Source organism: Pleurodeles waltl, chromosome 1_2 (assembly GCF_031143425.1).
Source record: "Pleurodeles waltl isolate 20211129_DDA chromosome 1_2, aPleWal1.hap1.20221129, whole genome shotgun sequence".
Taxonomy (NCBI): Eukaryota; Metazoa; Chordata; class Amphibia; order Caudata; family Salamandridae; genus Pleurodeles; species Pleurodeles waltl.
This window is the reverse complement of record NC_090437.1, coordinates 892,854,310-892,998,488: the sequence shown is the minus strand read 5'-3', so window position 1 is coordinate 892,998,488 and position 144,179 is coordinate 892,854,310.

The window sequence follows — 144,179 nt, the reverse complement described above, 5'->3', positions numbered from 1 at the left end:
AATGTGTTTTTTGTAGCCAAATTTTGAGGTTTGCAAAGGATTCTGGGTAACAGAGCCTGGTCAGAGCCCCACAAGTCACCCCATCTTGGATTCCCCTAGGTCTCTAGTTTTAAAAAATGCACAGGTTTGGTAGGTTTCTCTAGGTGCCGGCTGATCTAGAGGGCAAAATCTACAGGTAGACACTTTTTCAAAAAACACCTGTTTTCTTTAAAAAAATTTGATGTGTCCATGTTGCGTTTTGGGGCATTTCCTGTCGCGGGCGCTAGGCCTACCCACACAAGTGAGGTATCATTTTTATCAGGAGACTTGGGGGTACGCTGGGTGGAAGAAAATTTGTGGCTCTTCTCTGATTCCGGAACTTTCTGTCACCAAAATGTGAGGAAAATGTGTTTTTTTAGCCAAATTTTGAGGTTTGCAAAGGATTCTGGGTAACAGAACCTGGTCAGAGCCCCACAAGTCACCCCATCTTGGATTCCCCTAGGTCTCTAGTTTTGAAAAATGCACAGGTTTGATAGGGTTCCCTAGGTGCCGGCTGAGCTACAGGCCAAAATCTACAGTTAGGCACTTTGCAAAAAACACCTCTGTTTTCTTTAAAAAAATGTGATGTGTCCACTTTGCGTTTTGGGGCATTTCCTGTCACGGGCGCTAGGCCTACCCACACAAGTGAGGTATAATTTTTATCGGGAGACTTGGGGGAACGCTGGGTGGAAGGAAATTTGTGGCTCCTATCTGATTCCAGAACTTTCTGTCTCCAAAATGTGAGGAAAATGTGTTTTTTTAGCCAAATTTTGAGGTTTGCAAAGGATTCTGGGTAACAGAACCTGGTCAGAGCCCCACAAGTCATCCCATCTTGGATTCCCCTACGTCTCTAGTTTTAAAAAATGCACAGGTTTCGTAGGTGTCCCTAGGTGCCGGCTGAGCTAGAGGTCAAAATCTACAGGTAGGCACTTTGCATAAAACACCTCTATTTACTTTAAAAAAATGTGATGTGTCCACGTTGCGTTTTGGGGCATTTCCTGTCGCGGGCGCTAGGCCTACCCACACAAGTGAGGTATCATTTTTATCGGGAGACTTGGGGGACGCTGGGTGGAAGGAAATTTGTGGTTCCTCTCTGATTCCAGAACTTTCTGTCACCAAAATGTTAGGAAAAAGTGTTTTTTTAGCCAAAGTTTGAGGTTTGCAAAGGATTCTGGGTAACAGAACCTGGTCAGAGTCCCACAAGTCATCCCATCTTGGATTCCCCTAGGTCTCTAGTTTTAAAAAATGCACAGGTTTGGTAGGCTTCCCTAGGTGCCGGCTGAGCTAGAGGCGAAAATCTACAGGTAGGCACTTTGCAAAAAACACCTCTGTTTTCTTTCAAAAAATGTGATGTGTCCACGTTGCGTTTTGGGGCATTTCCTGTTGCGGGCGCTAGGCTTACCCACACAAGTGAGGTATCATTTTTATCCGGATACTTGGGGGAATGCTGGGTGGAAGGAAATTTGTGGCTCCTCTCTGATTCCAGAACTTTCTGTCACCAAAATGTGAGGAAAATGTGTTTTTTGTAGCCAAATTTTGAGGTTTGCAAAGGATTCTGGGTAACAGAACCTGGTCAGAGCCCCACAAGTCACCCCATCTTGGATTCCCCTAGGTCTCTAGATTTAAAAAATGCACAGGTTTGGTAATTTTCCCTAGGTGCTGGCTGAGCTAGAGGCCAAAATCTACAGGTAGGCACTTTGCAAAAAACACCTGTTTTCTTTAAAGAAATGTGATGTATCCACGTTGCGTTTTGGGGCGTTTCCTGTCGCGGGCGCTAGGCCTACCCACAGAAGTGAGGTATCATTTTTATCGGGAGACTTGGGGGTACGCTGGGTAGAAGGAAATTTGTGGCTCCTCTCTGATTCTGGAACTTTCTGTCACCAAAATGTGAGGAAAATGTGTTTTTTTAGCTAAATTTTGAGGTTTGCAAAGGATTCTGGGTAACAGAACCTGGTCATTGCCCCACAAGTCACCCCATCTTGGATTCCCCTAGGTCTCTAGTTTTCAAAAAGGCACAGGTTTGGTAGGTTTCCCTAGGTGCCGGCTGAGCTAGAGGCAAAAATCTACAGGTAGGCACTTTGCAAAAAACATCTCTGTTTTCTTTAAAAACATGTGATGTGTCCACGTTGCGTTTTGCGGCATTTCCTGTCACGGGCGCTAGGCTTACCCACACAAGTGAGGTATCATTTTTATCGGGAGACTTGGGGGTACGCTGGGTGAAAGAAAAGTCGTGGCTCCTCTCCGATTCCAGAACTTTCTGTCACCAAAATGTGAGGAAAATGTGTTGTTTTAGCCAAATTTTGAGGTTTGCAAAGGATTCTGGGTACCAGAACCTGGTCAGAGCCCCACAAGTCACCCCGTCTTAGATTCCCCTAGGTCTCTAGTTTTAAAAAATGCACAGGTTTGGTAGGTTTCCCTAGGTGCCGGCTGAGCTAGAGGCCAAAATCTACAGGTAGGCACTTTGCAAAAAACACCTGTTTTCTTTTAAAAAATGTGATGTCTCCACGTTGCGTATTGGGGCATTTCCTGTCGCGGGCGCTAGTCCTACCCACACAAGTGAGGTATCATTTTTATCAGGAGACTTGTGGGTACGCTGGGTGGAAGAAAAGTCGTGGCTCCTCTCTGATTCCAGAACTTTCTGTCACCAAAATGTGAGGAAAATGTGTTGTTTTAGCCAAATTTTGAGGTTTGCAAAGGATTCTGGGTAACAGAACCTGGTCAGAGCTCCACAAGTCACCCCATCTTGGATTCCCCTAGGTCTCTAGTTTTAAAAAATGCTCAGGTTTGGTAGGTTTCCCTAGGTGCTGGCTGAGCTAGAGGCCAAAAACTACAGGTAGGCACTTTGCAAAAAACACCTCTGTTTTCTTTAAAAAAATGTGATGTGTCCATGTTGCGTTTTGGGGCATTTCCTGTCGCGGGCGCTAGGCCTACCCACACAAGTGAGGTATCATTTTTATCAGGAGACTTGGGGGTACGCTGGGTGGAAGAAAATTTGTGGCTCTTCTCTGATTCCGGAACTTTCCGTCACCAAAATGTGAGGAAAATGTGTTTTTTTAGCCAAATTTTAAGGTTTGCAAAGGATTCTGCGTAACAGAACCTGGTCAAAGCCCCACAAGTCACCCCATCTTGGATTCCCCTAGGCCTCTAGTTTTAAAAAATGCACAGGTTTCGTAGGTGTCCCTAGGTGCCGGCTGAGCTAGAGGTCAAAATCTACAGGTAGGCACTTTGCATAAAACACCTCTATTTACTTTAAAAAAATGTGATGTGTCCACGTTGCGTTTTGGGGCATTTCCTGTTGCGGGCGCTAGGCCTACCCACACAAGTGAGGTATCATTTTTATCGGGAGACTTGGGGGACGCTGGGTGGAAGGAAATTTGTGGCTCCTCTCTAATTCCAGAACTTTCTGTCACCAAAATGTTAGGAAAAAGTGTTTTTTTAGCCAAAGTTTGAGGTTTGCAAAGGATTCTGGGTAACAGAACCTGGTCAGAGTCCCACAAGTCATCCCATCTTGGATTCCCCTAGGTCTCTAGTTTTAAAAAATGCACAGGTTTGGTAGGCTTCCCTAGGTGCCGGCTGAGCTAGAGGCGAAAATCTACAGGTAGGCACTTTGCAAAAAACACCTCTGTTTTCTTTCAAAAAATGTGATGTGTCCACGTTGCGTTTTGGGGCATTTCCTGTCGCGGGCGCTAGGCTTACCCACACAAGTGAGGTATCATTTTTATCCGGAGACTTGGGGGAATGCTGGGTGGAAGGAAATTTGTGGCTCCTCTCTGATTCCAGAACTTTCTGTCACCAAAATGTGAGGAAAATGTGTTTTTTGTAGCCAACTTTTGAGGTTTGCAAAGGATTCTGGGTAACAGAACCTGGTCAGAGCCCCACAAGTCACCCCATCTTGGATTCCCCTAGGTCTCTAGTTTTAAAAAATGCACAGGTTTGGTAGGTTTCTCTAGGTGCCGGCTGATCTAGAGGGCAAAATCTACAGGTAGACACTTTTTCAAAAAACACCTGTTTTCTTTAAAAAAATGTGATGTGTCCATGTTGCGTTTTGGGGCATTTCCTGTCGCGGGCGCTAGGCCTACCCACACAAGTGAGGTATCATTTTTATCAGGAGACTTGGGGGTACGCTGGGTGGAAGAAAATTTGTGGCTCTTCTCTGATTCCGGAACTTTCTGTCACCAAAATGTGAGGAAAATGTGTTTTTTTAGCCAAATTTTGAGGTTTGCAAAGGATTCTGGGTAACAGAACCTGGTCAGAGCCCCACAAGTCACCCCATCTTGGATTCCCCTAGGTCTCTAGTTTTGAAAAATGCACAGGTTTGATAGGGTTCCCTAGGTGCCGGCTGAGCTACAGGCCAAAATCTACAGTTAGGCACTTTGCAAAAAACACCTCTGTTTTCTTTAAAAAAATGTGATGTGTCCACTTTGCGTTTTGGGGCATTTCCTGTCACGGGCGCTAGGCCTACCCACACAAGTGAGGTATAATTTTTATCGGGAGACTTGGGGGAACGCTGGGTGGAAGGAAATTTGTGGCTCCTATCTGATTCCAGAACTTTCTGTCTCCAAAATGTGAGGAAAATGTGTTTTTTTAGCCAAATTTTGAGGTTTGCAAAGGATTCTGGGTAACAGAACCTGGTCAGAGCCCCACAAGTCATCCCATCTTGGATTCCCCTACGTCTCTAGTTTTAAAAAATGCACAGGTTTCGTAGGTGTCCCTAGGTGCCGGCTGAGCTAGAGGTCAAAATCTACAGGTAGGCACTTTGCATAAAACACCTCTATTTACTTTAAAAAAATGTGATGTGTCCACGTTGCGTTTTGGGGCATTTCCTGTCGCGGGCGCTAGGCCTACCCACACAAGTGAGGTATCATTTTTATCGGGAGACTTGGGGGACGCTGGGTGGAAGGAAATTTGTGGTTCCTCTCTGATTCCAGAACTTTCTGTCACCAAAATGTTAGGAAAAAGTGTTTTTTTAGCCAAAGTTTGAGGTTTGCAAAGGATTCTGGGTAACAGAACCTGGTCAGAGTCCCACAAGTCATCCCATCTTGGATTCCCCTAGGTCTCTAGTTTTAAAAAATGCACAGGTTTGGTAGGCTTCCCTAGGTGCCGGCTGAGCTAGAGGCGAAAATCTACAGGTAGGCACTTTGCAAAAAACACCTCTGTTTTCTTTCAAAAAATGTGATGTGTCCACGTTGCGTTTTGGGGCATTTCCTGTTGCGGGCGCTAGGCTTACCCACACAAGTGAGGTATCATTTTTATCCGGATACTTGGGGGAATGCTGGGTGGAAGGAAATTTGTGGCTCCTCTCTGATTCCAGAACTTTCTGTCACCAAAATGTGAGGAAAATGTGTTTTTTGTAGCCAAATTTTGAGGTTTGCAAAGGATTCTGGGTAACAGAACCTGGTCAGAGCCCCACAAGTCACCCCATCTTGGATTCCCCTAGGTCTCTAGATTTAAAAAATGCACAGGTTTGGTAATTTTCCCTAGGTGCTGGCTGAGCTAGAGGCCAAAATCTACAGGTAGGCACTTTGCAAAAAACACCTGTTTTCTTTAAAGAAATGTGATGTATCCACGTTGCGTTTTGGGGCGTTTCCTGTCGCGGGCGCTAGGCCTACCCACAGAAGTGAGGTATCATTTTTATCGGGAGACTTGGGGGTACGCTGGGTAGAAGGAAATTTGTGGCTCCTCTCTGATTCTGGAACTTTCTGTCACCAAAATGTGAGGAAAATGTGTTTTTTTAGCTAAATTTTGAGGTTTGCAAAGGATTCTGGGTAACAGAACCTGGTCATTGCCCCACAAGTCACCCCATCTTGGATTCCCCTAGGTCTCTAGTTTTCAAAAAGGCACAGGTTTGGTAGGTTTCCCTAGGTGCCGGCTGAGCTAGAGGCAAAAATCTACAGGTAGGCACTTTGCAAAAAACATCTCTGTTTTCTTTAAAAACATGTGATGTGTCCACGTTGCGTTTTGCGGCATTTCCTGTCACGGGCGCTAGGCTTACCCACACAAGTGAGGTATCATTTTTATCGGGAGACTTGGGGGTACGCTGGGTGAAAGAAAAGTCGTGGCTCCTCTCCGATTCCAGAACTTTCTGTCACCAAAATGTGAGGAAAATGTGTTGTTTTAGCCAAATTTTGAGGTTTGCAAAGGATTCTGGGTACCAGAACCTGGTCAGAGCCCCACAAGTCACCCCGTCTTAGATTCCCCTAGGTCTCTAGTTTTAAAAAATGCACAGGTTTGGTAGGTTTCCCTAGGTGCCGGCTGAGCTAGAGGCCAAAATCTACAGGTAGGCACTTTGCAAAAAACACCTCTGTTTTCTTTTAAAAAATGTGATGTCTCCACGTTGCGTATTGGGGCATTTCCTGTCGCGGGCGCTAGTCCTACCCACACAAGTGAGGTATCATTTTTATCAGGAGACTTGTGGGTACGCTGGGTGGAAGAAAAGTCGTGGCTCCTCTCTGATTCCAGAACTTTCTGTCACCAAAATGTGAGGAAAATGTGTTGTTTTAGCCAAATTTTGAGGTTTGCAAAGGATTCTGGGTAACAGAACCTGGTCAGAGCTCCACAAGTCACCCCATCTTGGATTCCCCTAGGTCTCTAGTTTTAAAAAATGCTCAGGTTTGGTAGGTTTCCCTAGGTGCTGGCTGAGCTAGAGGCCAAAAACTACAGGTAGGCACTTTGCAAAAAACACCTCTGTTTTCTTTAAAAAAATGTGATGTGTCCATGTTGCGTTTTGGGGCATTTCCTGTCGCGGGCGCTAGGCCTACCCACACAAGTGAGGTATCATTTTTATCAGGAGACTTGGGGGTACGCTGGGTGGAAGAAAATTTGTGGCTCTTCTCTGATTCCGGAACTTTCCGTCACCAAAATGTGAGGAAAATGTGTTTTTTTAGCCAAATTTTAAGGTTTGCAAAGGATTCTGCGTAACAGAACCTGGTCAAAGCCCCACAAGTCACCCCATCTTGGATTCCCCTAGGCCTCTAGTTTTAAAAAATGCACAGGTTTCGTAGGTGTCCCTAGGTGCCGGCTGAGCTAGAGGTCAAAATCTACAGGTAGGCACTTTGCATAAAACACCTCTATTTACTTTAAAAAAATGTGATGTGTCCACGTTGCGTTTTGGGGCATTTCCTGTTGCGGGCGCTAGGCCTACCCACACAAGTGAGGTATCATTTTTATCGGGAGACTTGGGGGACGCTGGGTGGAAGGAAATTTGTGGCTCCTCTCTAATTCCAGAACTTTCTGTCACCAAAATGTTAGGAAAAAGTGTTTTTTTAGCCAAAGTTTGAGGTTTGCAAAGGATTCTGGGTAACAGAACCTGGTCAGAGTCCCACAAGTCATCCCATCTTGGATTCCCCTAGGTCTCTAGTTTTAAAAAATGCACAGGTTTGGTAGGCTTCCCTAGGTGCCGGCTGAGCTAGAGGCGAAAATCTACAGGTAGGCACTTTGCAAAAAACACCTCTGTTTTCTTTCAAAAAATGTGATGTGTCCACGTTGCGTTTTGGGGCATTTCCTGTCGCGGGCGCTAGGCTTACCCACACAAGTGAGGTATCATTTTTATCCGGAGACTTGGGGGAATGCTGGGTGGAAGGAAATTTGTGGCTCCTCTCTGATTCCAGAACTTTCTGTCACCAAAATGTGAGGAAAATGTGTTTTTTGTAGCCAACTTTTGAGGTTTGCAAAGGATTCTGGGTAACAGAACCTGGTCAGAGCCCCACAAGTCACCCCATCTTGGATTCCCCTAGGTCTCTAGTTTTAAAAAATGCACAGGTTTGGTAGGTTTCTCTAGGTGCCGGCTGATCTAGAGGGCAAAATCTACAGGTAGACACTTTTTCAAAAAACACCTGTTTTCTTTAAAAAAATGTGATGTGTCCATGTTGCGTTTTGGGGCATTTCCTGTCGCGGGCGCTAGGCCTACCCACACAAGTGAGGTATCATTTTTATCAGGAGACTTGGGGGTACGCTGGGTGGAAGAAAATTTGTGGCTCTTCTCTGATTCCGGAACTTTCTGTCACCAAAATGTGAGGAAAATGTGTTTTTTTAGCCAAATTTTGAGGTTTGCAAAGAATTCTGGGTAACAGAACCTGGTCAGAGCCCCACAAGTCACCCCATCTTGGATTCCCCTAGGTCTCTAGTTTTGAAAAATGCACAGGTTTGATAGGGTTCCCTAGGTGCCGGCTGAGCTAGAGGCCAAAATCTACAGTTAGGCACTTTGCAAAAAACACCTCTGTTTTCTTTAAAAAAATGTGATGTGTCCACTTTGCGTTTTGGGGCATTTCCTGTCACGGGCGCTAGGCCTACCCACACAAGTGAGGTATAATTTTTATCGGGAGACTTGGGGGAACGCTGGGTGGAAGGAAATTTGTGGCTCCTATCTGATTCCAGAACTTTCTGTCTACAAAATGTGAGGAAAATGTGTTTTTTTAGCCAAATTTTGAGGTTTGCAAAGGATTCTGGGTAACAGAACCTGGTCAGAGCCCCACAAGTCATCCCATCTTGGATTCCCCTACGTCTCTAGTTTTAAAAAATGCACAGGTTTCGTAGGTGTCCCTAGGTGCCGGCTGAGCTAGAGGTCAAAATCTACAGGTAGGCACTTTGCATAAAACACCTCTATTTACTTTAAAAAAATGTGATGTGTCCACGTTGCGTTTTGGGGCATTTCCTGTCGCGGGCGCTAGGCCTACCCACACAAGTGAGGTATCATTTTTATCGGGAGACTTGGGGGACGCTGGGTGGAAGGAAATTTGTGGCTCCTCTCTGATTCCAGAACTTTCTGTCACCAAAATGTTAGGAAAAAGTGTTTTTTTAGCCAAAGTTTGAGGTTTGCAAAGGATTCTGGGTAACAGAACCTGGTCAGAGTCCCACAAGTCATCCCATCTTGGATTCCCCTAGGTCTCTAGTTTTAAAAAATGCACAGGTTTGGTAGGCTTCCCTAGGTGCCGGCTGAGCTAGAGGCGAAAATCTACAGGTAGGCACTTTGCAAAAAACACCACTGTTTTCTTTCAAAAAATGTGATGTGTCCACGTTGCGTTTTGGGGCATTTCCTGTCGCGGGCGCTAGGCTTACCCACACAAGTGAGGTATCATTTTTATCCGGAGACTTGGGGGAATGCTGGGTGGAAGGAAATTTGTGGCTCCTCTCTGATTCCAGAACTTTCTGTCACCAAAATGTGAGGAAAATGTGTTTTTTGTAGCCAAATTTTGAGGTTTGCAAAGGATTCTGGGTAACAGAACCTGGTCAGAGCCCCACAAGTCACCCCATCTTGGATTCCCCTAGGTCTCTAGATTTAAAAAATGCACAGGTTTGGTAATTTTCCCTAGGTGCTGGCTGAGCTAGAGGCCAAAATCTACAGGTAGGCACTTTGCAAAAAACACCTGTTTTCTTTAAAGAAATGTGATGTATCCACGTTGCGTTTTGGGGCGTTTCCTGTCGTGGGCGCTAGGCCTACCCACAGAAGTGAGGTATAATTTTTATCGGGAGACTTGGGGGTACGCTGGGTAGAAGGAAATTTGTGGCTCCTCTCTGATTCTGGAACTTTCTGTCACCAAAATGTGAGGAAAATGTGTTTTTTTAGCTAAATTTTGAGGTTTGCAAAGGATTCTGGGTAACAGAACCTGGTCATTGCCCCACAAGTCACCCCATCTTGGATTCCCCTAGGTCTCTAGTTTTCAAAAAGGCACAGGTTTGGTAGGTTTCCCTAGGTGCCGGCTGAGCTAGAGGCAAAAATCTACAGGTAGGCACTTTGCAAAAAACATCTCTGTTTTCTTTAAAAAAATGTGATGTGTCCACGTTGCGTTTTGCGGCATTTCCTGTCACGGGCGCTAGGCTTACCCACACAAGTGAGGTATCATTTTTATCGGGAGACTTGGGGGTACGCTGGGTGAAAGAAAAGTCGTGGCTCCTCTCCGATTCCAGAACTTTCTGTCACCAAAATGTGAGGAAAATGTGTTGTTTTAGCCAAATTTTGAGGTTTGCAAAGGATTCTGGGTACCAGAACCTGGTCAGAGCCCCACAAGTCACCCCGTCTTAGATTCCCCTAGGTCTCTAGTTTTAAAAAATGCACAGGTTTGGTAGGTTTCCCTAGGTGCCGGCTGAGCTAGAGGCCAAAATCTACAGGTAGGCACTTTGCAAAAAACACCTCTGTTTTCTTTTAAAAAATGTGATGTCTCCACGTTGCGTATTGGGGCATTTCCTGTCGCGGGCGCTAGTCCTACCCACACAAGTGAGGTATCATTTTTATCAGGAGACTTGTGGGTACGCTGGGTGGAAGAAAAGTCGTGGCTCCTCTCTGATTCCAGAACTTTCTGTCACCAAAATGTGAGGAAAATGTGTTGTTTTAGCCAAATTTTTAGGTTTGCAAAGGATTCTGGGTAACAGAACCTGGTCAGAGCCCCACAAGTCACCCCATCTTGGATTCCCCTAGGTCTCTAGTTTTAAAAAATGCTCAGGTTTGGTAGGTTTCCCTAGGTGCTGGCTGAGCTAGAGGCCAAAAACTACAGGTAGGCACTTTGCAAAAAACACCTCTGTTTTCTTTAAAAAAATGTGATGTGTCCATGTTGCGTTTTGGGGCATTTCCTGTCGCGGGCGCTAGGCCTACCCACACAAGTGAGGTATCATTTTTATCAGGAGACTTGGGGGTACGCTGGGTGGAAGAAAATTTGTGGCTCTTCTCTGATTCCGGAACTTTCCGTCACCAAAATGTGAGGAAAATGTGTTTTTTTAGCCAAATTTTGAGGTTTGCAAAGGATTCTGGGTAACAGAACCTGGTCAGAGCCCCACAAGTCACCCCATCTTGAATTCCCCTACGTCTCTAGTTTTAAAAAATGCACAGGTTTCGTAGGTGTCCCTAGGTGCCGGCTGAGCTAGAGGTCAAAATCTACAGGTAGGCACTTTGCATAAAACACCTCTATTTACTTTAAAAAAATGTGATGTGTCCACGTTGCGTTTTGGGGCATTTCCTGTCGCGGGCGCTAGGCCTACCCACACAAGTGAGGTATCATTTTTATCGGGAGACTTGGGGAACGCTGGGTGGAAGGAAATTTGTGGCTCCTCTCTGATTCCAGAACTTTCTGTCACCAAAATGTTAGGAAAAAGTGTTTTTTTAGCCAAAGTTTGAGGTTTGCAAAGGATTCTGGGTAACAGAACCTGGTCAGAGTCCCACAAGTCATCCCATCTTGGATTCCCCTAGGTCTCTAGTTTTAAAAAATGCACAGGTTTGGTAGGCTTCCCTAGGTGCCGGCTGAGCTAGAGGCGAAAATCTACAGGTAGGCACTTTGCAAAAAACACCTCTGTTTTCTTTCAAAAAATGTGATGTGTCCACGTTGCGTTTTGGGGCATTTCCTGTTGCGGGCGCTAGGCTTACCCACACAAGTGAGGTATCATTTTTATCCGGATACTTGGGGGAATGCTGGGTGGAAGGAAATTTGTGGCTCCTCTCTGATTCCAGAACTTTCTGTCACCAAAATGTGAGGAAAATGTGTTTTTTGTAGCCAAATTTTGAGGTTTGCAAAGGATTCTGGGTAACAGAACCTGGTCAGAGCCCCACAAGTCACCCCATCTTGGATTCCCCTAGGTCTCTAGATTTAAAAAATGCACAGGTTTGGTAATTTTCCCTAGGTGCTGGCTGAGCTAGAGGCCAAAATCTACAGGTATGCACATTGCAAAAAACACCTGTTTTCTTTAAAGAAATGTGATGTATCCACGTTGCGTTTTGGGGCGTTTCCTGTCGTGGGCGCTAGGCCTACCCAGAGAAGTGAGGTATCATTTTTATCGGGAGACTTGGGGGTACGCTGGGTAGAAGGAAATTTGTGGCTCCTCTCTGATTCTGGAACTTTCTGTCACCAAAATGTGAGGAAAATGTGTTTTTTTAGCTAAATTTTGAGGTTTGCAAAGGATTCTGGGTAACAGAACCTGGTCATTGCCCCACAAGTCACCCCATCTTGGATTCCCCTAGGTCTCTAGTTTTCAAAAAGGCACAGGTTTGGTAGGTTTCCCTAGGTGCCGGCTGAGCTAGAGGCAAAAATCTACAGGTAGGCACTTTGCAAAAAACATCTCTGTTTTCTTTAAAAAAATGTGATGTGTCCACGTTGCGTTTTGCGGCATTTCCTGTCACGGGCGCTAGGCTTACCCACACAAGTGAGGTATCATTTTTATCGGGAGACTTGGGGGTACGCTGGGTGAAAGAAAAGTCGTGGCTCCTCTCCGATTCCAGAACTTTCTGTCACCAAAATGTGAGGAAAATGTGTTGTTTTAGCCAAATTTTGAGGTTTGCAAAGGATTCTGGGTACCAGAACCTGGTCAGAGCCCCACAAGTCACCCCGTCTTAGATTCCCCTAGGTCTCTAGTTTTAAAAAATGCACAGGTTTGGTAGGTTTCCCTAGGTGCCGGCTGAGCTAGAGGCCAAAATCTACAGGTAGGCACTTTACAAAAAACACCTCTGTTTTCTTTTAAAAAATGTGATGTCTCCACGTTGCGTATTGGGGCATTTCCTGTCGCGGGCGCTAGTCCTACCCACACAAGTGAGGTATCATTTTTATCAGGAGACTTGTGGGTACGCTGGGTGGAAGAAAAGTCGTGGCTCCTCTCTGATTCCAGAACTTTCTGTCACCAAAATGTGAGGAAAATGTGTTGTTTTAGCCAAATTTTGAGGTTTGCAAAGGATTCTGGGTAACAGAACCTGGTCAGAGCCCCACAAGTCACCCCATCTTGGATTCCCCTAGGTCTCTAGTTTTAAAAAATGCTCAGGTTTGGTAGGTTTCCCTAGGTGCCGGCTGAGCTAGAGGCCAAAAACTACAGGTAGGCACTTTGCAAAAAACACCTCTGTTTTCTTTAAAAAAATGTGATGTGTCCACGTTGCGTTTTGGGGCATTTCCTGTCACGGGCGCTAGGCCTACCCACACAAGTGAGGTATCATTTTTATTGAGAGACTTTGGGGAACGCTGGGTGGAAGGAAATTCGTGGCTCCTCTCTGATTCCAGAACTTTCTGTCACCAAAATGTGAGGAAAAAGTGTTTTTTTAGCCAATGTTTGAGGTTTGCAAAGGATTCTGGGCAGGAGAACCTGGCCAGAGCCCCCCAAGTCACCCCATATTGGATTCCCCTAGGTCTCTAGTTTTTAAAAATGCACAGGTTTGGTAGGTTTCCCTAGGTGCCGGCTGAGCTAGAGGCCAAAATCTACAGGTAGGCACTTTGAAAAAAACACCTCTATTTACTTTAAAAAAATGTGATGTGTCCACGTTGCGTTTTGGGGCATTTCCTGTCGCGGGCGCTAGGCCTAGCCACACAAGTGAGGTATCATTTTTATCGGGAGACTTGGGGGACGCTGGGTGGAAGGAAATTTGTGGCTCCTCTCTGATTCCAGAACTTTCTGTCACCAAAATGTTAGGAAAAAGTGTTTTTTTAGCCAAAGTTTGAGGTTTGCAAAGGATTCTGGGTAACAGAACCTGGTCAGAGTCCCACAAGTCATCCCATCTTGGATTCCCCTAGGTCTCTAGTTTTAAAAAATGCACAGGTTTGGTAGGCTTCCCTAGGTGCCGGCTGAGCTAGAGGCCAAAAACTACAGGTAGGCACTTTGCAAAAAACACCTCTGTTTTCTTTAAAAAAATGTGATGTGTCCATGTTGCGTTTTGGGGCATTTCCTGTCGGGGGCGCTAGGCCTACCCACACAAGTGAGGTATCATTTTTATCAGGAGACTTGGGGGTACGCTGGGTGGAAGAAAATTTGTGGCTCTTCTCTGATTCCGGAACTTTCTGTCACCAAAATGTGAGGAAAATGTGTTTTTTTAGCCAAATTTTGAGGTTTGCAAATGATTCTGGGTAACAGAACCTGGTCAGAGCCCCACAAGTCACCCCATCTTGGATTCCCCTACGTCTCTAGTTTTAAAAAATGCACAGGTTTCGTAGGTGTCCCTAGGTGCCGGCTGAGCTAGAGGTCAAAATCTACAGGTAGGCACTTTGCATAAAACACCTCTATTTACTTTAAAAAAATGTGATGTGTCCACGTTGCATTTTGGGGCATTTCCTGTCGCGGGCGCTAGGCCTACCCACACAAGTGAGGTATCATTTTTATCGGGAGACTTGGGGGACGCTGGGTGGAAGGAAATTTGTGGCTCCTCTCTGATTCCAGAACTTTCTGTCACCAAAATGTTAGGAAAAAGTGTTTTTTTAGCCAAAGTTTGAGGTTTGCAAAGGATTCTGGGTAACAGAACCTGGTCAGAGTCCCACAAGTCATCCCATCTTGGATTCCCCTAGGTCTCTAGTTTTAAAAAATGCACAGGTTTGGTAGGCTTCCCTAGTTGCCGGCTGAGCTAGAGGCGAAAATCTACAGGTAGGCACTTTGCAAAAAACACCTCTGTTTTCTTTCAAAAAATGTGATGTGTCCACGTTGCGTTTTGGGGCATTTCCTGTTGCGGGCGCTAGGCTTACCCACACAAGTGAGGTATCATTTTTATCCGGATACTTGGGGGAATGCTGGGTGGAAGGAAATTTGTGGCTCCTCTCTGATTCCAGAACTTTCTGTCACCAAAATGTGAGGAAAATGTGTTTTTTGTAGCCAAATTTTGAGGTTTGCAAAGGATTCTGGGTAACAGAACCTGGTCAGAGCCCCACAAGTCACCCCATCTTGGATTCCCCTAGGTCTCTAGATTTAAAAAATGCACAGGTTTGGTAATTTTCCCTAGGTGCTGGCTGAGCTAGAGGCCAAAATCTACAGGTAGGCACTTTGCAAAAAACACCTGTTTTCTTTAAAGAAATGTGATGTATCCACGTTGCATTTTGGGGCGTTTCCTGTCGCGGGCGCTAGGCCTACCCACAGAAGTGAGGTATCATTTTTATCGGGAGACTTGGGGGTACGCTGGGTAGAAGGAAATTTGTGGCTCCTCTCTGATTCTGGAACTTTCTGTCACCAAAATGTGAGGAAAATGTGTTTTTTTAGCTAAATTTTGAGGTTTGCAAAGGATTCTGGGTAACAGAACCTGGTCATTGCCCCACAAGTCACCCCATCTTGGATTCCCCTAGGTCTCTAGTTTTCAAAAAGGCACAGGTTTGGTAGGTTTCCCTAGGTGCCGGCTGAGCTAGAGGCAAAAATCTACAGGTAGGCACTTTGCAAAAAACATCTCTGTTTTCTTTAAAAAAATGTGATGTGTCCACGTTGCGTTTTGCGGCATTTCCTGTCACGGGCGCTAGGCTTACCCACACAAGTGAGGTATCATTTTTATCGGGAGACTTGGGGGTACGCTGGGTGAAAGAAAAGTCGTGGCTCCTCTCCGATTCCAGAACTTTCTGTCACCAAAATGTGAGGAAAATGTGTTGTTTTAGCCAAATTTTGAGGTTTGCAAAGGATTCTGGGTACTAGAACCTGGTCAGAGCCCCACAAGTCACCCCGTCTTAGATTCCCCTAGGTCTCTAGTTTTAAAAAATGCACAGGTTTGGTAGGTTTCCCTAGGTGCCGGCTGAGCTAGAGGCCAAAATCTACAGGTAGGCACTTTGCAAAAAACACCTCTGTTTTGTTTTAAAAAATGTGATGTCTCCACGTTGCGTATTGGGGCATTTCCTGTCGCGGGCGCTAGTCCTACCCACACAAGTGAGGTATCATTTTTATCAGGAGACTTGTGGGTACGCTGGGTGGAAGAAAAGTCGTGGCTCCTCTCTGATTCCAGAACTTTCTGTCACCAAAATGTGAGGAAAATGTGTTGTTTTAGCCAAATTTTGAGGTTTGCAAAGGATTCTGGGTAACAGAACCTGGTCAGAGCCCCACAAGTCACCCCATCTTGGATTCCCCTAGGTCTCTAGTTTTTAAAAATGCTCAGGTTTGGTAGGTTTCCCTAGGTGCCGGCTGAGCTAGAGGCCAAAAACTACAGGTAGGCACTTTGCAAAAAACACCTCTGTTTTCTTTAAAAAAATGTGATGTGTCCACGTTGCGTTTTGGGGCATTTCCTGTCACGGGCGCTAGGCCTACCCACACAAGTGAGGTATCATTTTTATTGAGAGACTTTGGGGAACGCTGGGTGGAAGGAAATTCGTGGCTCCTCTCTGATTCCAGAACTTTCTGTCACCAAAATGTGAGGAAAAAGTGTTTTTTTAGCCAATGTTTGAGGTTTGCAAAGGATTCTGGGCAACAGAACCTGGCCAGAGCCCCCCAAGTCACCCCATATTGGATTCCCCTAGGTCTCTAGTTTTTAAAAATGCACAGGTTTGGTAGGTTTCCCTAGGTGCCGGCTGAGCTAGAGGCCAAAATCTACAGGTAGGCACTTTGAAAAAAACACCTCTATTTACTTTAAAAAAATGTGATGTGTCCACGTTGCGTTTTGGGGCATTTCCTGTCGCGGGCGCTAGGCCTACCCAGACAAGTGAGGTATCATTATTATCGGGAGACTTGGGGGGACGCTGGGTGGAAGGAAATTCGTGGCTCCTCTCTGATTCCAGAACTTTCAGTCACCAAAATGTGAGGAAAATGTGGTTTTTTAGCCAAATTTTGAGGTTTGCAAAGGATTCTGGGTAACAGAACCTGGTCAGAGCCCCACAAGTCACCCCATCTTGGATTCCCCTAGGTCTCTAGTTTTTAAAAATACACAGGTTTGGTAGGTTTCCCTAGGTGCCGGCTGAGCTAGAGGCCAAAATCTACAGGTAGGCACTTTGCAAAAAACACCTCTGTTTTCTTTAAAAAAATGTGATGTGTCCAAGTTGCGTTTTGGGGCATTTCCAGAAGCGGGCGCTAGGCCTACCCACACAAGTGAGGTATAATTTTTATCGGGAGACTTGGGGGAACGCCGGGTGGAAGGAAATTTGTGGCTCCTTTCTGGTTCCAGAACTTTCTGTCACCAAAATGTGAGGAAAAAGTGTTTTTTTAGCCAAAGTTTGAGGTTTGCAAAGGATTCTGGGTAACAGAACCTGGTCAGAGTCCCACAAGTCATCCCATCTTGGATTCCCCTAGGTCTCTAGTTTTAAAAAATGCACAGGTTTGGTAGGCTTCCCTAGGTGCCGGCTGAGCTAGAGGCAAAAATCTACAGGTAGGCACTTTGCAAAAAACACATCTGTTTTCTTTCAAAAAATGTGATGTGTCCATGTTGCGTTTTGGGGCATTTGCTGTCGCGGGCGCTAGGCTTACCCACACAAGTGAGGTATCATTTTTATCGGGAGACTTGGGGGAATGCTGGGTGGAAGGAAATTTGTGGCTCCTCTCTGATTCTGGAACTTTCTGTCACCAAAATGTGAGGAAAATGTGTTTTGTTAGCCACATTTTGAGGTTTGCAAAGGATTCTGGGTAACAGAACCTGGTCAGAGCCCCACAAGTCACCCCATCTTGGATTCCCCTAGGTCTCTAGTTTTAAAAAATGCTCAGGATTGGTAGGTTTCCCTAGGTGCCGGCTGAGCTAGAGGCCAAAAACTACAGGTAGGCACTTTGCAAAAAACACCTCTGTTTTCTTTAAAAAAATGTGATGTGTCCACGTTGCGTTTTGGGGCATTTCCTGTCACGGGCGCTAGGCCTACCCACACAAGTGAGGTATCATTTTTATTGAGAGACTTTGGGGAACGCTGGGTGGAAGGAAATTCGTGGCTCCTCTCTGATTCCAGAACTTTCTGTCACCAAAATGTGAGGAAAAAGTGTTTTTTTAGCCAATGTTTGAGGTTTGCAAAGGATTCTGGGCAACAGAACCTGGCCAGAGCCCCCCAAGTCACCCCATATTGGATTCCCCTAGGTCTCTAGTTTTTAAAAATGCACAGGTTTGGTAGGTTTCCCTAGGTGCCGGCTGAGCTAGAGGCCAAAATATACAGGTAGGCACTTTGAAAAAAACACCTCTATTTACTTTAAAAAAATGTGATGTGTCCACGTTGCGTTTTGGGGCATTTCCTGTCGCGGGCGCTAGGCCTACCCAGACAAGTGAGGTATCATTATTATCGGGAGACTTGGGGGGACGCTGGGTGGAAGGAAATTCGTGGCTCCTCTCTGATTCCAGAACTTTCAGTCACCAAAATGTGAGGAAAATGTGGTTTTTTAGCCAAATTTTGAGGTTTGCAAAGGATTCTGGGTAACAGAACCTGGTCAGAGCCCCACAAGTCACCCCATCTTGGATTCCCCTAGGTCTCTAGTTTTTAAAAATACACAGGTTTGGTAGGTTTCCCTAGGTGCCGGCTGAGCTAGAGGCCAAAATCTACAGGTAGGCACTTTGCAAAAAACACCTCTGTTTTCTTTAAAAAAATGTGATGTGTCCACGTTGCGTTTTGGGGCATTTCCAGTCGCGGGCGCTAGGCCTACCCACACAAGTGAGGTATAATTTTTATCGGGAGACTTGGGGGAACGCTGGGTGGATGAAATTTGTGGCTCCTTTCTGGTTCCAGAACTTTCTGTCACCAAAATGTGAGGAAAAAGTGTTTTTTTAGCCAAAGTTTGAGGTTTGCAAAGGATTCTGGGTAACAGAACCTGGTCAGAGTCCCACAAGTCATCCCATCTTGGATTCCCCTAGGTCTCTAGTTTTAAAAAATGCACAGGTTTGGTAGGCTTCCCTAGGTGCCGGCTGAGCTAGAGGCAAAAATCTACAGGTAGGCACTTTGCAAAAAACACATCTGTTTTCTTTCAAAAAATGTGATGTGTCCATGTTGCGTTTTGGGGCATTTCCTGTCGCGGGCGCTAGGCTTACCCACACAAGTGAGGTATCATTTTTATCGGGAGACTTGGGGGAATGCTGGGTGGAAGGAAATTTGTGGCTCCTCTCTGATTCTGGAACTTTCTGTCACCAAAATGTGAGGAAAATGTGTTTTGTTAGCCACATTTTGAGGTTTGCAAAGGATTCTGGGTAACAGAACCTGGTCAGAGCCCCACAAGTCACCCCATCTTGGATTCCCCTAGGTCTCTGGTTTTCAAAAATGCACAGGATTGGTAGGTTTCCCTAGGTGCCGGCTGAGCTAGAGGCCAAAATCTACAGGTAGGCACTTTGCAAAAAAAACACCTCTGTTTTCTTTAAAAAAATGTGATGTGTCCACGTTGCGTTTGGGGGCATTTCCTGTCACGGGCGCTAGGCCTACCCACACAAGTGAGGTATCATTTTTATCGGGAGACTTGGGGGAACGCTGGGTGGAAGGAAATTTGTGGCTCCTCTCTGGTTCCAGAACTTTCTGTCACCAAAATGTGAGGAAAAAGTGTTTTTTTAGCCAAAGTTTGAGGTTTGCAAAGGATTCTGGGTAACAGAACCTGGTCAGAGTCCCACAAGTCATCCCATCTTGGATTCCCCTAGGTCTCTAGTTTTAAAAAATGCACAGGTTTGGTAGGCTTCCCTAGGTGCCGGCTGAGCTAGAGGCGAAAATCTACAGGTAGGCACTTTGCAAAAAACACCTCTGTTTTCTTTCAAAAAATGTGATGTGTCCACGTTGTGTTTTGGGGCATTTCCTGTCGCGGGCGCTAGGCTTACCTACACAAGTGAGGTATCATTTTTATCCGGAGACTTGGGGGAATGCTGGGTGGAAGGAAATTTGTGGCTCCTCTCTGATTCCAAAACTTTCTGTCACCAAAATGTGAGGAAAATGTGTTTTTTGTAGCAACATTTTTGAGGTTTGCAAAGGATTCTGGGTAACAGAACCTGGTCAGAGCCCCACAAGTCACCCCATCTTGGATTCCCCTAGGTCTCTAGTTTTCAAAAATGCACAGGTTTGGTAGGTTTCTCTAGGTGCCGGCTGATCTAGAGGGCAAAATCTACAGGTAGGCACTTTTGCAAAAAACACCTGTTTTCTTTAAAAAAATGTGATGTGTCCACGTTGCGTTTTGGGGCATATCCTGTCGCGGGCGCTAGGCCTACCCACACATGTGAGGTATCATTTTTATCAGGAGACTTGGGGGTACGCTGGGTGGAAGACAATTTGTGGCTCTTCTCTGATTCCGGAACTTTCTGTCACCAAAATGTGAGGAAAATGTGTTTTTTTAGCCAAATTTTGAGGATTGCAAAGGATTCTGGGTAACAGAACCTGGTCAGAACCCCACAAGTCACCCCATCTTGGATTCCCCTAGGTCTCTAGTTTTGAAAAATGCACAGGTTTGATAGGGTTCCCTAGGTGCCGGCTGAGCTAGAGGCCAAAATCTACAGTTAGGCACTTTGCAAAAAACACCTCTGTTTTCTTTCAAAAAATGTGATGTGTCCACGTTGCGTTTTGGGGTATTTCCTGTCACGGGCGCTAGGCCTACCCACACAAGTGAGGTATAATTTTTATCGGGAGACTTGGGGGAACGCTGGGTGGAAGGAAATTTGTGGCTCCTCTCTGATTCCAGAACTTTCTGTCACCAAAATGTGAGGAAAATTTGTTTTTTTAGCCAAATTTTAAGGTTTGCAAAGGATTCTGCGTAACAGAACCTGGTCAAAGCCCCACAAGTCACCCCATCTTGGATTCCCCTAGGCCTCTAGTTTTAAAAAATGCACAGGTTTCGTAGGTGTCCCTAGGTGCCGGCTGAGCTAGAGGTCAAAATCTACAGGTAGGCACTTTGCATAAAACACCTCTATTTACTTTAAAAAAATGTGATGTGTCCATGTTGCGTTTTGGGGCATTTCCTGTCGCGGGCGCTAGGCCTACCCACACAAGTGAGGTATCATTTTTATCGGGAGACTTGGGGGAACGCTGGGTGGAAGGAAATTTGTGGCTCCTCTCTGGTTCCAGAACTTTCTGTCACCAAAATGTGAGGAAAAAGTGTTTTTTTAGCCAAAGTTTGAGGTTTGCAAAGGATTCTGGGTAACAGAACCTGGTCAGAGTCCCACAAGTCATCCCATCTTGGATTCCCCTAGGTCTCTAGTTTTAAAAAATGCACAGGTTTGGTAGGCTTCCCTAGGTGCCGGCTGAGCTAGAGGCGAAAATCTACAGGTAGGCACTTTGCAAAAAACACCTCTGTTTTCTTTCAAAAAATGTGATGTGTCCACGTTGCGTTTTGGGGCATTTCCTGTCGCGGGCGCTAGGCTTACCCACACAAGTGAGGTATCATTTTTATCCGGAGACTTGGGGGAATGCTGGGTGGAAGGAAATTTGTGGCTCCTCTCTGATTCCAGAACTTTCTGTCACCAAAATGTGAGGAAAATGTGTTTTTTGTAGCCAAATTTTGAGGTTTGCAAAGGATTCTGGGTAACAGAACCTGGTCAGAGCCCCACAAGTCACCCCATCTTGGATTCCCCTAGGTCTCTAGTTTTAAAAAATGCACAGGTTTGGTAGGTTTCTCTAGGTGCCGGCTGATCTAGAGGGCAAAATCTACAGGTAGACACTTTTTCAAAAAACACCTGTTTTCTTTAAAAAAATGTGATGTGTCCATGTTGCGTTTTGGGGCATTTCCTGTCGCGGGCGCTAGGCCTACCCACACAAGTGAGGTATCATTTTTATCAGGAGACTTGGGGGTACGCTGGGTGGAAGAAAATTTGTGGCTCTTCTCTGATTCCGGAACTTTCTGTCACCAAAATGTGAGGAAAATGTGTTTTTTTAGCCAAATTTTGAGGTTTGCAAAGGATTCTGGGTAACAGAACCTGGTCAGAGCCCCACAAGTCACCCCATCTTGGATTCCCCTAGGTCTCTAGTTTTGAAAAATGCACAGGTTTGATAGGGTTCCCTAGGTGCCGGCTGAGCTAGAGGCCAAAATCTACAGTTAGGCACTTTGCAAAAAACACCTCTGTTTTCTTTAAAAAAATGTGATGTGTCCACTTTGCGTTTTGGGGCATTTCCTGTCACGGGCGCTAGGCCTACCCACACAAGTGAGGTATAATTTTTATCGGGAGACTTGGGGGAACGCTGGGTGGAAGGAAATTTGTGGCTCCTATCTGATTCCAGAACTTTCTGTCTCCAAAATGTGAGGAAAATGTGTTTTTTTAGCCACATTTTGAGGTTTGCAAAGGATTCTGGGTAACAGAACCTGGTCAGAGCCCCACAAGTCATCCCATCTTGGATTCCCCTACGTCTCTAGTTTTAAAAAATGCACAGGTTTCGTAGGTGTCCCTAGGTGCCGGCTGAGCTAGAGGTCAAAATCTACAGGTAGGCACTTTGCATAAAACACCTCTATTTACTTTAAAAAAATGTGATGTGTCCACGTTGCGTTTTGGGGCATTTCCTGTCGCGGGCGCTAGGCCTACCCACACAAGTGAGGTATCATTTTTATCGGGAGACTTGGGGGACGCTGGGTGGAAGGAAATTTGTGGTTCCTCTCTGATTCCAGAACTTTCTGTCACCAAAATGTTAGGAAAAAGTGTTTTTTTAGCCAAAGTTTGAGGTTTGCAAAGGATTCTGGGTAACAGAACCTGGTCAGAGTCCCACAAGTCATCCCATCTTGGATTCCCCTAGGTCTCTAGTTTTAAAAAATGCACAGGTTTGGTAGGCTTCCCTAGGTGCCGGCTGAGCTAGAGGCGAAAATCTACAGGTAGGCACTTTGCAAAAAACACCTCTGTTTTCTTTCAAAAAATGTGATGTGTCCACGTTGCGTTTTGGGGCATTTCCTGTTGCGGGCGCTAGGCTTACCCACACAAGTGAGGTATCATTTTTATCCGGATACTTGGGGGAATGCTGGGTGGAAGGAAATTTGTGGCTCCTCTCTGATTCCAGAACTTTCTGTCACCAAAATGTGAGGAAAATGTGTTTTTTGTAGCCAAATTTTGAGGTTTGCAAAGGATTCTGGGTAACAGAACCTGGTCAGAGCCCCACAAGTCACCCCATCTTGGATTCCCCTAGGTCTCTAGATTTAAAAAATGCACAGGTTTGGTAATTTTCCCTAGGTGCTGGCTGAGCTAGAGGCCAAAATCTACAGGTAGGCACTTTGCAAAAAACACCTGTTTTCTTTAAAGAAATGTGATGTATCCACGTTGCGTTTTGGGGCGTTTCCTGTCGCGGGCGCTAGGCCTACCCACAGAAGTGAGGTATCATTTTTATCGGGAGACTTGGGGGTACGCTGGGTAGAAGGAAATTTGTGGCTCCTCTCTGATTCTGGAACTTTCTGTCACCAAAATGTGAGGAAAATGTGTTTTTTTAGCTAAATTTTGAGGTTTGCAAAGGATTCTGGGTAACAGAACCTGGTCATTGCCCCACAAGTCACCCCATCTTGGATTCCCCTAGGTCTCTAGTTTTCAAAAAGGCACAGGTTTGGTAGGTTTCCCTAGGTGCCGGCTGAGCTAGAGGCAAAAATCTACAGGTAGGCACTTTGCAAAAAACATCTCTGTTTTCTTTAAAAAAATGTGATGTGTCCACGTTGCGTTTTGCGGCATTTCCTGTCACGGGCGCTAGGCTTACCCACACAAGTGAGGTATCATTTTTATCGGGAGACTTGGGGGTACGCTGGGTGAAAGAAAAGTCGTGGCTCCTCTCCGATTCCAGAACTTTCTGTCACCAAAATGTGAGGAAAATGTGTCGTTTTAGCCAAATTTTGAGGTTTGCAAAGGATTCTGGGTACCAGAACCTGGTCAGAACCCCACAAGTCACCCCGTCTTAGATTCCCCTAGGTCTCTAGTTTTAAAAAATGCACAGGTTTGGTAGGTTTCCCTAGGTGCCGGCTGAGCTAGAGGCCAAAATCTACAGGTAGGCACTTTGCAAAAAACACCTCTGTTTTCTTTTAAAAAATGTGATGTCTCCACGTTGCGTATTGGGGCATTTCCTGTCGCGGGCGCTAGTCCTACCCACACAAGTGAGGTATCATTTTTATCAGGAGACTTGTGGGTACGCTGGGTGGAAGAAAAGTCGTGGCTCCTCTCTGATTCCAGAACTTTCTGTCACCAAAATGTGAGGAAAATGTGTTGTTTTAGCCAAATTTTGAGGTTTGCAAAGGATTCTGGGTAACAGAACCTGGTCAGAGCCCCACAAGTCACCCCATCTTGGATTCCCCTAGGTCTCTAGTTTTAAAAAATGCTCAGGTTTGGTAGGTTTCCCTAGGTGCTGGCTGAGCTAGAGGCCAAAAACTACAGGTAGGCACTTTGCAAAAAACACCTCTGTTTTCTTTAAAAAAATGTGATGTGTCCATGTTGCGTTTTGGGGCATTTCCTGTCGCGGGCGCTAGGCCTACCCACACAAGTGAGGTATCATTTTTATCAGGAGACTTGGGGGTACGCTGGGTGGAAGAAAATTTGTGGCTCTTCTCTGATTCCGGAACTTTCCGTCACCAAAATGTGAGGAAAATGTGTTTTTTTAGCCAAATTTTAAGGTTTGCAAAGGATTCTGCGTAACAGAACCTGGTCAAAGCCCCACAAGTCACCCCATCTTGGATTCCCCTAGGCCTCTAGTTTAAAAAAATGCACAGGTTTCGTAGGTGTCCCTAGGTGCCGGCTGAGCTAGAGGTCAAAATCTACAGGTAGGCACTTTGCATAAAACACCTCTATTTACTTTAAAAAAATGTGATGTGTCCACGTTGCGTTTTGGGGCATTTCCTGTCGCGGGCGCTAGGCCTACCCACACAAGTGAGGTATCATTTTTATCGGGAGACTTGGGGGACGCTGGGTGGAAGGAAATTTGTGGCTCCTCTCTAATTCCAGAACTTTCTGTCACCAAAATGTTAGGAAAAAGTGTTTTTTTAGCCAAAGTTTGAGGTTTGCAAAGGATTCTGGGTAACAGAACCTGGTCAGAGTCCCACAAGTCATCCCATCTTGGATTCCCCTAGGTCTCTAGTTTTAAAAAATGCACAGGTTTGGTAGGCTTCCCTAGGTGCCGGCTGAGCTAGAGGCGAAAATCTACAGGTAGGCACTTTGCAAAAAACACCTCTGTTTTCTTTCAAAAAATGTGATGTGTCCACGTTGCGTTTTGGGGCATTTCCTGTCGCGGGCGCTAGGCTTACCCACACAAGTGAGGTATCATTTTTATCCGGAGACTTGGGGGAATGCTGGGTGGAAGGAAATTTGTGGCTCCTCCCTGATTCCAGAACTTTCTGTCACCAAAATGTGATGAAAATGTGTTTTTTGTAGCCAAATTTTGAGGTTTGCAAAGGATTCTGGGTAACAGAACCTGGTCAGAGCCCCACAAGTCACCCCATCTTGGATTCCCCTAGGTCTCTAGTTTTAAAAAATGCACAGGTTTGGTAGGTTTCTCTAGGTGCCGGCTGATCTAGAGGGCAAAATCTACAGGTAGACACTTTTTCAAAAAAACACCTGTTTTCTTTAAAAAAATGTGATGTGTCCATGTTGCGTTTTGGGGCATTTCCTGTCGCGGGCGCTAGGCCTACCCACACAAGTGAGGTATAATTTTTATCAGGAGACTTGGGGGTACGCTGGGTGGAAGAAAATTTGTGGCTCTTCTCTGATTCCGGAACTTTCTGTCACCAAAATGTGAGGAAAATGTGTTTTTTTAGCCAAATTTTGAAGTTTGCAAAGAATTCTGGGTAACAGAACCTGGTCAGAGCCCCACAAGTCACCGCATCTTGGATTCCCCTAGGTCTCTAGTTTTGAAAAATGCACAGGTTTGATAGGGTTCCCTAGGTGCCGGCTGAGCTAGAGGCCAAAATCTACAGTTAGGCACTTTGCAAAAAACACCTCTGTTTTCTTTAAAAAAATGTGATGTGTCCACTTTGCGTTTTGGGGCATTTCCTGTCACGGGCGCTAGGCCTACCCACACAAGTGAGGTATAATTTTTATCGGGAGACTTGGGGGAACGCTGGGTGGAAGGAAATTTGTGGCTCCTATCTGATTCCAGAACTTTCTGTCTCCAAAATGTGAGGAAAATGTGTTTTTTTAGCCAAATTTTGAGGTTTGCAAAGGATTCTGGGTAACAGAACCTGGTCAGAGCCCCACAAGTCATCCCATCTTGGATTCCCCTACGTCTCTAGTTTTAAAAAATGCACAGGTTTCGTAGGTGTCCCTAGGTGCCGGCTGAGCTAGAGGTCAAAATCTACAGGTAGGCACTTTGCATAAAACACCTCTATTTACTTTAAAAAAATGTGATGTGTCCAAGTTGCGTTTTGGGGCATTTCCTGTCGCGGGCGCTAGGCCTACCCACACAAGTGAGGTATCATTTTTATCGGGAGACTTGGGGGACACTGGGTGGAAGGAAATTTGTGGCTCCTCTCTGATTCCAGAACTTTCTGTCACCAAAATGTTAGGAAAAAGTGTTTTTTTAGCCAAAGTTTGAGGTTTGCAAAGGATTCTGGGTAACAGAACCTGGTCAGAGTCCCACAAGTCATCCCATCTTGGATTCCCCTAGGTCTCTAGTTTTAAAAAATGCACAGGTTTGGTAGGCTTCCCTAGGTGCCGGCTGAGCTAGAGGCGAAAATCTACAGGTAGGCACTTTGCAAAAAACACCACTGTTTTCTTTCAAAAAATGTGATGTGTCCACGTTGCGTTTTGGGGCATTTCCTGTCGCGGGCGCTAGGCTTACCCACACAAGTGAGGTATCATTTTTATCCGGAGACTTGGGGGAATGCTGGGTGGAAGGAAATTTGTGGCTCCTCTCTGATTCCAGAACTTTCTGTCACCAAAATGTGAGGAAAATGTGTTTTTTGTAGCCAAAGTTTGAGGTTTGCAAAGGATTCTGGGTAACAGAACCTGGTCAGAGTCCCACAAGTCATCCCATCTTGGATTCCCCTAGGTCTCTAGATTTAAAAAATGCACAGGTTTGGTAATTTTCCCTAGGTGCTGGCTGAGCTAGAGGCCAAAATCTACAGGTAGGCACTTTGCAAAAAACACCTGTTTTCTTTAAAGAAATGTGATGTATCCACGTTGCGTTTTGGGGCGTTTCCTGTCGTGGGCGCTAGGCCTACCCACAGAAGTGAGGTATCATTTTTATCGGGAGACTTGGGGGTACGCTGGGTAGAAGGAAATTTGTGGCTCCTCTCTGATTCTGGAACTTTCTGTCACCAAAATGTGAGGAAAATGTGTTTTTTTAGCTAAATTTTGAGGTTTGCAAAGGATTCTGGGTAACAGAACCTGGTCATTGCCCCACAAGTCACCCCATCTTGGATTCCCCTAGGTCTCTAGTTTTCAAAAAGGCACAGGTTTGGTAGGTTTCCCTAGGTGCCGGCTGAGCTAGAGGCAAAAATCTACAGGTAGGCACTTTGCAAAAAACATCTCTGTTTTCTTTAAAAAAATGTGATGTGTCCACGTTGCGTTTTGCGGCATTTCCTGTCACGGGCGCTAGGCTTACCCACACAAGTGAGGTATCATTTTTATCGGGAGACTTGGGGGTACGCTGGGTGAAAGAAAAGTCGTGGCTCCTCTCCGATTCCAGAACTTTCTGTCACCAAAATGTGAGGAAAATGTGTTGTTTTAGCCAAATTTTGAGGTTTGCAAAGGATTCTGGGTACCAGAACCTGGTCAGAGCCCCACAAGTCACCCCGTCTTAGATTCCCCTAGGTCTCTAGTTTTAAAAAATGCACAGGTTTGGTAGGTTTCCCTAGGTGCCGGCTGAGCTAGAGGCCAAAATCTACAGGTAGGCACTTTGCAAAAAACACCTCTGTTTTCTTTTAAAAAATGTGATGTCTCCACGTTGCGTATTGGGGCATTTCCTGTCGCGGGCGCTAGTCCTACCCACACAAGTGAGGTATCATTTTTATCAGGAGACTTGTGGGTACGCTGGGTGGAAGAAAAGTCGTGGCTCCTCTCTGATTCCAGAACTTTCTGTCACCAAAATGTGAGGAAAATGTGTTGTTTTAGCCAAATTTTGAGGTTTGCAAAGGATTCTGGGTAACAGAACCTGGTCAGAGCCCCACAAGTCACCCCATCTTGGATTCCCCTAGGTCTCTAGTTTTAAAAAATGCTCAGGTTTGGTAGGTTTCCCTAGGTGCTGGCTGAGCTAGAGGCCAAAAACTACAGGTAGGCACTTTGCAAAAAACACCTCTGTTTTCTTTAAAAAAATGTGATGTGTCCATGTTGCGTTTTGGGGCATTTCCTGTCGCGGGCGCTAGGCCTACCCACACAAGTGAGGTATCATTTTTATCAGGAGACTTGGGGGTACGCTGGGTGGAAGAAAATTTGTGGCTCTTCTCTGATTCCGGAACTTTCCGTCACCAAAATGTGAGGAAAATGTGTTTTTTTAGCCAAATTTTGAGGTTTGCAAAGGATTCTGGGTAACAGAACCTGGTCAGAGCCCCACAAGTCACCCCATCTTGGATTCCCCTACGTCTCTAGTTTTAAAAAATGCACAGGTTTCGTAGGTGTCCCTAGGTGCCAGCTGAGCTAGAGGTCAAAATCTACAGGTAGGCACTTTGCATAAAACACCTCTATTTACTTTAAAAAAATGTGATGTGTCCACGTTGCGTTTTGGGGCATTTCCTGTCGCGGGCGCTAGGCCTACCCACACAAGTGAGGTATCATTTTTATCGGGAGACTTGGGGGACGCTGGGTGGAAGGAAATTTGTGGCTCCTCTCTGATTCCAGAACTTTCTGTCACCAAAATGTGAGGAAAATGTGTTTTTTTAGCCAAATTTTAAGGTTTGCAAAGGATTCTGCGTAACAGAACCTGGTCAAAGCCCCACAAGTCACCCCATCTTGGATTCCCCTAGGCCTCTAGTTTTAAAAAATGCACAGGTTTCGTAGGTGTCCCTAGGTGCCGGCTGAGCTAGAGGTCAAAATCTACAGGTAGGCACTTTGCATAAAACACCTCTATTTACTTTAAAAAAATGTGATGTGTCCACGTTGCGTTTTGGGGCATTTCCTGTCGCGGGCGCTAGGCCTAGCCACACAAGTGAGGTATCATTTTTATCGGGAGACTTGGGGGACGCTGGGTGGAAGGAAATTTGTGGCTCCTCTCTAATTCCAGAACTTTCTGTCACCAAAATGTTAGGAAAAAGTGTTTTTTTAGCCAAAGTTTGAGGTTTGCAAAGGATTCTGGGTAACAGAACCTGGCCAGAGTCCCACAAGTCATCCCATCTTGGATTCCCCTAGGTCTCTAGTTTTAAAAAATGCACAGGTTTGGTAGGCTTCCCTAGGTGCCGGCTGAGCTAGAGGCGAAAATCTACAGGTAGGCACTTTGCAAAAAACACCTCTGTTTTCTTTCAAAAAATGTGATGTGTCCACGTTGCGTTTTGGGGCATTTCCTGTCGCGGGCGCTAGGCTTACCCACACAAGTGAGGTATCATTTTTATCCGGAGACTTGGGGGAATGCTGGGTGGAAGGAAATTTGTGGCTCCTCTCTGATTCCAGAACTTTCTGTCACCAAAATGTGAGGAAAATGTGTTTTTTGTAGCCAAATTTTGAGGTTTGCAAAGGATTCTGGGTAACAGAACCTGGTCAGAGCCCCACAAGTCACCCCATCTTGGATTCCCCTAGGTCTCTAGTTTTGAAAAATGCACAGGTTTGATAGGGTTCCCTAGGTGCCGGCTGAGCTAGAGGCCAAAATCTACAGTTAGGCACTTTGCAAAAAACACCTCTGTTTTCTTTCAAAAAATGTGATGTGTCCACTTTGCGTTTTGGGGCATTTCCTGTCACGGGCGCTAGGCCTACCCACACAAGTGAGGTATAATTTTTATCGGGAGACTTGGGGGAACGCTGGGTGGAAGGAAATTTGTGGCTCCTCTCTGATTCCAGAACTTTCTGTCACCAAAATGTGAGGAAAATGTGTTTTTTGTAGCCAAATTTTGAGGTTTGCAAAGGATTCTGGGTAACAGAACCTGGTCAGAGCCCCACAAGTCACCCCATCTTGGATTCCCCTAGGTCTCTAGATTTAAAAAATGCACAGGTTTGGTAATTTTCCCTAGGTGCTGGCTGAGCTAGAGGCCAAAATCTACAGGTAGGCACTTTGCAAAAAACACCTGTTTTCTTTAAAGAAATGTGATGTATCCACGTTGCGTTTTGGGGCGTTTCCTGTCGCGGGCGCTAGGCCTACCCACAGAAGTGAGGTATCATTTTTATCGGGAGACTTGGGGGTACGCTGGGTAGAAGGAAATTTGTGGCTCCTCTCTGATTCTGGAACTTTCTGTCACCAAAATGTGAGGAAAATGTGTTTTTTTAGCTAAATTTTGAGGTTTGCAAAGGATTCTGGGTAACAGAACCTGGTCATTGCCCCACAAGTCACCCCATCTTGGATTCCCCTAGGTCTCTAGTTTTCAAAAAGGCACAGGTTTGGTAGGTTTCCCTAGGTGCCGGCTGAGCTAGAGGCAAAAATCTACAGGTAGGCACTTTGCAAAAAACATCTCTGTTTTCTTTAAAAAAATGTGATGTGTCCACCTTGCGTTTTGCGGCATTTCCTGTCACGGGCGCTAGGCTTACCCACACAAGTGAGGTATCATTTTTATCGGGAGACTTGGGGGTACGCTGGGTGAAAGAAAAGTCGTGGCTCCTCTCCGATTCCAGAACTTTCTGTCACCAAAATGTGAGGAAAATGTGTTGTTTTAGCCAAATTTTGAGGTTTGCAAAGGATTCTGGGTACCAGAACCTGGTCAGAGCCCCACAAGTCACCCCGTCTTAGATTCCCCTAGGTCTCTAGTTTTAAAAAATGCACAGGTTTGGTAGGTTTCCCTAGGTGCCGGCTGAGCTAGAGGCCAAAATCTACAGGTAGGCACTTTGCAAAAAACACCTCTGTTTTCTTTAAAAAATGTGATGTCTCCACGTTGCGTATTGGGGCATTTCCTGTCGCGGGCGCTAGTCCTACCCACACAAGTGAGGTATCATTTTTATCAGGAGACTTGTGGGTACGCTGGGTGGAAGAAAAGTCGTGGCTCCTCTCTGATTCCAGAACTTTCTGTCACCAAAATGTGAGGAAAATGTGTTGTTTTAGCCAAATTTTGAGGTTTGCAAAGGATTCTGGGTAACAGAACCTGGTCAGAGCCCCACAAGTCACCCCATCTTGGATTCCCCTAGGTCTCTAGTTTTAAAAAATGCTCAGGTTTGGTAGGTTTCCCTAGGTACCGGCTGAGCTAGAGGCCAAAAACTACAGGTAGGCACTTTGCAAAAAACACCTCTGTTTTCTTTAAAAAAATGTGATGTGTCCACGTTGCGTTTTGGGGCATTTCCTGTCACGGGCGCTAGGCCTACCCACACAAGTGAGGTATCATTTTTATTGAGAGACTTTGGGGAACGCTGGGTGGAAGGAAATTCGTGGCTCCTCTCTGATTCCAGAACTTTCTGTCACCAAAATGTGAGGAAAAAGTGTTTTTTTAGCCAATGTTTGAGGTTTGCAAAGGATTCTGGGCAACAGAACCTGGCCAGAGCCCCCCAAGTCACCCCATATTGGATTCCCCTAGGTCTCTAGTTTTTAAAAATGCACAGGTTTGGTAGGTTTCCCTAGGTGCCGGCTGAGCTAGAGGCCAAAATCTACAGGTAGGCACTTTGAAAAAAACACCTCTATTTACTTTAAAAAAATGTGATGTGTCCACGTTGCGTTTTGGGGCATTTCCTGTCGCGGGCGCTAGGCCTACCCAGACAAGTGAGGTATCATTATTATCGGGAGACTTGGGGGGACGCTGGGTGGAAGGAAATTCGTGGCTCCTCTCTGATTCCAGAACTTTCAGTCACCAAAATGTGAGGAAAATGTGTTTTTTTAGCCAAATTTTGAGGCTTGCAAAGGATTCTGGGTAACAGAACCTGGTCAGAGCCCCACAAGTCACCCCATCTTGGATTCCCCTAGGTCTCTAGTTTTAAAAAATACACAGGTTTGGTAGGTTTCCCTAGGTGCCGGCTGAGCTAGAGGCCAAAATCTACAGGTAGGCACTTTGCAAAAAACACCTCTGTTTTCTTTAAAAAAATGTGATGTGTCCACGTTGTGTTTTGGGGCATCTCCAGTCGCGGGCGCTAGGCCTACCCACACAAGTGAGGTATCATTTTTATCGGGAGACTTGGGGGAACGCTGGGTGGAAGGAAATTTGTGGCTCCTCTCTGGTTCCAGAACTTTCTGTCACCAAAATGTGAGGAAAAAGTGTTTTTTTAGCCAAAGTTTGAGGTTTGCACAGGATTCTGGGTAACAGAACCTGGTCAGAGTCCCACAAGTCATCCCATCTTGGATTCCCCTAGGTCTCTAGTTTTAAAAAATGCACAGGTTTGGTAGGCTTCCCTAGGTGCCGGCTGAGCTAGAGGCAAAAATCTACAGGTAGGCACTTTGCAAAAAACACCTCTGTTTTCTTTAAAAAAATGTGATGTGTCCACGTTGCGTTTTGGGGCTTTTCCAGTCGCGGGCGCTAGGCCTACCCACACAAGTGAGGTATCATTTTTATCGGGAGACTTGGGGGAACGCTGGGTGGAAGGAAAGTTGTGGCTCCTCTCTGGTTCCAGAACTTTCTGTCACCAAAATGTGAGGAAAAAGTGTTTTTTTAGCCAAAGTTTGAGGTTTGGAAAGGATTCTGGGCAACAGAACCTGGCCAGAGCCCCACAAGTCACCCCATCTTGGATTCCCCTAGGTCTCTGGTTTTCAAAAATGCACAGGATTGGTAGGTTTCCCTAGGTGCCGGCTGAGCTAGAGGCCAAAATCTACAGGTAGGCACTTTGCAAAAAACACCTCTGTTTTCTTTTAAAAAATGTGATGTGTCCACGTTGCGTTTGGGGGCATTTCCTGTCACGGGCGCTAGGCCTACCCACACAAGTGAGGTATCATTTTTATCGGGAGACTTGGGGGAACGCTGGGTGGAAGGAAAGTTGTGGCTCCTCTCTGGTTCCAGAACTTTCTGTCACCAAAATGTGAGGAAAAAGTGTTTTTTTTAGCCAAAGTTTGAGGTTTGGAAAGGATTCTGGGCAACAGAACCTGGCCAGAGCCCCACAATTCACCCCATATTGGATTCCCCTAGGTCTCTAGTTTTTAAAAATGCACAGGTTTGGTAGGTTTCCCTAGGTGCCGGCTGAGCTAGAGGCCAAAATCTACAGGTAGGCGCTTTGAAAAAAACACTTCTATTTACTTTAAAAAAATGTGATGTGTCCACGTTGCGTTTTGGGGCATTTCCTGTCGCGGGCGCTAGGCCTACCCAGACAAGTGAGGTATCATTATTATCGGGAGACTTGGGGGGACGCTGGGTGGAAGGAAATTCGTGGCTCCTCTCTGATTCCAGAACTTTCTGTCACCAAAATGTGAGGAAAATGTGTTGTTTTAGCCAAATTTTGAGGTTTGCAAAGGATTCTGGGTAACAGAACCTGGTCAGAGCCCCACAAGTCACCCCATCTTGGATTCCCCTAGGTCTCTAGTTTTAAAAAATGCTCAGGTTTGGTAGGTTTCCCTAGGTGCTGGCTGAGCTAGAGGCCAAAAACTACAGGTAGGCACTTTGCAAAAAACACCTCTGTTTTCTTTAAAAAAATGTGATGTGTCCATGTTGCGTTTTGGGGCATTTCCTGTCGCGGGCGCTAGGCCTACCCACACAAGTGAGGTATCATTTTTATCAGGAGACTTGGGGGTACGCTGGGTGGAAGAAAATTTGTGGCTCTTCTCTGATTCCGGAACTTTCCGTCACCAAAATGTGAGGAAAATGTGTTTTTTTAGCCAAATTTTGAGGTTTGCAAAGGATTCTGGGTAACAGAACCTGGTCAGAGCCCCACAAGTCACCCCATCTTGGATTCCCCTACGTCTCTAGTTTTAAAAAATGCACAGGTTTCGTAGGTGTCCCTAGGTGCCAGCTGAGCTAGAGGTCAAAATCTACAGGTAGGCACTTTGCATAAAACACCTCTATTTACTTTAAAAAAATGTGATGTGTCCACGTTGCGTTTTGGGGCATTTCCTGTCGCGGGCGCTAGGCCTACCCACACAAGTGAGGTATCATTTTTATCGGGAGACTTGGGGGACGCTGGGTGGAAGGAAATTTGTGGCTCCTCTCTGATTCCAGAACTTTCTGTCACCAAAATGTGAGGAAAATGTGTTTTTTTAGCCAAATTTTAAGGTTTGCAAAGGATTCTGCGTAACAGAACCTGGTCAAAGCCCCACAAGTCACCCCATCTTGGATTCCCCTAGGCCTCTAGTTTTAAAAAATGCACAGGTTTCGTAGGTGTCCCTAGGTGCCGGCTGAGCTAGAGGTCAAAATCTACAGGTAGGCACTTTGCATAAAACACCTCTATTTACTTTAAAAAAATGTGATGTGTCCACGTTGCGTTTTGGGGCATTTCCTGTCGCGGGCGCTAGGCCTAGCCACACAAGTGAGGTATCATTTTTATCGGGAGACTTGGGGGACGCTGGGTGGAAGGAAATTTGTGGCTCCTCTCTAATTCCAGAACTTTCTGTCACCAAAATGTTAGGAAAAAGTGTTTTTTTAGCCAAAGTTTGAGGTTTGCAAAGGATTCTGGGTAACAGAACCTGGCCAGAGTCCCACAAGTCATCCCATCTTGGATTCCCCTAGGTCTCTAGTTTTAAAAAATGCACAGGTTTGGTAGGCTTCCCTAGGTGCCGGCTGAGCTAGAGGCGAAAATCTACAGGTAGGCACTTTGCAAAAAACACCTCTGTTTTCTTTCAAAAAATGTGATGTGTCCACGTTGCGTTTTGGGGCATTTCCTGTCGCGGGCGCTAGGCTTACCCACACAAGTGAGGTATCATTTTTATCCGGAGACTTGGGGGAATGCTGGGTGGAAGGAAATTTGTGGCTCCTCTCTGATTCCAGAACTTTCTGTCACCAAAATGTGAGGAAAATGTGTTTTTTGTAGCCAAATTTTGAGGTTTGCAAAGGATTCTGGGTAACAGAACCTGGTCAGAGCCCCACAAGTCACCCCATCTTGGATTCCCCTAGGTCTCTAGTTTTGAAAAATGCACAGGTTTGATAGGGTTCCCTAGGTGCCGGCTGAGCTAGAGGCCAAAATCTACAGTTAGGCACTTTGCAAAAAACACCTCTGTTTTCTTTCAAAAAATGTGATGTGTCCACTTTGCGTTTTGGGGCATTTCCTGTCACGGGCGCTAGGCCTACCCACACAAGTGAGGTATAATTTTTATCGGGAGACTTGGGGGAACGCTGGGTGGAAGGAAATTTGTGGCTCCTCTCTGATTCCAGAACTTTCTGTCACCAAAATGTGAGGAAAATGTGTTTTTTGTAGCCAAATTTTGAGGTTTGCAAAGGATTCTGGGTAACAGAACCTGGTCAGAGCCCCACAAGTCACCCCATCTTGGATTCCCCTAGGTCTCTAGATTTAAAAAATGCACAGGTTTGGTAATTTTCCCTAGGTGCTGGCTGAGCTAGAGGCCAAAATCTACAGGTAGGCACTTTGCAAAAAACACCTGTTTTCTTTAAAGAAATGTGATGTATCCACGTTGCGTTTTGGGGCGTTTCCTGTCGCGGGCGCTAGGCCTACCCACAGAAGTGAGGTATCATTTTTATCGGGAGACTTGGGGGTACGCTGGGTAGAAGGAAATTTGTGGCTCCTCTCTGATTCTGGAACTTTCTGTCACCAAAATGTGAGGAAAATGTGTTTTTTTAGCTAAATTTTGAGGTTTGCAAAGGATTCTGGGTAACAGAACCTGGTCATTGCCCCACAAGTCACCCCATCTTGGATTCCCCTAGGTCTCTAGTTTTCAAAAAGGCACAGGTTTGGTAGGTTTCCCTAGGTGCCGGCTGAGCTAGAGGCAAAAATCTACAGGTAGGCACTTTGCAAAAAACATCTCTGTTTTCTTTAAAAAAATGTGATGTGTCCACCTTGCGTTTTGCGGCATTTCCTGTCACGGGCGCTAGGCTTACCCACACAAGTGAGGTATCATTTTTATCGGGAGACTTGGGGGTACGCTGGGTGAAAGAAAAGTCGTGGCTCCTCTCCGATTCCAGAACTTTCTGTCACCAAAATGTGAGGAAAATGTGTTGTTTTAGCCAAATTTTGAGGTTTGCAAAGGATTCTGGGTACCAGAACCTGGTCAGAGCCCCACAAGTCACCCCGTCTTAGATTCCCCTAGGTCTCTAGTTTTAAAAAATGCACAGGTTTGGTAGGTTTCCCTAGGTGCCGGCTGAGCTAGAGGCCAAAATCTACAGGTAGGCACTTTGCAAAAAACACCTCTGTTTTCTTTAAAAAATGTGATGTCTCCACGTTGCGTATTGGGGCATTTCCTGTCGCGGGCGCTAGTCCTACCCACACAAGTGAGGTATCATTTTTATCAGGAGACTTGTGGGTACGCTGGGTGGAAGAAAAGTCGTGGCTCCTCTCTGATTCCAGAACTTTCTGTCACCAAAATGTGAGGAAAATGTGTTGTTTTAGCCAAATTTTGAGGTTTGCAAAGGATTCTGGGTAACAGAACCTGGTCAGAGCCCCACAAGTCACCCCATCTTGGATTCCCCTAGGTCTCTAGTTTTAAAAAATGCTCAGGTTTGGTAGGTTTCCCTAGGTGCCGGCTGAGCTAGAGGCCAAAAACTACAGGTAGGCACTTTGCAAAAAACACCTCTGTTTTCTTTAAAAAAATGTGATGTGTCCACGTTGCGTTTTGGGGCATTTCCTGTCACGGGCGCTAGGCCTACCCACACAAGTGAGGTATCATTTTTATTGAGAGACTTTGGGGAACGCTGGGTGGAAGGAAATTCGTGGCTCCTCTCTGATTCCAGAACTTTCTGTCACCAAAATGTGAGGAAAAAGTGTTTTTTTAGCCAATGTTTGAGGTTTGCAAAGGATTCTGGGCAACAGAACCTGGCCAGAGCCCCCCAAGTCACCCCATATTGGATTCCCCTAGGTCTCTAGTTTTTAAAAATGCACAGGTTTGGTAGGTTTCCCTAGGTGCCGGCTGAGCTAGAGGCCAAAATCTACAGGTAGGCACTTTGAAAAAAACACCTCTATTTACTTTAAAAAAATGTGATGTGTCCACGTTGCGTTTTGGGGCATTTCCTGTCGCGGGCGCTAGGCCTACCCAGACAAGTGAGGTATCATTATTATCGGGAGACTTGGGGGGACGCTGGGTGGAAGGAAATTCGTGGCTCCTCTCTGATTCCAGAACTTTCAGTCACCAAAATGTGAGGAAAATGTGTTTTTTTAGCCAAATTTTGAGGCTTGCAAAGGATTCTGGGTAACAGAACCTGGTCAGAGCCCCACAAGTCACCCCATCTTGGATTCCCCTAGGTCTCTAGTTTTAAAAAATACACAGGTTTGGTAGGTTTCCCTAGGTGCCGGCTGAGCTAGAGGCCAAAATCTACAGGTAGGCACTTTGCAAAAAACACCTCTGTTTTCTTTAAAAAAATGTGATGTGTCCACGTTGTGTTTTGGGGCATCTCCAGTCGCGGGCGCTAGGCCTACCCACACAAGTGAGGTATCATTTTTATCGGGAGACTTGGGGGAACGCTGGGTGGAAGGAAATTTGTGGCTCCTCTCTGGTTCCAGAACTTTCTGTCACCAAAATGTGAGGAAAAAGTGTTTTTTTAGCCAAAGTTTGAGGTTTGCACAGGATTCTGGGTAACAGAACCTGGTCAGAGTCCCACAAGTCATCCCATCTTGGATTCCCCTAGGTCTCTAGTTTTAAAAAATGCACAGGTTTGGTAGGCTTCCCTAGGTGCCGGCTGAGCTAGAGGCAAAAATCTACAGGTAGGCACTTTGCAAAAAACACCTCTGTTTTCTTTAAAAAAATGTGATGTGTCCACGTTGCGTTTTGGGGCTTTTCCAGTCGCGGGCGCTAGGCCTACCCACACAAGTGAGGTATCATTTTTATCGGGAGACTTGGGGGAACGCTGGGTGGAAGGAAAGTTGTGGCTCCTCTCTGGTTCCAGAACTTTCTGTCACCAAAATGTGAGGAAAAAGTGTTTTTTTAGCCAAAGTTTGAGGTTTGGAAAGGATTCTGGGCAACAGAACCTGGCCAGAGCCCCACAAGTCACCCCATCTTGGATTCCCCTAGGTCTCTGGTTTTCAAAAATGCACAGGATTGGTAGGTTTCCCTAGGTGCCGGCTGAGCTAGAGGCCAAAATCTACAGGTAGGCACTTTGCAAAAAACACCTCTGTTTTCTTTTAAAAAATGTGATGTGTCCACGTTGCGTTTGGGGGCATTTCCTGTCACGGGCGCTAGGCCTACCCACACAAGTGAGGTATCATTTTTATCGGGAGACTTGGGGGAACGCTGGGTGGAAGGAAAGTTGTGGCTCCTCTCTGGTTCCAGAACTTTCTGTCACCAAAATGTGAGGAAAAAGTGTTTTTTTAGCCAAAGTTTGAGGTTTGGAAAGGATTCTGGGCAACAGAACCTGGCCAGAGCCCCACAATTCACCCCATATTGGATTCCCCTAGGTCTCTAGTTTTTAAAAATGCACAGGTTTGGTAGGTTTCCCTAGGTGCCGGCTGAGCTAGAGGCCAAAATCTACAGGTAGGCGCTTTGAAAAAAACACCTCTATTTACTTTAAAAAAATGTGATGTGTCCACGTTGCGTTTTGGGGCATTTCCTGTCGCGGGCGCTAGGCCTACCCAGACAAGTGAGGTATCATTATTATCGGGAGACTTGGGGGGACGCTGGGTGGAAGGAAATTCGTGGCTCCTCTCTGATTCCAGAACTTTCAGTCACCAAAATGTGAGGAAAATGTGGTTTTTTAGCCAAATTTTGAGGTTTGCAAAGGATTCTGGGTAACAGAACCTGGTCAGAGCCCCACAAGTCACCCCATCTTGGATTCCCCTAGGTCTCTAGATTTAAAAAATGCACAGGTTTGGTAATTTTCCCTAGGTGCTGGCTGAGCTAGAGGCCAAAATCTACAGGTAGGCACTTTGCAAAAAACACCTGTTTTCTTTAAAGAAATGTGATGTATCCACGTTGCGTTTTGGGGCGTTTCCTGTCGCGGGCGCTAGGCCTACCCACAGAAGTGAGGTATCATTTTTATCGGGAGACTTGGGGGTACGCTGGGTAGAAGGAAATTTGTGGCTCCTCTCTGATTCTGGAACTTTCTGTCACCAAAATGTGAGGAAAATGTGTTTTTTTAGCTAAATTTTGAGGTTTGCAAAGGATTCTGGGTAACAGAACCTGGTCATTGCCCCACAAGTCACCCCATCTTGGATTCCCCTAGGTCTCTAGTTTTCAAAAAGGCACAGGTTTGGTAGGTTTCCCTAGGTGCCGGCTGAGCTAGAGGCAAAAATCTACAGGTAGGCACTTTGCAAAAAACATCTCTGTTTTCTTTAAAAAAATGTGATGTGTCCACGTTGCGTTTTGCGGCATTTCCTGTCACGGGCGCTAGGCTTACCCACACAAGTGAGGTATCATTTTTATCGGGAGACTTGGGGGTACGCTGGGTGAAAGAAAAGTCGTGGCTCCTCTCCGATTCCAGAACTTTCTGTCACCAAAATGTGAGGAAAATGTGTTGTTTTAGCCAAATTTTGAGGTTTGCAAAGGATTCTGGGTACCAGAACCTGGTCAGAGCCCCACAAGTCACCCCGTCTTAGATTCCCCTAGGTCTCTAGTTTTAAAAAATGCACAGGTTTGGTAGGTTTCCCTAGGTGCCGGCTGAGCTAGAGGCCAAAATCTACAGGTAGGCACTTTGCAAAAAACACCTCTGTTTTCTTTTAAAAAATGTGATGTCTCCACGTTGCGTATTGGGGCATTTCCTGTCGCGGGCGCTAGTCCTACCCACACAAGTGAGGTATCATTTTTATCAGGAGACTTGGGGGTACGCTGGGTGGAAGAAAATTTGTGGCTCTTCTCTGATTCCGGAACTTTCTGTCACCAAAATGTGAGGAAAATGTGTTTTTTTAGCCAAATTTTGAGGTTTGCAAAGGATTCTGGGTAACAGAACCTGGTCAGAGCCCCACAAGTCACCCCATCTTGGATTCCCCTACGTCTCTAGTTTTAAAAAATGCACAGGTTTTGTAGGCTTCCCTAGGTGCCGGCTGAGCTAGAGGCAAAAATCTACAGGTAGGCACTTTGCAAAAAACACCTCTGTTTTCTTTAAAAAAATGTGATGTGTCCACGTTGCGTTTTGGGGCTTTTCCAGTCGCGGGCGCTAGGCCTACCCACACAAGTGAGGTATCATTTTTATCGGGAGACTTGGGGGAACGCTGGGTGGAAGGAAATTTGTGGCTCCTTTCTGGTTCCAGAACTTTCTGTCACCAAAATGTGAGGAAAATGTATTTTGTTAGCCACATTTTGAGGTTTGCAAAGGATTCTGGCTAACAGAACCTGGTCAGAGCCCCACAAGTCACCCCATCTTGGATTCCCCTAGGTCTCTGGTTTTCAAAAATGCACAGGATTGGTAGGTTTCCCTAGGTGCCGGCTGAGCTAGAGGCCAAAATCTACAGGTAGGCACTTTGCAAAAAACACCTCTGTTTTCTTTCAAAAAATGTGATGTGTCCACGTTGCGTTTGGGGGCATTTCCTGTCACGGGCGCTAGGCCTACCCACACAAGTGAGGTATCATTTTTATCGGGAGACTTGGGGGAACGCTGGGTGGAAGGAAAGTTGTGGCTCCTCTCTGGTTCCAGAACTTTCTGTCACCAAAATGTGAGGAAAAAGTGTTTTTTTAGCCAAAGTTTGAGGTTTGGAAAGGATTCTGGGCAACAGAACCTGGCCAGAGCCCCACAAGTCACCCCATATTGGATTCCCCTAGGTCTCTAGTTTTTAAAAATGCACAGGTTTGGTAGGTTTCCCTAGGTGCCGGCTGAGCTAGAGGCCAAAATCTACAGGTAGGCGCTTTGAAAAAAACACCTCTATTTACTTTAAAAAAATGTGATGTGTCCACGTTGCGTTTTGGGGCATTTCCTGTCGCGGGCGCTAGGCCTACCCAGACAAGTGAGGTATCATTATTATCGGGAGACTTGGGGGGACGCTGGGTGGAAGGAAATTCGTGGATCCTCTCTGATTCCAGAACTTTCAGTCACCAAAATGTGAGGAAAATGTGTTTTTTGTAGCCAAATTTTGAGGTTTGCAAAGGATTCTGGGTAACAGAACCTGGTCAGAGCCCCACAAGTCACCCCATCTTGGATTCCCCTAGGTCTCTAGATTTAAAAAATGCACAGGTTTGGTAATTTTCCCTAGGTGCTGGCTGAGCTAGAGGCCAAAATCTACAGGTAGGCACTTTGCAAAAAACACCTGTTTTCTTTAAAGAAATGTGATGTATCCACGTTGCGTTTTGGGGCGTTTCCTGTCGCGGGCGCTAGGCCTACCCACAGAAGTGAGGTATCATTTTTATCGGGAGACTTGGGGGTACGCTGGGTAGAAGGAAATTTGTGGCTCCACTCTGATTCTGGAACTTTCTGTCACCAAAATGTGAGGAAAATGTGTTTTTTTAGCTAAATTTTGAGGTTTGCAAAGGATTCTGGGTAACAGAACCTGGTCATTGCCCCACAAGTCACCCCATCTTGGATTCCCCTAGGTCTCTAGTTTTCAAAAAGGCACAGGTTTGGTAGGTTTCCCTAGGTGCCGGCTGAGCTAGAGGCAAAAATCTACAGGTAGGCACTTTGCAAAAAACATCTCTGTTTTCTTTAAAAAAATGTGATGTGTCCACGTTGCGTTTTGCGGCATTTCCTGTCACGGGCGCTAGGCTTACCCACACAAGTGAGGTATCATTTTTATCGGGAGACTTGGGGGTACGCTGGGTGAAAGAAAAGTCGTGGCTCCTCTCCGATTCCAGAACTTTCTGTCACCAAAATGTGAGGAAAATGTGTTGTTTTAGCCAAATTTTGAGGTTTGCAAAGGATTCTGGGTACCAGAACCTGGTCAGAGCCCCACAAGTCACCCCGTCTTAGATTCCCCTAGGTCTCTAGTTTTAAAAAATGCACAGGTTTGGTAGGTTTCCCTAGGTGCCGGCTGAGCTAGAGGCCAAAATCTACAGGTAGGCACTTTGCAAAAAACACCTCTGTTTTCTTTTAAAAAATGTGATGTCTCCACGTTGCGTATTGGGGCATTTCCTGTCGCGGGCGCTAGTCCTACCCACACAAGTGAGGTATCATTTTTATCAGGAGACTTGTGGGTACGCTGGGTGGAAGAAAAGTCGTGGCTCCTCTCTGATTCCAGAACTTTCTGTCACCAAAATGTGAGGAAAATGTGTTGTTTTAGCCAAATTTTGAGGTTTGCAAAGGATTCTGGGTAACAGAACCTGGTCAGAGCCCCACAAGTCACCCCATCTTGGATTCCCCTAGGTCTCTAGTTTTAAAAAATGCTCAGGTTTGGTAGGTTTCCCTAGGTGCTGGCTGAGCTAGAGGCCAAAAACTACAGGTAGGCACTTTGCAAAAAACACCTCTGTTTTCTTTAAAAAAATGTGATGTGTCCATGTTGCGTTTTGGGGCATTTCCTGTCGCGGGCGCTAGGCCTACCCACACAAGTGAGGTATCATTTTTATCAGGAGACTTGGGGGTACGCTGGGTGGAAGAAAATTTGTGGCTCTTCTCTGATTCCGGAACTTTCCGTCACCAAAATGTGAGGAAAATGTGTTTTTTTAGCCAAATTTTGAGGTTTGCAAAGGATTCTGGGTAACAGAACCTGGTCAGAGCCCCACAAGTCACCCCATCTTGGATTCCCCTACGTCTCTAGTTTTAAAAAATGCACAGGTTTCGTAGGTGTCCCTAGGTGCCGGCTGAGCTAGAGGTCAAAATCTACAGGTAGGCACTTTGCATAAAACACCTCTATTTACTTTAAAAAAATGTGATGTGTCCACGTTGCGTTTTGGGGCATTTCCTGTCGCGGGCGCTAGGCCTACCCACACGAGTGAGGTATCATTTTTATCGGGAGACTTGGGGGACGCTGGGTGGAAGGAAATTTGTGGCTCCTCTCTGATTCCAGAACTTTCTGTCACCAAAATGTGAGGAAAATGTGTTTTTTTAGCCAAATTTTAAGGTTTGCAAAGGATTCTGCGTAACAGAACCTGGTCAAAGCCCCACAAGTCACCCCATCTTGGATTCCCCTAGGCCTCTAGTTTTAAAAAATGCACAGGTTTCGTTGGTGTCCCTAGGTGCCGGCTGAGCTAGAGGTCAAAATCTACAGGTAGGCACTTTGCATAAAACACCTCTATTTACTTTAAAAAAATGTGATGTGTCCACGTTGCGTTTTGGGGCATTTCCTGTCGCGGGCGCTAGGCCTACCCACACAAGTGAGGTATCATTTTTATCGGGAGACTTGGGGGACGCTGGGTGGAAGGAAATTTGTGGCTCCTCTCTAATTCCAGAACTTTCTGTCACCAAAATGTTAGGAAAAAGTGTTTTTTTAGCCAAAGTTTGAGGTTTGCAAAGGATTCTGGGTAACAGAACCTGGTCAGAGTCCCACAAGTCATCCCATCTTGGATTCCCCTAGGTCTCTAGTTTTAAAAAATGCACAGGTTTGGTAGGCTTCCCTAGGTGCCGGCTGAGCTAGAGGCGAAAATCTACAGGTAGGCACTTTGCAAAAAACACCTCTGTTTTCTTTCAAAAAATGTGATGTGTCCACGTTGCGTTTTGGGGCATTTCCTGTCGCGGGCGCTAGGCTTACCCACACAAGTGAGGTATCATTTTTATCCGGAGACTTGGGGGAATGCTGGGTGGAAGGAAATTTGTGGCTCCTCTCTGATTCCAGAACTTTCTGTCACCAAAATGTGAGGAAAATGTGTTTTTTGTAGCCAAATTTTGAGGTTTGCAAAGGATTCTGGGTAACAGAACCTGGTCAGAGCCCCACAAGTCACCCCATCTTGGATTCCCCTAGGTCTCTAGTTTTGAAAAATGCACAGGTTTGATAGGGTTCCCTAGGTGCCGGCTGAGCTAGAGGCCAAAATCTACAGTTAGGCACTTTGCAAAAAACACCTCTGTTTTCTTTCAAAAAATGTGATGTGTCCACTTTGCGTTTTGGGGCATTTCCTGTCACGGGCGCTAGGCCTACCCACACAAGTGAGGTATAATTTTTATCGGGAGACTTGGGGGAACGCTGGGTGGAAGGAAATTTGTGGCTCCTATCTGATTCCAGAACTTTCTGTCTCCAAAATGTGAGGAAAATTTGTTTTTTTAGCCAAATTTTGAGGTTTGCAAAGGATTCTGGGTAACAGAACCTGGTCAGAGCCCCACAAGTCATCCCATCTTGGATTCCCCTACGTGTCTAGTTTTAAAAAATGCACAGGTTTCGTAGGTGTCCCTAGGTGCCGGCTGAGCTAGAGGTCAAAATCTACAGGTAGGCACTTTGCATAAAACACCTCTATTTACTTTAAAAAAATGTGATGTGTCCACGTTGCGTTTTGGGGCATTTCCTGTCGCGGGCGCTAGTCCTACCCACACAAGTGAGGTATCATTTTTATCGGGAGACTTGGGGGACGCTGGGTGGAAGGAAATTTGTGGCTCCTCTCTGATTCCAGAACTTTCTGTCACCAAAATGTTAGGAAAAAGTGTTTTTTTAGCCAAAGTTTGAGGTTTGCAAAGGATTCTGGGTGACAGAACCTGGTCAGAGTCCCACAAGTCATCCCATCTTGGATTCCCCTAGGTCTCTAGTTTTAAAAAATGCACAGGTTTGGTAGGCTTCCCTAGGTGCCGGCTGAGCTAGAGGCGAAAATCTACAGGTAGGCACTTTGCAAAAAACACCTCTGTTTTCTTTAAAAAAATGTGATGTGTCCACGTTGCGTTTTGGGGCATTTCCTGTTGCGGGCGCTAGGCTTACCCACACAAGTGAGGTATCATTTTGATCCGGATACTTGGGGGAATGCTGGGTGGAAGGAAATTTGTGGCTCCTCTCTGATTCCAGAACTTTCTGTCACCAAAATGTGAGGAAAATGTGTTTTTTGTAGCCAAATTTTGAGGTTTGCAAAGGATTCTGGGTAACAGAACCTGGTCAGAGCCCCACAAGTCACCCCATCTTGGATTCCCCTAGGTCTCTAGATTTAAAAAATGCACAGGTTTGGTAATTTTCCCTAGGTGCTGGCTGAGCTAGAGGCCAAAATCTACAGGTAGGCACTTTGCAAAAAACACCTGTTTTCTTTAAAGAAATGTGATGTATCCACGTTGCGTTTTGGGGCGTTTCCTGTCGCGGGCGCTAGGCCTACCCACAGAAGTGAGGTATCATTTTTATCGGGAGACTTGGGGGTACGCTGGGTAGAAGGAAATTTGTGGCTCCTCTCTGATTCTGGAACTTTCTGTCACCAAAATGTGAGGAAAATGTGTTTTTTTAGCTAAATTTTGAGGTTTGCAAAGGATTCTGGGTAACAGAACTTGGTCATTGCCCCACAAGTCACCCCATCTTGGATTCCCCTAGGTCTCTAGTTTTCAAAAAGGCACAGGTTTGGTAGGTTTCCCTAGGTGCCGGCTGAGCTAGAGGCAAAAATCTACAGGTAGGCACTTTGCAAAAAACATCTCTGTTTTCTTTAAAAAAATGTGATGTGTCCACGTTGCGTTTTGCGGCATTTCCTGTCACGGGCGCTAGGCTTACCCACACAAGTGAGGTATCATTTTTATCGGGAGACTTGGGGGTACGCTGGGTGAAAGAAAAGTCGTGGCTCCTCTCCGATTCCAGAACTTTCTGTCACCAAAATGTGAGGAAAATGTGTTGTTTTAGCCAAATTTTTAGGTTTGCAAAGGATTCTGGGTACCAGAACCTGGTCAGAGCCCCACAAGTCACCCCGTCTTAGATTCCCCTAGGTCTCTAGTTTTAAAAAATACACAGGTTTGGTAGGTTTCCCTAGGTGCCGGCTGAGCTAGAGGCCAAAATCTACAGGTAGGCACTTTGCAAAAAACACCTCTGTTTTCTTTTAAAAAATGTGATGTCTCCACGTTGCGTATTGGGGCATTTCCTGTCGCGGGCTCTAGTCCTACCCACACAAGTGAGGTATCATTTTTATCAGGAGACTTGTGGGTACGCTGGGTGGAAGAAAAGTCGTGGCTCCTCTCTGATTCCAGAACTTTCTGTCACCAAAATGTGAGGAAAATGTGTTGTTTTAGCCAAATTTTGAGGTTTGCAAAGGATTCTGGGTAACAGAACCTGGTCAGAGCCCCACAAGTCACCCCATCTTGGATTCCCCTAGGTCTCTAGTTTAAAAAAATGCTCAGGTTTGGTAGGTTTCCCTAGGTGCCGGCTGAGCTAGAGGCCAAAAACTACAGGTAGGCACTTTGCAAAAAACACCTCTGTTTTCTTTAAAAAAATGTGATGTGTCCATGTTGCGTTTTGGGGCATTTCCTGCCGCGGGCGCTAGGCCTACCCACACAAGTGAGGTATCATTTTTATCAGGAGACTTGGGGGTACGCTGGGTGGAAGAAAATTTGTGGCTCTTCTCTGATTCCGGAACTTTCTGTCACCAAAATGTCAGGAAAATGTGTTTTTTTAGCCAAATTTTGAGGTTTGCAAAGGATTCTGGGTAACAGAACCTGGTCAGAGCCCCACAAGTCACCCCATCTTGGATTCCCCTACGTCTCTAGTTTTAAAAAATGCACAGGTTTCGTAGGTGTCCCTAGGTGCCGGCTGAGCTAGAGGTCAAAATCTACAGGTAGGCACTTTGCATAAAACACCTCTATTTACTTTAAAAAAATGTGATGTGTCCACGTTGCGTTTTGGGGCATTTCCTGTCGCGGTCGCTAGGCCTACCCACACAAGTGAGGTATCATTTTTATCGGGAGACTTGGGGGACGCTGGGTGGAAGGAAATTTGTGGCTCCTCTCTGATTCCAGAACTTTCTGTCACCAAAATGTTAGGAAAAAGTGTTTTTTTAGCCAAAGTTTGAGGTTTGCAAAGGATTCTGGGTAACAGAACCTGGTCAGAGTCCCACAAGTAATCCCATCTTGGATTCCCCTAGGTCTCTAGTTTTAAAAAATGCACAGGTTTGGTAGGCTTCCCTAGGTGCCGGCTGAGCTAGAGGCGAAAATCTACAGGTAGGCACTTTGCAAAAAACACCTCTGTTTTCTTTCAAAAAATGTGATGTGTCCACGTTGCGTTTTGGGGCATTTCCTGTTGCGGGCGCTAGGCTTACCCACACAAGTGAGGTATCATTTTTATCCGGATACTTGGGGGAATGCTGGGTGGAAGGAAATTTGTGGCTCCTCTCTGATTCCAGAACTTTCTGTCACCAAAATGTGAGGAAAATGTGTTTTTTGTAGCCAAATTTTGAGGTTTGCAAAGGATTCTGGGTAACAGAACCTGGTCAGAGCCCCACAAGTCACCCCATCTTGGATTCCCCTAGGTCTCTAGATTTAAAAAATGCACAGGTTTGGTAATTTTCCCTAGGTGCTGGCTGAGCTAGAGGCCAAAATCTACAGGTAGGCACTTTGCAAAAAACACCTGTTTTCTTTAAAGAAATGTGATGTGTCCACGTTGCGTTTTGCGGCATTTCCTGTCACGGGCGCTAGGCTTACCCACACAAGTGAGGTATCATTTTTATCGGGAGACTTGGGGGTACGCTGGGTGAAAGAAAAGTCGTGGCTCCTCTCCGATTCCAGAACTTTCTGTCACCAAAATGTGAGGAAAATGTGTTGTTTTAGCCAAATTTTGAGGTTTGCAAAGGATTCTGGGTACCAGAACCTGGTCAGAGCCCCACAAGTCACCCCGTCTTAGATTCCCCTAGGTCTCTAGTTTTAACAAATGCACAGGTTTGGTAGGTTTCCCTAGGTGCCGGCTGAGCTAGAGGCCAAAATCTACAGGTAGGCACTTTGCAAAAAACACCTCTGTTTTCTTTTAAAAAATGTGATGTCTCCACGTTGCGTATTGGGGCATTTCCTGTTGCGGGCGCTAGTCCTACCCACACAAGTGAGGTATCATTTTTATCAGGAGACTTGGGGGTACGCTGGGTGGAAGAACATTTGTGGCTCTTCTCTGATTCCGGAACTTTCTGTCACCAAAATGTGAGGAAAATGTGTTTTTTTAGCCAAATTTTGAGGTTTGCAAAGGATTCTGGGTAACAGAACCTGGTCAGAGCCCCACAAGTCACCCCATCTTGGATTCCCCTACGTCTCTAGTTTTAAAAAATGCACAGGTTTCGTAGGTGTCCCTAGGTGCCGGCTGACCTAGAGGTCAAAATCTACAGGTAGGCACTTTGCATAAAACACCTCTATTTACTTTAAAAAAATGTGATGTGTCCACGTTGCGTTTTGGGGCATTTCCTGTCGCGGGCGCTAGACCTACCCACACAAGTGAGGTATCATTTTTATCGGGAGACTTGGGGGACGCTGGGTGGAAGGAAATTTGTGGCTCTTCTCTGATTCCAGAACTTTCTGTCACCAAAATGTTAGGAAAAAGTGTTTTTTTAGCCAAAGTTTGAGGTTTGCAAAGGATTCTGGGTAACAGAACCTGGTCAGAGTCCCACAAGTCATCCCATCTTGGATTCCCCTAGGTCTCTAGTTTTAAAAAATGCACAGGTTTGGTAGGCTTCCCTAGGTGCCGGCTGAGCTATAGGCGAAAATCTACAGGTAGGCACTTTGCAAAAAACACCTCTGTTTTCTTTCAAAAAATGTGATGTGTCCACGTTGCGTTTTGGGGCATTTCCTGTTGCGGGCGCTAGGCTTACCCACACAAGTGAGGTATCATTTTTATCCGGATACTTGGGGGAATGCTGGGTGGAAGGAAATTTGTGGCTCCTCTCTGATTCCAGAACTTTCTGTCACCAAAATGTGAGGAAAATGTGTTTTTTGTAGCCAAATTTTGAGGTTTGCAAAGGATTCTGGGTAACAGAACCTGGTCAGAGCCCCACAAGTCACCCCATCTTGGATTCCCCTAGGTCTCTAGATTTAAAAAATGCACAGGTTTGGTAATTTTCCCTAGGTGCTGGCTGAGCTAGAGGCCAAAATCTACAGGTAGGCACTTTGCAAAAAACACCTGTTTTCTTTAAAGAAATGTGATGTATCCACGTTGTGTTTTGGGGCGTTTCCTGTCGCGGGCGCTAGGCCTACCCACAGAAGTGAGGTATCATTTTTATCGGGAGACTTGGGGGTACGCTGGGTAGAAGGAAATTTGTGGCTCCTCTCTGATTCTGGAACTTTCTGTCACCAAAATGTGAGGAAAATGTGTTTTTTTAGCTAAATTTTGAGGTTTGCAAAGGATTCTGGGTAACAGAACCTGGTCATTGCCCCACAAGTCACCCCATCTTGGATTCCCCTAGGTCTCTAGTTTTCAAAAAGGCACAGGTTTGGTAGGTTTCCCTAGGTGCCGGCTGAGCTAGAGGCAAAAATCTACAGGTAGGCACTTTGCAAAAAACATCTCTGTTTTCTTTAAAAAAATGTGATGTGTCCACCTTGCGTTTTGCGGCATTTCCTGTCACGGGCGCTAGGCTTACCCACACAAGTGAGGTATCATTTTTATCGGGAGACTTGGGGGTACGCTGGGTGATAGAAAAGTCGTGGCTCCTCTCCGATTCCAGAACTTTCTGTCACCAAAATGTGAGGAAAATGTGTTGTTTTAGCCAAATTTTGAGGTTTGCAAAGGATTCTGGGTACCAGAACCTGGTCAGAGCCCCACAAGTCACCCCGTCTTAGATTCCCCTAGGTCTCTAGTTTTAAAAAATGCACAGGTTTGGTAGGTTTCCCTAGGTGCCGGCTGAGCTAGAGGCCAAAATCTACAGGTAGGCACTTTGCAAAAAACACCTCTGTTTTCTTTAAAAAATTTGATGTCTCCACGTTGCGTATTGGGGCATTTCCTGTCGCGGGCGCTAGTCCTACCCACACAAGTGAGGTATCATTTTTATCAGGAGACTTGTGGGTACGCTGGGTGGAAGAAAAGTCGTGGCTCCTCTCTGATTCCAGAACTTTCTGTCACCAAAATGTGAGGAAAATGTGTTGTTTTAGCCAAATTTTGAGGTTTGCAAAGGATTCTGGGTAACAGAACCTGGTCAGAGCCCCACAAGTCACCCCATCTTGGATTCCCCTAGGTCTCTAGTTTTAAAAAATGCTCAGGTTTGGTAGGTTTCCCTAGGTGGCGGCTGAGCTAGAGGCCAAAAACTACAGGTAGGCACTTTGCAAAAAACACCTCTGTTTTCTTTAAAAAAATGTGATGTGTCCACGTTGCGTTTTGGGGCATTTCCTGTCACGGGCGCTAGGCCTACCCACACAAGTGAGGTATCATTTTTATTGAGAGACTTTGGGGAACGCTGGGTGGAAGGAAATTCGTGGCTCCTCTCTGATTCCAGAACTTTCTGTCACCAAAATGTGAGGAAAAAGTGTTTTTTTAGCCAATGTTTGAGGTTTGCAAAGGATTCTGGGCAACAGAACCTGGCCAGAGCCCCCCAAGTCACCCCATATTGGATTCCCCTAGGTCTCTAGTTTTTAAAAATGCACAGGTTTGGTAGGTTTCCCTAGGTGCCGGCTGAGCTAGAGGCCAAAATCTACAGGTAGGCACTTTGAAAAAAACACCTCTATTTACTTTAAAAAAATGTGATGTGTCCACGTTGCGTTTTGGGGCATTTCCTGTCGCGGGCGCTAGGCCTACCCAGACAAGTGAGGTATCATTATTATCGGGAGACTTGGGGGGACGCTGGGTGGAAGGAAATTCGTGGCTCCTCTCTGATTCCAGAACTTTCAGTCACCAAAATGTGAGGAAAATGTGGTTTTTTAGCCAAATTTTGAGGCTTGCAAAGGATTCTGGGTAACAGAACCTGGTCAGAGCCCCACAAGTCACCCCATCTTGGATTCCCCTAGGTCTCTAGTTTTAAAAAATACACAGGTTTGGTAGGTTTCCCTAGGTGCCGGCTGAGCTAGAGGCCAAAATCTACAGGTAGGCACTTTGCAAAAAACACCTCTGTTTTCTTTAAAAAAATGTGATGTGTCCACGTTGTGTTTTGGGGCATCTCCAGTCGCGGGCGCTAGGCCTACCCACACAAGTGAGGTATCATTTTTATCGGGAGACTTGGGGGAACGCTGGGTGGAAGGAAATTTGTGGCTCCTCTCTGGTTCCAGAACTTTCTGTCACCAAAATGTGAGGAAAAAGTGTTTTTTTAGCCAAAGTTTGAGGTTTGCACAGGATTCTGGGTAACAGAACCTGGTCAGAGTCCCACAAGTCATCCCATCTTGGATTCCCCTAGGTCTCTAGTTTTAAAAAATGCACAGGTTTGGTAGGCTTCCCTAGGTGCCGGCTGAGCTAGAGGCAAAAATCTACAGGTAGGCACTTTGCAAAAAACACCTCTGTTTTCTTTAAAAAAATGTGATGTGTCCACGTTGCGTTTTGGGGCTTTTCCAGTCGCGGGCGCTAGGCCTACCCACACAAGTGAGGTATCATTTTTATCGGGAGACTTGGGGGAACGCTGGGTGGAAGGAAATTTGTGGCTCCTTTCTGGTTCCAGAACTTTCTGTCACCAAAATGTGAGGAAAATGTATTTTGTTAGCCACATTTTGAGGTTTGCAAAGGATTCTGGCTAACAGAACCTGGTCAGAGCCCCACAAGTCACCCCATCTTGGATTCCCCTAGGTCTCTGGTTTTCAAAAATGCACAGGATTGGTAGGTTTCCCTAGGTGCCGGCTGAGCTAGAGGCCAAAATCTACAGGTAGGCACTTTGCAAAAAACACCTCTGTTTTCTTTCAAAAAATGTGATGTGTCCACGTTGCGTTTGGGGGCATTTCCTGTCACGGGCGCTAGGCCTACCCACACAAGTGAGGTATCATTTTTATCGGGAGACTTGGGGGAACGCTGGGTGGAAGGAAAGTTGTGGCTCCTCTCTGGTTCCAGAACTTTCTGTCACCAAAATGTGAGGAAAAAGTGTTTTTTTAGCCAAAGTTTGAGGTTTGGAAAGGATTCTGGGCAACAGAACCTGGCCAGAGCCCCACAAGTCACCCCATATTGGATTCCCCTAGGTCTCTAGTTTTTAAAAATGCACAGGTTTGGTAGGTTTCCCTAGGTGCCGGCTGAGCTAGAGGCCAAAATCTACAGGTAGGCGCTTTGAAAAAAACACCTCTATTTACTTTAAAAAAATGTGATGTGTCCACGTTGCGTTTTGGGGCATTTCCTGTCGCGGGCGCTAGGCCTACCCAGACAAGTGAGGTATCATTATTATCGGGAGACTTGGGGGGACGCTGGGTGGAAGGAAATTCGTGGCTCCTCTCTGATTCCAGAACTTTCAGTCACCAAAATGTGAGGAAAATGTGGTTATTTAGCCAAATTTTGAGGTTTGCAAAGGATTCTGGGTAACAGAACCTGGTCAGAGCCCCACAAGTCACCCCATCTTGGATTCCCCTAGGTCTCTAGATTTAAAAAATGCACAGGTTTGGTAATTTTCCCTAGGTGCTGGCTGAGCTAGAGGCCAAAATCTACAGGTAGGCACTTTGCAAAAAACACCTGTTTTCTTTAAAGAAATGTGATGTATCCACGTTGCGTTTTGGGGCGTTTCCTGTCGCGGGCGCTAGGCCTACCCACAGAAGTGAGGTATCATTTTTATCGGGAGACTTGGGGGTACGCTGGGTAGAAGGAAATTTGTGGCTCCTCTCTGATTCTGGAACTTTCTGTCACCAAAATGTGAGGAAAATGTGTTTTTTTAGCTAAATTTTGAGGTTTGCAAAGGATTCTGGGTAACAGAACCTGGTCATTGCCCCACAAGTCACCCCATCTTGGATTCCCCTAGGTCTCTAGTTTTCAAAAAGGCACAGGTTTGGTAGGTTTCCCTAGGTGCCGGCTGAGCTAGAGGCAAAAATCTACAGGTAGGCACTTTGCAAAAAACATCTCTGTTTTCTTTAAAAAAATGTGTTGTGTCCACGTTGCGTTTTGCGGCATTTCCTGTCACGGGCGCTAGGCTTACCCACACAAGTGAGGTATCATTTTTATCGGGAGACTTGGGGGTACGCTGGGTGAAAGAAAAGTCGTGGCTCCTCTCCGATTCCAGAACTTTCTGTCACCAAAATGTGAGGAAAATGTGTTGTTTTAGCCAAATTTTGAGGTTTGCAAAGGATTCTGGGTACCAGAACCTGGTCAGAGCCCCACAAGTCACCCCGTCTTAGATTCCCCTAGGTCTCTAGTTTTAAAAAATGCACAGGTTTGGTAGGTTTCCCTAGGTGCCGGCTGAGCTAGAGGCCAAAATCTACAGGTAGGCACTTTGCAAAAAACACCTCTGTTTTCTTTTAAAAAATGTGATGTCTCCACGTTGCGTATTGGGGCATTTCCTGTCGCGGGCGCTAGTCCTACCCACACAAGTGAGGTATCATTTTTATCAGGAGACTTGGGGGTACGCTGGGTGGAAGAAAATTTGTGGCTCTTCTCTGATTCCGGAACTTTCTGTCACCAAAATGTGAGGAAAATGTGTTTTTTTTAGCCAAATTTTGAGGTTTGCAAAGGATTCTGGGTAACAGAACCTGGTCAGAGCCCCACAAGTCACCCCATCTTGGATTCCCCTACGTCTCTAGTTTTAAAAAATGCACAGGTTTTGTAGGCTTCCCTAGGTGCCGGCTGAGCTAGAGGCAAAAATCTACAGGTAGGCACTTTGCAAAAAACACCTCTGTTTTCTTAAAAAAAATGTGATGTGTCCACGTTGCGTTTTGGGGCTTTTCCAGTCGCGGGCGCTAGGCCTACCCACACAAGTGAGGTATCATTTTTATCGGGAGACTTGGGGGAACGCTGGGTGGAAGGAAATTTGTGGCTCCTTTCTGGTTCCAGAACTTTCTGTCACCAAAATGTGAGGAAAATGTATTTTGTTAGCCACATTTTGAGGTTTGCAAAGGATTCTGGCTAACAGAACCTGGTCAGAGCCCCACAAGTCACCCCATCTTGGATTCCCCTAGGTCTCTGGTTTTCAAAAATGCACAGGATTGGTAGGTTTCCCTAGGTGCCGGCTGAGCTAGAGGCCAAAATCTACAGGTAGGCACTTTGCAAAAAACACCTCTGTTTTCTTTCAAAAAATTTGATGTGTCCACGTTGCGTTTGGGGGCATTTCCTGTCACGGGCGCTAGGCCTACCCACACAAGTGAGGTATCATTTTTATCGGGAGACTTGGGGGAACGCTGGGTGGAAGGAAAGTTGTGGCTCCTCTCTGGTTCCAGAACTTTCTGTCACCAAAATGTGAGGAAAAAGTGTTTTTTTTAGCCAAAGTTTGAGGTTTGGAAAGGATTCTGGGCAACAGAACCTGGCCAGAGCCCCACAAGTCACCCCATATTGGATTCCCCTAGGTCTCTAGTTTTTAAAAATGCACAGGTTTGGTAGGTTTCCCTAGGTGCCGGCTGAGCTAGAGGCCAAAATCTACAGGTAGGCGCTTTGAAAAAAACACCTCTATTTACTTTAAAAAAATGTGATGTGTCCACGTTGCGTTTTGGGGCATTTCCTGTCGCGGGCGCTAGGCCTACCCAGACAAGTGAGGTATCATTATTATCGGGAGACTTGGGGGGACGCTGGGTGGAAGGAAATTCGTGGATCCTCTCTGATTCCAGAACTTTCAGTCACCAAAATGTGAGGAAAATGTGTTTTTTGTAGCCAAATTTTGAGGTTTGCAAAGGATTCTGGGTAACAGAACCTGGTCAGAGCCCCACAAGTCACCCCATCTTGGATTCCCCTAGGTCTCTAGATTTAAAAAATGCACAGGTTTGGTAATTTTCCCTAGGTGCTGGCTGAGCTAGAGGCCAAAATCTACAGGTAGGCACTTTGCAAAAAACACCTGTTTTCTTTAAAGAAATGTGATGTATCCACGTTGCGTTTTGGGGCATTTCCTGTCGCGGGCGCTAGGCCTACCCACACAAGTGAGGTATCATTTTTATCGGGAGACTTGGGGGGACGCAGGGTGGAAGGAAATTCGTGGCTCCTCTCTGATTCCAGAACTTTCAGTCACCAAAATGTGAGTAAAATGTGTTTTTTTAACTAAATTTTGAGGTTTGCAAAGGATTCTGGGTAACAGAACCTGGTCAGAGCCCCACAAGTCACCCCATCTTGGATTCCCCTAGGTCTCTAGTTTTCAAAAATACACAGGTTTGGTAGGTTTCCCTAGGTGCCGGCTGAGCTAGAGGCCAAAATCTACAGGTAGGCACTTTGCAAAAAACACCTCTGTTTTCTTTAAAAAAATGTGATGGGTCCACGTTGCGTTTTGGGGCATTTCCAGTCGCGGGCGCTAGGCCTACCCACACAAGTGAGGTATCATTTTTATCGGGAGACTTGGGGGAACGCTGGGTGGAAGGAAAGTTGTGGCTCCTCTCTGGTTCCAGAACTTTCTGTCACCAAAATGTGAGGAAAAAGTGTTTTTTTAGCCAAAGTTTGAGGTTTGGAAAGGATTCTGGGCAACAGAACCTGGCCAGAGCCCCACAAGTCACCCCATATTGGATTCCCCTAGGTCTCTAGTTTTTAAAAATGCACAGGTTTGGTAGGTTTCCCTAGGTGCCGGCTGAGCTAGAGGCCAAAATCTACAGGTAGGCGCTTTGAAAAAAACACCTCTATTACTTTAAAAAAATGTGATGTGTCCACGTTGAGTTTTGGGGCATTTCCTGTCGCGGGCGCTAGGCCTACCCACACAAGTGAGGTATCATTATTATCGGGAGACTTGGGGGGACGCTGGGTGGAAGGAAATTCGTGGCTCCTCTCTGATTCCAGAACTTTCAGTCACCAAAATGTGAGGAAAATGTGGTTTTTTAGCCAAATTTTGAGGTTTGCAAAGGATTCTGGGTAACAGAACCTGGTCAAAGCCCCACAAGTCACCCCATCTTGGATTCCCCTAGGTCTCTAGTTTTCAAAAATACACAGGTTTGGTAGGTTTCCCTAGGTGTCGGCTGAGCTAGAGGGCAAAATCTACAGGTAGGCACTTTGCAAAAAACACCTCTGTTTTCTTTAAAAAAATGTGATGTGTCCACGTTGCGTTTTGGGGCATTTCCTGTCGCGGGCGCTAGGCCTACCCACACAAGTGAGGTATCATTATTATCGGGAGACTTGGGGGGACACTGGGTGGAAGGAAATTCGTGGCTCCTCTCTGATTCCAGAACTTTCAGTCACCAAAATGTGAGGAAAATGTGTTTTTTTTAGCCAAATTTTGAGGTTTGCAAAGGATTCTGGGTAACAGAACCTGGTCAGAGCCCCACAAGTCACCCCATCTTGGATTCCCCTAGGTCTCTAGTTTTCAAAAATACACAGGTTTGGTAGGTTTCCCTAGGTGCCGGCTGAGCTAGAGGCCAAAATCTACAGGTAGGCACTTTGCAAAAAACACCTTTGTTTTATTTAAAAAAATGTGATGTATCCAAGTTGCGTTTTGGGGCATTTTCCAGTCGCGGGCGCTAGGCCTACCCACACAAGTGAGGTATCATTTTTATCGGGAGACTTGGGGGAACGCTGGGTGGAAGGAAATTTGTGACTCCTCTCTGGTTCCAGAACTTTCTGTCACCAAAATGTGAGGAAAAAGTGTTTTTTTAGCCAAAGTTTGAGGTTTGCAAAGGATTCTGGGTACCAGAAGCTGGTCAGAGTCCCACAAGTCATCCCATCTTGGATTCCCCTAGGTCTCTAGTTATAAAAAATGCACAGGTTTGGTAGGCTTCCCTAGGTGCCGGCTGAGCTAGAGGCAAAAATCTACAGGTAGGCACTTTGCAAAAAACACCTCTGTTTTCTTTCAAAAAATGTGATGTGTCCACGTTGCGTTTTGGGGCATTTCCTGTTGCGGGCGCTAGGCTTACCTACACAAGTGAGGTATCATTTTTATCCGGAGACTTGGGGGAATGCTGGGTGGAAGGAAATTTGTGGCTCCTCTCTGATTCTGGAACTTTCTGTCACCAAAATGTGAGGAAAATGTGTTTTGTTAGCCACATTTTGAGGTTTGCAAAGGATTCTGGGTAACAGAACCTGGTCAGAGCCCCACAAGTCACCCCATCTTGGATTCCCCTAGGTCTCTGGTTTTCAAAAATGCACAGGATTGGTAGGTTTCCCTAGGTGCCGGCTGAGCTAGAGGCCAAAATCTACAGGTAGGCACTTTGCAAAAAACACCTCTGTTTTCTTTCAAAAAATGTGATGTGTCCACGTTGCGTTTGGGGGCATTTCCTGTAACGGGCGCTAGGCCTACCCACACAAGTGAGGTATCATTTTTATCGGGAGACTTGGGGGAACGCTGGGTGGAAGGAAATTTGTGGCTCCTCTCTGGTTCCAGAACTTTCTGTCACCAAAATGTGATTAAAAAGTGTTTTTTTAGCCAAAGTTTGAGGTTTGCAAAGGATTCTGGGCAGCAGAACCTGGTCAGAGTCCCACAAGTCATCCCATCTTGGATTCCCCTAGGTCTCTAGTTTTAAAAAATGCACAGGTTTGGTAGGCTTCCCTAGGTGGCGGCTGAGCTAGAGGCGAAAATCTACAGGTAGGCACTTTCTAAAAAACACCTCTGTTTTCTTTAAAAAAATGTGATGTGTCCACCGTGCGTTTTGGGGCATTTCCTGTCGCGGGCGCTAGGCTTACCTACACAAGTGAGGTATCATTTTTATCCGGAGACTTGGGGGAATGCTGGGTGGAAGGAAATTTGTGGCTCCTCTCTGATTCCAAAACTTTCTGTCACCAAAATGTGAGGAAAATGTGTTTTTTGTAGCCAAATTTTGAGGTTTGCAAAGGATTCTGGGTAACAGAACCTGGTCAGAGCCCACAAGTCACCCCATCTTGGATTCCCCTAGGTCTCTAGTTTTAAAAAATGCACAGGTTTGGTAGGTTTCTCTAGGTGCCGGCTGATCTAGAGGGCAAAATCTACAGGTAGGCACTTTTGCAAAAAACACCTGTTTTCTTTTAAAAAATGTGATGTGTCCACGTTGCGTTTTGGGGCATATCCTGTCGCGGGCGCTAGGCCTACCCACACAAGTGAGGTATCATTTTTATCAGGAGACTTGGGGGTACGCTGGGTGGAAGAAAATTTGTGGCTCTTCTCTGATTCCGGAACTTTCTGTCACCAAAATGTGAGGAAAATGTGTTTTTTTAGCCAAATTTTGAGGTTTGCAAAGGATTCTGGGTAACAGAACCTGGTCAGAGCCCCACAAGTCACCCCATCTTGGATTCCCCTAGGTCTCTAGTTTTGAAAAATGCACAGGTTTGATAGGGTTCCCTAGGTGCCGGATGAGCTAGAGGCCAAAATCTACAGTTAGGCACTTTGCAAAAAACACCTCTGTTTTCTTTCAAAAAATGTGATGTGTCCACGTTGCGTTTTGGGGCATTTCCTGTCAGGGCGCTAGGCCTACCCACACAAGTGAGGTATAATTTTTATCGGGAGACTTGGGGGAACGTTGGGTGGAAGGAAATTTGTGGCTCCTCTCTGATTCCAGAACTTTCTGTCACCAAAATGTGAGGAAAATGTGTTTTTTTAGCCAAATTTTGAGGTTTGCAAAGGATTCTGGATAACAGAACCTGGTCAAAGCCCCACAAGTCACCCCATCTTGGATTCCCCTAGGTCTCTAGTTTTAAAAAATGCACAGGTTTCGTAGGTGTCCCTAGGTACCCCGGCTGAGCTAGAGGTCAAAATCTACAGGTAGGCACTTTGCATAAAACACCTCTATTTACTTTAAAAAATGTGATGTGTCCACGTTGCGTTTTGGGGCATTTCCTGTTGCGGGCGCTAGGCCTACCCACACAAGTGAGGTATCATTTTTATCGGGAGACTTGGGGGACGCTGGGTGGAAGGAAATTTGTGGCTCCTCTCTAATTCCAGAACTTTCTGTCACCAAAATGTTAGGAAAAAGTGTTTTTTTAGCCAAAGTTTGAGGTTTGCAAAGGATTCTGGGTAACAGAACCTGGTCAGAGCCCCACAAGTCATCCCATCTTGGATTCCCCTAGGTCTCTAGTTTTAAAAAATGCACAGGTTTGGTAGGTTTCTCTAGGTGCCGGCTGATCTAGAGGGCAAAATCTACAGGTAGACACTTTTTCAAAAAACACCTGTTTTCTTTAAAAAAATTTGATGTGTCCATGTTGCGTTTTGGGTCATTTCCTGTCGCGGAGCGCTAGGCCTACCCACACAAGTGAGGTATAATTTTTATCAGGAGACTTGGGGGTACGCTGGGTGGAAGAAAATTTGTGGCTCTTCTCTGATTCCGGAACTTTCTGTCACCAAAATGTGAGGAAAATGTGTTTTTTTAGCCAAATTTTGAGGTTTGCAAAGGATTCTGGGTAACAGAACCTGGTCAGAGCCCCACAAGTCACCCCATCTTGGATTCCCCTAGTTCTCTAGTTCTGAAAAATGCACAGGTTTGATAGGGTTCCCTAGGTGCCGGATGAGCTAGAGGCCAAAATCTACAGTTAGGCACTTTGCAAAAAACACCTCTGTTTTCTTTCAAAAAATGTGATGTGTCCACGTTGCGTTTTGGGGCATTTCCTGTCACGGGCACTAGGCCTACCCACACAAGTGAGGTATAATTTTTATCGGGAGACTTGGGGGAACGTTGGGTGGAAAGAAATTTGTGGCTCCTCTCTGATTCCAGAACTTTCTGTCACCAAAATGTGAGGAAAATGTGTTTTTTGTAGCCAAATTTTGAGGTTTGCAAAGGATTCTGGGTAACAGAACCTGGTCAGAGCCCCACAAGTCACCCCATCTTGGATTCCCCTAGGTCTCTAGTTTTAAAAAATGCACATGTTTGGTAATTTTCCCTAGGTGCTGGCTGAGCTAGAGGCCAAAATCTACAGGTAGGCACTTTGCAAAAAACACCTGTTTTCTTTAAAGAAATGTGATGTATCCACGTTGCGTTTTGGGGCGTTTCCTGTCGCGGGCGCTAGGCCTACCCACAGAAGTGAGGTATCATTTTTATCGGGAGACTTGGGGGTACGCTGGGTAGAAGGAAATTTGTGGCTCCTCTCTGATTCTGGAACTTTCTGTCACCAAAATGTGAGGAAAATGTGTTTTTTTAGCTAAATTTTGAGGTTTGCAAAGGATTCTGGGTAACAGAACCTGGTCATTGCCCCACAAGTCACCCCATCTTGGATTCCCCTAGGTCTCTAGTTTTCAAAAAGGCACAGGTTTGGTAGGTTTCCCTAGGTGCCGGCTGAGCTAGAGGCAAAAATCTACAGGTAGGCACTTTGCAAAAAACACCTCTGTTTTCTTTAAAAAAATGTGATGTGTCCACGTTGCGTTTTGCAGCATTTCCTGTCACGGGCGCTAGGCTTTCCCACACAAGTGAGGTATCATTTTTATCGGGAGACTTGGGGATACGCTGGGTGAAAGAAAAGTCGTGGCTCCTCTCCGATTCCAGAACTTTCTGTCACCAAAATGTGAGGAAAATGTGTTGTTTTAGCCAAATTTTGAGGTTTGCAAAGGATTCTGGGTACCAGAACCTGGTCAGAGCCCCACAAGTCACCCCGTCTTAGATTCCCCTAGGTCTCTAGTTTTCAAAAATGCACAGGTTTGGTAGGTTTCCCTAGGTGCCGGCTGAGCTAGAGGCCAAAATCTACAGGTAGGCACTTTGCAAAAAACACCTCTGTTTTCTTTTAAAAAATGTGATGTCTCCACGTTGCGTTTTGGGGCATTTCCTGTCGCGGGCGCTAGTCCTACCCACACAAGTGAGGTATCATTTTTATCATGAGACTTGTGGGTACGCTGGGTGGAAGAAAAGTCGTGGCTCCTCTCTGATTCCAGAACTTTCTGTCACCAAAATGTGAGGAAAATGTGTTGTTTTAGCCAAATTTTGAGGTTTGCAAAGGATTCTGGGTAACAGAACCTGGTCAGAGCCCCACAAGTCACCCCATCTTGGATTCCCCTAGGTCTCTAGTTTGAAAAAATGCTCAGGTTTGGTAGGTTTCCCTAGGTGCCCGGCTGAGCTAGAGGCCAAAATCTACAGGTAGGCACTTTGCAAAAAACACCTCTGTTTTCTTTAAAAAAATGTGATGTGTCCACGTTGCGTTTTGGGGCATTTCCTGTCACGGGCGCTAGGCCTACCCACACAAGTGAGGTATCATTTTTATTGAGAGACTTTGGGGAACGCTGGGTGGAAGGAAATTCGTGGCTCCTCTCTGATTCCAGAACTTTCTGTCACCAAAATGTGAGGAAAAAGTGTTTTTTTAGCCAATGTTTGAGGTTTGCAAAGGATTCTGGGCAACAGAACCTGGCCAGAGCCCCACAAGTCACCCCATATTGGATTCCCCTAGGTCTCTAGTTTTTAAAAATGCACAGGTTTGGTAGGTTTCCCTAGGTGCCGGCTGAGCTAGAGGCCAAAATCTACAGGTAGGCACTTTGAAAAAAACACCTCTATTTACTTTAAAAAAATGTGATGTGTCCACGTTGCGTTTTGGGGCATTTCCTGTCGCGGGCGCTAGGCCTACCCACACAAGTGAGGTATCATTATTATCGGGAGACTTGGGGGGACGCTGGGGGGAAGGAAATTCGTGGGTCCTCTCTGATTCCAGAACTTTCAGTCACCAAAATGTGAGGAAAATGTGTTTTTTTAGCCAAATTTTGAGGTTTGCAAAGGATTCTGGGTAACAGAACCTGGTCAGAGCCCCACAAGTCACCCCATCTTGGATTCCCCTAGGTCTCTAGTTTTCAAAAATACACAGGGTTGGTAGGTTTCCCTAGGTGCCGGCTGAGCTAGAGGCCAAAATCTACAGGTAGGCACTTTGCAAAAAACACCTCTGTTTTCTTTAAAAAAATGTGATGTGTCCACGTTGTGTTTTGGGGCATTTCCAGTCGCGGGCGCTAGGCCTACCCACACAAGTGAGGTATCATTTTTATCGGGAGACTTGGGGGAACGCTGGGTGGAAGGAAATTCGTGGCTCCTCTCTTATTCCAGAACTTTCTGTCACCAAAATGTGAGGAAAAAGTGTTTTTTTAGCCAATGTTTGAGGTTTGCAAAGGATTCTGGGCAACAGAACCTGGCCAGAGCCCCACAAGTCACCCCATCTTGGATTCCCCTAGGTCTCTGGTTTTCAAAAATGCACAGGATTGGTAGGTTTCCCTAGGTGCCGGCTGAGCTAGAGGCAAACATCTACAGGTAGGCTCATTGCAAAAAACACCTCTGTTTTCTTTCAAAAAATGTGATGTGTCCACGTTGCGTTTTGGGGCATTTCTTGTCGCGGGCGCTAGGCTTACCTACACAAGTGAGGTATCATTTTTATCCGGAGACTTGGGGGAATGCTGGGTGGAAGGAAATTTGTGGCTCCTCTCTGATTCTGGAACTTTCTGTCACCAAAATGTGAGGAAAATGTGTTTTGTTAGCCACATTTTGAGGTTTGCAAACGATTCTGGGTAACAGAACCTGGTCAGAGCCCCACAAGTCACCCCATCTTGGATTCCACTAGGTCTCTGGTTTTCAAAAATGCACAGGATTGGTAGGTTTCCCTAGGTGCCGGCTGAGCTAGAGGCCAAAATCTACAGGTAGGCACTTTGCAAAAAACACCTCTGTTTTCTTTCAAAAAATGTGATGTGTCCACGTTGCGTTTGGGGGCATTTCCTGTCACGGGCGCTAGGCCTACCCACACAAGTGAGGTATCATTTTTATCGGGAGACTTGGGGGAACGCTGGGAGGAAGGAAATTTGTGGCTCCTCTCTGGTTCCAGAACTTTCTGTCACCAAAATGTGAGGAAAAAGTGTTTTTTTAGCCAAAGTTTGAGGTTTGCAAAGGATTCTGGGCAACAGAACCTGGCCAGAGCCCCACAAGTCACCCCATATTGGATTCTCCTAGGTGTCTAGTTTTTAAAAATGCACAGGTTTGGTAGGTTTCCCTAGGTGCCGGCTGAGATAGAGGCCAAAATCTACAGGTAGGCATTTTGAAAAAAACACCTCTATTTACTTTAAAAAAATGTGATGTGTCCACTCTGCGTTTTGGGGCATTTCCTGTCGCGGGCGCTAGGCCTACCCACACAAGTGCGGTATCATTTTTATCAGGAGACTTGGGGGTACGCTGGGTGGAAGAAAGTTTGTGGCTCTTCTCTGATTCCGGAACTTTCTGTCACCAAAATGTGAGGAAAATGTGTTTTTTTAGCCAAATTTTGAGGTTTGCAAAGGATTCTGGGTAACAGAACCTGGTCAGAGCCCCACAAGTCACCCCATCTTGGATTCCCCTAGGTCTCTAGTTTTGAAAAATGCACAGGTTTGATAGGGTTCCCTAGGTGCCGGCTGAGCTAGAGGCCAAAATCTACAGTTAGGCACTTTGCAAAAAACACCTGTTTTCTTTCAAAAAATGTGATGTGTCCACGTTGCGTTTTGGGGCATTTCCTGTTGCGGGCGCTAGGCTTACCCACACAAGTGAGGTATCATTTTTATCCGGATACTTGGGGGAATGCTGGGTGGAAGGAAATTTGTGGCTCCTCTCTGATTCCAGAACTTTCTGTCACCAAAATGTGAGGAAAATGTGTTTTTTGTAGCCAAATTTTGAGGTTTGCAAAGGATTCTGGGTAACAGAACCTGGTCAAAGCCCCACAAGTCACCCCATCTTGGATTCCCCTAGGTCTCTAGTTTTAAAAAATGCAGAGGTTTCGTAGGTGTCCCTAGGTACCCGGCTGAGCTAGAGGTCAAAATCTACAGGTAGGCACTTTGCAAAAAACACCTCTGTTTTCTTTCAAAAAATGTGATGTGTCCACGTTGCGTTTTGGGGCATTTCCTGTCGCGGGCGCTAGGCTTACCCACACAAGTGAGGTATCATTTTTATCCGGATACTTGGGGGAATGCTGGGTGGAAGGAAATTTGTGGCTCCTCTCTGATTCCAGAACTTTCTGTCACCAAAATGTGAGGAAAATGTGTTTTTTGTAGCCAAATTTTGAGGTTTGCAAAGGATTCTGGGTAACAGAACCTGGTCAGAGCCCCACAAGTCACCCCATCTTGGATTCCCCTAGGTCTCTAGTTTTAAAAAATGCACAGGTTTGGTAATTTTCCCTAGGTGCTGGCTGAGCTAGAGGCCAAAATCTACAGATAGGCACTTTGCAAAAAACACCTGTTTTCTTTAAAGAAATGTGATGTGTCCACGTTGCGTTTTGTGGCATTTCCTGTCACGGGCGCTAGGCTTACCCACACAAGTGAGGTATCATTTTTATCGGGAGACTTGGGGGTACGCTGCGTGAAAGAAAAGTCGTGGCTCCTCTCCGATTCCAGAACTTTCTGTCACCAAAATGTGAGGAAAATGTGTTGTTTTAGCCAAATTTTGAGGTTTGCAAAGGATTCTGGGTACCAGAACCTGGTCAGAGCCCCACAAGTCACCCCGTCTTAGATTCCCCTAGGTCTCTAGTTTTCAAAAATGCACAGGTTTTGTAGGTTTCCCTAGGTGCCGGCTGAGCTAGAGGCCAAAATCTACAGGTAGGCACTTTGCAAAAAACACCTCTGTTTTCTTTTAAAAAATGTGATGTCTCCACGTTGCGTTTTGGGGCATTTCCTGTCACGGGCGCTAGGCCTACCCACACAAGTGAGGTATCATTTTTATCGAGAGACTTTGGGGAACGCTGGGTGGAAGGAAATTTGTGGCTCCTCTCTGATTCCAGAACTTTCTGTCACCAAAATGTGAGGAAAAAGTGTTTTTTTAGCCAATGTTTGAGGTTTGCAAAGGATTCTGGGCAACAGAACCTGGCCAGAGCCCCACAAGTCACCCCATATTGGATTCCCCTAGGTCTCTAGTTTTTAAAAATGCACAGGTTTGGTAGGTTTCCCTAGGTGCCGGCTGAGCTAGAGGCCAAAAAATCTACAGTAAGACACTTTGAAAAAAACACCTCTATTTACTTTAAATAAATGTGATGTGTCCACGTTGCGTTTTGGGGCATTTCCTGTCGCGGGCGCTAGGCCTACCCACACAAGTGAGGTATCATTATTATCGGGAGACTTGGGGGGACGCTGGGTGGAAGGAAATTCGTGGCTCCTCTCTGATTCCAGAACTTTCTGTCACCAAAATGTGAGGAAAATGTGTTTTTTTTAGCCAAATTTTGAGGTTTGCAAAGGATTCTGGGTAACAGAACCTGGTCAGAGCCCCACAAGTCACCCCATCTTGGATTCCCCTAGGTCTCTAGTTTTTAAAAATACACAGGTTTGGTAGGTTTCCCTAGGTGCCGGCTGAGCTAGAGGCCAAAATCTACAGGTAGGCACTTTGCAAAAAACACCTCTGTTTTCTTTAAAAAAATGTGATGTGTCCACGTTGCGTTTTGGGGCATTTCCTATCGCGGGCGCTAGGCCTACCCACACAAGTGAGGTATCATTTTTATCGGGAGACTTGGGGGTACGCTGGGTGGAAGGAAATTTGTGGCTCCTCTCTGATTCTGGAACTTTCTGTCACCAAAATGTGAGGAAAAAGTGTTTTTTTAGCCACATTTTGAGGTTTGCAAAGGATTCTGGGTAACAGAACCTGGTCAGAGTCCCACAAGTCATCCCATCTTGGATTCCCCTACGTCTCTAGTTTTAAAAAATTACAGGTTTGGTAGGCTTCCCTAGGTGCCGGCTGAGCTAGAGGCGAAAATCTACAGGTAGGCACTTTGCAAAAAACACCTCTGTTTTCTTTAAAAAACTGTGATGTGTCCACGTTGTGTTTTGGGGCATTTCCTGTCGCGGGCGCTAGGCTTACCTACACAAGTGAGGTATCATTTTTATCGGGAGACTTAGGGGAATGCTGGGTGGAAGGAAATTCGTGGCTCCTCTCTGATTCCAAAACTTTCTGTCACCAAAATGTGAGGAAAATGTGTTTTTTGTAGCCAAATTTTGAGGTTTGCAAAGGATTCTGGGTAACAGAATCTGGTCAGAGCCCCACAAGTCACCCCATCTTGGATTCCCCTAGGTCTCTAGTTTTAAAAAATGCACAGGTTTGGTAGGTTTCTCTAGGTGCCGGCTGATCTAGAGGGCAAAATCTACAGGTAGGCACGTTGGCAAAAAACACCTGTTTTCATTAAAAAAATGTGATGTGTCCACGTTGCGTTTTGGGGCATTTCCTGTCGCGGGCGCTAGGCCTACCCACACAAGTGAGGTATCATTTTTATCAGGAGACTTGGGGGTACGCTGGGTGGAAGAAAATTTGTGGCTCCTCTCTGATTCCGGAACTTTCTGTCACCAAAATGAGAGGAAAATGTGTTTTTTTCGCCAAATTTTGAGGTTTGCAAAGGATTCTGGGTAACAGAACCTGGTCAGAGCCCCACAAGTCACCCCATCTTGGATTCCCCTAGGTCTCTAGTTTTGAAAAATGCACAGTTTTGATAGGGTTCTCTAGGTGCTGGCTGAGCTAGAGGCCAAAATCTACAGTTAGGCACTTTGCAAAAAACACCTCTGTTTTCTATCAAAAATGTGATGTGTCCACGTTGCGTTTTGGGGCTTTTCCTGTCACGGGTGCTAGGCCTACCCACACAAGTGAGGTATAATTTTTAACGGGAGACTTGGGGGAATGCTGGGTGGAAGGAAATTTGTGGTTCCTCTCTGATTCCAGAACTTTCTGTCACCAAAATGTGAGGAAAATGTGTTTTTTTAGCAAAATTTTGAGGTTTGCAAAGGATTCTGGGTAACAGAACCTGGTCAGAGCCCCACAAGTCACCCCATCTTGGATTCCCCTAGGTCTCTAGTTTTCAAAAATGCACAGGTTTCATAGGTTTCCCTAGGTGCCGGCTGAGCTAGAGGCCAAAATCTACAGGTAGGCACTTTGCAAAAAACACCTCTGTTTTCTTTCAAAAAATGTGATGTGTCCACGTTGCGTTTGGGGGCATTTCCTGTCACGGGCGCTAGGCCTACCCACACAAGTGAGGTATCATTTTTATCGGGAGACTTGGGGGAACGCTGGGTGGAAGGAAATTTGTGGCTCCTCTCTGGTTCCAGAACTTTCTGTCACCAAAATGTGAGGAAAAAGTGTTTTTTTAGCCAAAGTTTGAGGTTTGCAAAGGATTCTGGGTAACAGAACCTGGTCAGAGTCCCACAAGTCATCCCATCTTGGATTCCCCTAGGTCTCTAGTTTTAAAAAATGCACAGGTTTGGTAGGCTTCCCTAGGTGCCGGATGAGCTAGAGGCGAAAATCTACAGGTAGGCACTTTGCAAAAAACACCTCTGTTTTCTTTCAAAAAATGTGATGTGTCCACGTTGCGTTTTGGGACATTTCCTGTCGCGGGCGCTAAGCTTACCTACACAAGTGAGGTATCATTTTTATCCGGAGACTTGGGGGAATGCTGGGTGGAAGAAAATTTGTGGCTCCTCTCTGGTTCCAGAACTTTCTGTCACCAAAATGTGAGGAAAAAGTGTTTTTTTAGCCAAAGTTTGAGGTTTGCAAAGGATTCTGGGTAACAGAACCTGGTCAGAGTCCCACAAGTCATCCCATCTTGGATTCCCCTAGGTCTCTAGTTTTAAAAAATGCACAGGTTTGGTAGGCTTCCCTAGGTGCCGGATGAGCTAGAGGCGAAAATCTACAGGTAGGCACTTTGCAAAAAACACCTCTGTTTTCTTTAAAAAAATGTGATGTGTCCACGTTGCGTTTTGGGACATTTCCTGTCGCGGGCGCTAAGCTTACCTACACAAGTGAGGTATCATTTTTATCCGGAGACTTGGGGGAATGCTGGGTGGAAGAAAATTTGTGGCTCCTCTCTGATTCCAGAACTTTCTGTCACCAAAATGTGAGGAAAATGTGTTTTTTGTAGCCAAATTTTGAGGTTTGCAAAGGATTCTGGGTAACAAAACCTGGTCAGAGCCCCACAAGTCACCCCATCTTGGATTCCCCTAGGTCTCTAGTTTTAAAAAATGCACAGGTTTCGTAGGTTTCTCTAGGTGCCGGCTGATCTAGAGGGCAAAATCTACAGGTAGGCACTTTTGCAAAAAACACCTGTTTTCTTTAAGAAAATGTGATTTGTCCACGTTGCGTTTTGGGGCATTTCCTGTCGCGGGCGCTAGGCCTACCCACACAAGTGAGGTATCATTTTTATCAGGAGACTTGGGGGTACGCTGGGTGGAAGAAAATTTGTGGCTCTTTTCTGATTCCGGAACTTTCTGTCACCAAAATGTGAGGAAAATGTGTTTTTTTAGCCAAATTTTGAGGTTTGCAAAGGATTCTGGGTAACAGAACCTGGTCAGAGCCCCACAAGTCACCCCATCTTGGATTCCCCTAGGTCTCTAGTTTTGAAAAATGCACAGGTTTGATAGGGTTCCCTAGGTGCCGGCTGAGCTAGACGCCAAAATCTACAGTTAGGCACTTTGCAAAAAACACCTCTGTTTTCTTTCAAAAAATGTGATGTGTCCATGTTGCGTTTTGGGGCATTTCCTGTCACGGGCGCAAGGCCTACCCACACAAGTGAGGTATAATTTTTATCGGGAGACTTGGGGGAACGCTGGGGGGAAGGAAATTTGTGGATCCTCTCTGATTCCAGAACTTTCTGTCACCAAAATGTGAGGAAAATGTGTTTTTTTAGCCAAATTTTGAGGTTTGCAAAGGATTCTGGGTAACAGAACCTGGTCAGAGCCCCACAAGTCACCCCATCTTGGATTCCCCTAGGTCTCTAGTTTTAAAAAATGCACAGGTTTGGTAATTTTCCCTAGGTGCTGGCTGAGCTAGAGGCCAAAATCTACAGGTAGGCACTTTGCAAAAAACACCTGTTTTCTTTAAAGAAATGTGATGTATCCACGTTGCGTTTTGGGGCGTTTCCTGTCGCGGGCGCTAGGCCTACCCACAGAAGTGAATTATCATTTTTATCGGGAGACTTGGGGGAACACTGGGTGGAAGGAAATTTGTGGCTCCTCTCTGATTCCAGAACTTTCTGTCACCAAAATGTGAGGAAAATGTCTTTTTTTAGCCAAATTTTGAGGTTTGCAAAGGATTCTGGGTAACAGAACCTGGTCAGAGCCCCACAAGTCACCCCATCTTGGATTCCCCTAGGTCTCTAGTTTTAAAAAATGCACAGGTTTGGTAATTTTCCCTAGGTGCTGGCTGAGCTAGAGGCCAAAATCTACAGGTAGGCACTTTGCAAAAAACACCTGTTTTCTTTAAAAAAATGTGATGTGTCCACGTTGCGTTTTGCGGCATTTCCTGTCACGGGCGCTAGGCTTACCCACACAAGTGAGGTATCATTTTTATCGGGAGACTTGGGGGTACGCTGGGTGGAAGAAAAGTCGTGGCTCCTCTCCGATTCCAGAACTTTCTCTCACCAAAATGTGAGGAAAATGTGTTGTTTTAGCCAAATTTTGAGGTTTGCAAAGGATTCTGGGTACCAGAACCTGGTCAGAGCCCCACAAGTCACCCCATCTTAGATTCCCCTAGGTCTCTAGTTTTCAAAAATGCACAGGTTTTGTAGGTTTCCCTAGGTGCCGGCTGAGCTAGAGGCCAAAATCTACAGGTAGGCACTTTGCAAAAAACACCTCTGTTTTCTTTAAAAAAATGTGATGTGTCCACGTTGCGTTTTGGGGCATTTCCTGTCGCGGGCGCTAGGCCTACCCACACAAGTGAGGTATCATTTTTATCGGGAGACTTGGGGGTACGCTGGGTGGAAGGAAATTTGTGGCTCCTCTCCGATTCTGGAACTTTCTGTCACCAAAATGTGAGGAAAATGTGTTTTGTTAGCCACATTTTGAGGTTTCAAAGGATTCTGGGTAACAGAGCCTGGTCAGAGCCCCACAAGTCACCCCCATCTTGGATTCCCCTAGGTCTCTAGTTTTCAAAAATGCACAGGTTTCATAGGTTTCCCTAGGTGCCGGCTGAGCTAGAGGCCAAAATCTACAGGTAGGCACTTTGCAAAAAACACCTCTGTTTTCTTTAAAAAAAATGTGATGTGTCCACGTTGCGTTTAGGGGCATTTCCTGTCACGGGCGCTAGGCCTACCCACACAAGTGAGGTATCATTTTTATCGGGAGACTTGGGGGAACGCTGGGTGGAAGGAAATTTGTGGCTCCTCTCTGGTTCCAGAACTTTCTGTCACCAAAATGTGAGGAAAAAGTGTTTTTTTAGCCAAAGTTTGAGGTTTGCAAAGGATTCTGGGTAACAGAACCTGGTCAGAGTCCCACAAGTCATCCCATCTTGGATTCCCCTAGGTCTCTAGTTTTAAAAAATGCACAGGTTTGGTAGGCGTCCCTAGGTGCCGGATGAGCTAGAGGCGAAAATCTACAGGTAGGCACTTTGCAAAAAACACCTCTGTTTTCTTTCAAAAAATGTGATGTGTCCACGTTGCGTTTTGGGGCATTTCCTGTCGCGGGCGCTAAGCTTACCTACACAAGTGAGGTATCATTTTTATCCGGAGACTTGGGGGAATGCTGGGTGGAAGAAAATTTGTGGCTCCTCTCTGATTCCAGAACTTTCTGTCACCAAAATGTGAGGAAAATGTGTTTTTTGTAGCCAAATTTTGAGGTTTGCAAAGGATTCTGGGTAACAAAACCTGGTCAGAGCCCCACAAGTCACCCCATCTTGGATTCCCCTAGGTCTCTAGTTTTCAAAAATGCACAGGTTTGGTAGGTTTCTCTAGGTGCCGGCTGATCTAGAGGGCAAAATCTACAGGTAGGCACTTTTGCAAAAAACACCTGTTTTCTTTTAAAAAATGTGATGTGTCCACGTTGCGTTTTGGGGCATTTCCTGTCGCGGGCGCTAGGCCTACCCACACAAGTGAGGTATCATTTTTATCAGGAGACTTGGGGGTACGCTGGGTGGAAGAAAATTTGTGGCTCTTCTCTGATTCCGGAACTTTCTGTCACCAAAATGTGAGGAAAATGTGTTTTTTTAGCCAAATTTTGAGGTTTGCAAAGGATTCTGGGTAACAGAACCTGGTCAGAGCCCCACAAGTCACCCCATCTTGGATTCCCCTAGGTCTCTAGTTTTGAAAAATGCACAGGTTTGATAGGGTTCCCTAGGTGCCGGCTGAGCTAGACGCCAAAATCTACAGTTAGGCACTTTGCAAAAAACACCTCTGTTTTCTTTCAAAAAATGTGATGTGTCCACGTTGCGTTTTGGGGCATTTCCTGTCACGGGCGCAAGGCCTACCCACACAAGTGAGGTATAATTTTTATCGGGAGACTTGGGGGAACGCTGGGGGGAAGGAAATTTGTGGATCCTCTCTGATTCCAGAACTTTCTGTCACCAAAATGTGAGGAAAATGTGTTTTTTTAGCCAAATTTTGAGGTTTGCAAAGGATTCTGGGTAACAGAACCTGGTCAGAGCCCCACAAGTCACGCCATCTTGGATTCCCCTAGGTCTCTAGTTTTAAAAAATGCACAGGTTTCGTAGGTGTCCCTAGGTGCCGGCTGAGCTAGAGGCCAAAATCTACAGGTAGGCACTTTGCATAAAACACCTCTATTTACTTTAAAAAAATGTGATGTGTCCACGTTGGTTTTGAGGCATTTTCTGTCACGGGCGCAAGGCCTACCCACACAAGTGAGGTATAATTTTTATCGGGAGATTTGGGGGAACGCTGGGGGGAAGGAAATTTGTGGCTCCTCTCTGATTCCAGAACTTTCTGTCACCAAAATGTGAGGAAAATGTGTTTTTTTAGCCAAATTTTGAGGTTTGCAAAGGATTCTGGGTAACAGAACCTGGTCAGAGCCCCACAAGTCACCCCATCTTGGATTCCCCTAGGTCTCTAGTTTTCAAAAATGCACAGGTTTGGTAGGTTTCTCTAGGTGCCGGCTGATCTAGATGGCAAAATCTACAGGTAGGCACTTTAGCAAAAAACACCTGTTTTCTTTAAAAAAAAATGTGATGTGTCCACGTTGCGTTTTGGGGCATTTCCTGTCGCGGGCGCTAGGCCTACCCACACAAGTGAGGTATCATTTTTATCAGGAGACTTGGGGGTACGCTGGGAGGAAGAAAATTTGTGGCTCCTCTCTGATTCCAGAACTTTCTGTCACCAAAATGTGAGGAAAATGTGTTTTTTTAGCCAAATTTTGAGGTTTGCAAAGGATTCTGGGTAACAGAACCTGGTCAGAGCCCCACAAGTCACCCCATCTTGGATTCCCCTAGGTCTCTAGTTTTGAAAAATGCACAGGTTTGATAGGGTTCCCTAGGTGCCGGCTGAGCTAGAGGCCAAAATCTACAGTTAGGCACTTTGCAAAAAACACCTCTGTTTTCTTTCAAAAAATGTGATGTGTCCACGTTGCGTTTTGGGGCATTTCCTGTCACGGGCGCTAGGCCTACCCACACAAGTGAGGTATATTTTTTATCGGGAGACTTGGGGGAACACTGGGTGGAAGGAAATTTGTGGCTCCTCTCTGATTCCAGAACTTTCTGTCACCAAAATGTGAGGAAAATGTCTTTTTTTAGCCAAATTTTGAGGTTTGCAAAGGATTCTGGGTAACAGAACCTGGTCAGAGCCCCACAAGTCACCCCATCTTGGATTCCCATAGGTCTCTAGTTTTAAAAAATGCACAGGTTTGGTAATTTTCCCTAGGTGCTGGCTGAGCTAGAGGCCAAAATCTACAGGTAGGCACTTTGCAAAAAACACCTGTTTTCTTTAAAGAAATGTGATGTATCCACGTTGCGTTTTGGGGCGTTTCCTGTCGCGGGCGCTAGGCCTACCCACAGAAGTGAGGTATCATTTTTATCGGGAGACTTGGGGGTACGCTGGGTAGAAGGAAATTTGTGGCTCCTCTCTGATTCTGGAACTTTCTGTCACCAAAATATGAGGAAAATGTGTTTTTTTAGCTAAAGTTTGAGGTTTGCAAAGGATTCTGGGTAACAGAACCTGGTCATTGCCCCACAAGTCACCCCATCTTGGATTCCCCTAGGTCTCTAGTTTTAAGAAATGCACAGGTTTGGTAGGTTTCCCTAGGTGCCGGCTGAGCTAGAGGCAAAAATCTACAGGTAGGCACTTTGCAAAAAACACCTCTGTTTTCTTTAAAAAAATGTGATGTGTCCACGTTGCGTTTTGCGGCATTTCCTGTCACGGGCGCTAGGCTTACCCACACAAGTGAGGTATCATTTTTATCGGGAGACTTGGGGGTACGCTGGGTGGAAGAAAAGTCGTGGCTCCTCTCCGATTCCAGAACTTTCTGTCACCAAAATGTGAGGAAAATGTGTTGTTTTAGCCAAAGTTTGAGGTTTGCAAAGGATTCTGGGTACCAGAACCTGGTCAGAGCCCCACAAGTCACCCCATCTTAGATTCCCCTAGGTCTCTAGTTTTAAAAAATGCACAGGTTTTGTAGGTTTCCCTAGGTGCCGGCTGAGCTAGAGGCCAAAATCTACAGGTAGGCACTTTGCAAAAAACACCTCTGTTTTCTTTAAAAAAATGTGATGTGTCCACGTTGCGTTTTGGGGCATTTCCTGTTGCGGGCGCTAGGCCTACCCACACAAGTGAGGTATCATTTTTATCGGGAGACTTGGGGGTACGCTGGGTGGAAGGAAATTTGTGGCTCCTCTCCGATTCTGGAACTTTCTGTCACCAAAATGTGAGGAAAATGTGTTTTGTTAGCCACATTTTGAGGTTTGCAAAGGATTCTGGGTAACAGAGCCTGGTCAGAGCCCCACAAGTCACCCCATCTTGGATTCCCCTAGGTGTCTAGTTTTCAAAAATGCACAGGTTTGGTAGGCTTCCCTAGGTGCCGGATGAGCTAGAGGCGAAAATCTACAGGTAGGCACTTTGCAAAAAACACCTGTGTTTTCTTTCAAAAAATGTGATGTGTCCACGTTGCGTTTTGGGGCATTTCCTGTCGCGGGCGCTAGGCTTACCTACACAAGTGAGGTATCATTTTTATCCGGAGACTTGGGGGAATGCTGGGTGGAAGAAAATTTGTGGCTCCTCTCTGATTCCAGAACTTTCTGTCACCAAAATGTGAGGAAAATGTGTTTTTTGTAGCCAAATTTTGAGGTTTGCAAAGGATTCTGGGTAACAGAACCTGGTCAGAGCCCCACAAGTCACCCCATCTTGGATTCCCCTAGGTCTCTAGTTTTCAAAAATGCACAGGTTTGGTAGGTTTCTCTAGGTGCCGGCTGATCTAGAGGGCAAAATCTACAGGTAGGCACTTTTGCAAAAAACACCTGTTTTCTTTAAAAAAATGTGATGTGTCCACGTTGCGTTTTGGGGCATTTCCTGTCGCGGGCGCTAGGCCTACCGACACAAGTGAGGTATCATTTTTATCAGGAGACTTGGGGGTACGCTGGGTGGAAGAAAATTTGTGGCTCTTCTCTGATTCCGGAACTTTCTGTCACCAAAATGTGAGGAAAATGTGTTTTTTTAGCAAAATTTTGAGGTTTGCAAAGGATTCTGGGTAACAGAACCTGGTCAGAGCCCCACAAGTCACCCCATCTTGGATTCCCCTAGGTCTCTAGTTTTGAAAAATGCACAGGTTTGATAGGGTTCTCTAATTGCCGGCTGAGCTAGACGCCAAAATCTACAGTTAGGCACTTTGCAAAAAACACCTCTGTTTTCTTTCAAAAAATGTGATGTGTCCACGTTGCGTTTTGGGGCATTTCCTGTCACGGGTGCAAGGCCTACCCACACAAGTGAGGTATAATTTTTATCGGGAGACTTGGGGGAACGCTGGGGGGAAGGAAATTTGTGGATCCTCTCTGATTCCAGAACTTTCTGTCACCAAAATGTGAGGAAAATGTGTTTTTTTAGCCAAATTTTGAGGTTTGCAAAGGATTCTGGGTAACAGAACTTGGTCAGAGCCCCACAAGTCACCCCATCTTGGATTCCCCTAGGTCTCTAGTTTTAAAAAATGCACAGGTTTCGTAGGTGTCCCTAGGTGCCGGCTGAGCTAGAGGTCAAAATCTACAGGTAGGCACTTTGCATAAAACACCTCTATTTACTTAAAAAAAATGTGATGTGTCCACGTTGCGTTTTGGGGCATTTTCTGTCACGGGCGCAAGGCCTACCCACACAAGTGAGGTATAATTTTTATCGGGAGACTTGGGGGAACGCTGGGGGGAAGGAAATTTGTGGCTCCTCTCTGATTCCAGAACTTTCTGTCACCAAAATGTGAGGAAAATGTGTTTTTTTAGCCAAATTTTGAGGTTTGCAAAGGATTCTGGGTAACAGAACCTGGTCAGAGCCCCACAAGTCACCCCATCTTGGATTCCCCTAGGTCTCTAGTTTTAGAAAATGCACAGGTTTGGTAGGTTTCTCTAAGTGCCGGCTGATCTAGATGGCAAAATCTACAGGTAGGCACTTTAGCAAAAAACACCTGTTTTCTTTAAAAAAAATGTGATGTGTCCACGTTGCGTTTTGGGGCATTTCCTGTCGCGGGCGCTAGGCCTACCCACACAAGTGAGGTATCATTTTTATCAGGAGACTTGGGGGTACGCTGGGAGGAAGAAAATTCGTGGCTCCTCTCTGATTCCAGAACTTTCTGTCACCAAAATGTGAGGAAAATTTGTTTTTTTAGCCACATTTTGAGGTTTGCAAAGGATTCTGGGTAACAGAACCTGGTCAGAGCCCCACAAGTCACCCCATCTTGGATTTCCCTAGGTCTCTAGTTTTGAAAAATGCACAGGTTTGATAGGGTTCCTGTTAGAAATGGGGTCTTTGGTTGACAGTCAGGTTACCCCCTGTTCAAGCAAGGACCCTCACTCTAGTTAGGATAAAAGAGAATCACCCTCAGCTAACCCCTGCTTACCCCCTTGGTAGCTTGGCAGAGCAGTAGGCTTAACCTCAGAGTGCTGGGCGTAAAGTATTTGTACCAACACACACAGTAACTTAATGAAAACACTACAAACTGACACAACACCAGTTTAGAAAAATAGGAAATATTTATCTAGACAAAACAAGACCAAAACGACAAAAATCCAACATACACAAGTCAAGTTATGATTTTTTTAAAGGTTTAAAATAAAAAGAGTCTTTAGGTAGTTGTAACACCACACTAGCGCTGCTAGCGTGAAAATGTACCTGGTTTGCGGCAAAAATAACCCCGCACGGGCGGTGTGCGTCGAAAATAACCCGGCACGGGTATATGCGTCGAAAACAGCTCGGCTCGGCGAGGCGCGTCGAAAAAGCCAGCCACGCGACGGTCCGAAGTCCCGCGGCGCTGGTTGCGATCTCTCAGCCTTCGTCAGCGATGCTGCGCGTCGTTTCTCCTGCTCCGGGCGTCAATTCTTCGGTCGCGTTTCCAGCGGCGTCGTTTCTCAGCTGCGGAGCCGGCGTCGCGTCGTTTTCTCAGCCGCGATCGGATTTGCGTCGATCTTTTCTCCGCACGGTGCTCGGTGCGTGTATTTTTGTCCTTAGGCTGCCAGCCTCTCCTTTCAGGGTCCCAGGAACTGGAAGGGCACCACAGAGCAGAGTAGGGGTCTCTCCAGAGACTCCAGGTGCTGGCAGGAAGAAGTCTTTGCTATCCCTGAGACTTCAACAACAGGAGGCAAGCTCTACATCAAGCCCTTGGAGATTTCTTCTTCAAGATGGAAGGCACACAAAGTCCAGTCTTTGCCCTCTTACTCTGGCAGAAGCAGCACTGCAGGAAAGCTCCACAAAGCACAGTCACAGGCAGGGCAGCACTTGTTCCTCAGCGATCAGCTCTTCTCCAGGCAGAGGTTCCCCTTGATTCCAGAAGTGTTTCTAAAGTTTGTAAGTTTGGGTGCCCTTCTTATACCCATTTTAGTCTTTGAAGTCACCTTCCTTCAAAGGGGACTCACACCTTCTTGTGAAATCATGCCTTGCCCAGGCAAGGCCTCAGACACACACCAGGGGGCTGGAGACAGCATTGTCAGAGGCAGGCACAGTCCTTTCAGATGAGAGTGACCACTCCACCCCTCCCTCCTAGCAGAGATGGCTAATCAGGAAATGCAGATCACACCCCAGCTCCCTTTGTGTCACTGTCTGGTGTGAGGTGAAAAACAACCCAACTGTCAAACTGACCCAGACAGGGAATCCACAAACAAGGCAGAGTCACAGAATGGTTTAAGCAAGAAAATGCTCACTTTCTAAAAGTGGCATTTTCAAACGCACAATCTCAAAATCAACTTTACTAAAAGATGCATTTTTAAATTGTGAGTTCAGGGATCCCAAACTCCACCTGTCCATCTACTCTCTAGGGGAATCTACACTTTAATCATATTTAAAGGTAACCCCCATATTATCCTATGAGAGAGAGACAGACCTTGCAACAGTGAAAACGAAATTGGCAGTATTTCACTGTCAGGACATATAAACCACATTACTATATGTCCTACCTTATCCATACACTGCACCCTGCCCTTGGGGCTACCTAGGGCATACCTTAGGGGTGCCTTACATGTAAGGAAAGGGAAGGTTTAGGCCTGGCAAGTGGGTACACTTGCCAAGTCGAATTTACAGTGTAAAAATACACATACAGACACTGCAGTGGCAGGTCTGAGACATGATTACAGAGCTACTTATGTGGGTGGCACAACCAGTGCTGCAGGCCCACTAGTAGCATTTGATTTACAGGCCCTGGCACCTCTAGTGCACCTTACTAGGGACTTACTAGTAAATCAAATATGCCAATCATGGATAAACCACTTACATACAATTTAAACAGGAGAGCATATGCACTTTAGCACTGGTTAGCAGTGGGAAAGTGCTCAGAGTTCAAAAGCCAACAGCAACATGTCAGGAAAAAATAGGAGGCAGGAGGCAAAAAAGTCTGGGGATGACCCTGCAAAAGCAAAAGTCCAACACGACCCCCTACCAGCCTAAAGCCAGGGGAGAACAATCAATACCTTGATGTACTTCCCTGATTGGGGCGATAGAACAGGGACCCAGGCCCACAACAGCAGGGGCATGTTCCAGTTCTACGCCTTCCTGACTCCAGTTGGATCCCTCTGTCCATACTCTCAGGGCCCACTAAGCTAACCCATGGGGAACCCTTCTCCACATCTACAGACACCATCTGTGCAACACCTAACTTTACTTTGCTCACAGATGTATTGCAATGGGCAGATAGTACCACCAGGGCCAACACAGTGGTGTTGCCCACTCCACCCCCGGGGTGTGACTCTCGTCCTCCCCCCCCCAGGGGCAACTCTGTCCACCAGGACAGCAAGCCACAGTGGCCCCAGACAACTGTCAGGGATGAGAGCCCGACCTCAGGCCTCTCTAACCACTGTGACTGTGGAGAGTGGGGGGCGGTAGCCCCAGGTGCCTGGCACCCTTTGACCACTCTCTCTTCCACCAGGTCAGGGATGACAACCTGACCCTGGTCCTCCCCTCTGGGGCTCTGTACCCTCCCTGCAGAAGCGGCACCCCCAGAGTCCAAAACTGTCAGGGTGCTTGTAGAAGCAGTCCTGCACAATTCTTCCATCAGTGCAGGGATGTTAACCTGCAACTGATCCTCCAACCTGGGGTCTGTACCTTCAGGTTGGACCAGGGCCAGGGGTGAGGCTTCCCTCCCCCTGCCCTCTCTTCTGGGGTCCTGAACCACCCAACTAGGAGCGGCCCCCCCAGAAGACAACATGGTAGGGGTACTGTTAGCAGTAGCCCCTTCCTCCAGGTCAGGGGGGACACCCTTAACCTGGCCTCCCAATCCAGGGTCTGTACCCACAGACTGGATCACTGCCTGGCAACCCAGGACTTCCTCGGGGGCATACCTACCCCCTACCAGGTCAGAGTTTACCCTCTGAACCTGGTCATCCAACCCAGGGTCACCACCCTGCGGTTGAACCACTGCCTGGCATACCAGGACTTCCTTGGGAGCACACTTACCCCCCATCAGGTCAGAGTTTACCCCCTGAACCTGATCATTCAACCCAGAGTCACCATCCTGCGGTTGAATCATTGCCTGGCGCACCAGGACTTCCTGGGGAGCACACCTACCCCCTACCAGATCAGAGCTTACCCCCTGAATCTGGCAATCGAACCCAGAGTCACTACCCTGCGGTTGAACCACCGCCTGGCGCACCAGGACTTCCTTGGGAGCACACGTACTCCCCATCAGGTCAGAGTTTACCCCCTGAACCTGATCATCCAACCCAGAGTCACCATCCTGCGGTTGAATCATTGCCTGGCGCACCAGGACTTCCTGGGGGGCACACCTACCCCCCACAAGGGAAACACTTTCCCCAAGGGCCATACAAGAGTCTGGCTGGCGCAGGTCTCCTGACCTCTGCCCATCTGACAGAGTCTGGATTCCCCCCAGCCCAGAAATGGTCTCACCAAGGTCATTCCTGGGGGGCTCTGCACTCAGAGCTGACCCCTGACCCTCCAGGTTCTCCACTGGGGTCCGCAACCCCCTCTCAACCCTCTGTCTGGACTTCTGCAACCCCTCACTAGGAGTGGTACTGCCAGACACCAGAACTGGTGGGACGCTGGCTACAGCCGCCCCCCCCCAAGTTCTCCTGACACTGTGGGGTCTCCCTCAACAGATGGCCCTATGGTACAGGCTAGGCTCCCCTCCTGGGGTTCCCGCAGGGAACCCTCCAGGACCTGGGACTGGATCTCGGGCACCTTGGGCCTCAACCCATCCCCATTCCCTCTCCTCTGAGACTGGACATGGGGTCCCTCACCCATCCCACTACACTGGGACCTACCTGGGACACTACAATCCTTCCCTACCTCACCTGGTTGGGAACTACCTAGACCACTCCTCTCAGGAGCACCCCCAAATGCCTCTTCAGACTCTCTGGTACTCACCCAGAAGTCTGCCTCCATTGTAAGCTCCCTGGGGTCAGAGAACTCACACTCCACCTGGTGTTGGCATAGCTCTGGAAAATAAGGACTAGACATATGCTCTCTAGCAATTACATCACTCAGCCCCTCACATGAATTAACCAAAGTACCCTTCACCCAACCATCCAGTGACTCTGCTTTGAAAAAGCACCCCACATCACCCTCCTGAGACTGGTGAGACAGTACCTGACTGTCCCTGACACTCAACCCACACTCTTCTGGGATGTCTTCACACTCCATAACCAGGACTTCTACCTGGGGGGAACCCCTCTCCCTGTCACTCTCACTTAGAGTCAGTAGAGTGTCCCTCCCTCCAGTAGGAATATGACTCCCCATGCCAGTTCCCCAATCCACCTCAGGGACCCTGTGCATCACTGGAGCTACCTCATACCCCTGAACCTCCTGGCGTGTGTTAACTCCCTCCTTCAAGTAGGGCACCACATCTCTGGGCATGTGCACTTCTTCAGCAGTACTGGATACAAGATTTTTGCTGCCACCATCTGAACTGGACTCAGCCCTCATGGCCTCCAGCTTCAGCTCTTCACAGCTCAGCTCTTGAGCTGCAATCCTTTCTTTTTCCAGGACTAAGGCTCTCTCCTCCTCAGCCCTCTCAAGCTCTGCATCTAGCTCTTCCAGACTCCGGATTCGAGCTAGGAGCCACTCATCTCTTTCTGCTTCCTCCTCTTCGGAGTAGTCATCCTCCTCAGACTCATTTGGTGGTGTTGCCTGACAACGTTTCAATTCATACTGAAACAGGGCTGACTCAAGATCCTCCCTTCTGGATTTCCTGTTCACAGCCAGTCCCCTTTCCATGCAAAATGCTTTAAGCTGCCACTTTTTATACATAAATAGGTGCCAGAAATTGACTTCCATTCTGCAAAGGCTTCACAACCAAAAACCAAAGTCCAAAAATATTATCAATACTTCCAGGAGGACATCAGAGAACAAAAAGCAGAATCACAAGACAAGTAGTATGTGGTCACGTAGTGGTCTGAGATCAAAACAGTAGTGTACACTTAATTACTGTATGTCAAGTACAAATACAAGTCCAAATCCCGACCGCTGGTCACCAATGTTAGAAATGGGGTCTTTGGTTGACAGTCAGGTTACCCCCTGTTCAAGCAAGGACCCTCACTCTAGTTAGGATAAAAGAGAATCACCCTCAGCTAACCCCTGCTTACCCCCTTGGTAGCTTGGCAGAGCAGTAGGCTTAACCTCAGAGTGCTGGGCGTAAAGTATTTGTACCAACACACACAGTAACTTAATGAAAACACTACAAACTGACACAACACCAGTTTAGAAAAATAGGAAATATTTATCTAGACAAAACAAGACCAAAACGACAAAAATCCAACATACACAAGTCAAGTTATGATTTTTTTAAAGGTTTAAAATAAAAAGAGTCTTTAGGTAGTTGTAACACCACACTAGCGCTGCTAGCGTGAAAATGTACCTGGTTTGCGGCAAAAATAACCCCGCACGGGCGGTGTGCGTCGAAAATAACCCGGCACGGGTATATGCGTCGAAAACAGCTCGGCTCGGCGAGGCGCGTCGAAAAAGCCAGCCACGCGACGGTCCGAAGTCCCGCGGCGCTGGTTGCGATCTCTCAGCCTTCGTCAGCGATGCTGCGCGTCGTTTCTCCTGCTCCGGGCGTCGATTCTTCGGTCGCGTTTCCAGCGGCGTCGTTTCTCAGCTGCGGAGCCGGCGTCGCGTCGTTTTCTCAGCCGCGATCGGATTCGCGTCGATCTTTTCTCCGCACGGTGCTCGGTGCGTGTATTTTTGTCCTTAGGCTGCCAGCCTCTCCTTTCAGGGTCCCAGGAACTGGAAGGGCACCACAGAGCAGAGTAGGGGTCTCTCCAGAGACTCCAGGTGCTGGCAGGAAGAAGTCTTTGCTATCCCTGAGACTTCAACAACAGGAGGCAAGCTCTACATCAAGCCCTTGGAGATTTCTTCTTCAAGATGGAAGGCACACAAAGTCCAGTCTTTGCCCTCTTACTCTGGCAGAAGCAGCACTGCAGGAAAGCTCCACAAAGCACAGTCACAGGCAGGGCAGCACTTGTTCCTCAGCGATCAGCTCTTCTCCAGGCAGAGGTTCCCCTTGATTCCAGAAGTGTTTCTAAAGTTTGTAAGTTTGGGTGCCCTTCTTATACCCATTTTAGTCTTTGAAGTCACCTTCCTTCAAAGGGGACTCACACCTTCTTGTGAAATCCTGCCTTGCCCAGGCAAGGCCTCAGACACACACCAGGGGGCTGGAGACAGCATTGTCAGAGGCAGGCACAGTCCTTTCAGATGAGAGTGACCACTCCACCCCTCCCTCCTAGCAGAGATGGCTAATCAGGAAATGCAGATCACACCCCAGCTCCCTTTGTGTCACTGTCTGGTGTGAGGTGAAAAACAACCCAACTGTCAAACTGACCCAGACAGGGAATCCACAAACAAGGCAGAGTCACAGAATGGTTTAAGCAAGAAAATGCTCACTTTCTAAAAGTGGCATTTTCAAACGCACAATCTCAAAATCAACTTTACTAAAAGATGCATTTTTAAATTGTGAGTTCAGGGATCCCAAACTCCACCTGTCCATCTACTCTCTAGGGGAATCTACACTTTAATCATATTTAAAGGTAACCCCCATATTATCCTATGAGAGAGAGACAGACCTTGCAACAGTGAAAACGAAATTGGCAGTATTTCACTGTCAGGACATATAAACCACATTACTATATGTCCTACCTTATCCATACACTGCACCCTGCCCTTGGGGCTACCTAGGGCATACCTTAGGGGTGCCTTACATGTAAGGAAAGGGAAGGTTTAGGCCTGGCAAGTGGGTACACTTGCCAAGTCGAATTTACAGTGTAAAAATACACATACAGACACTGCAGTGGCAGGTCTGAGACATGATTACAGAGCTACTTATGTGGGTGGCACAACCAGTGCTGCAGGCCCACTAGTAGCATTTGATTTACAGGCCCTGGCACCTCTAGTGCACCTTACTAGGGACTTACTAGTAAATCAAATATGCCAATCATGGATAAACCACTTACATACAATTTAAACAGGAGAGCATATGCACTTTAGCACTGGTTAGCAGTGGGAAAGTGCTCAGAGTTCAAAAGCCAACAGCAACATGTCAGGAAAAAATAGGAGGCAGGAGGCAAAAAAGTCTGGGGATGACCCTGCAAAAGCAAAAGTCCAACAGTTCCCTAGGTGCCGGCTGAGCTAGAGGCCAAAATCTACAGTTAGGCACTTTGCAAAAAACACCTCTGTTTTCTTTCAAAAAATGTGATGTGTCCACGTTGCGTTTTGGGGCATTTCCTGTCACGGGCGCTAGGCCTACCCACACAAGTGAGGTATATTTTTTATCGGGAGACTTGGGGGAACGCTGGGTGGAAGGAAATTTGTGGCTCCTCTCTGATTCCAGAACTTTCTGTCACCAAAATGTGAGGAAAATGTGTTTTTTAGCCACATTTTGAGGTTTGCAAAGGATTCTGGGTAACAGAACCTGGTCAGAGCCCCACAAGTCACCCCATCTTGGATTCCCCTAGGTCTCTAGTTTAAAAAAATGCACAGGTTTTGTAGGTGTCCCTAAGTGCCGGCTGAGCTAGAGGTCAAAATCTACAGGTAGGCACTTTGCATAAAACACCTATATTTACTTTAAAAAAATGTGATGTGTCCACGTTGCGTTTTGGGGCATTTCCTGTCGCGGGCGCTAGGCCTACCCACACAAGTGAGGTATAATTTTTATCGGGAGACTTGGGGGACGCTGGGTGGAAGGAAATTTGTGGCTCCTCTCTGATTCCAGAACTTTCTGTCACCAAAATGTTAGGAAAATGTGTTTTTTTAGCCAAATTTTGAGGTTTGCAAAGGATTCTGGGTAACAGAACCTGGTCAGAGCCCCACAAGTCACCCCATCTTGGATTCCCCTAGGTCTCTAGTTTTAAAAAATGCACAGGTTTGGTAATTTTCCCTAGGTGCTGGCTGAGCTAGAGGCCAAAATCTACAGGTAGGCACTTTGCAAAAAACACCTGTTTTCTTTAAAGAAATGTGATGTATCCACGTTGCGTTTTGGGGCGTTTCCTGTCGCGGGCGCTAGGCCTACCCACAGAAGTGAGGTATCATTTTTATCGGGAGACTTGGGGGTACGCTGGGTAGAAGGAAATTTGTGGCTCCTCTCTGATTCTGGAACTTTCTGTCACCAAAATGTGAGGAAAATGTGTTTTTTTAGCTAAATTTTGAGGTTTGCAAAGGATTCTGGGTAACAGAACCTGGTCATTGCCCCACAAGTCACCCCATATTGGATTCCCCTAGGTCTCTAGTTTTAAAAAATGCACAGGTTTGGTAGGTTTCCCTAGGTGCTGGCTGAGCTAGAGGCAAAAATCTACAGGTAGGCACTTTGCAAAAAACACCTCTGTTTTCTTTAAAAAAATGTGATGTGTCCACGTTGCGTTTTGCGGCATTTCCTGTCACGGGCGCTAGGCTTACCCACACAAGTGAGGTATCATTTTTATCGGGAGACTTGGGGGTACGCTGGGTGGAAGAAAAGTCGTGGCTCCTCTCCGATTCCAGAACTTTCTGTCACCAAAATGTGAGGAAAATGTGTTGTTTTAGCCAAATTTTTAGGTTTGCAAAGGATTCTGGGTACCAGAACCTGGTCAGAGCCCCACAAGTCACCCCATCTTAGATTCCCCTAGGTCTCTAGTTTTCAAAAATGCACAGGTTTTGTAGGTTTCCCTAGGTGCCGGCTGAGCTAGAGGCCAAAATCTACAGGTAGGCACTTTGCAAAAAACACCTCTGTTTTCTTAAAAAAAATTTGATGTGTCCACATTGCGCTTTGGGGCATTTCCTGTCACGGGCGCTAGCCTTACCCACACAAGTGAGGTATCATTTTTATCGGGAGACTTGGGGGTACGCTGGGTAGAAGGAAATTTGTGGCTCCTCTCTGATTCTGAAACTTTCTGTCACCAAAATGTGAGGAAAATGTGTTTTTTTAGCTAAATTTTGAGGTTTGCAAAGGATTCTGGGTAACAGAACCTGGTCATTGCCCCACAAGTCACCCCATATTGGATTCCCCTAGGTCTCTAGTTTTAAAAAATGCACAGGTTTTGTAGGTTTCCCTAGGTGCCGGCTGAGCTAGAGGCCAAAATCTACAGGTAGGCACTTTGCAAAAAACACCTCTGTTTTCTTAAAAAAAAATTTATGTGTCCACATTGCGCTTTGGGGCATTTCCTGTCACGGGCGCTAGCCTTACCCACACAAGTGAGGTATCATTTTTATCGGGAGACTTGGGGGAACATAGATTAGCAAAACAAGTGTTATTGCCTCTTGTCTTTCTCTACATTTTTTCCTTCCAAATATAAGAGAGTGTGTAAAAAAGAAATCTATTTGAGAAATGCCCTGTAATTCACATGCTAGTATGGTCACCCCGGAATTCAGAGAGATGCAAATAACCACTGCTCCTCAACACCTTATCTTGTTCCCATTTTGGAAATAGAAAGGTTTTCTTGATAGCTATTTTTCACTCTTTATATTTCAGCAAATGAATTGCTGTATACCCGGTATAGAATGAAAACGCACTGCAGGGTGCAGCTCATTTATTGGCTCTGGGTACCTAGGGTTCTTGATGAACCTATAAGCCCTATATATCCCTGCAACCAGAGGAGTCCAGCAGACGTAACGGTATATTGCTTTCGAAAATCTGACATTGCTGGAAAAAGTTACAGAGTAAAAAGTAGAGAAAAATTGCTGTTTTTTTACCTCAATTTCAATATTTTTCTTTTTCAGTTGTTATTTTCAGTAGGAAACCCTTGTAGGATCTACACAAATGACCCCTTGCTGAATCCAGAATTTTGTCTACTTTTCCGAAATGTTTAGGTTTCTGGGATCCAGCATTGGTTTCATGCCCATTTCTGTCACTGACTAGAAGGAGGCTGAAAGCACAAAAAATTGTAAAAATGGGGTATGTCCCAGTAAAATGCCAAATTTGTGTTGAAAAATTGGGTTTTCTGATTCAAATCTGCCTGTTCCTGAAAGCTGGGAAGCTGGTGATGTTAGCACCGCAAACCCTTTGTTGATGCCATGTTCAGGGAAAAAACCACAAGCCTTTTTCTGCAGCCACTTTTTCCCATTTTTTTGAAAAAAACGAAATTTTCCCTGTATTTTGGCTAATTTCTTGGCCTCCTTTATGGTAACCCACAAAGTCTGGGTACGTCTCGAATCCCTAGGATGTTGGAAAGAAAGGACGCAAATTTGGCTTGGCTAGCTTATGTGGACAAAAAGTTATGAGGGCCTAAGCGCGAACTGCCCCAAATAGCCAAAAAAAGGCCTGGCACAGGAGAGGGAAAAGGCCTGGCAGCGAAGGGGTTAAAATACATATTTATGGGTGATATATGATGCCAACATCTTATAACCCTCTTTGTCTTGTGTAAGATTTCCTGTAAATTGATTTACTCCCTACTCTGGAATGAGTATCACCATAAAATAATTAAATTAAAAAAATAGTAGGTGCCATTTAAATTAATATTTTGACAATCACTTTTATTAACAGAGAAATCTTGCATTCTTCCATGCAATCACATCTGTTACATAGCGATGTAAACAAAGTTCAAAATCCAGCCTCCAAGTCACAGTTTCCCTAAAGTACTTGTGAATGTGGCAATGTTTGCGCCTTTGCTTCCTTCCATTGCATTGGCATCAAGGTGTTAGGCTCCAGATGGCTTCCAGGCAGGGTGATCCTTGAAAAAAGGAGTGCTGTTGCCCTTGAAATCGGGTCTTGGTTTGTGCGCATGGCTGGATGTTAATGTAAGAAATCCACCTGCTGTCTGCACATTGCTGCTCAGAACGGAAAGCAGACATGTGGGCACACCTGAATTATGTCCTGTCGTGAGAAAATGTCACCATGAATAATTCAGAATGTTTCCCTGGGTCAGCCGAATCCACGATCCTTTCCAGAAACAGCTGCCAGAATGAGGATCAGCCAGGATCCCCGTACTTTTCAGCCCTGAACTCCACAATAAAAAACGGTCTCACAAGACCTTAAAACAGGCCCATAGACCAAAAACTGCCCACACACTGACCTCTTAGACCAGCCTTTCCAGCACAGGATGATTGCTCCATAGGCCAGTCCAACCCTGACCGCACTGGTCATACAGGCCAAGTGTAACATGTTCAAATTAATAAGTAAAACAAGCATTTGCAATGCAACAGGTCTCACATTTGCTCGAGTGTGAGCTATTAGCGTTGTACACTCATAACCAGACTTTTCCAGGCACAAACTGAAAGAAATAAATGAGCGCGATCGTGCTATGTAAAACCCAGCACGATCGTGCTGAAATTGAAAAGCAAAAAACCGAGCATGATATCGCTATGTAAAACCCAGCACGTTTGTGCTTCATGGAAAATAAAAAGATAAAGTAGTGCAGAAACCAGACTGAAAACATGGAGTCTCATATGTTTTCAGTAGTTGGCTGGTGCGCTCAAAGAGGGTTCAACACTGGAAAAGGCATGACGTATGCATGCCTTTCACTAATGAAATCAAGTGGATTTTAAAAGGCAAGTCCACGAACCAATGAAAGTGACAGGCGTTACATGGATGTGGTTAAAAGCCCAAAGAGAGATTACGATAGGGACGGAGCGTTTGTGCGCTTGACCCTAACCACCCACTTGTTCATGTAGTCTCTGGCTAAATCACGGTTCAGGTGTGTGTCTTTATCTCTGAACTGCATCCTCCAGGGCTGCAACACTGAAGAAGGGGCTTTGCACTATCACAACAACCTGGCAACGAAGATCCCCTTGTGTTGAAGGCAGTTGATTTTGGAATGAGACCTACCATTGCCATGAAAGGTGATCGCAGTGCATGGGGTGCATGCTACACAGAAAAGTAACCCTTGCAAAAAGGCCAGTGCCATGCTAAAAACCTTATTGGCAGCACAGAAGCCCAAGAAGAGCCGGTGTACTCAGTAAAGGTTTAGCCACCAAGGAAAAGTTTGGTATTCTCTGTCTACAGTAGCCAACCACTCCCAGAAACATTCTGACTTTTCTCTGTATTCCGGGTGAATTCATTTTTAGAATGGCGTCTACTCTTTCTTGTGATGCCTTTCTCTTTCCTCTTTCAATTATATGTCCCAAGTATTGGACTTCTTTTTGACGGTATTGAGGTTTACTCGGGGGCCCTTTATGTCCAGTCTCAGCTAGGTGATTTAACAATGCAGTGGTACCTAGTCTGCAAGCTTCTTGTGTGCTTGATGCCATAAGTAGGCCATTGATATATTGTCCAGGAACTGAATCACAAGGCATCTGCAGAGATTCCAGATTTTCCTTCAGGATCTGATGGAATATTGAAAGAATTTCATTATACCCCTGTTGAACTCAACACCATGCCAAAACTCTCTTTCTGAATGCGAAAGAGAACGAGAATTGACTGTCCTCAGTCAATGGCCTGGCACAAATCCACAACTGTAAACTATTCAGCAGTCTGCATAATTTGGAAAAGGCTGGTAAATAGATTTGGTACCACAGGACAACATGGAACAACAATACTGTTAATCTTTCAGTGGTCTTGAACAAACCGATATTTACCATTAGGCTTCTGCAAGACCATGAGCGGGGAGTTGCAAGGGCTCCCAGCAATTTCTCATAGAATTGCTTTCCTCAACATCTCTGCGATTATTGGTGTTATTCATGCCAATGTCTCTGAGGTGAAATTGTATGGTGGTGTTCTTGGAAAGACTGTTTTAGGCTTTGCTATGATTTGGACTGGCTCTACACCTTTAATTATTCTGATGTCTTTTCCTGTAAGATCCCACACTTCTGGGTTTGCAATTTCTCTAAAATCAGAAGGTAACTCCTCCACTGTTCTCACTAGATACAATCTTACAGCTGCTTCTTAACAAGCCATTTTGAATCCAACATCTTCATCATGAGTTTGAAACTCAACACCATCTGATGTACAGTAAACTGTGCAATTTAACTTGCACAACAAGTCTCTTTCTAGCAGATTTACAGGACTCGAAACACACACTACAAACCGGGTGGTTTTTCTTCAAATATCTTCACAAGAACTTAATCTGAAACTGCATTTATTATCTGTTTGTTTGTAACTCCTACAATTTGGACCTTCTTTCCCGAGAGGGGTCTGAGACTTCGGTATTTCTACCAGTGAAACAGGAATCTCCAGTGTCAATAAGAAATGACCCTTGGTGGCCATTTACCTCAACTTCTACAAGTGGTCCACCGGAGTCTACTTTTAAGACTGCGCCAGGTATGCAATCTTCCTCCCTCCTCAGGCACCGTCATTGTGAATTATCAGAGCCAAAGCTCTTACTGTCCAACATAAGGAACTCTTGAAATGAGTTATGGTTCCTCACCTGGAATCGGTTTGGATTTGCTACTGGCATCTGATGCACATTAAATCTAGGGTTTCCATATTTTGTGAGACCACTGGAGCTTACAGTTCCTGCATCATTTTAACCTGTGTCTGCATGGTATTTGCATTTGCTGAACAGGTAAATTCTACATCTGCACTAGATCACCTCCTTGCATTTGACCATCGCCACTCATTCTATTTGGATTCAGTCTAACCTCCCTCTTCCAATGCCCATTTTTGTTACATAAATTAAGAGTCATTTTCAGTAGCATTGCAACATCTACACCAGAATTCAGAACAACAGGAACTCCTAGACCTCTACCCTCTACCCTGTGGAGCAATCATGTCTCTTGAACACCTTGAATACCAGCTTGAAACCCAATACCTTTCATTCCACCAGAATTCCCTACACACAACTGATTTTGAAATACTTTATGTTCCAATTTTGTCTGTGCAAGCATAACATTCTCCTTAAGTTTCTTATTCTTCATTTCCTGTTCATCTACACTAGTTTGCATATCTCAGGATCTCATCTAACAGTTTTGTCTGCCAGCAAGTTTCACTTTGTTGTATATGCATACTGACCTTAATCTAAGAACAAACTGTAACACAAATAACCTCGTATCACTCTTGTCAGGACGTTCCTGTCCACTGTGTTGTCTAAACACCTTCGGGCAATCACTCATAATAGTTATACACTGACTCTTTTGGTTCTTGTGTTGTTCTTTTTATTTTCACCCAATCAATATCCTTTTGGAAAAGTAATCACCTTATCATATTTATTCATTACTACCGGAGATAGTGCATTAAAATGTGCATCTCTCAGTGGTTCTGTTCGGGGCTATTTTATAGCTATTTTACACTCGGCACACAAATCACTTGGCCCTACAATATCAAAGAATAGAAAGAACGCATTCGAATCTGACTACAGCACCTTTGACATTTTTTACAAATCTGTCAACTTGTGTATACCACTTCACAGGATTCTCTCTCAGTTTTGGAAAATTATTTGTAAATGCTGTAAGACCGCCTCTACTCCAAGGTACATGGACATACCCTCCACCTAGTATTTATCTCATCGAAATGCAGAGTCTTCTCCTTCATCTGGGGAACCTGGTGGTGGCTTATTATTTGCTTCAGCTGTTTCCAATTTGATCTTTTTCTTTTCATGTTTATTTGCCCATTTGCACTATATTTGAAAGAAATCATTCCATTTACGAATGCATTTTACTGATACAGTAATGTGCCATCGCTTTCCTGAAGAACGCATTGTCGCATTACTGTCATAATCCAATTGTACCTTGAAACGTTTCACTAATGGTACACTTTTTGAAAGTTCGACAATATTTTTTGACTAATTCAGGTAATTCATCATGTGTAGCCACTGCATGCCTATTAATCTCTGCTCAAATAAATCAGCTCTTTTTCTTGATATTGATTCACATGTTTAAGATCTAATCATCCTCTAATTATTTCTTCTAACTCTATGTTTAATCTCAGGACATTTAACAGTCTTTCCTTCTCTGCCTCCTGTGTTGTGACAACCTGATTTTCTGTGTTTCCTATCTTTTAATTTTCTACAGCTTCTTCAAACCATGGGGAAGAAATACCATCTTCAAATAAATTAGTCTTAACTTGTGCATTGGTGTCGTAACAACAATTCTTCTCCCTTCTCTCAATGACTGAACAGTTTGTGGTAGTGTCTAATCAACAATTTGTGCTGTTATAACACTAGCAACAGGTAGTAGAAGCAGTAAAACCTGGAGGTATCACTGTAGGAACAGGCACAGCACTAGATATAACAGGTTGTACAACAGGCTGTGTCATCTGTAACGGTCTTTCAATTTGAATTGCATTAGAGTCAACAGAGGCTGTAGCTACTGTCACATTAGATGTCAAAGCACTCAGTATTTTTTGCAGGGGCCACATAAGGTGGTGGATACACAGCTAACAATAGATCAAGAATGTAATCCCCTGAATCACTATTGTTGTCTAATTCTTTCATTGTCACTCCTTGTGCTTATTTCTTTTTCAACTTCTCAGGTTGTTGCAGTAGTAGTTGCTGGATATAGTCTAGCTCCTTCAAATATGCCTTGTCCCCACCTATACTTTTCCTCATCCCATCTAGCATCTGCATAATTACCCACTGCGCTTTTAGATTTGTTCTGATATTTTTCTCTTTCTTTAGCTTCTCCGAAGCATTTAATGCTTTGTTCTCTGTAGGTCCAGGTGGTGACTTCATTTTGTTAGCTTTTCTCTCAATTTTTCAATGATTCTTAATTCAAATCTACCATATCTTGGGAAACTCAAACAACCCTCATTTTCAGTGATCTTCAGTGACCACTGACGAAGCCACAGGCATATATGCAACCCCATACTTGTCATATAATGTGCTGGCGTACCCTCAGGAGGGGCATCACATCACCTCTCTCAAAACCTTTAAGAGCTTTAAAACATTTTATGATTTCAAATTACTCAACAAATGGTGAACAACATAATCCAAATCTTCAATGTTTTGGTTCTATTCTGTATACATTAAATTCTTAGTAAATCTCAGCGCCGTTCTGCACACAGACCATCCAATCTAATCAATATTGGTATAATCACAACAAATCATTATAGTCCCTCTCTCAACTGTGCAGTCACGGTACCTCACAACCTGCATCATAAACCTTTAGCAGACATGAAATACATAAATTAACTCTTATTTATCTATCTTGGACTTCTTCGGAGTCTGATAACATCTTCACCATATTTACAATAAGCACTTAAACATCACTAATTAGTTCAACATACGTGAGCAAAATGCTCAAATAAAATATCAAAAACAAAAACACGTATGACGAATGACCCTATTGATACTCACACCTTCAATTCTACACCCACCTTTGAAACCGCAATCAATCAGTCTTCAAACTACGGTCTTTGAGCTACGGGACATGGGCATCTCTCTAAATCAGGGCAATTGTTTACAGCTCGTCTTTCTCATAATGTAAACTATCCTCTCTCTGCCAACTTTTGAGGGCGTGCTGGGATCCGAATTAAATTACTGGTTTACAGGCAGATTTACCATTCATAAGAGAGAAATTCTCACTGTTACTTATGCGCCAATGACCCTTTGTCTTTTGCTGAGATTAACCAGGAGGTGTCAATAACATTAAATTGTCATCATAATCTCAAATCTATTTTCAGTCAATAAAGAGAATTTGGTATAAGCTTTAATTGTTTTACTATTCAAATCTTTTTAATAATTTATCTTTATTAAAGTCAACATATAAATTAATTAATATCAGTCATTAGTTGTGTCAGTAATCAAAATAGGTTATCAGTAAATCATAATAAGTGCATTAAGAGTGTTCCATAAAGGAAAGAATCCCTATTCTAGGAGGAGGAACAGAAAGGGTGTCAGTTAGAACTCATAAAAAGTTCCAAAGAGAGAGAGATCAATTAGCATAACGTTTCAGCATCTAATCATCTAAAAAAAAATCAGTAATCAATCAAAGCAGAACTTCTCACGAAGAGAGGTTCATGAAACTCAGTAGAGTCTCCAGCATAGATTCAGGGTCTGAATGGCCAAATGGGAAGGGGTCTGAAAGATGTGGTGGCCTACTCTAAAAACACTCACTATTATAGGCATCACTCATTTTCAGTGCTGCAGTCCACTAGTTTCTTCTCTCTTCAGCCAGCCAATCATCTTTGGATGCTCTCATGGGAACAGTATTGTTTCTTGTCCTCTCACTAGGAATTCAACAGTCTACAGACAGCAATGTTGAATGAAACATTTCTTATCAAATACAAATGTATTTCTCTTGGACGTTTACATAATTCATTTGCTTTAGAATTGCGGCATCTTCGTGTGCAAACTTCTTCATTGCCTCACTGAATAATACATCTTGCTTCATTAGTTAACAGTGATCTTTGTGAAAGTAGAAATGAAAAAGAAATGTTCATGGGTGTTTGACTTGGTATCCTTGATGTGGTCTCCCCTAACTTTTTGCCTCTGCTTCCCAGGTTGTTGATGTGTGCTGGACTCTGCTTTTGCTGTTTTTGATACTCTGGGAACTTTATCACTACTAACCAGTGCTAAAGCGAAAGTGTTCCTATGTAAACTGAATGTGTAATTGGCTTATTCATGAGTGGCATATTTGATTTACTAGTAAATCCCTAGTAAAGTGCACTAGAGGTGCCCAGGGCCTGTAAATCAAATGCTACTAGTGGGCCTGCAGCACTGGTTGTGCCATCCACATTAGTAGCCCTGTAAAAATGGCTCAGACCTACCACTGCAGTGTCTGTGTATACAATTTTAAACTGCCATTTTGACTTGGCAAGTGTACCTACTTGCCAGGCCTAAACCTTCTCTTTTACATGTAAGGCACCCCTAAGGTAGGCCCTAGGTAGCCCTATGGACAGGGCGCAGTGTATGCTGAAGGTGGAACATGTACTGAAGTGTGTTACATGTCCTAACAGTGAAATACTGTTAAATTCAGTCTTCACTGTTGCAAGGCCTATCTCTTTCATAGGTTAACATGGGGGCTGCCTTTAAATATTATTAAAGTGTAGATTCCCTTTGAGAGCAGATAGAAATTTGGAGTTTGGGGTCTCTCAACTCACAATTTAAAAATACATCTTTTAGTGAAGTTTGTTCTTAGATTGTTAGTTTGAAAATGCCACTTTTAAAAAGTAGGCATTTTCTTGCTTAAACCATTCTGTGACTCTGCCTGTTTGTAGATTGCCTATCTCAGTCAGTTTGAAATTTGGACTGTTTGTGAATCCCCTCTAGACAGTGAGACAAAAGGAGCTGGAGTGTAGCCTGCATATCCTGATGAGCCATCTGTATTAGAGTCGAGGGAGGATTGGTCATTTACACCTGAATGGGCTGTACCTGCCCTCTCACAATGCAGTCTCCAACCCCCTGGTGTGTTTGTAAGGGGCCTGGCCTGGGCAAGGCCTGGGCAAGGCAGGATCTTGTGAACAGAGACTTTCCTTTGAAGTATTCCTAATTCAAAGGCAGAAAGGGGTATATTTATTGGACCCAAGACCCCTGAAAATGATATCACCTCTGGAACCAGAAGGTACCTCTGCTTGTGGGCTATTCTGCATTTGCTGCTTCTGCCTGTGAAAGGGGACAAAGACTGGACTTTGTTGTATATTCCTGCTGGTGAAGAATCTCCAAAGGCTTAAACTGAGCTTGCCTTCAGTTTTGAAGTCTCAGGGCCATAAAAGACTTCCTCTGCTAACATCTGGACTCTCTGGTGAAACGCCTGCCCTGCCAAGTGGTGCCCTATCTAGTCCCTGGGCCCTTGAAAGGTGAAGTTGGCAGAACAAGAGCTGAAAGTTCACGCACAGAATGCCGTGTGGGGACATTTTCGACGCACCATTTACAAAGCGGCTGATAAACGATGTGGTGCCGGCTTCGCCGCTGAAATTGACACTCAACTTGCATTGCAGCTGGCAGATCGACACATCGTGGCTGGTGAAACGACGACCAACACCCGCTTGCGGCTACTGATAACGACGCAAACCCCACACAGCACAGTTTTCTAACACTGCGACCGGCTTTTCTATGCATCATCCCTGTGCATCAAAGTCAACCCAACTCTGCGTGGATCTGAGGTGCCCTGTCTGGAAATCAACACATCGCTCTCTTGCAAAGGAGAAAAGCGACGCATCTCTCACCTGACCAGAGAACAAAGGACACACGGCCTCCAATACGAGAAAAGAATCGATGCATTGCTGCCTTTTCCGACGAACGATTGCCCGTGAGGCTTTATTCTTAACGCTAACCAGGTACTTTGTGAAAAATCATTATTTCAATTGATTTCTATGGAGTAGACTCTTATTTTTTTTTAAATTCATATCTTGACTAGTGTATGTTGGATTTTTGCCATTTTTTTCTTGTTTGATTTAGGTAAATATTGCCTATTTTTCTAAACTGGTGTGGTGTCCATTTTGTAGTGTTTTCACTGTATTACTGTGTGTGTTGGTACAAATACTTTACTCATTGCTTCTGAGATAAGCCAGACTGCTTGTGCCAAGCTACCAAGGTGGTATGCTGGGGTTATCTAAGTGTGTTTTCCTGTAGCCCTGACTTGTGTGAGGGTCCTTGCTTGGACAGGGGGCAACCTGACTACCAACCAAACACCCTTTTCTAACAATGGGAATGTCAGGAAATAAACTTCTTATGCTGGGTTAACATTCTTTGGTCATATCAGCTTGTCAGGCAATGTAATTTGACAATTTTCAGGCCTAGTACAAGTAAATATGGTTGCCTACTACACATTTGCATTCAAACACATTTATTTTCATTTAAGCCTTCATGTTAATTCTGCATATTATTGCATTGTTGTTTTTCTCTACATAGCAAAATGTTTCAGCGTGTACATGCTTCAGAGCTTAAAATCATATGTCTATTTGCAGTCGCTTCAACATGTCTTTAATTTGCAGTGCAGCAGTTCTTCTTACATCCTGGAAGAGACTCCATTACTCATTATACAGCAGAAAGAAAGCAGTGTGTTATGCAAATATATGCTTTTCTGATGTTTGCCCTTATCTCCCTTCTTCCCAGCAGTATGTAGCTCAGAATCCCTGGTGTTGGGTATCCTGGGAACGTGAGCAAAAGGCCCCCCTCAAAGTTCTAGGGAGCATGAAATGGAGGATGTTATTGAGTTTTGGACTGGCTTTACTATTGAAAAGGTGAATAGGGCATCATTACTGGAAGGGGCCATCACGATGGCTCCATGAAAGGGTCCTGGCATTCACTCCTGCTATTTGAAACTGCCATAGCTTTTTCTTCTATTCCAGTGCTAAAGCCCTGAGGAAAAAGTTCTCTGGAGAGCCAGTCAGCTCTAAAACATATACCCACAGTAATGACATTGTTAAGTCACATGGCCTTAATTCACCCAAAGCACTGAAGAACTGATGCTGAGTCACTGAACTCTGCACCAGTGCATGGTCACCAAGGTGATATACACTGGTACAAAGCTTTGGGGGCAGATGTGTCAAGACTTTGTGCAGGTGCAAAGTCACCCAAGTTCTTGATAAAGTATTTGCTTTTCAGAGCAAACTTTTTTGTGCTCTAATAGTAACTTCAAGGAGGCATCCCATCAGTGGTACATGGGTGCTTCCACACTACCACCCATAGTTTTTTAACACAAAACCATATCTGCTGAAATTGGTAGACAGGACATTGTATAAAAATAATGCCTCCTCCAGGCAGGCATTAGGTATGTTACGTTACAGTATCTTATGGGGTGCAACTGTTGCCCATCGTGGGCATCCAAGCACTAGATATCTTTTGAAACTATCCTACCTTGCCCTAATAGATCACTCCAGTATTGCTGTTTTTAAGGCATTCCTAAAGAGAAACTTTGACTTAATTGCCAGGGCATTCCAGGCTTTCGCAGTTAAGAAACTAAAAACATGCCAGTATCAAATGAGGAATTCTCTGATTATTCTAAAAAGCAGACCAAAGCCAATGAGTGGGATGATATTCGTGCATCTATTCTGGATATAGAGTGGACCAGTCTACTGTAATGCTTGAGATACGAAGCAAAAAGGCTTAAATCCATTTATTTCTATTGGATTGCCAGAATATAATTTGCATCACCAAATTCTGGAAATATTGATTCTTCATGAAAGACATTTATATCTCGAAAGATAATATTACAGAGGTGAAGCATAAGTAAAGTCAGGAATAGGACTGCCAGCATCCAATCTTTCAAAGGTAGAAAAGGAAGGGTTGTCTTCTGCAGCCTGAGATGAAAAATGCAAGTGAATATTACATGGGTTATTTATGAAAAGAAAGTCAAGCACACAGATAACCCCCTATATTCTTGCCTACTGCTTTGGGGGTCAGTGGGGCCAGGATGAGAAGGCCATCACGTTTTAGACTAAACCTCTTTGTTAAGGCCAATGACCATTATCTTTGTCTTATCCGAGTTGAGCTTTAATGCTTTCTCTCTAATCCATTTGTCTGTGTACAGCATAAAAGTTTTAAAATGAATAATTAACTAGGAATCAACCACATACATCATGAGATGTTTTCAAGAAGAGTTTATGAGTTTAGCCAGTGGGGTCAGGTAAATATTAAAAAGCATGGGTCTAAAAGATGAATCATGTGGTACCCCAATTCGTCAGACAATGAGAAGCCAAATATTACTTTCAGGTGCCACCTGCTAAAATAAAAGACTATCCACTTAAGAGTCAAGCCCCCAACACTGATCTGCCTTGAACTAATGATAATGATAGCATGGGATATGGTGTTGAAGGCTGCTAATAAATCCAAAATGATAAGAGTGGTGCATCTACACAAGGAGAAGTGGGTGTATGAGAAATATTTTCAAGTTTGTCTGAGCATTGAATTTTGTTCTGAAAGGGTACTCTAAGAGTTCCAAACCTTTGCTAAACATCACACATAAATCTTTGCATTATGGCCAGAGTAGAGGAAATAGGGGCAGTGCCATATCCTCAATCAATCAGTATTTATAAAGTGAAGCTTATCACCCGGTGGTCTCAAGGCGCTAGCTGAGGGATGTGGGTCAGTCAAAGAGCCATGTTTTAAGGTCCTTCCTGAACTGATCCATCAAGGTTGACTGCCTAAGGTGGAGCAGCATCGTGTTCTAGGCCAGTGCCGCAAGGTTGGAGAAAGATCTTCCTCCAGCCGTGTTCTTCCTGATCCTGGGGATGGTGGTGAGGGCCAGTTGAGCAGGGGAAACATCCTTTATTACGAAGTTTTAGTTACGAAGTCGTGGTTAACGAAAGCGCAACAACGCTTTTTTTAACCACGACTCCGTTTTTTCGTGCCTTAAATACGTATGTTCTGAACAACGAACATGCGTGGTTAAGGTACAAAGAAGGGAGTCGGCTAAGGAGGACGACGCAGGTGACGAGGAGACGACTAAGGTAAGTGGAGGGTTTTAGGTTTTGGGGAGGGGGTGGGGGCCAGGGGGTTTTAGGTTTTGGGGTGGGGTTGCGGGTGTGGGGCGTTTTAGGTTCTGGGGAGGGGGTAGGGGGTCTGGGGGTTTTAGGTTTTGGGGCGGGGTTGGGGGGGTGGGGCGTTTTAGGTTTTGGGGAGGGGGTGGGGGGTCAGGGGGTTTTAGGTTTTGGGGCGGGGTTGGGGCGTTTTTGGTTTTGGGGAGGGGGTGGAGGGTCGGGGGGTTTTAGGTTTTGGGGTGGGGTTGGGGGGGTGGGGCGTTTTTGGTTTTAGGGAGGAGGTGGGGGGTCGGGGGGTTTTAGGTTTTGGGGCGGGGTTGGGGGGGTGGGGCATTTTTGTTTTTGGGGAGGGGGTGGGGGTTGGGGGGTTTTAGGTTTTGTGGCGGGGTTGGAGGGTTGGGGAGTTTTTTATTTTGGGGAGGTGGTGGGGGGTCGGGTGGTTTGAGGTTTTGGGGTGGGGTTGGGGGGTGGGGCGTTTTTGGTTTTGGGGAGGGGGTGGGGGGTTTTAGGTTTTGGGGTGGGGTTGGGGTGAGGGATGTAGGATCAATGGTGCCTATTACTAATGCTTTTATCAGGAATGCCTTTACAACGAAATATCGTTGTTAAGGCATTCGTGGTAAAGGCATTAGTAGTAACAACGAGGTCGGTGTTCCGATCTCGTTGTTAAGGCACTAGTTGTTTCGGAAGTTGGTGTTCCGTCGTATAACCGTTGAGCAGAGCAGAGTTGCCTGGAGGGTGTGTAAAAGGAGAGGTGTGGTTGAGGTAGGCAGGCACGATGTTGTGAAAGGCCTTGTATGCTTATGTCAGGAGTTTTAAAGTGATGCGTTTGTTGATGGGGAGCCAGTGTAGGTCTCTCAGGTGGGCGGGCATGTGGCTGTGGCAGGGGATGTCCAGAATAAGCCTGGCCACGGCGTTCTGTGTTCTCTGAAGTTTAGTTTGATGTTTTGTGTTGATTCCGGCATTGAGAGCATTGCCGTATTCAAATTTGCTGCTGACAAATGCGTGGGTGACTGTCCTAATAGATATAGCTACATGGATGTTCTTGCCCTACCATCTGTCTTTTGACTCAAACCCCAAATTACTAACATTTGTAGACAGGGCTTTAAACCAGAAAATTATGCCTCCTTAAGGCAGGCGCAGATTAGGAACAATGTTTTTATTTCTCTAAACTTATCAAACTTTGCATAATTGCTGTACAGCACACATAGAAAGTGGGAAGTGTTTTACAGTTAGTTTAAGTATAGTGTTTTGTACTGGAGGAACACTGTTCCAGTTCGAAACCTATGCTAGATTTAACAACATACCATTGCACTACGGTACAAAGGTATGTCCATGATGTTAAACAGCCTTAGTGTGTGCTTGGGAAGGGAACAGCAGCACTGTGCTGTCCTGTTCTACCCCTTCCACATAAAGCAAAACAGTACAGCAAGTTTGGTTGCTCCATTTCAAGTAATAGTAAATCTGCCCTCTTATTTATTATGCAGCAAAAGAGTTAAAAAAGAGAATTTATTGGCCATTGCTTCTAGGTCCTCCTTTCAAAGGGTCACTGAAACTAAACAAGCATTGGAAATTCCAACAGGTCTGACTCTAAAGGAATGTTGTATGGTAATAGGAAACAGTACAAGTAAATAGTATATCTGAGTGGAAGCAAAGAAATGTACAGTAAAATATATGTAGGTTAAGAGGTAAGGTGACAGTTGCACTGCCAAGCCAGACCTACAATCCATGTGGGTTAATGACTGCCCTCCTCCCATATGTGCTTTTGCCAGAGAAAGATAAACACCATAAATTATATAATCATCTAAGGCACATTTACAGCTTTGTCATGCCTGTGCCCCTGAAAGTTCAAGCTCAGCCAGCTGGATAAACAAACCAAAGTGATTACAGCTGGGGAAGGGTAATCATTTTTTGTACAAGCACACAACTTCTTACCAAAGAAAACATGTACTCTTGGCCCCCAACATGTGGGCTAAGACAAAGCCCCTTTCTAGTGGTACTCACATAATTGTCTGGCAACAGATGCGCTGTCAAGCCAGGCCATAACATTCTTGCTCACTTAGGCCTGGAACAGAGAGCATTGAAAAGCAAAAACATTCGTAACATGCCTCAAAGTCTTAATAAAGTGCCCTGAGTATAAATCACACATTACTCCATTAACCTTTAGCAGCTGCCATTATTGGAGCAAATCCATTTCGAAACAGTGCTGTAGGAAGCTGGCCTGGTGTGTGATGAGTACCTATGGTGTTATCAACCTATACAAGGTCCAGGTATCCCCTATTAGTGAGGTGTAGTCAGTGTCTAGGAACACAGGCTCTCTCGAGGTAGTTGGGGATGAGCAGCCGAGACTTATCTAGTAGACATGCAAAGCTTATGCAATACCACTGTAGTCACACAGCACTTACACACATGAAAGAACCACACAGTGTTAAAAAAATAAAGGCCTTTATAATGGTAACACAAATACTAAAATACTATGTAGGCAATACACAAATTAGAGATAAGTAAACGCACTAATATATGTAAGTCAGGAATTAGCATAGAATGCAGTAGAAAACAGTGAAAGCAATAGACAATTCTGAAGGCCTGGGGGGAACCAAACCATATACTAAGTAAGTGGAATGCAAAAGTCGGGGCCCCACCCAGTGGGTGGAATCCGTAAAGGGGAATTGGAGGAACTAGGAAGCCCACAAGGTAAGTACCAGACTGCCACCCAGTGACCAGAAGAAGAGTAGCTGGTTCTCCCCAAACCCACCAAAAGGACTTCAGAAAAGGATAATGCAAGACTCAGGCAAGACTGCAAGAAACCAACAGTGGATCCTGGAAGAGGAAGACCTGGAAAGGAAGAAGACCAAGTCCAGTTCACATTAGAGTGTCCGGTGGTGGCAGGAGCCACTACCCACCTGTCTGTGGATGCAGGACCAGGTCAATAATGGAACAAGACGGTCAGCAGTGCAGCACTGGAGCAGCTGAAGAGTTCCTGGAGTGATGCAGGTGATGTCCCACTGCAGAAGAAGGTTTGCAGTCGGTCAATGGTGTGGAAGAACCACAAACAAGCCTTGGAAAAGGTAAATGTTGTTTGAGAAGAAATGCGGGGCTGCCGGGGACTAGCAAGGTCCTAGAGGACTCAACCCATGAAGGGGAGTCCCGTTTGACTCTCAGCATTGAGGAGAGTCACAGAAAGAGGAGGCAGCTCCCACAGGCGACCCACAGGCAGCAAGCACACGAGTCACTGAGGGGCCCACGCAGCACACCTAGAAAAGAATCCCACGTCACTGGAGAAGCACGCAGAGGCTGAGCATCACAAGAAAGAGTGCTGGGGGCTTAGGCTACAGGAAGCCTGAAGATCCCATACAGAAGATACAAACAAGCCTTGGTGGCTGCAAGAGATGTGGTGTACAGGGCTACTGTCCGGCGTGGAGAGACAAGTGCTTACAGTCTCCCAAGTTTGACAGCTGGTAGAGACGACCAAGGGGACCACTCCAGACCACCACTCGTGATGCAGGATCCACGCAGCTCTGGAGGAGAGGAGAGGCATGCAGCCAGTCGTCGTTGCAGTTGATGTCTGCAGATGCATGGGAGTGACTTTTTTTAACTCCAGGGGAGATTCCTTTTTGCTTCTTGTGCAGGCTGAAGACTCGTTGGCCTCAGAGGATGCACAGCCAAGTAAACATTGCAGAGGAGTCCAGCTGGAATCTTGCACATTGTATCTGAGAACCCACCCAAGAGAGAGACCCTAAATAGCCCAGAAAGGGGGATTGTTCTTCTAGCAGGGTGACACCTATCAGGAGTTGGCTGTGATGTCACCTACTTGTCCTGGCCACTCAGATGTTCCTACTCAGATGCTCACAGGGCCCTCTGCCCACCTTGGATTCAAGATGGCAGAATCAAGTGGCCACCTGGAGGAACTCTGGTCACCACCCATGGGGCTGAGGGTCCCTGGACTGGTGCAAACCAGTTATGCACGGAGGGCACCAAATGTGCCCTTCAAAGCATACCAGTGCCTTGGGGAGGCTACCCCTCCCAAGCCATGTAACACATATTTCTAAAGGGAGAGAGTGTTGCCTCCCTCTCCCAAAGGAAATCCTTTGTTCTGCCTTCCTGGGCTTAAGCTGGTCAAGCAGCAGGAGGGCAGAAACCTGTCTGTAGGATGGCAGCAGCACCGGCTGCCCAGGAAAACCCTGCAAATTGGTAGGAGCAAAGCTGGGGGTCCTCTAAGGAGCCCCCAGAGTGCATGGAATCATAGAACCCATACTGGCAACAGTATTAGGGTATGAATCCATCATGTTTGATACCAAACATGCCTGAGTTCAGAGTTACCATTATGTAGCTGGACACCGGTAGTGCCCTGTGTCCAGTACATGGTTAAAATGGCTTTCCTGCACTTACGAAGTCCAGGAAAATGGAGCTGGAGTTCATAGGGGCACCTCTACTCATGCAGAGTATACACAGGTATCTGTACCCTGCCCTCTGGGATAGGAGGGCATCCCATAGGGGTGACTTACAGTGACCTGGTGCAGTGACCTGAAGTGAAAGGGTGCATGCACCTTTTCATGGAGGCTACAATGGCAGGTCTGCAGACACATTTTGCATGGGCTCCCATTGGGGCATTATACATGCTGCAGCCCCTGGAGAACCCATGGTGCCCTAATGCCCTTGGTACCTGGGTACCATATACTAGGGACTTGTATGAGGGCACTAGTATGCCAAATCTGGGGTGTGTGATGTCCCAAACAATCACATTTAGAGGGAGAGGGCACAGTCACTGGGGTCCTGGTTAGCAGGATCCAAGTGAACACAATCAAAACATACTGACAGCAGGCAAAAAATGGGAGCAGCCATATCCCCGAAATGAAGGACAATAGGCTAACCTTTCCAGATAAGTCGTCATTGTCTAAGTGGAAATATCTGGAGAGTCCATCTGCATTGGAGCGGTTACTCCCGGGTCTATGTTCCACTGCATAGTCCATTCCCTGTAGGGGTATGGACCACCTCAAAAGTTTGGGATTTTCACCTTTCATTTGATTTAACCACAGAAGGGGCTTGTGGTCTGTTTGAACAAGGAAGTGAGTGCAAAACAAGTATGGCCCCAGCTTCTTCATAACCCAAACCACAGTGAAGGCTTCCCTTTGCATGGCTGACCAACGCCTTTCCCTGGGGGTCAACCTTCTGCTTATAAAAGCCACAGGTTGATCCTGGCCCTCTGTATTAGGTTGTGATAGAACTGCCCCAACCCCTACATCAGAAGCATCGGTCTATACTATGAATTGCTTTGAGTAGTCAGGGCTTCTTTAAACTAGGAGCATAGCACATGGCTTGTTTAAAGTCCTCAAAAGCTTTTTGACAGCTAGCTGTCCACAAACCTTTCTTGGGCATTGTTTTGGAAGTGAGGTCATTAATGTGGCTACAATGGAGCCATAGTTCCTAATAAACCTCCTGTAGAGCCCAGTGAGGCCTAAAATGGCTCTAACCTGTGTAGTAGGAACAGTCCAATCCAAAATAGTTTGGATTTTCAACTTTAGTGGCCAAATCTGGCCCCCACCTACCAGGTGGCCCAGATATACCACCTTCCCCCTGCCTATCTGGCACTTAGAGGCCTTGATAGTGAGGCCTGCTTTTGCCAGGCCTCCAAAACATTCCACAGGTAGACCAGGTGATCCTCCCAGGTGGAGCTAAAGACTGCTATATCATCAATATAAGCTGCACTATAGTCTTCCAATCCCTGGAGAACTGTATTCACCAGCCTTTGGAATGTGGCAGGTGCATTCTTCAGCCCAAAGGGCATCAGTTTGAAGTGGAAGTGCTCACCAATGGTAGAAAATGCTGTTTTAGGTTTAGCATCCTTTGATAACTTGATCTGCCAATATCCAACAGTCAGATCAAAGGTGCTTAGATATTTGGCAGATGCCACTGTATCTATAAGCCCATCTGCCCTAGGGATAAGATGAGCATCTGTTTTGGTAACAATGTTGAGACCCCTGTAGTCTACACAAAACCTCATCTCCTTCTTTCCATTCTGGGAGTGGAGTTTTGGGACAAGCACTACAGGACTAGCCCAAGGTTGTCTGAGGGCTCTATGATTCCTAGGTCTAGCATGTCCTGAACTTCGGACTTGATGCATTCTCTGACATGATCGATTTGCCTGTAAATTTTGCTTTTAATAGGCAAGATGCCTCTTGTGTCGATAGTGTGCTCACACCAAGTGGTCTGACCAGGTGTCAGGGAGAACTGAAAACTGTCCTAGGAGGTTTCTGCAGTCCTCTTTTTGGGAGTCAGAGAGGCAGTCAGCCAGCACTACCCTATCAACTGAGCCATCAGCTGCACTGTGGGAGAAGAGGTCAGGGAGATGGTAACTCTTGTCTTCTTGTCCCTCATCAGTTGCCATGAGCAGAGTCATATCAGACCTGTCATAGTAGGGTTTAAGTTGATTTACATGAAGCACCCTGAGGGGACTTCTGGGAGTGCCTAGGTCTACCAGATAGGTTACCTCACCTTTTTTCTCCACAATGGTGTGCGGGCCCCTCCACTTGTCTTGGAGTGCTCTGGTAGCCAAAGGCTCCAGGACCCACACTTTCTGTCCTGGCTGGTCCACAGTCAGTACAGCCTTCTGGTCTTGCCATTGTTTTTGCAAATCTTGGCTGGCCTGAATGATTTTAGTGGCCCTCTTCATGTACTCAGCCATCTTTGATCTGAGGCCAAGCACATAGTCCACAATGTCTTGCTTGGGAGGCTTGAGAGGTTACTCCCAGCCTTCTCTAACAAAAGCAAGAGGACCCCTAACAGTGTACCCAAACAGAAGTAGCCCACACCCTTCTGAGGGACCTCCCTTTAGGTGAAGAGGAGGCATGGTAACAGGACATCCCTGTCTCTTTTCAGACAGTCCCATTATCATACCCTTGAGGATTTTGTTAAACCTCTCAACTAAGCCATTTGTTTGGGGGTGGTAAGTAGTGGTGAACTTGTAAGTCACACCACATTCCTTCCACATGTCTTTCAGGTAAGCAGACATGAAGTTTGCACCCCTGTCTGATACCACTTCTTTAAGAAAACCCACTCTTGAAAAGATACCAAGAAGGGCTTGGCCACTGCAGGAGCTGTAGTGGTCCTAAGAGGAATGGCCTCTGGGTACCTGGTGGCATGGTCCACTACTGCCAGTATGAACCGGTTCCCAGAGGCTGTTGGAGGGTCCAGAGGGCCAACAATATCCTCCCCAACCCTCTCAAAAGGTACCCCAACCACTGGAAGTGGTATTAAGGGGGCCTTTGGGGTGCCACCTGTTTTTGCCACTGGCTTGGAAGGTAACACAGGAGCGACAAAACTCCTTTGTGTCTTCAGGCATGTGGGGCCAGTGAAAGTGTGGGACAAGTCTGTCCCAAGTCTTGCTTTGCCTCAGGTGACCTGCCAGGGGAATATCATGTGCCAATGTCAGCAGAAAGTCCCTATACGTCAGAGAGACCACCATCCTCCTGGTGGCACCAGGTTTGGGGTCCCTTGACTTTGAATATAGGAGACTGTCCTCTCAGTACACCTTATGGGTGCCACTGATATCCCCTGCCTCTTGAGCTGCAGCTTGCTGCCTCAAGCTTTTCAGTGTGGGACAAGTCTGTTGTTACCTACTGAATTCCTCCCTGACGGGCCCACCTGCACCCAAGAGCTCAGCTGTGTCAACTTGCAGCTCCTCTGGTGTAGGTTCCACCCAAGGAATGGATTATTCTCCCTCTTGAGTTGAATCCACACTGGAGATTTGACCAGGGGGTGCTTTCTGACCCTTCCTGCTTTTTAGTTTAAAAAGCTCCTGGGTCATTGTTCCAGGCACTAAGGCTCCTTGCTCTTTTTGCTTCTTAGCATGTGCTCTTGCGAGGGCAAAGATATGCCCTGGGATGCCCAGGATTGCTGCATGGGCTTCCAGTTCCACTTCAGCCCAAGCTGAAGTCTTCAAGTCATTCCCTAGTAGACACTCTACACGTGGGTCTGAGGAAACCACAACTTTTTTAGGACCAAGAACCCTGCCATGGGGTGGCACAAACGTCCTCATTACAAGTTTGGTAGTCTGAGAACTGCCATGGTGGTGGTCACACTGCCGTCGGCTCAGCAGTGAAGGCCACCATATTATGACTATGACGGTGTTCCCAACGGAACACAGCCACTACACCACCTGTACCGCCAGTGCGGATCGACCACTGCGGACTGCGGCAGGCATCTACAGTCCGGCAGGGACCATGTTACCATAGAGCATATTATGAGGTTGCACACCGCCAGGATTTTTAGAGCAGTCGGAATGACACCAAAACCTTGGCGGAAATGAACAGTATAAAAGGATACACTCACATTCAGGAACACAGACACATCTGGAGCTGCCATGGAACCTGAATCTGAAGTCTTTCCACTGCTCCTGATCGCAATACGACTCCAGAACCAGCAACAGCGATGAAGACAACAACCGTAAGTATACCCACCTAGCACACACTGGAGGGAAGGCCATTAATACACACACAGACACAACACACACAGCCAGAATGGGTAGCAATGGCCACACACATATGCAAACAAATACTCGTACGAACACACACACACACACCAACATACACACACAAACTACACACAGCACAGCCAACATTGACGTGCCATACACAGACCACCCTGCACACACACATCACCGCCACTAACACAATCATACTCAACACAACCAAGTCACACAACGATAACACTACCCCAACCTCACAAACGCATTGGCGAGGAAGAACATTGCATACCTCCACATGACAACACATACTGACAGCAACCCATAACAACCGCATGCAATCATTCAAAACCAAAATACTGCTAAACATCATGGCAGATGTCCACACAACACACATGACATATCCAGCACCACACACCCGGACACACACAATGCCACACAACACCATCACAACACATCACACCAAGTATAATGCTTAAGTTAGCTACACAACTCATGCTGCAACACAATCACATCATATACACTTAACACACAAACCAACCTCAGGAGTGAGGTGGAGATGGCAGAGGTGGGGGTTATGGCTTGGGAAGAAGTTCTTGGGCTTGGGATTTGGTTTTGGCGGGGGCTTTGGTTTACGTTTAGTCTTTGGGGGTAGCTCTTTCACCTTGGGCTTGGGAAGGGTGACTTTGGATTTGGGGGGTTGATTGTTTTGCACGGAGAGGGGCAGGGGCAACACCAGAGGTGGTAGGGGAGGACTGAGAGGTGGAAGGGCTGGGCTCAGGGAGGGACACACAGCGCATTGGGGAACCACAGGGTGCGAGGGACGTAGGGTAGAGGGAAAAGTCATAAAGGAATCTTTTCTTAGGGACACAAGGGCGTCATGGGAAAAGTGTTTGGGAGTGGAGGGAGAGGGAGTAGTTGTGCGGTGTGTTCTTGTAGGTGTCTTTGGTGCAGGTGCATGGGTGGAAGACATGTGTGTGCTGAGTCTCTGTTGGGTGGGTGAGTGCCGGCGTATAGGTGTTTTGGGAGGAGATGGGATGAGGTGCAGGGAGATGCCATGGGGGATGGGTGACTGTCTGTTGGGGTGGTGCCTGCAGATAAGGTGCATGTGCTGCATGTGGGGGTGTTTGAGGTTGTGAGTGCGCATGTGGTGAATGGGATGGATGTATGTAGGTCTGGAAGTGTGGCGACTGTGGGTATGATGGGACTTGTGGCTGGATCAGGGAGTGTTGGTGTCGTGCCAGCAGGTGTGAGTGGTGTAGTGTCTGTGAAGAAGGGGGTGTTGTGGGGGTCAGTGTAGAGAGTGGATGATGTTGTGTATGCATGTAGGTGTTGTCTGTGTGCATGTCGGTGGTGGGTCTTGTGGTGCTTGTGTTTGTCACTGCAAAACGTGTCTATTGAGGTCAATGAAGAGTGGTCTGGCTGTGTGATCTGGATCGGTGTGGGGAGAGGGGTATGGAATTGGGCAGAGGGGGGACGGAAGACAAAGGGACATGGGCTGCCATCAACGAAGAGGCCAGAGCCTAAAAGAATCTCTTGAGGCCAGACAGGGCACAGTGAATGCCTTCCAGGTAGGCATTGCTCTGCTGTACCTGAGCTGCCAGTCCCTGGATGGCATTCACAATGGTTGCCCGACCCACAGAGATGGACGTCAGGAGGTCAGTAGCCTTCTCACTGAAGGCAGCAGGGCTGACTGGGGCAGGGCAGAGGTGCCTGTGATGAAGGATACGCCCACCCTCCTGGGTGAGCGGCACGGGCAACTGATTGGGGAGCTACAGGGAGGGCGGTGGTGGTAAGGGGGGTGGCTTACAAAGATGGTACTGGGCTGGTCCCAGATGGGTCCGCCACCGCCAGGAGCTTCCACCAGAGGAGAAGTCCGAGGATGATGTAGATGATCCGGTCTCCCCCGTGGCACTCCCCTCGCCCTCCATCCCACTGGTCCCTTCAGCTCCGCTGGTATCAGCATCCTGGGTCCCGGGGGCTGCTGCTTCCCCACTTACCGGTGCCCCTTCTGCTTCGCCTGATGATGCTGATGCATACAAAGACAGAGGAGGAAAGGGAGAGAGAGAAAGAAAGATAGGGTGCAAAAGGGTCAATACCTACCTACCATTTACAAAGAATAACATGTCTTCAGTTATATTATGGCAGGTCATGCCATTACAATGACACTCCATTTCTGCAAATACATATTGGGTAGATCAAGATGCAATTGTCAAAAACCTGATATTGTGGGAACATTTTGACTTAGTGCGTTGGTCAAGGCTGAAACACTGCATAGCAGCATTGTACTTGCCAAGGCGTTGTCATGCATGACATGTAAACATTATGATTAGACTTCAGGGACCTCCCAGGGGACTTACCACACCTAGGAGGTCATTACAACATTGGCGGTAAAAGGCGCTTACCGGCGTGCAGAAGACCGCCAAAACACCGCCGCGGCGGCGGAATTCCGCCACAGCTATTATGACACACATCTCGGAAACCGCTGAAATTCAGACACCCACACAACTCCGCCACACCAAAGGTCAGTGATAAACTGGCGATAACAAAACCTCCACCTCCACGCCAACAGAAACACGCCCATGCTATTACGACCCACGAATCCACGCGGCGGTCATTCAACCGCGGTATTCCATTGGCGGTACACACCGCCGCGCTCAAAATACACACACATCTCCAAAACACCGCCACATTGGACACTTCGAATTACACACACCTGATACACATACAAACAACACTCCCACACACCCAACGCAATATAAAACACACACCCACATCACCCACAAACCCCTACGGCCACAAATTTATCACGAAGGCCAGAGACACAGCACAGATCAGACAATCCCACAACACAGAGGCACACAACACCATCACCAACACAACATCCATGCACAAAACCCCACACACCACTACACATCACCACACACATCAACACTCACACCGCCCCACACATCACACACACCACCCCATGGCACGCCAAAGACACCCCCGCTTTTCCGAGGAGGAGCTCCGGGTCATGGTGGAGGAAATTGTCCGGGTAGAGCCACAGCTATTTGTCTCACAGGTACAGCACACATCCATAGCCAGGAAGATGGAGCTATGGCGAAGAATAGTGGACAGGGTCAACGCTGTTGGACAGCACCCAAGAAATAGGGAGGACATTGGGAAGAGGTGGAACGACCTACGGGGGAAGGTGCGTTCAACGGTCTCCAAGCACAACATCGTGGTTCAGCGGACTGGCGGCAGACCCCCACCTCCTCCCCCACAACTAACAACATGGGAGGAGCAAGTCTTGACCATCATGCATCCAGAGGGCCTCGGAGGAGTCGGTGGAGGATGGGACACTGGTAAGTCAAATCTTAACTATCATATCCCTCACCCTACCTGCATGCTATCACACACCCCCACCCTCACACCCTCCCCTATCACCCCAAATCCTCACAAATGTATTCATAACACAAACTACACATCCCAACACCAAGCCCTGCATGACACAACTAAGCATGGACACCTATCACCTAAGCATGCCCACTGCACATACCCAGAACAACCCACTAACCATCATCACACAAGCCCCCACACAGGAATGCTTGCACTGGGGTACACAAACACCCACCCATTGCACACCATCACACACACACATGCAATAATCATGCTTTTATGCCCCTGCAGGAACACGAAGGACTGTCACCACACCCGAGGGTCCAGACAACACCACTCCACCCCCAGAAGAGGCCCACAGTGATGATAGCAGCTCTGCCCTACTGGAGCCTGATGACCAGCCCGGACCATCGTGGGCCTCAGGACAGTCGGTTCCCCTTGCACAGGCACAGCCCAACACTGACCTTCCACCCTCTGGTAACACCAGCACAGCACCCACCCAGCAGGCCCAAACCTCCCTACCCAGGACAGGTCAATCAGCGGTGTGTCCACCACTACAGGGAACCCAGGGTAACCCACCACCCCAACAACAACAGGGACCTGGGGACAGTGTAGTGGGCACACGGTCCAGGGGACGGAGGCACAGGAACACAGGGGAACTGGGAGGGCTGCTGTGTGACAGGGGGCGGACAGGCCAAGGGAACCCACTCTCCACGAGTCCCTCACCTCCATCATGGGAGCATACCACCACTCCCAGGAGACGATGGTGACGGTCCTGGTCAAGTTTCAGGAGACCCAGCGCCTGCAGGAGGACCAGTATTTGGGGTTCAGGGAGGAGCTCAGGACCATCGTAGGGGTGCTGAAGGACATACAGCAGACCCTGAGGGACACCGTGGCACTCCAAGGGGCCCCTGACACTAGCCAGGATGATGAACTGCCCACCACCTCCGCCGGCGCTAGTGGACAGGACGCCCCGCCACAGGACCACCACACCAGCACCCCACCCCTTGCAGACGGACAACCACCACGCAAGCAGGCCCTGAGAGCCAGGAACAGGACAGAGCAAGATGGCAAGACCCCCGCCAGAAAATGAGACCACCCTGATTGTCCCCCCACTGTCCCACTTTGTTACCCTGTCCATACTTGAACTGCCCCAGCTCCACTTCCTATGCCCATATGGGCAGTGCACCTGTGAGACTAATAGACTGGACTCTGCCATGACATTCCTCCGCCATCACCCATCACCATTTCACAACCCCCCTCCATTTTTTAGCACTTCAATAAACACCCTTGAAACACAAAACAATCTGGAGTCAGTCTATGATTTGTTAAAATGTAATATCAATGACAGTGTCAAAATGCGTTGTGAGATGTAAAGGCAACATACCAATGTCACACATCAAAAGTCCTTGAAGGATGCAAGTAGATGACACACGTTGGTAACTACACCTGTGAAACCGTAATGGAAACAAATAACTGAATTACCAAATAATCCCAATTAATCACACACAGGATAGAGGAAGACGTGTGACAGTGAATGTAATGTTAAAACTGAAAATGTTCTCACCTGTGTGTCACTGGAAATACTGCTGTATGACTGACTCCCTGTTGTCGTTGTCTTCTTCCTCAGCTTCCTCCTCATCACTGTCCACAGGCTCCACAGCTGCCACAACACCGTCATCTGGATCATCCTCCTGCAGAAAAGGCACCTGGCGTCGCAAAGCCAAATTATGAAGCATCGAGCAGGCGATGATGATCTGGCACACCTTCTTCGGTGAGTAGAATAGGGAACCACCTGTCATATGGAGGCACCTGAACCTGGCCTTAAGGAGGCCGAAGGTGCGTTCGATCCCCCTCCTAGTCCGCCCATGGGCCTCATTGTAGCGTTCCTCTGCCCTGGTCCTGGGATTCCTCACTGGGGTCAATAGCCAGGACAGGTTGGGGTAACCAGAGTCCCCTAATAGCCATACACAGTGCCTCTGGAGTTGACCCATCATATCAGGGATGCTGCTATTCCGCAGGATGTAGGCGTCATGCACTGAGCCAGGGAACATAGCATTAACCTGGGAGATGTTCTGGTTTGCCAAACAGACCATCTGTACATTCATTGAATGATAACTCTTCCTGTTCCTGTACACCTGTTCACTCCTGTGGGGGGGGACCAGAGCTACATGGGTCCCATCTATGGCACCTATGACGTTGGGGATAGGTCCAAGGGCATAGAAGTCACCTTTAACTGTAGGCAAATCTTCCACCTCAGGGAAAATTATGTATCTCCTTACGTGTTTCAGCAGGGCAGACAACACTCTGGACAAGACGTTGGAAAACATGGGCGGGGACATCCCTGATGCCATGGCTTCTGTTGTCTGAAAAGACCCACTTGCAAGGAAATGGAGCACTGAAAGCACCTGCACGTCAGGGGGGATTCCAGTGGGATGGCGGATTGGTGACATCAGGTCTGGCTCCAACTGGGTACATAGTTCCTGGATAGTGGCACGGTCAAACCTGTAGGTGACGAGTACATGTCGCTCTTCCATTGTCAACAGGTCCACCAGCAGTCGGTACACCGGAGGATTCCGCCATCTTCTCACATGTCCCAGCTGACGCCGCCTACGAAGGACAACAGCGACGAGAAAGTCAATTTTCCTCCAGGTATGTACCCACAGTTACACAGAAGACTACACCAAACACTAAATCCTTCCTGTATGTGTGTTGAATGTAGGCCTAGCTATGTGTGACGCAGAAGTAAATGAAGCCGTGTGGGCCCCTGAAATGGCGGCTGCCTGACCTCTAAACTGGGACAATGGGATTGTGGGGTAACTGCGCTGGCGTTGCACACCGTCGCGGTAGGCGGTTGTAGACCGCGGCGCAATGCTGCATTGGTTAACATAGGACCCTATGGGTCCCAGGAGCCAATGAACAGGTGCGCCGGCGGTGATGATACGCACCGCCGCGGACGTCAATGCCGCGGACGTCACCGCCATTTTCTATCTGTTCAATCACTAGATACCTGACCTTCGACAGGAGAGGACCTACACTGCAAGTGCTGCTGTGACCTCGGTCTGGAAGCGACGATGGCTGCTGCGTCTGGGGAAAGGGCCCCTGCCTTCACTGCTCAGGAGTTGGAGACACTGGTAGACGGGGTCCTCCCCCAGTACACGCTACTCTACGGTCCTCCAGACCAACAGGTTAGTACACAGGGAGCACGTTGTATGGGCTAGGCCTGGGTGGAGAGGGCTGGTTGGAAGAGGGAAGGGTGCAGAGTTCAGGGAACATTAATGCATGTGAATGAATGGGCCCCATGGCTTGAGTAGGGAGGGGGCCACTCACATCGACGGTGCAGTTGGTAATGACTTTTCGTCTTCCCTTGTGCATGTCATGTAGGTCAGCGCCCACCAGAAGAGGGACATTTGGCATGCCATCGCCAAGGACGTCCCGACCCTGGGGGCCCGCCAGAGACGGGGCACCCACTGCCGGAAAAGATGGGAGGACATTCGCCGCTGCAGCAAGAAGACGGCGGAGGCTCAGCTGGGGATGGCCTCCCAACGTGAGAGGGGTGCCCGTCGCACCATGACCCCCCTGATGTTTCGGATCCTGGCGGTGGCCTACCCGGAGTTGGATGGGCGCTTGAGGGCATCACAGCAGACACAAGGGGGTGAGTACAACCTCATTCTGCGGACTTTGCGCGCAGTAGAGTGGACTGGGTGGGGGCGGAGGTCTGCGGGTGTACCTAGGCCAGCCAGAAATACGTAGACTAGGCCCCTCTATAATGCAGGCCATGTGGCACTCTACCCCACCTCATTAGAGTGCCAAGTACAGGTATAGTTGCCCCTGTGGCATCCATGTGTGCAGATGTACACCATAGCCATGTAGACCATATCCCAGGAATTGCATCTGCAGAGGCCAGGAGCACGGCGTAATGCAGGGGGCTGCTGTGTCTGTATTGTCTGCCAACTGTAGCGGTATGCCATGCACTCAACCTGTTCTTCTTCTGTCTCCCCCCCCCTTTTTGTGCTCTCCCTGTTCTTTTGTGCATCAGCATCATCAGGCGGAGGTACAGTGGCACCGGAGCACGAGGGAGCTGCATCCCTCATGGCCATGGAGGGTCACACCACGGACTCAGAATGCACCAGTGGGACGGAGGGCGAGGGGAGCTTCACGTCGGCCACCAGATCACCAAGCAGCGACACGGACACGTCCGCCGATGGGGGCTCCCATGTGGTGGCGGCACCATTTGTGCGCCCCACTTCTACAGGTACAGCCGCCACCTCCCCTACCAGCACCACCCTCCCAGCAGCCCCTCAGCGTTCGCCCCGTGCCCGCTCACCCAGGAGGGTGGGCATCACCTTCGCCCCAGGCACCTCAGGCCCTACCCCAGTCACCCCTGTTGCCCTCAGTGAGGAGGCCATTGACCTCCTCAGGTCACTCACTGTTGGGCAGTCTACCATTGTGAATGCCATCCAGGGTGTAGAAAGGGAGTTGCAACATGGTAATGTATTCCTGGAGGGCATTCATTCTGGTCAGGCTGTCCATCAGTGAACCCTGCAATCTCTGGCCTCAGCACTGCTGGCAGCCATTGTCCCTGTGTCTAGCCTCCCCCCTCCAACCTCCTCCACCCAGACCCAATCCCCTGTACCCCAGCCCATCCCAAGCACACCTACAGACCAGCATGCACACAAGTCAACACACACAAGTAGCTCAAGCAAACATAGACACCACACAACCCACAGGCACTCACGCAAGCCTCACCCACATACAGACACAGCAACATCCACTGCCTCCACTGTGTCCCCCTCCTCCTCTTCTCCCTCCTCCCTCCCAGTCTCGTCTACACACACACCTGCATGCACCACATCTACAGGCACCAGTAATCGCACCAGGACACCCAGCACCACAAGCCGCTCACCTGCACTCACAACCTCCACTCCCATTTACATCTCCCCTGTGTCTTCTCCCAGTGTGTCTGTGACGCCCCCTTCCAAAGTACACAAACGCCGGCAACCACAACCCAACATCCATCCACCTCACGACAGCCACCAGTACCTGCACCTGCACCCAAAACACCTAAAGTGACACCTCCTACAACCCCCTCCTCTTCCTTCACTCACAGACCCCCTGCAACTACCCATCACAGTGTTCATCAGAAACTGTCCCTTTGTAAAGTTGACCTTTTTGCCCCCCCCTCCAATTCATCAGTCCCGTCGTAGCGCCTCAGACAAAAAGCCACCAATACCAGTGGTGCCTGTTCAAGGTATGTTGAGTGCACCGGCCACCAGGGCAGGCAGTATGACCCGGAGCCAAGGCACTGGCAGCCCACCCCCTGTTAAGGCTCTGAAATTGGAAAGTGGACGACGGGACTGTGTGAAGACTCCTGGTGGCAAAACAACTCACAGGGGTCCCAAGGGGATTGGAGAGTCAGCTGTGACTCTACCAAAGGTGGGGAAGGGCAAGAGGAAGTCTGCCCAGCCTGTTGTGAGTTGCACGGCGGAGAAGGGCGGCATCATTCCCGGCGGTCGAGATGCCACCGCCAGCACCGTCGCCACTGGTCTGGAGACCACCGCCAGAGTCATAGCCCAGGAGGGCCCAAGTATTGTCACTGGTCAGGAGACCACCGCCACAGCCGGAGTCATTGCCCAGGAGGGCCCAAGTATCGTCACTGGTCAGGAGGCCGCCACCGGAGTCATTGCCCAGGAGGGCCCAAGTATCGTCACTGGTCAGGAGACCACCGCCACCGCCAGAGTCATAGCCCAGGAGGGCCCAAGTATCGTCACTGGTCATGAGACCACCGCCAGAGTCATAGCCCAGGAGGGCCCAAGTATTGTCACTGGTCAGGAGACCACCGCCACTGCCGGAGTCATTGCCCAGGATGGCCCAAGTATTGTCACTGGTCAGGAGACCACTGCCAGAGTCATTGCCCAGGAGGGCCCAAGTATCGTCACTGGCCATGAGACCACCGCCAGAGTCATAGCCCAGGAGGGCCCAAGTATTGTCACTGGTCAGGAGACCACCGCCACTGCCGGAGTCATTGCCCAGGATGGCCCAAGTATTGTCACTGGTCAGGAGACCACTGCCAGAGTCATTGCCCAGGAGGGCCCAAGTATCGTCACTGGTCATGAGACCACCGCCAGAGTCATAGCCCAGGAGGGCCCAAGTATCGTCACTGGTCATGAGACCACCGCCAGAGTCATAGCCCAGGAGGGCCCAAGTATTGTCACTGGTCAGGAGACCACCGCCACTGCCGGAGTCATTGCCCAGGATGGCCCAAGTATTGTCACTGGTCAGGAGACCACTGCCGGAGTCAGTGCCCAGGAGGGCCCAAGTATCGTCACTGGTCAGGAGACCACCGCCACCGCCAGAGTCATAGCCCAGGAGGGCCCAAGTATCGTCACTGGTCAGGAGACCACCGCCACCGCCGGAGTCAGTGCCCAGGAGGGCCCCGGCTGCCACAGCCCCGGTGCACTTTGAGGGAACGTCATGCCACACACCAATGCCCAGTCTAGGGATCGTCATGCCACACACCAATGCCCAGTCCAGGGAACGTCATGCCACACACCAATGCCCGTTCCAGAACCGCCATGGCAAAGCACCGCTGAACAGTCCAGAGACCGCCATGGCAAAGCACCGCTGAACAGGGCATGCACTGCTGAACAGTCCAGAGACCGCCATGGCAAAGCACCGCTGAACAGGGCATGCACCGCTGAACAGTCCAGAGACCGCCATGGCAAAGCACCGCTGAACAGTCCAGAGACCGCCATGGCAAAGCACCGCTGAACAGTCCAGAGACCGCCATGGCAAAGCACCGCTGAACAGGGCATGCACCGGGTAAGAATGAAAAGACCGCCACATCAAGCATCCTCATCGCATGTGCAGCTGAGACAGTGACGGGACAGGAACTTTCACGGGGAGACTAATCCAGTCTGGCCTCCAGTCCCCCTCCAGAGCCACTGGCGGATGTTATCTACTTGCGAAATTGTGGCTTTGCACTCCCCAGGATGTAACAGTGGGCAAGCCACCCACTGTAGAGACTTGAGAGACTGTGGCTTTGCACTCCCCAGGATGTCACAGTGGGCAAGCCACCCACTGTAGAGACTTGAGAGACTGTGGCTTTGCACTCCCCAGGATGTAACAGTGGGCAAGCCACCCACTGTAGAGACTTGAGAGACTGTGGCTTTGCACTCCCCAGGATGTAACAGTGGGCAAGCCACCCACTGTAGAGACTTGAAAGACTGTGGCTTTGCACTCCCCAGGATACATCAATGGGCATGGAGCCCCGTCGTGGATCTGGCTTTGCAGTCATCCGGCTGAGGTGCCCTCCCTTCCCTTCCCCCTGAGGTGCCTGTAGTATTTCTATCTGATGCCCCGGCAGTGTTCTCTCCGATTGTGGACAGGTATCTTTTTGTGGGCTTCGCCCATGCTTTTTTGGACTAGTGGTCTTTGCTATGTGCATATCTGCACTACTTCTCGTAATGTATATATTTCTGGCTGCTGTACTTATATATCTGTATATTTTTGACAGACATGTATTTTGATACATTACAATGTTTGAACTGATTTCGCTTTGTCTTTGCATTCTTCCGGGAGGATTGTGGGTTGTTACTGTGATTTTTGTGAATTCATTGGTGTGTATGTTGTAATATGCGAGGGTGGGGGTGAGGGTTTTTAGTGGGTGTCCCCCTAACTTTTGCCTCCCCCCTCCCCTATGTCGTAGCAGCAGTACTCACCGTTGTCTTCGGCCTCGCCGCTGTTGGTCTTCGTAGATGAGTAGGAATACAAGGGCCGGTAGAATGTGTAATTCGGGCTCCATGGAGTCCTCGTGGGATGTGTTCAGGTGAGCGTGTTCCCACTGAAATGTCTGTTTCCGCCGTGTTTTTATCCACGGTGAATCCGCCCCGGAAAAGGTGGCGGATTGGCCTGTTGTAATACTGTGGGCGGTACATTGTCTTCCGCCTGTCTGTTGCCGGTGACCGCCGCCCTGCTTGTCTGTACCGCCGTGGCGGGCGGTGTGTTAAAGTGGATGTCTTTGTTGGTGGTTTCCGCCACGGTCATAATTCCCTTTTTTTGTCCACCGGCCTGTTTGCAGTATTACCGCACCTTTAACACCGTCCGACAGGGTTGTAATGACCCCCCTAGTACCATACCATTGTTGAAAAGGCAAGTCAACAGAATGATAGCTTCAATAATAGATTTTGCTGTGCTATTTGCCTACCTAGAGTGACATGTAGCAGAATGCCATGTTTGATTCCGGGCACATTTCCTACACCCTTAACAATATTCCAGCATGGTAAGCTACCATGGCCAACATCCTGTCCCACTGAGGCCATACATGTAGTGGACCTCTGATGCCACCCCCACAATCAGTCCATGCCAGCTACTGTACAAAATAGAGATTGCCTCAGTAATTGTGGGAGACAAATACTGATGTGATAGCACTTACATCTCATATACACTGATGCAGATGGAAGAAGCTGATCTGACAGAATGCGTAGGTTATCCACACTCACCCAACCATTGAATGTGTCAATTGGATATACACTGACATCATTGTATTGTCACACTTAATCGATTCAGAGCCTGCCATGGTGACTAATACCCATTGTTGATGGACATATACCACTGATCACATGCACATCTGCCCACAAGTAAGACACCCAATCCCAAGCAAGCCCCGTCATATGTGAGAGCCTGTACGTACCCCCTTGTGGCTTCTGTGCTGCCCTCAAGCACCCATCTAGATCAGGGTAGGCCTCCGCCAAAATGCAGGCCATTGGGGGATAAGGGTCTGATTAGCCCTCCATCATTGAGAAGACATCCCCAGCTGGGCTTCCGTGGGCTTTTGGGCAGAGCATCTCAGGTCCTCCCACCGCTTTCTGCAGTGGATGCACCACCGGCTATGGACCCCCATGGTCCGCACTTGCTTGGAGATGGCATTCCAGATCCCCTTCTTCTGATGGGCTCTGACCTGCATGGGTGACACAGACAGAAGGAAAAAGTCATATAGAGTGGCACCACATCAGCAGCAGTGGACTACACACATCATACGTATCACATGCCCACACTAATTTGTCTTAATGCCACAAACACATTTACTCCATGCCCCCTGCATGCATCCACTCCCTGTGGCGCAGCAACGGCTTACAGCCTCACACATACCCCATCACATAGGACAATGGGATTGGGCTCACCTGCTCGTCTGGTGCCCCATACAGCTGTTCATACAGGGGTAGGACCCTATCCACAAGTTTCTCCAACTCCTCCTGAGTGAAGGTTGGGGTCCTATCACCTGCAAGATGTGGCATGATGGCTCCCAGAGACAGTACACAGCAGCTCATGTAGTGGAGGTCTTGCTTGCATGAGTGTCAGGAGTTAAGTGAACTAGTATGCAGAAAATGGTGGTCACGGCTGCCGTGTACATGACCGTCACCACCGGCGGTGATCATCATTGGCCCCAGTCTCCCATTGGCAGCAATGTTATCCAATGAGGAGTTGCATGGCAGTTGCAAGCGCCTGCCGCCATGATGGCATGCACAGGTGGAATGAGATCACTTCCATCTGGCCTGTGCATGTAGGACAGACGGCTGCTATTTTAGACACATAGAGCAAAAATAAGTGAGTCATGCCAGCCTTTTCATCATGCAGAGTTGGCCTATGTTTTTCCTTCATGGCAGGGCCCATACATGTGCCATTAATAGCACAGTGAAGTAAGTTAAGCAGCTGTCAATTCCAGTACATGTGCAGCTACTTGCTGCCTTATAGGTGGGGTGACCATATGTGGCACTGGAATTGGTGCATACATGTTCCGTTCTGTGGAAATAGGCTGCTGCAACATGGAACATAACACCTGGTGTGTGTGTGACATGCTGTTGGTCCGGGGCTGCAATGGGCAGCCGGGATGGCATACATGGTCCATCAAAATGCCTGATATGGAACATGTAAACTATAGTGCCATGTCTACAGTGTTTGTTGTGTGCTACAAGTTCAGTGTTAGCTAGAATGTGTATAGTGGACATCAATTTCTACATTTTCCTCGGTATTTCCTAGATACCGTGCAAAGGCCAGAAGGAGACATGCACCGGTGTACTGCCCCCTAGTCCTCCTTGCTAACCTGGAAGAGAGGCACATCATACACACCTATCATCTGAATCATCAGACCATCATGGAACTGTGTAATCAGTTGGAGCCGGATCTCTTGGCTGCCATATGTAATCCCTATGCCATCCCTCCCACTGTACAGGTTTTGTCAGTGCTACACTTCCTTGCCTCAGGCTCCGTCCACTAATTCCAGATTACAGTGGACTTGGAAGTAGGGATGTCACAGCCAATGTTCAGTTTTGTGTTGAAGGATGTACAGTGTGCTTTTTTGAAACACCTGGACAGCTACATCAGGTTCCCCCAACACGCAGATTTGCCCACTGTGAAGGCTGAATTCTATGATATAGGACACATCCCTCATGTGATAGGGGCCATAGATGGCACCCACATTGCTTTGGTTCCTCCTAGGGCCAATGAACAAGTCTATAGGAACAGGAAAAACTTTTACTCCATCAAAGTCCAGGTGGTTTGTCTTGCTGACCAGTATATCTCCCAAGTTACGGCCAAGTTTCCTGGATCTGTGCATGACTCCTACATTCTGAGGAACAGCAGTGTCCCACACATGATGCACTACTATAGAGAGAGAGGGCATAGCTAATTGGTATGTATGCAATATTATGTGTGCAACTGTGATGTCACATGTCATCCCATTCTGCCCTGTGTCTCTACTGGTATAGTGACACGTCCTACCTTTGTGCACACAGGTGACTCTGGCTATCCTAACCTTCCCTGGCTGTTGACACCAATGAGCTATCCTACAACGGATGGGGAACACCGTTTTAATGAGGCCCATGACAGGACGAGGCGTGTAATAGAAAGGACTTTTGGGCTACTGAAGGCCAGATTCAGGTGCCTCCACATATCTGGAGGTGCCCTGCTCTACACTCTGCAAAAGGACTGCCAGATCATTGTTTCCTGCTGCATGCTACACAACCTGGCCCTGAGACATCATGTACCATTACTGGATGATAAAGATGTGGCACCTGGACCAGTGGCTGATGATGGAGACATACGAAGTGATGATGAGGCTGATGATGAAAGTGCAGCTGACTCTGGAACTGAGCTGATCAACCAATACTTCCAGTGACATTCAGGTATGTATAATGTGTATTGTCAGGTCTCTGATTTCATATCTGCCTTCTGGCATTTCTCCTCCTGGTCAGTAACATCAGTGAAGGTGTTCAGTGTACCCATACCTCTGTGTGGCCTGTGGTGGGAGACAGATTTTCCATCGGGCGCTGTCTTACTCATCTCAAGTCTGACATGTGTTGACAATGCAAGTTGGTAGGGTGACATCTCCTATGTACATGCATGTGGTGTGTTCTAAGTCCTGCAAACTCCAATGCAGATATTTTGACAACTATAGATTGGGTAGTGTGTATCACTCCTTATCCTGAACGTCCCCATTTCCATTCATGGACACTGGCCTTTCCTAACAGTTGTACGTGTCTTTTGTTGGCTCATATCAGCTGTGAGCTAGCAAGCAATGACAATGTGTTTCAGGAGATTGTATATGAGGCATGATATACTGTTTTCACATGCTACCTGACAAATTACACTGGCGCTGGCTACATTTTACTGCATATGTGTTGTGTGTGCCACCATGACTCCTATCCTGATGGTTCTCCCTGTCTTGGTCTATTTGCAGGTTGAATTAGTGGAGCTACTCTTGTGTCTGCCTGAACTAGTGGATCCCTTGAAAAATGGATTTTGGAACACGTCTGAGGTACTGTGTGACCTTCTGGTGATTCATCCCTCTCCTGTTCATGTAACAGACTTATGGTGAATGTGGATTGACACACATTACTTTCTGCTGAGCACACATTGGAACATCTTACAATAAAGACACAAATGCAGTAACTTTGTGCTTATGGTGCTTATTGTACATGTATTGTCCAATAGGTGATGAGGGGGCAATGTGGATGAAATCATCAGAGTAGGTGACCCAGCTGTTGGTAGTACAGGTCCAGTGTCCAAGGGCCAATGGAATAATGGAGACATGACATTGGCCAGTCAACAGGGTGTCTCGGTGCCACAGAAGGGAGAATGTTCAGGAGAGGGACACTTCCTGGCAGTGGGTTTGGTCTTGGCATAAGCTCCTGCAGGATGTCTGGATGGACGACCACGTTTGTGGGGGTTCCTCAGCTACAGAGGGAGGGGTACCAGTAGCCTGTGGTTCCTCTGGCAGGGCCTCCATTCCACTGGTTGCGGTAGATGTTGAAGGCTCAGTTGGAATGTGGCTAGTTGCAGGGGCCTGCTGGTGGATGGAGGTCGTCGCAAGCAGGATGGTAGTGAGTTCCTTTAGCACCCCTGCAATGGAGGCCATAGTTGCATTGTGAGCCTGACACTGCCTCATGGCCTCCTGATGATTTTCTTTCTGCAGCCTCTGGCTTTCCTGACTTCCTGGTCAGATGAGTCCCTTGTGGACCCCATCCTTTGGCCCACAGCATCCCTCCCACGCACCCTGCCTCCCTGCGCCTGTGCCCCCTGGCACGGTGAGCCCACTCCCAGTTGCACCAGGACCTTCATTGTCTTGGGTGTGAGGGGTCGACTCTGGTCCCTGTACTGCTGCTTGAACGGTCCTTGGGACACAGGTCTGGGAACGAGGGATTGGTTTTGATTTTGATGTCATAGGGTGTGGGGGCTCTGGTGTGGGCAGGGTGAGGCTGATAGTGGTGGACTGACCAGTAGTCCCAAATGGGCCAGGTAAGTCGTCACAGTTCAGACATCCAGAGGCGTAGTCCTCACTGGGGCCTTCATCCTGGGGAGAGCTGGCTGACTCAGGTATCCTCTGCACGGTGGCAGTGGCAGGGGTACCTGTGGATGGAGTGAGAGAAAATTGCATAGTGGAGGTGTGACTAGTATTGACATTGTGTGATGCATACTGTTGCTTGACTTGTATCCCAGTTATGGCAATGACAGCTGCAGCACTGTTGATATATTTTGTGGGTAATGGATATAGAAATGGATACCATGTTCCATTACGATTTGAGGAATCAAGATTGCATTGCTGTCATTTCTATGTAGCGGTCCTCAGTCATAGCATGCTGTAGATGTAGCGGGTGCAATAGTTAGCCTTGCAGGTGTTGCACTGTGATGTGGACATTTCAGGTTGTCATGTGGCTGGGCAGGTGCATTGTAAGAGTTGTATTGATGGTTCTTGGTTGTCGTATCGTGCACTGGGCAGGGACTGTGTGGGGTTAGTGGAGGGTGGTGGAGTGGCATGCAGGGTAGGGCCATTTGGTGATTGGTTGGACGATGGAGTGGGAGATAGGGGACTTGGGGAGTTGTGGGTGGATTATGCTGGACAGGAGTACTTGTTTGAGGAGGGTGTTAGTGACTCACCAGAGTCAAGTCCTCCGGTTATTCCAATCAGGGCCTCAGAATGCAGCATGTCCAAGACCTTCTCCTCCCATGATGCGAACTCTGGGGGTGGAGGCCCATCGCTAGTCTTGCTGATGGCAATCTGATGTGATGCCATGGAGTTGCACCTTCCCCCGTAGGTCGTTCCACCTCTTCCTGATGTCCTCCCTTGTGCATGGATGGTTGCCCACTGAGTTGACCCTGTTGACGATCCTCTGTCATAACTCCATTTTCCTGGCAATCAATGTTTGTTGGACCAGTTCTCCTAACAGTTGTGGCCCTACCCTGACAATTTCATTGACCATGACCCTCAACTCTTCGTCTGTGAACTGCGGGTGCTTTTGACGGGGCATGGTGGTTATGTTGTGAGTGTGGGAGGGTTGTTGTGTGCAAGGGTGCAGTGTAGGGTGCTTGATGGGTTGGGGGTGCTTGGTTGTGTGTGCTGGCTGTTTTGTGGTGTTTGTTTGCTGTGTCGATGTGTTTATAGTGTTGTTCGTGCAGTTGTGTGGTGTGTGCTGAGTGCGATGTGTAAAAGTGCCTAAGGTGTACAAGTGCAAAATTGTGTGATGTTGGCTCCTCGCTGTCTGTGATCGTCGTTTGAGTTGCAAAGGATTGTGGATTGTGTGGGGTGTGTTTGATAGTTGTGTGTGTAGGTGTGTCTAAATCAATCAATCAATCAATCAATCTCTCAGAAATGTGTAAAGTGCACTACTCACCCGTGAGGGTCTCAAGGCGCTGAGGTGGGGGGAGGGGTGCTGCTGCTGCTGCTGTCCGAACAGCCAGGTCTTGAGAAGTTTCCTGAAGGTAAGGAGATCTTTGGTCTGATGTAGGTGGTTGGGTAGAGTGTTCTACATCTTGGCGGTGAGGTGCGAGAATGATCTGCCGCCGGTTGTAGTTCTAAAGACGTGTGGGACAGTTGCGAGGGCGAGGTTGGCGGAGTGGAGATACCAGGTCGGGGTGTAGAAGTAGAGCTGTCTGTTGAGGTATTCTGGTCCGGTGTTGTGCAGTGCTTTGTGCATGTGGTTGGGGAGTTTGAAGGTGATTCTCTTGTTGACTGGAAGCCAGTGCAGGTCTCTCAGATGGCCTTTGATGTGGCAGTGGTGGGGGATGCCCAGGATGAGGCGTGCAGAGGTGTTCTGGATGCATTGCAGCCTCTTCTGGAGTTTGGCCGTGGATCCTGCGTAGACGACATTGCCGTAGTCCAGTTTGCTGCTTACGAGGGCTTGGGTGACTGTTCTTCTAGTTTCAATGACCGTTGTGCTGATTTGTGGGTCGTAATATGGAGGGTGGAATGTGGTTGGCGGTGCTGGTGGTGGGACCGCTTATCTCCCTCCCTTGGTCATTCTGGCAGTCTCGGATTTGTGGCTGTCTTTTGGCTGTGTGTGACTTGTAATACGGCGGGTGGGATACTGCCAACACTGGCAATCTTTTGGCACCTGCAACTGCGGTGGTCTTGCCAAAAGACTGCCAAACTGGTAATGAGGGCCAAAGTGTTACTATGAGCATCAGTCACTTGGTACGTGTGACCAAGTAGGTGTTGTTTAGTGGACATCAGTTTTTCAGTCACCAAAGTGACACAGGCACCTGTGTCCCTGTAGGCCTCAGACTCAACACCATTTATCAAGGGATGCTGCCTGTACTTACCCAAATTAAAGGAACAGACAGCAAGTGAGGCAAAGTCAATGCCCCCATCAGAGATTAGCACTGCCTCAGTGGTCTCTCTAATCAGCCCAGACTTCACTACAGTCCCTAAGGTGAGCCCAGCTACACTCTTGGACTGACTACTGTTAGCAGTCCCACCACTACTACTATTGCTAGGAGCACTAGAAATAGAAGAGGGGTTGGTAGTGGAGGAGGGCTTGGTGCTTTTCTTAAGAAAGGATCTGTTCCCTGGCCTATTGCCTTTGTTTAGACAAACATAGCACCAAGGCTCTATAAGGTTAGAGCAAGAGGAAGAAGATTTAGTCCCACCCCAGAAAGGTTTTGTGGGCCTGATGAACACTCTTTACTTGTATCCTTGTCCCCACTGTTATCCTGATGCTTACCTGCTTCCTTCTTTTTGTGGTCACCCCCTGTGGGAGTCTTTCTACTCACCCTGGTGAGGACCCACTTGTCTGTCTTCTTTCCCAATTCTTGGGAAGAGGTCAGATCAGAGTCCGCCAGGTATTGATGCAGCTAATCAGATACACAGTTATTCAAAACATGCTCTCCTAGGATTAGGTTATACAAGCCCTAGTAACTAATAACTTTTCTCCCATGCAACCAGCCTTCCAGAGCCTTCACAGAGCAGTCAGAGAAATCTACCCAATCTTGGGAGGACTCTTTGCTGGTGTCTCTAAACTTGATCCTATACTGTTAAGTAGTCAGACTAAACCCATCTAATAGTCTTGATTTAAAAATGGTGTAATTGTCTGCATCTTCTTCTCTGACAATGAGGAGTCTGTCCCTACCCTTGACAGAGAAGGAGAGCCACAAAATTGCTGCCCACTGCCTTTGGGGGACCTTCTGTACCTTACAGGCCCTCTCCAAAGCAGTGAACCACTTGTAGATGTCATCCCCCACTATGTAAGGGGGGACTACCTTGTCTAAGTTCCTGGAATAAAGACCCTAGTGTCCCTGAAACTAAAACTGCTGCCACCATAGGGTGCTATCCCCTTACTGTGCCTTTCTCTCTCCACTGCCAAGGCCTCCCTGTGTAGAGTCAGCTGTTGCTGCTGCAGCCTCAGCTTGGCCTCCTCCAGTCTCAGTTGCCTGAGCTTCCTATCTAGGGAATCTGAAGTGGAGCGGTGGGTCCCCTCAGAGACTGAGGACACATGAGAATGTGCAGATGAGGATCATGTTCCTATTTTTGTAAACGCTCTCAAACAGCTCTCTAGGGACAAATGTGGGCCTACTTGAATGACTCCCTTCCCACTACCAGTAGGGCTCCTAACAGGACTGTGAGTGTTTTTAGGTTCTCTCTGATCCTCCTTGGGCACCTCCTGACCCTCCTCAGTATCTAAGTCTACGCTCTCTAGAACTGGTGGGGGGGTCAAATTCCACTTCTTCCTCCTCCTGCTCCTGGCTACCAGTATGGTCCTGGTCATCGTGGAGAAGTAGGACCAGAAGTAGAATCTTATTGGGATTCCTCCCTGTCTTCAGTTTTCTCTCAGCTGACATCTTCCTCAACTCTTGGAAAGTTAGACCCCCATATTGGGAGTCCAGGGTCTGAGAGGTGTGCTCTACTGAGGACATGATGTCTAGCTAGAGTGGTGTAGGTGATCCTAACTACTCTAACTACTAGGCTCCCAAAGACATTTGGAGCAACGGCTATGCTAGACCCCTGGCTTACCCAAACTTAGGAGACTAAGGCCCTCATTATGAACATGGCGGTCTGTTCCGCTCCGCCACCGGTGGTGGTAGAAACCGCCAACAGAGGAGCGGTCCGGACCGCCAAATAATGTTCCAAATGAAACACAGGCATCCCACGAACCACGCTGACGACGGCAGAGTCTGCCCACAGGCCGTCGGAAAGGCCCAACCCACCCATCAAATTATGAACCACCATTCCGCCGCTAGTTCCGGGGCGGGAACCACCGCCACACAAAGCCTGGTGGAAATGAACCAAATATAAGGAACCATGCACTGGAGTCCAACGCAACACGCTGTGGCAGCCATGGATAGAGAGCTGCAGATCATGCCAGCCCTGCTCCTTGCCATATACCTACACGATCGAGACAGCCGACGAAGACAACGGTAAGTACTGCAACCTATGACACAAGGAAGGAAAGGGCAAAGTTACATCCCCACCCACTCCACCCATCCGGCAACGCCCCCCCCAATCATTCCCAGCAGCACAAGTCAAACACCCCACAGCAAGAGGTACTTACCCAACACAAGGCTAATGCAACTTTACCATAGTACATACAAAAGCCCCACACCCATAAAAAAGTGAAACAAATGACCAGGGTTAACGGCGTGCAGCCCAAACACAGGCCACACAGAACCTTTAATATGAAGCTCACTGAGCCAAACTGCAAACAGGGCCAATGACCAGTCCGTAGATTCACAATTGTCATGGGCCACAACGGGCCCCACCTGACTCCCACAAGTGCTGGGTACTCCACATAATGGGGCACCATATGGGCATCCAGGAACCTCACGGAAGGGGGGCAGGGGGCGGTGGGGGTGGGCATTTTCGGCAGGGTGTGCCTTTGACTTTCTTGTGGAGGGTGGTGGGGGGTGGGCTGTTTGGCTGAGTGGAGCTGGATGGCCTAGGCTCTGTCCGGGCCTTCTTCTTATCTGGGGAAGGGGCACGGGAATGTGAAGGGCGGACCGGGGTGAGCTGTGATGTGGAAGGAGCGGAAAGGGCAAGGAGGTGGGCACGTTTGGGGGCAAGACGGGGTGGGCCAGTGGGTTGGAAGAGGTCAGCACGGGTGAGGAAAAGTTTTTGGGGAGCAATTGGGGTGGGCATGGATGAGGGCGTGGGAGTGGAGGCAGAGGGAGTGTATGTATGGAGTTTAAGGGGGCGTGTAGTGGCTGCAGGTGACTGCTCAGTATGCTGTGGTGTGGTGGATGTCTGATGGGTGGGTGTCTTGGTGCATTTGTGTGTCTTGGGAGGTGGGGGGATGGACACAGTGGGAGAAGACAGACAGCTAGTGTGGATGTAGGTTGTGTGGGTGTCTGCAAGTCTGGTGAGTGTGCTGCATGTGTCAACTACAGTAGAGGTGGTGAGTACAGGTGTGGTGTATGGGGTGCATGTATGGTTGTCTGCTATTGTGGTGAGTGCAGGAAGAGGAGCAGTAACAGTGAGTGAAGGTGCAGTGCATGAGGGTGTGGATGTAGAGGGGACAGACGGAGGCGGAAGAGGTGGGCACACTGAGGGAAGTGGACGGTGTTGTGTGTTCAGGTGTCTGTTGGCTGTGTGAATGCTCCTGGAGGGAGGTGTGGTGCTTGTGTTTTGAAGTGTGCTTCTTGTGTGTTGATGTGCCTCTCAGCGTGTCTGAATGTGTGCTTTGGACGGGTGAAGGGAGTGGGGTGCTGGAAGGGGTAGAGGAGGTTGGAGGGGGGGATGGAATGGCCAGGGAAACTGGTTGCTGTCCAAGAGGAGGCCAGAGCCTGAAAAGATCTCTGTAGGACAGACACGGCACCGTGAATGCCATACAGATAGGCATTTGTCTGCTGCACCTCTGATGCTAGCCCCTGGATGGCATTGACGATGGTTGTCCGTCCTACAGAGATGGTTCTCAGGAGTTCAATAGCCTCCTCTGCGAGGGCAGCAGGGTTGACTGGGTCAGGGGAGGAGGTGCCTGGGGTGAAGGAGACGCCCACCTTTCTGGGTGGGTGGGCACGGGCAACTCGGTGGGGAGCAGAAGGGAGGGCGGTGATGGAATGGGGGGTGGTGGAAGATGTAACGGTAGTGGTGTATGCACTAGGGTCCGCCAACGCCGAGGGACCCCTATCGGAGAAGATCTCAGAGTCACTACCTCCTGTGTTAGTAGCCTCCCTGTGGAAGTCCCCTCGCCCTCCCACCCACTGGTCCCCTGGGCGTCCGTTGTCTCTGCCTCGGAGGATCCGTGGGCCACTGCCTCCCCACGTGCCGGTGCCTCAGCTGCCTCGCCTGATGTTGATGCTGCACCAAACCAACACAAGAGAACAGGGATGGGAGACAAAACAGGAGAGACACTTGTAAATAGCTAAATGCAGGTATATAATGGTCCGACATACACCCACCCAGAAAACACACCCAACAGGCAGCACCGTTTACTATGCCCATGGCCATGCCCCTGACTACTGACCAGAATACTGCTCTACACCCATCCCCTGAAAATAACTTAGGAGCAGAAGTAGGTGAAACCAGACAGGGACACCCCTACACCCTTTGGTGAACATACAGTAGATGGACACCAGTCAAATTCCCTGCCTCTAAGCAGCATGAGCCCTATTGCACACCCAGTCATCCTTCCAGACTGAAGTATGGTCAATGAGTACTCACCCCCTTGTGACTACTGTGCAGCCTTCAAGTGCCCATCCATGTCTGGGTACGCCACCGCCAGGATCCGTCGCATGAGGGGGGTCAGTGCCCGACGGGCACCCCTTCCACATTGGGAGGACTTCCCCATCTGGGCTTCAGTGATCTGTCGCACCCAGCGCCGCAGGTCCTCCTACCTCTTTTGACAGTGGGTGCTCCGCCGGTTGGAGACCCCCATGGTCCGCACCTCCTTGGCGATGGCATGCCAATGTGCCCTCTTCTGGTGGGCGCTTACCTAGAAGGGCGACACAGAAATGGAACACAGAGGTCAGGCACTTGCACGATAGGAACCGCTGGCTAATCGTCCACTATAGGATGGACAGTACTCTCAGACATACAGGACAGTCGCACGCAGTATGCCATGCACCATGGCCCATGCAGGCTAAGAGGTGCACACATATGTGCAATCAACACCATCCACTACACACACACAGTGCCCTCCAAACCCAGACTCACCTGTACCTCTGGCCGTCCGTAAAATTTCGCGTACAGGGGCAGGACCCCGTCCACTAGCTTCTCCAGTTCTTCCTGGGTGAAGGCCGGGGCCCTTTTCCCTGCAACACGTGGCACATCCATAGCCAGATGCAGTCCACAGCAATACACAGAGTGGAGTACCTGTCTGCACGAGATCAGGGAGTCAAGTGAACAAGCGATGACGAACGCGCGTACGTTCCGTGGTGGTGTGCACCATCACCGCCGGCAGCGATCATGATACACCAGGATTCCCCATTGGCACCCATGTTAACCAATGAGGGTGCGAACAGCGGTAAACACCGCCTTGCGTTGTGACGTAAACCGCTGGCGGTATGAGGTCACTTCCACAACGAAAGAGCAGATATACAGTGGGCAGACATTTTGCCTCTACCTACGCATCTACAATTAATTAATACTTACAATGCAGGCCCTACTAGCCACATGATGCACCTATGCCTCTGTCAATTCACTATTGTAGCACACATGAAATACTCTGTTCCCTCCTTGTGATGTACATGTATATCTGTCAGGTGGCAGTTATTGTAGAGAATGAACAATGCCGTGCACATATGATGACAAGTGTGCCTATGTATGTGTCTTCATCACTCCTTTTTGTAACCCCACGTAGGTATCGACCCTTTTGGCGAGGAAGGGCACCATCGGTGTACAGACCACTTGTGGATATGGGGAGCATGGTGGAGCGTCAGATCATAATCACTTACAGACTCACACGTGCAACTATTCAGGACCTTTGTTCATTACTGGATCCTGCACTAATTTTGGGAAATCGAAATCAGCATGCCATTCCAACTGAGGTGCAGGTGCTCTCTGCACTCCATTTCCTGGCCACAGGCCATTTCAGGTGACAGTGGGCATGGGTGCTGGTTTCTCACAGCCAATGTTCAGCCAGGTACTGACCAGATTTCTGAATGCATTTGTACAACATCTGCAATCCTATGTGAAGTTTCCCCAAAGTACTGACCTCCCTGCCATCAAGTCTGACTTCTATGCCTTTGCCAACATTCCCCATGTCATAGGTGCCACTGATGGCACACCCACATAGCTATCATCCCCCCAAGAGTGAGTGACCAGGTGTACAGAAACAGGAAGAACTTTCACTCCATGAACATCCAATTGGTATGTACTGCAGACCAGTACATTTCCCATGTGAATGCCATGTTTCCAGGTTCAGTCCATGATTCCTCTGTGTTGAGGAACACTGGTGTGCCACAGAAGATAGAACAACTACAAGAGGACAGAGGGTGGATTATAGGTAAGTTTGCCTGTCACTAACTGACACATTGCAGAAAACCAGCCTGTCTGACTATGGGACATAATGACAAGTCCATATTGCACCATTGTGTAGGCGATTCTGGCTATCCAAACTTGCGTTGGCTCCTGGCACCAGTGAGGAATCCCAGGACGGATGCAGAGAGGAATTACAATGAGGCCCATTGACGTACTAGGAGGGTAATAGAGCAAACTATAGGTCTCCTGAAGGCTAGATTCCGGTGTCTACATGTCTCTGGGGGTTCCCTGGTCTATGGGCCTGATAAAGTGTGTAGAATAGTGGTGGCCTGCTGCATGCTGCACAACATGGCAGTGAGACATTCTATGCCACTCTTGGAGGTAGAGGGTGCTATAGGTCCTGATCAGCTACCTCAGAGAGGTGAGGAGAGTGATGGTGAGGATGAGGAAGGGGAAGATGTCAATTCCAGGAACCAACTGATACAACTCTACTTCCAATAACTGTGTGGGACTTAAGCCTGTCATTGGGGTTAGTGACTAATACTGTCAGTGTGCTCTGTCATATAGGAGGGGTTGGTCATGATAGGCGATACATGGCCCACTTCTGCATGGCACTGACTGAAAATATATGCATTTCCTCCTTGCCACCATTTGGGCACACAGGACTACCATCATGCACAAAATTGACAATAAAGTTGTTCTCTGCCAGTTGCATCCATATTCCACTTTGTTCACAATTTAAGACAGGGGACAGTGTTACAGGTGTGAAATGTGTTTTATTGGTAGAAGGGAGTGAATTGTGCTATATACAGTGATGGGAGTCGTAAGGGTTGGGGGTCCTCAAGACCAACTTGGTGGCAGCCTTGTTGGATGGTATTGATGGGTCCATTTAGTCAAAAAAGTACTTAAAATTGCCCTCAGCTAAGTGTTGGGGAATGGGTGGGATGGTTGCTTTGCATTAGTAGCAGAGTCAATTGTTGGAGGGGGCCCTGTTCTCAGCTTGGTTTCCAGTGCCATATCTTGGCCTAAGAGTACGTTTGGGCGCCTCCTGTGGAGCTTCTTGAGGTGACATGGTTTGCCCTTGGGTTTCCTGGGAGGGTATTTCCTGGGATGTTTCTGCTGCTTGGGTCATCTGATGCTGGTTGTCCAGGGCTGTTGTGGGGGCCTCTTGTCTGGTCTGGGTGTCAGACTGGTTTTTGACCAACTGCAGCAGTGCTCCAGCTATGGTGGCCATTGTGCTCTTCCCACTGCTCCATGGCCTGTTGGTGCTGTTCCTGTTGCATCCTCTGACTTTGCTCCAGGGTGGACACAATCTGGGGGCTGGGGCCACACAGAGCCTGAAGATCCCTTGGAGGAGATGCAGCAAGCGTTGGTAGCAGCAAGAGATGCAGTGCATAGGGACTGTCCGGCATGGAGAGGCAAGGGCTTACCGTCTCCCAAGTTGCACATCTGGTAGAGAGGACCAAGGGGATCACCACCTGTGATGCAGGATCCATGCAGCTCTGGAGGAGTGAAGATCCACGCAGCACTCGTTGTTGCAGTTGATGCCTGCGGTTGCAGGAGAGTGACTCCTTTACTCCAAGGGAAATTCTTTCTTGCATCTTGTGCAGGCTGAAGACTCATCAACCTCAGAGGATGCAAAGCTGAGGAAATGTTGCAGTTGCTGGAAGGAGCTGGAGAGACAATGTTGCAGAGCAGAGTCATCTCTGGAGCTGCAGATTGCAGGTTCCTGTAAAGTCCAGTTGTGGTTCCAGTGGCCAGAAGTCGAAGTAAACATTGCAGAGGAGTCCTGCTGGAATCTTGCACGTCGAATCTGAGGACCCATCCAGGAGGGAGACCCTAAATAGCCCACAAAGGGGGATTGGTCACCTAGCAGGGTGACCACCTATCAGGAGGGGGCTGTGATGTCACCTGCCTGTCCTTGCCACTCAGATGCTCCCAGAGCCCTCTGGCCATCTTGGTTTCAAGATGGCAGAATCAAGTAGCCACCCGGAGGAGTTCTGGGCACCATTTCTGGGGTGGTGATGGACAGGGGAGTGGTTAGTCCCCTTTCCATTGACAAGTTTCACGCCAGAGCAGGGACAGGTGGTCCCTGGACTGGTGCAAACCAGTTTATGCAAGGAGAGCACCAAATGTGCCCTTCAAAGCATACCATTGGCTTGGGGAGGCTACCCATCCCAAGCCATATAACACCTATTTCCAGAGGAAGAGGGTGTTGCCTCCCTCTCCCAAAGGAAATCCTTTGTTCTACCTTCCAGGACCTGAGCTGGTCATGCTGGAGGAAGGCAGAAACCTGTCTGTAGGATGCCAGCAGTGCGGGCTGCCCAGGAAAACCCTGCAAACTGGTAGGAGCAAAGCTGTGGATCCTCTAAGGAGTCCTCAGAGTGCATGGAATCATACAAACCAAACTGGCAACAGTATTGGGGTATGATTCCGACACGTTTGATACCAAGCATGCCTCAGTTCAAAGTTACCATTATGTAGCTGGACACAGGTGGTCCAGTAAACAGGTAAAATGGCTTCCCTGCACTCACGAAGTCCAGGAAAATGGAGCTGGAGTTCGTAGGGGCCCTTTGCTCATGAAGGGGTGCCCTCACACACAGGTACTTGCACCTTGCCCTCTGGGCTAGGGGGGCCTACCATAGGGGTGATTTACAGTGACCTGGTGCAGTGACCAAAAGTGAAAGGGTGCATGCATTTTTTCATGGAGGCTACAACGGCAGGCCTGCAGACACATTTTACATGGGCTACCATGGGTGGCATAATACATGCTCCAGCCTGTGGGGAACCCCGGTGCCCCAGTGTCCTGGGTACTATATACTAAGGATTTATATGTGGGCACCAGTATGCCAAATGTGGGGGGGGGGGGTGATGTCTCAAACAACCAAATTTAGAGGGAGAGAGCACAGTCACTGGGGTCCTGGTTAGCAGTGAACAAAGTCAAAACACACTGACAGCAAGCAAAAAGTGGGGGTAACCATGCCAAAAAGATGGTACTTTCCTACAGGTGCAGACCAATTTTTTTACAGGAAAAATGGTGGGCATTCAATGACAGGAACATTTCTTAGCTGCTTTATTTAAAGAAGCATAAAAAGAGTAAAATCAACTGGCTTTATTTTTAGCAGTGAAAGCATTTAAGAAAAATCGGTGACAATGTTTCAGAGTTATAGCTGGAAACATACACACACGTCCATTTCTAGTTGCTCAGTGAAGGAATGGTCTTGCTCGTACCATGAGATGCTCATGTTGTACAATTTAGTGTACCTAGCACAGCTTTTCTTTAACTGATAACTGCTCTATGGAGACTTTTTGTTAAAAATATTGTTTTGTGGAAATAAATAAGGAGATACTTCAAAAAAAGTGTAGGAATAATCTTCTTAAAGTTGAACAATAGAAGAGTATTGCAGTAGCGTCCATAAAAACATGGATGTTATTTAAGGGGAAAGGATGGCCCGGGGATCGCCAGAGACCGCAGTTACGACCTCTGGCTTGTCCCTTGCGACCCCTAGCACTGCCTTTGCGACTCCTGGCCTCATTGGTGGCAAAATAAGTGCCAGTTACACAATGGCAGCTACTCCTTAAGGAGGTCGACTGAGGTACCACTTTCCTTGTTGTCTGTCAATTTTTTTACTACACTAATAGCGAACTATGGCCGGTATTTATACTATTTTTGCGCCGCATTTGCGTCGTTTTTTGACGCAAAAACGGCGCAAACTTGAAAAATGCCATTGTGGCCCATATTTATACTTTTTGACGCTAAACTGCGCTAACGCAGTTTAGCGTCAAAAAGTTTTGCGCCGTCTAACGCCATTCTGAAGCGCCAAGCGGGCGCCGTATTTATGGAATGGCGTTAGACGGCGCAATCAGACCGGCGCTGCCTGGTTTGCGTGGGAAAAAACCACGTAGACCAGACAGCGCCGGCGTAGGGGGAAAATGGCGCATGGGCGTCTTAAAATGGGGCAAGTCAGGTTACGTCGAAAAAATCGTCTTAACCCGACTTGCGCCATTTTTTAACGACGCCCATCCCCCATCAACATGACTCCTATCATTGTAAAGATAGGAGTCATGCCCCCTTGCCCAATGGCCATGCCCAGGGGACTTCTGTCCCCTGGGCATGGTCATTGGGCATAGTGGCATGTAGGGGGGCACAAATAAGGCCCCCCTATGCCACCAAAATAAAATATAAAAAATAAAAAATTATACTTACCTGAACTTACCTGAATGTCCCTGGGGTGGGTCCCTCCATCCTTGGGGGTCCTCCTGGGGTGGGCAAGGGTGGCAGGGGGGGTCCCTGGGGGCATGGGAGGGCACCTGTGGGCTCATTTTGAGCCCACAGGCCCCTTAACGCCTGCCCTGAGCAGGCGTTAAAAAGTGGCGCAAATGCGCCGTTTTTAGCCACGCCAACTCCCGGGCGTCTCTTTTGCCCGGGAGTATAAATACCACGTAAAGGCCTGGGAGTAATTTTTTAGACGGGAACGCCTCCCTTGCATATCATTAACGCAAGGAAGGGGTTCACGCTAAAAAATGACGCACATTCCGGGAACTTTGGCGCTATTCGCCTCTAACGCCATAGTATAAATATGGCGTTAGTTGGCGTTAGTTTTGCGTCGAAATTGCGTCAAAAAAAACGACGCAATTTCGGCGCAAACGGAGTATAAATATGGCCCTGTATTTTGTAGGTTTGCGCCGTTTTGCGTCAAATAGCGGCGCAAATGCGGCGCTAAAAAAAGTATAAATACGGGCCTATGTTTTATGATTCGCCATTAGTGTAATAAGAAATGGACTGCATTTGGCTGGAATCTAACCTTCCCAGGCGGCTGAGGTAAGTGAAAATTGCTTTTAAATGTCTTTTGTATGAATGCTTACGGGTAAGAGTGTGTTAATGTGAGAGCGAGTATATGTACTTGTGAATTTGTGTGTATGTGTGAGCATGTGTGTGTGAGTAAAAGCAAAGGTGAAATGGCGTTTGGTGTCACTTCCGCTACCCCCTGGCATTTTGGTGAATTGATGTTCTTGCGTAAAAAGAAACAACTGTGCTCCACTTTGCTGGACAGCCCAGTTTCAGTATCGTACACTACCCTGCACATTCCATGCCTCTTGCGCCGGGTGAATTTGTAAGCGAAAACGCCATCACTTGCAGTAATATTAGAGAGGCCCTTACACCTTCCTGTCTACATTCGAGTATTACATGTACCATGGCTGTGCTGGAACCTTGAAATCTGGGATATAGGTCAGATCTTATAACTTGTGAACTTTCCTACTTAACCAACGACAGGAAATCAGAAACCACTTTTGTGTGTAATACGAAGCTGATTTCAACCGAGTTATTCCTAAATATGCAGTAACTGAGTTGATCTTGTAAAGAAAACGATTTTACTTATTGCTGCCCTGCAGCGGACTCTGCCCTTTATGAGACTTGCTGCGTGTAAAATGTTTCAGATCAACATGGGTGTAAAGATTTAGGCACAAAATTTCCTTCTAAGCCTCCCCCAACGCCCCCCCCACTTTGCTTACTTACAGGCTCCAACTAGTTCTGCCTCAAGCCTAGGGTGACCACCTGGCATGAAGGCAAATTCTGGGCAGGACTGTAACAAATTCAGGTCAAAGGGTCAAAATTCAGGACAAAAATTAAGGATGTAGGGTCAAAATTCAGGACAAAAATTCAAGAAAAAAAAATCATACATTTTAAAGACATCCAAAGAGAGGCCATACCGCACTACGTTATTGGTGCATTTATTTACTATTTTCTAAATAGCACTATTTATTCACAGTGGTCTTTTTGTGATTGCCTCTGGGTATGCTACATTCATGTATCATATTATGTCTTTGTTCAGAAGTAAATTAATGGCCTTCAGCACTCTGAAGGCCATCACCCAAATATACCCAATCTTTCTTGGAGAGAAAACAACAGCAAAATTCTGATTATGTTTCTAAACATTTTAAAACCGCTGGCAAACAGTTGAATGCTAGTTCAAACAAGATGAACAAAAACATCTGGCACACCTCAGCCTCCAGTGGACTTCAAACTTAAAAGAAATTAATAAGGCACATCAGATGGTGTGGGCGACAGTCTCACAACTAATGTCATGATGTGAGGTACCCACAACTTGTCTGTAGTCTCACAGCACTGGAGTGTACATCTGGAACTCTACATTTATCTCAGAACTGGGAGCCCAGACTACCAATCAAAGAGAATAAAAGAGGAGGATGAAAGTGAGATCAGATGGGAGATCCACAACAACTGAATCAAAGAACTGTTGCTAAGAACTGGATAAATAAGGAAGACAAGAACAAGATGGGACAGTTCCTAAAATCAGACAAGATGGGTCCACCAAGAGTATCGGAAGGTATTGTGTACCTGGGGAGTTGTCTTAACAGAGAGGAGAGAAACAGAAGAGGCACCGCCAAGTGGTTGAATAAGCAGCGCTAACCCACCCTGGCAATGGTCCACTGTTCGTGCTTGTGAAGGGTGAGTAGCGGTCAGACCCCTAGCAAGGTTGCGCTAGGCAATTGCCCAGTCTGCCCATGTCTTAAAATGGTTTTGCGATTGAGCAAAAGCCAAATCAGTATTCTAGCCCATCCCTAAGTGTCAAAGTACACAGAGAATCTTCAAAATATCTGGGATGTAAATTGCACAAAGAAAATGTAAGAACATGAGAAAGATCTTACAATCTAATTAGTTTCTTTTTTTTTTACATATGGTACTGTTTTCCTCTCTATGTACAATTAGACCTCAGACTGAACTGGGAAACAGTTACTTTTCGATACCTAGGCATTAAATATCTACCATTTCCCCACTGATCCACACAATGAAAATCCGGGCAGAGCGACATGGTCCCTCGAAGCCCAGTTTATTTTCGGTCTTCTCTTCTGCTTTCAGTAAGCGACCACGTGGCACTAATGGAGATGGTGTGCTACCCGATTATTGTATTATTCTGCAAACCTTCCCCTGCTCATCCTTCATTCCTTCTTCAGACACGCCACACGTCAGATTTGGTCGCTGGGTCACCGTCGGGTAGCTTTTCCCACTCTAAAGCTACCTCTGACTGTGAGTGGATTAGGCCTTGTGGATTAGAATGCTATTTCCATACATCATCATCTGTACACTGTATAGTTTTATTAGTAAAACTGTATGGGGGTCATTCCAACCCTGGCGGTCGGTGATAAATCGGCGACCAACCCGCCAACAGGCAGGGGGTAAAAAAAAATGAATTCTGACCCTGGCGGGAACCGCCAACACAGACCGCCACTTTAACACTCCGACCGCCACGGCGGGACAAACAAACAGCGCGGCGGTCACCGCCAACAGGCAGGCGGCAGACAACGTACCGCCCACCCTATCACAACTCACCAATCCACCACCTTTTCCGGGGCGGGAGCACCGCCGATAAAAACACGGCAGAAACAGACTACGAATGGGAAAACGCTCACCTCTATACACTCCACGAGGACGGAGGACAGCATGGAACCCGAATTGAACATCCTACCTGCTCTTGTCTACCTGCTCATCTACCACGAGTACGAACTCCGGCGCAGACGACAACGGTGAGTACCGCACCTACGACACAGGGGAGGGGGGAGGAGGAAGGGTTACGGGCACACACATACGCAATACACCCACCCCCCAACTATCTACACACCAATGCAGAGCACCAAGTCACAGTGACACCACCCAAACCCCCCGGAATAATGAAAAGAAATAATTAAATTGAGAAACAAAATTTATGTATAAAATAGGTTCATTGAAGTCATGGTAAAATAGGAAAATGAATTATAAAAAATCAAGTTAAAACATTGCGTAACCGATAAATAGAGACAATAAGTCCTGCACAGTCACTGAAATTTCAACTGTCCGTGGGCCAAAGTGTATCAACACATGGGCAAAGCCCACACAGGAGACCTGAGTCCGTTGGAGAGAACACTGCAGGGGCATCAGATGATAAAACTACAGGCACCTCAGGGGGAAGGGAAGGGGGGGGCACCACAGCCACATGAGTCCACGACGCCAGATCCACGAAGGGGCCACCATGCCCGCTGTGCCATCCTGGGGAGTGCAAAGCCACAGTCTCTCAAGTCTCTACAGTGGGTGGCTTGCCCACTGTACCATCCTGGGGAGTGCAAAGCCACAGTCTCTCAAGTCTCTACAGTGGGTGGCTTGCCCACTGTTCAATTCTGGGGAGTGCAAAGCCACAGTCTCTCAAGTCTCTACAGTGGGTGGCTTGCCCACTGTCCCATCCTGGGAAGTGCAAAGCCACAGTCTCTCAAGTCTCTACAGTGGGTGGCTTGCCCACTGTTCAATCCTGGGGAGTGCAAAGCCACAGTCTCTCAAGTCTCTACAGTGGGTGGCTTGCCCACTGTTACATCCTGGGGAGTGCAAAGCCACAGTCTCTCAAGTCTCTACAGTGGGTGGCTTGCCCACTGTTACATCCTGGGGAGTGCAAAGCCACAGTCTCTCAAGTCTCTACAGTGGGTGGCTTGCCCACTGTTCAATCCTGGGGAGTGCAAAGCCACAGTCTATCAAGTGGATAACAGTCTCCACAGGCAAAGGAGGAGGCAGGGTGGCCCGAGTGCAGCGTGAACAGTAGCTCGACACAGAACCGGCACTGTCATTGGGCCAGCGGTGCTTGAGACGGCGGGGCCCAGCGGAGCGGTGCTTGAGATGAAGGGCCCAGCGGAGCGGTGCTTGAGACGGCGGGGCCCAGCGGAGCGGTGCTTGAGATGAAGGGCCCAGAGGAGCGGTGCTTGAGACGGCGGGGCCCAGCGGAGCGGTGCTTGAGATGAAGAGCCCAGCGGAGCGGTGCTTGAGACGGCGGGGCCCAGCGGAGCGGTGCTTGAGATGAAGGGCCCAGCGGAGCGGTGCTTGACACGGCGGGGCCCAGCGGAGCAGTGCTTGAGATGAAGGGCCCAGCGGAACGGTGCTTGAGACGGCGGGGCCCAGCGGAGCGGTGCTTGAGACGGCGGGGCCCAGCGGAGTGGTGCTTGAGATGAAGGGCCCAGCGGAGCGGTGCTTGAGATGGCGGGGCCCAGCGCAGCGGTGCTTCAGATGAAGGGCCCAGCGGAGCGGTGCTTGAGACGGCGGGGCCCAGCGGAGCGGTGCTTGAGATGAAGGGCCCAGTGGAGCGGTGCTTGAGACGGCGGGGCCCGGCGGGGCCCAGCGGAGCGGTGCTTGAGATGAAGGGCCCAGCGGAGCGGTGCTTGAGACGGCGGGGCCCAGCGGAGCGGTGCTTGAGACGGCGGGGCCCTGTTCAGCGGTGCCTTTCTGGACGGCGGGGCCCTGTTCAGCGGTGCCTTTCTGCATGGCGGGGCCCTGTTCAGCGGTGCCTTTCTGGACAGCGGGGCCCTGTTCAGCGGTGCCTTTCTGCACGGCGGGGCCCTGTTCAGCAGTGCCTTTCTGGACGGCGGGGCCCTGTTCAGCGGTGCCTTTCTGCATGGCGGGGCCCTCTTCAGCGGTGCCTTTCTGCACGGCGGGGCCCTGTTCAGCGGTGCCTTTCTGGACGGCGGGGCCCTCTTCAGCGGTGCCTTTCTGCATGGCGGGGCCCTCTTCAGCGGTGCCTTTCTGCACGGCGGGGCCCTCTTCAGCGGTGTCTTTCTGGACGGCGGGGCCCTGTTCAGCGGTGCCTTTCTGCACGGCGGGGCCCTCTTCAGCGGTGCTTGTCCTGTAATTCAAGGAAGTCAGACTTGGCCAGGACTCCCTGCTCAGTCGCCCTCCGACCGTGCAGTTGCTGGACCCTTCGGTGACGGTGTCCTGGGCCCTTGGGTGTCCTCCCTCACACCCGGGATGGGGCTTGTGGGGCCCTCCTGGTCCGCGCTCCTGCTGGCTGACTTCTCCGCCCTGCTGCCCTTGCCCTCCTTCGATGTGGCTCTCTGGGCCTTGCCTCTCCTGGATGTTGTGGCAGGTGAAGTGGCAGAACTTTGGTCCTTGGGGGCAGCCGTGTCAGTCTTCTCGCGGCAGCCCCTTACTTTACGGGTCCTCTTTCCAGGGGGGGGGCTGGCTGTCCCCTTGCTGCTGACCGATGTATCACTGCTGGCAAAGGGGGGACTCCAAAATCCATGCACTACGGTGACACTTGAAGCCGGGCTGGTGGTGGCTGAGGTGCTCTTGGGACTCTTAGCAGATGGAGGGGGTGGGTCAGGTGAGGGAAAGAGGTCAATATTGGAGAGGTAAACTTTTTTAGGACCAAGGTAAAGGGTAGGTGTAGTGGTTATGGGAGTGGAGGAAGAGGAGGTGGTTGTAGGAGAGTCAGGTGTGCTGTCCTTGGGTGAAGGTGCATGGGCTGTAGGCTGTCGTGAGGTGGTTGGCTGTTGGGTGGGTGGCTGCCTGCGTTTGTGTGTCTTGGAAGAGGGGGTGACAGACACAGTGGGAGAGGACACAGGGGACGTGTAAATGGCAGTGGGGGTGGTGACTGCACGTGTGCGGACTGTACTGGAGGGTGTGCTGGTGATGGAAGTACTGGCTGTTGGTGGTGTGCATGCAGGTGTGAGTGGAGACGTCACAGGGAGGGAGGAGGGAGACGAGGAGGTGAGGGACACAGAGGTGGTAGTGGCTGTTGGAATGTCTGCATCTGGGTGTTGCTTGGGTGAATGTTTGTGTGATCTGTGGTGCTTATGTCTGGATGAGCTGCCCTTTGGTGTTGAGGTGTGTGCAGGCTGGTCTGATGGTGTAGATGGGATAGGCTGAGGAACAGGAGACAGAGACAGGGTGGAGGCAGTTAGAAGAGGGAGGCTGGAAACAGGGACAAAGGCTGCCGTCAGTGCTGAGGCCAGAGAATTGAACGATCGTTGATGGGCATCCTGACCCGAATGAATGCCCTCCAGGTATGCATTGCTACGATGCACCTCCCTCTCTACCCCCTGGATGGCATTCAAAAGGGTAGACTGCCCAACAATGATGGTCTGTAGGAGGTCAATGACCTCCTCACTGAGGGCAGCAGGGGTAACAGAGGCAGGGCCTGAGGTGCCTGGGGCGAAGGAGATGCCCGCCTTCTTGGGCGAGCGGGCACGGAGCGAAGGCTGAGGGGCTGCTGGGAGGGCGGAGCTGGTGCGCTGGGTGGCGGCTGTACCTGTAGAGGCGGGGGGCACGGATGTTGCCGCCACCGCTAGGGAGCTCCCATCCGAGGACGTGTCGGTGTCGCTGGTGTCACCATGGGTCCCCGTTGTGAAGCTCCCCTCGCCCTCCGTATCACTGGTGGCCTCGGTGTCTGTGCCATGGCCCACCGGGGCCTTGTGAGTTGCAGCTGCCTCGTGCTCCGGTGCCAAATCTCCTCCGCCTGATGATGCTAATGCACACATGCCCAAGAAGATAAAGAAAAAGGGTGGGGGGAGAAATAAAAACAGGTTGAGTGCATGCATTTTCAACACCGTTGGCGGAGAGGACAGACACAGGAGCCTCATGCACTAAGCCGCGCAATCGGGGTACACTACTCAGTACTTGTGACTAGGCCAACATGTCTAGGGACAACAAACGCGCACATGGGTGATGCAGGACCATGGATAGCTGTACTTGTCACCCTACAGAGGTGGGGGGCGGGGGCACAGGGACATGGCTAAAGGAGAGGACTACACTACAGAAAGCGCACTGGCCTAATGTCACCCACAGCCCTCCTCCCCCACCCAGGCACCTCCACTGCGCGTAAAGATAGCTGAATGTGCTGGTACTCACCCCCTTGTGTCTGCTGTGATGTCCTCAAGCGCCCATCCAAATCGGGGTAGGCCACCGCCAGGATCCGGGACATCAGGGGGGTCAGGGTACGACTGGCACCCCTCCTAGGTTGGGAGGCCATCCCCAGCAGTGACTCGGCGGTCTTCCTGGTCCCGCAGCGGATGTCCTCCCACCTCTTGCGGCAGTGGGTGCCCCGTCTGTTGTGGACCCCCAGGGTCCGGACTTCCTTGGCGATGGCACGCCAAATGTCGACTTTCTGATGGGCGCTGACCTATTTGACATGTACAGGGTGGAATTGGAAATATCATCATTTTTCCGCATGTTAGATGTGATTGGCCCCCCCTCCCCAACCTTGCCATGTGGCACATGCTCTCATCTGTCGTGCCTTGCACTCGTCATTCTCTCCCCACCCCACCATCTTATATCCACCCCACTCAACACAGGCATAGCCCATTCAACGTGCACACAGTGTACTTACCTGTTGGTCTGGAGGACCGTATAGTAGCGCATACTGGGGCAGGACCCCATCCACAAGTTTCTCCAACTCTTCTGTAGTGAAGGCAGGGGCCCTTTCCCCAGTCGCAGCAGCCATTGTCTCTTCCAGACCGAGTTCACAGCAGCACTTGCAGTATAGGTCCTCTCCTGTGGATGATCAGGTCTCGAGTGATTAATCAGATAGAAAATGCCGGTCACGCCCGCGCCGGTGCGTACCGCGGCGGTGCGTACCGCGACCGCCGGCGCACCTAGTCATTGGCTCGTGAAACCCATAGGGTTCAATGTTAACCAATGCGGCTTGGCGCCGCGGTCTTCGACCGCCTACCGCCACGGTGTGTCACGCCAGCGCATTGACCTCACATCCCACTGTCACACTTCTCAGGTCAGGCAGCCGCCATTTCAAGGGCCCACATGGCTTAATTTCTACTGCGTCACACTGGCCTAGGCCTTGCATTGCCACTCATACAAGCCATTCATTGCATAGCGATTTGTGTACTGTGCAAGCTGTAGTAACGTACCTGTGGGTTGCTTGACTCTGTACTCCATGTTCTCCTTCCTAGGCACCGTCCGCTGGGACTTGCGAGGAGAAGGAGGAATCCTCCCGTGTACCGACCGCTGGTGGACCTGTCGACAATGGAGGAACGTCATATAATACTTCGATACCGACTTGACCGAGCCACTATACATGAACTGTGTGCCCAGCTGGAGCCAGCACTGATGTCCCCCATCCGCCAACCCACAGGAATTCCCCCTCTGGTGCAGGTTCTGTCAGTCCTCCATTTTTTGGCAAGTGGGTCTTTTCAGACAACAGTGGCCATGTCATCAGGGATGTCTCAGCCTATGTTTTCATAGATTTTGTCCAGAGTGCTGTCTGCCCTGACAAAATACATGCGGAGCTACATTGTTTTCCCTGAGGAGGGTGATTTGGCCACTGTGAAGGGTGATTTCTATGCCCTTGGACATATCCCCAACATCATTGGTGCCATTGATGGGACCCATGTGGCCTTAGTACCCCCAAAAGACGATGAGCAGGTGTACAGAAACAGGAAAAATTACCATTCTATGAATGTGCAGGTGGTCTGTTTGGCTGACCAGTACATCTCCCATGTAAATGCCAAGTTCCCTGGGTCAGTGCATGACGCGTATGTTATGCGAAATAGCAGCATCCCCTATGTGATGGAACACCTACAGAGACAACGTGTGTGGCTAATAGGTGACTCTGGTTACCCCAACCTGCTGTGGCTACTGACCCCAGTGAGGAATCCCCGGACCAGGGCAGAGGAACGGTACAATGAGGCCCATGGGCGATCTAGGAAGATCATAGAAAGGACCTTCGGCCTCCTGAAGGCCAGGTTTAGGTGCCTGCATATGACAGGTGGATCCCTAATGTACTCACCAAAGAAGGTGTGCCAGATCATCGTGGCCTGCTGTATGCTTCACAATCTTGCATTGCGACGCCAGGTGCCTTTCCTGCAGGAGGATGGTCCAGATGGTGGTGTTGTAGCAGCTGTGGAGCCTGTGGAGAGTGAAGAGGAGGAAGACGACGGGGACGACACGGACAACAGGGACACAGTTATACAACAGTATTTTCAGTAGCACACAGGTAAGAATCCCCCACGCCATTTTACATTTACTTCAGGCCTCCTGCATCTCTACTTTCTGTGTTTCCCCCCAGTTCCTTTCAACTGAATTGTGACTTTCCCTTCCCTTTTCAGAGCTGTATGACCCACTGCGTGACTTCTGCTTTGTTTGCCCATGAAGTAAAGCACATTGACATTGGTATGTTCTCATCACAATGTAACTGAACATTTTTTA